This window comes from Pseudopodoces humilis, chromosome 6 (genome assembly GCF_049639895.1).
Source record: "Pseudopodoces humilis isolate 2021_Gansu_Grassland_sample_001 chromosome 6, ASM4963989v1, whole genome shotgun sequence".
Taxonomy (NCBI): domain Eukaryota; kingdom Metazoa; phylum Chordata; class Aves; order Passeriformes; family Paridae; genus Pseudopodoces; species Pseudopodoces humilis.
The window spans coordinates 43,500,362-43,643,073 of NC_142205.1; the positions used below are offsets into that span (position 1 = coordinate 43,500,362).

The following is a 142,712-nucleotide window of genomic DNA, read 5'->3' on the forward strand; positions in this document are numbered from 1 at the left end:
TAACTAGGCTTCAGTTCCTACCATTCGCTAATGAGGCTGGAACGTGACCTGTACACCTAACCAGCTGTGAATAAAAAAGAAAAGGCACAAGGCTCACTTACAACTGTCAAACTAAGGCATTTTCTTTAGTGCTAATCCAAAGATGGATGAGCCCTAGTGCTGCAGCAGTATATCAACATTCAGCCAGTGTAAGCACCAGAGTAAAATGAGACACAGTTTACTTCAGAAGTTCTCAATATGTTTTTTCTTTTTGCCTTGGACATTTCCTATGTTTTGCCCTGGGACTGGATGATAAACCCATATTAATCCCCTTGGAAGGTTGTATTTACTGTAATTGTGTGAGATGGGACCAAGGTTTTATCTGCATATTTTATATTATGCTTTTGCAAATTTTTGCATTCCTTTCTCAGTTTTATATCATTGCTTTGCCAATAGTAATTGTGTATGCCAGAGCTATCAACAGTAGAAAATTCCATATGTTGTTGCACAGATAAAATACAGACAAGAGAATAACTCAAATCTACCTTCTTTATATGCATCCCTCCAAACTGAACATGAGAGTGGTCTGTGTAGATTTCATAGCTGAATTCTAAATCAAAAACTCTGTTTTAATTATGTGTTCATTTCAATCAGAACATGTCACTTGTTTTCTCTCATCTTGAAGGAAGTCTGAAATTGTTTGTCCAGGTATAAATTTGGGGCAAGACCACATCACAGACTTTCAGAATACAAAGGCTTTGTTAGAATCCTGAAGGTTTAGTGGAATAAAGTTGTGTCTGAAAAAGCTGCTTCAGGACTGATAGGTTGTTCCTGCCTCCTGCACAGTGCTGAACACATGGCTTTTGCAAAAGCATCCCAGAAACTCCTTCTGACACTCTCTTCCTTATTTTCCAGACCATTGAACTCTTACTGATCGGGAATTGAACACTGTAGAGATCCTTTAAACAACTTCTGGCATTTAGACAGCATTGGGAGGAGGGGAGTTCACAGTAGACATAAAAGATTTTTTTCTGTGAAGCAGTTCCTGAATTGATAAAGTTATCCTGAGATAAGTATTTAGGGTATTTTGTCAATAAAGGCAATCTAGTTAGTCAATGGGAACAACCATAAAGAGTGCAGAAAGCACAGGTGAATGTGTCTGGAATTCATTTTGCCCTACTAATTCCTGGATACCATTTCCTGACCTTAGAAACAAGAAAAAACTCATGTAAATTGGAGTGAGGCCTTTTTTGGAGAGAGGAATAGCCAATGCCTCCTTCCATGGTGTAAAACCCCAAGAAATTCTTCTCAGGCTTTTCTCTGCCTTTCATGCATTCCACACCTAAAGCTTTCTGCTCAGCAGCCCCTTGAAGAATGTGGCATTTCACAGAATTCACAGAATGACTAGGTTGGAAGAGACCTTCAAGATCATTGAATCCAACCCAGCCCTAACACCTCAACTAGATCATGGCACCAAGTGCCACATCCAGTCTTTTCTTAAACACATCCAGGGATGGTGACTTCACCACCTCCTGGGGCCGACCATTCCAGTACTTTATCACTCTTGGTAAAATTTTTTTCCTAATATTCCTTATATTTCACTTGACACAGCTTGAGACTGTGTCCTCTCATTCTGTCAGTTGCTATCTGGTGAAAGATACCAAGCCCCACCTGACCATAATCACCTTTCAGGGAGTTGTAGAGAGTGATAAGGTCACCTCTGAATCTCCTTTACTCCAGGCTAAACAACCCCGGCTCCCTCAGTCGTTCTTCGTAGGGCTTGTGGTCCAAACCCTTCACCTTCATTTCCTTTGAGCTACTGAAATTGCAACAAGCACCTGTAAGATTTGGACTGTATAAGCTGTTTTTCTGTGAGGAAAGAGTGCATTTTCTTTATGGTTAAAGAATAAACATTGTGAAGAATAAACAGTATGAGTAGCTGTAGCTGAGGAAGACAGAGGTTTGGGACAGAGTAGAGGAATTACAATATATGCACATTGGGCAAGAGTAAGAGAGATGTAAAATGCCACAGAAAAGAAGACGTGAGGGAAGTTAAAAAGGTTTGAAAATGATGTCTTAGGGAAAATCCAAGTTGCTTCAGTTTTCTGTTGTATACAGATCTCACCCAGAAGCCAGCTACTGTGAAGCTCTGATTCAAGGTGTAAGTTTGCTATGAGAAATTTTCCTTCCTTGTCAGGGTTTTTCCAACAGCATCTTGCAAAAATGCTGCTTCATCAATCAAGACCTCACTGAGAGCTCCAGACATTTGGCAGATATTTGGATTTCACTTCACTGAATCACAGAAGGATTAGGAGAGACTTCTGGACATCATCTAGTCCTGACGCCCTAGAGTCACCTAGAACAGATGACACAGGAACATTTCCAGGTGGGTTTTGAGTGTCGCCAGAGAGGGAGACTCCATGGCCTCCCTGGGCAGCCTGTTCCAGTGCTCTGCCACCCTCAACATAAAGAAGTTCTCCCTCATGTGGAGGTGGAACTTCTTGTGTTTTAACTTATGGCCATTGTTTCTTGTTCTGTTGCTGGGTACCACTGAAAAGAGTCTGGCACCATCCACTTCCATGACTGAACCAGGAAATTTGGTTACTGTTCTTCTTATCACATTATAAACTTTAGCTTTGTATTTTTTTAATCATATGAACCCTTTTCTTTTGAATGATGCAATCCTATATACTTGGTGAACATGGAAAAAAATCACTGAATCCAGTGAATGTGTGTATGTATAGACAAAGTAATTAGGAGATAGTAAAAAACAGGAATAGGCTTCCTTTCTTGCTATACTGCTAAGAAAACTCCACATTGAAGAACTTAGCAAGAGGTCATTGGTACTAAAAACACCAAACTGCTTTGTAGCAATGTATGAATAACATGAAACTGCTTCTGGGAGTCAGAAGAAGGAATAGTTCTGGAGCTCAGTTTTTCATCTGTCTAAATAGTATGGATGTGCCTTTGGGACTTGCCAGCTCAGAAACTACAGTTTTTTAATAACTGGAGTGAAGCACCCCTAAAAGCCTGGCAAAATAGATTCTTGCAAGCATGAGTGTGGAACACATAAACCCTTTAGTTGATGTCAAGTCTTAAGCCTCTTTAAAGCTACTATGGAGGCCCTGATGATGAGGATTCTTGTCATCATTTATTCCTCTAGTGACATTTGGTGATTAGAGTAAGAGTTGTGGTGTAAAATTGAAAAAGACAGGAGTGACACTATCTTGTGGGATTATTTTTCTTTTCCCTTTAATTGCTACCGAGGTATGCAGGTCCTTCCTTCTTACCAAAGAAATTAAAAAATAAACACTATTATATCTTACATCATGTTTGGCTGTCTGGCTTAAAAAAAGCATGTGTCATCTACAATTTGTCAGGGGTCCTAGCCAAGTACTCAATCAAACCTGTCAAACTGGTTTTTTACTCAGTTTTTAATAAAACAAAATTGTCCTAAGACGTTGTTGAATGAATGAATGAGTGAAACATAGTGTCTGGAACAGATCAAAGTAATTTATTTTTAAAAATAATTGGAAACTCATAATATTCTATTTGTCATAGTGTATTTTGAATTGTTTTAAAACTTCCACATTAGACAAGTGGTTTTCCATTAGTAAACACACATTAATGCATCTAGACTTTTACAACCTCATTAATATTAAACACCTGAGCACTGAATTAGTAATTATCATACAAATATTTAATTACAAAGTTATTCTGTTGCTGTATATTAATGTCGCTTTGTGAACACTTCTGTTAAGTGTGAATTCTGTCAGTGTTCAGCACAAGAAAAACATGAGAGAATACCTAAGTGCTCATAGGTGGTACTGTGGAGGGGAGAAAAACCTCAACCCAACCAACTAAACACACATACCTCCAAATAAACAACCAAAACCAGGAGACTGTAAGTTTTTGTATTGAACTGCAAAGATTCTCTACCTGTATGGTAGAGATATATATACATATTTCCAGTGAAAGTCAGTTTAAATACATTTAATGACAGAAGAATAGAAGAAAACAAAATCAGAGCTACTCATACGTTTAGCCCATTTCAGTACTGTGAGGAACTCCTAAATTTACCTCAAATGACAAATTACTGCAAAAAACTCCGAAATTTACTGCAAATGACAGATTTATGACCCCATTTCACCTTTTGAAATTGTTTTTAGTACTCTGTTTGCTCTCTCCTTTAAGTTTTTCCCTTGTCAGCTCTTTGCACTGAAGTGCAAGCTGCAGCAGGAAAGCTGCTGGATTCTCTCCTGGGGCTAGCATTGTATATTCTTAGGCATTAGACTCACGTGTGTCCAGTGTGGTAATACTTCTTACATCATGTCAGCTGGCTTAGCACAACATCAACTTTGTCCTCTGATAACTCTGTGGTTATAGAGCAAACATGAGCATACTTCAGCACTCAAACTATTAATCAGTTTGGCTTTGACAGGCTCTCATTCTAAGAAGTATTGACTTCTGAACCAGCTCTTTTCCCGTCCATATTTTCTCACTTTTTTCTACTTCTTTTTCTTATTCTTTCTAATCATGAAGGCAATATAAACAAATTTATTTATTACCCCACAAATGATAAAAATAATAAGGGAGAATTATACTTTAGAAAGATGTTTGTTAACAGGACAGGAAAGGAAAGGGTGCTTTTAGCCCACAGATTAGGAAAGCAGCAAAAGTAAAAAAAAGTATTTGTAAAAGTAGTATTAAAAACTTAAAACTGTAAGAATCTCTGTCTGAACAGGTTTTCCGCCCTTGACTTCCAAGTTGTGGTCTTTTGAAATTATTTGATTTTCTGCTTTCATGCAGAGAAATCTTTCCCATTTTTTGAGAGCAGTCTCAAAATTCCTAGTTTTGCATCAAGGTGATTTTCCAGGGTTTCAGTAAGAAAGATCCTTATTCAAGGAAACCAATGCTCTTCTATTTTAATTATCTTCATTCATCACAAAACCACTTACCTTTAGACTCTCATCATGCTGATATGCTAGGAGCCACAAGTAGTTGTAAAAATGCAAGGAGAACCTGCATTTAACAGGAGACGTTTCAGGAAGCCTGCAGGCTTCTGATATGTCATTCTCCAGCTACACTAGAACTCATTGGATCAGCTGAACACAAATGGAGATCAAATTATCAGATCTTGGCCCTCACCAATGTCAGCTTCCTATACTGGCTGTATTGCTAACGTCATTTGCCTATTGAATGAGAACCTTGCTATTTTTACTCAGAACAAAAATAATGTTGTCGTGTCCAAAGGTTACATTTTCCCCTTTGAAAATACTCTTTTTCATCCTTTGCATTTTTTAAAAATCCTTTGTCTGCATTCTTTTGTGGTCTGAGGCTCCTGTATCTCAGCCAAACACTGATACATTCATTGCAGGCTTCAGCTGCTTTGCAAAGCCTAAATAGACATTGAGGCTACACGGGCAACTTCAATTAAGCAGTTCTATAGAACTGACATTTTTTGTTGAAAAACAGTGTCTTTTTGCAGGGCCAAACAAAGTGGCAATTCCAAAGATGCAAATCAGAACAAAATACTTATAAAACAATAACTGCCAAAGCAACTAATTGTAAGCATTCAGCAGAGAGTACAAAGATCCAGTTATTTCCTTCTTTTACTCTACCATTGTGAAATTACAAGTATGTACATTACAGCAAAGATGCATATGATAAAGTAAAATTTCAGTGAGAAATTTCCAGATCTTAATAATCAAATTGCAGATTTTTTGAGACAATAAAGTTCTTTTTCTTGGAGAATTGTAGCTATGAAAATATACAAAAGCCTTTTATTCCTACACACATGTATGGAGCAGAGATTCTCACTGAAGTAGAAGAATGCAATTATTTTTCCTTTATCCTGACTGTAAGACACAAAAACATTGTACTTCATGAAAGGCCTTAGAGCAACATATGCCACATGCTGATGCTTTCCTCTCAACCACCTTAGACTACAGCGTTTTCCTTCTTTTCCAGTTCTTTTTTTAAAATTCAACTTCTGCAACTTGCATCTACATGTACCTTTTCTTCCCATTTTGTTTCTTTTTGTAATTTCTATTGGTTTATTTGCTGAAAAGTAAAAGAGGAGCTTGGTTCCTTGACTTTCTGAAGAGAATATCCCACATGGCTTTAATTCCTTCTGCACTTCAAATCATTTGGTCCAATTCATTCTCTTTGTTTCCTTCTTCCCTTGGGCCCATCAAGCAAGCAGCAAAAGTCTCTGTGTGTGTGTATATTCTGATCTGAGCCAAATGATCACGAATTACTGTCTGGCCTAGGTTATTATTAGACTTGCCAGCAACTGTGGCTCTTTTGATTATTTCAACAGCTGGTTTTGTTGCTTGTCTAAAGACTCAAAAGCACAGCTCTCTCCTCCCTGCAGAAACTGCTTACCCAGATAAAGGGCTGTATCAGGATCTGGTCCAAGACTGCTAAGGTAGATCTGCCATTGCTGCTCAATCTACCTCCTGCAGACTTGTTAAAGCCTACCTCCCTTCCTAGGTACCTCTATTATTTACACACCTTTATCAGGTATCAAGCCAGTGATGTGTGGCATTTGACAAAGAAACCCTAAAGCTGTTTATCACTTGAAAATACCAACATAAACTAGAAGTGAGTCAAAGCTCACAGACAGAGCATGGATGAATGCATCTGGCAAGCACTCACTATGAAAGAAGTACTTGCAAGAAATTGAGGCATTTAAAACCTAAAAACCAATTCCAAGCTTGGATGCTTGTGGTGCTCCTCAGGGGTCCAAATTGGGACTCGTGCTGTTTAACATCACTGATGTGGACAGTGGCATTGAGTGCACCCAGTGAGTTTAGCAATGACACCAAGTTCTGCCGTGTGGTTGACAAGCTGGAGGACAGGTATGCCATCCAGAGGGACCTGGAGAGACTTGGGAGGTGGGCCTGTGCAAATCTCCTGAAGTTCAACAAGGCCCAATGGGAGGTCCCACTCCTGTGTTGGGACAATCCCAAGTGCAAGTACAGGATGGACAGGGAACAGAATGGATCAAGACTACCCCTTGGGAGAAGGACTTGGGAGTGTTAGTGGATGAGAAGCCTGACATGTCTCAGCAACGTGTGCTTGCAACTCAGAATCCCAACCATATTCTGGGATGCATCAAAAGACAAATGACCAACAGGTTGAGGAAGGTGATTTTCCCCCAATACCTTGCTCAGGTGAGATGCCACCTGGAATGCTGCATCTGGCTCTGGGGTCCTCAGAAAAGAAAGACATTAATTTGTTAGAGAGAGTCCAGAGGAAGGTCACAAACATAACCTGAAGGCTGAAACACCCTTACAAAGGGCAGACAAAAGCCCTGAAAGGGTTGTTCACCCTGACAAAGAACAGACTTTGAGTGAGGGGAGACCTCACTGTGGCCTTCCAGTACTTTAAAGAGGCATAAAGAAAGAAGGGAGAAGGACTTTTAACATGGGCACATAGCAATAGAACAAGGGGAAATGTCTTTAAGCTAAAAGAAGGTGTGTTTCAATTAGATACTGGAAAGAAATTATTTTATGAGAGGGTGGTGAGGCACCACAACAGGTTGTCCAGAGAGGCTGTGAATGCTCTATCTCTGGAATGCTCAATGCTTCCATCTCTGGAAGTGTTCAAGGCCAGGCAGGATGAGGCTCTGAATAATCTGGTCCAGAGGAGCAAAGGCATCGTTGCCCTTGGCAGCTGGGTTGGAATTGGATGATTTTTAAGCCCCTTCCAACCCAAACTGTTCTATTACCAGTACACTTGCAGTGTGATCATGCCTACAGATAATTATCCTGAAGAATTCTATCTACTAGGAACCAACCTTCTTTTAGGGAGATTGAGCGTTATTGTATATTTTTTGCAAAAAATTCAGAAATATGATTCAAATATTTCATTGAACGCTGCCTCACATTTTAATTTTGTTTAAATGTTGTGAAATTTTCTTGTTTCCAGGAGTACTGATTGGGAATTGTTTCCAGTACTGTTTACAGTAATATGTTGGTTATTGCTACCTGAATGTTGTATCCACATATTAATTTTATCTTAGTTGGATCTCTTAATTTCTGGTGAAATCCGTCTTCAAACAATTCCAGGCATTTTTTGAATGGCTCCTCTAGCCCTAAATACAGTCGCTGTCCCATGTACATTTCCAGCTGGCAGAGCTTGATACATGGCCAAGTGGTTGCTTCAGGGACTTTATCAATTTCTATATTTTGGTAATTGCACTTCCATTTTTAAATTGGACTTTCACAGTAATCACTGAGGAACTCTTGATGATTGTCAATGTTAAACACTCATGATCGCTCGATACTGTATTATGTGATATTTTTGGGAATGTTTTCTTAGTAATAGCTGGAGCTACTCTGTTCAGCATGATTTTCTTAGGCCTAAGTTTTGTCCAAATGTATTTTTCAATTTTATATGCTTGGAATATTGGTCAATTTCATCAGCAGCAACAAATGAAGGTTTAAACCAGTTTTTGAGGGCTCTTTGAACTTGTTATGTTCTATGGTTTATTTCTGTTTTTTCCTTCCTCAGTAGTTTTACATCATACCAAGTTTCCTTTCTGCCAAACAGCAGTTAAACACATAGTATAAAAACGAGATATTCAGGAATTGGAAAGTGGATGGTCCTTGTTGTTCTTTGTGGTTAGTGGAGTTAAGGAGCTGAATACAGGTGCTGCATTTTGGCTTCACAGCAGAGAACCAGAATACAAACAACACACAGTTAGTTTTACATGGGAGAGTCTCTTCTGTCTCTCACACATGCACATACCAAGAGCATGTACCTGTGACAGCAGTGCTCCACTGAAGAGTTTTGTATCCGCTCTAGATCACATACAAGGCATGTTGATCTTGCACTGAAATTTGTAAGGTATTTCCTTGGACTACCATGTAATCTATCCATGCAGAGGTCATCCACAGCACAAGGCTTTTGAGAACACATACCTGTAGCGGAAGGTTTCATTTGTCTGTTACACAGTCCTGCTGTACATTCAATTTTATTCCTGGCCTCACATCTTTTTACAGTATAAAGCTTTATGTCCTTCAAAGCCTAACTATTATACCATTTGAACACTAAGAGCTGAAGTGGACAAAAGCCTCTCTTAAGAAACAATGATTGTAAAGTCAAGCACTGGAAAATGCACAATCATTTGTATTCATGCATTATATATTTTTCAGTTTTATGACTTTTTTTTCCAACCTCTACAATATACTGTATTCACTGTGAGCATAGAAAGTGCTCAGTGTGTCAGCATAGATATTGCTCAACATTAGGATTACTCACTGTTTAGTTACATCTTCATGCTCTAATTTGTGATCATATACTTTATTGGTTTTCTGTCCCTTATTCACTTGCTCTGAAGCTGAATTTATCTTCCTTATAGCCTGTTTAGTAGTAGCTACAATAGAATAATATGTTAAAAGATTTATGATTTGGTTTTGCAGCTACCATGTGAAGTGAAGAAGCAATGTAATTTCTATTTAGATATGGGCAACAGAGGCACAGGGGAAAAAAAGAAAAACAGAAGTAAAAGCAAACAGGTGTCGACTTAAAACGTGGCAATCTTTTTTCATATCACTTCAGCGCTGGCAAGTGTGTACCTCACTGGTTTCAAGTAGATAACTTCTTAAGTACTTCAACCCACGGCAATGAACTCGGGCCAAGACACACATCCTCCTAGCCGTGAACAACTACTGCCGGTCAAAAGCCTGCTGCCCCCAGCCCTCAGCCAGTATCAGGGCCACAATCTGCTACACCTACAGTTTCTACAGCTCCCGGGGCTCCCGACTTTCCGGCCACGCACAGCAACTGCCCTTCTCACCTCACAGAACCACAGAATTACTAGGAGTCCATCTAGTCCAACCCCCCTCCAAGGCAGGGTCACCGAAAGCAGGTGATACAGGGACGTGTCCAGGCGGGTTTTGAGTGTCTCCAGAGGGGGAGACTCCACGACCTCCCTGGGCAACCTGTTCCAGTGCTCTGCCACCCTCAACATAAAGAAGTTCTTCCTCGTGTGGAGGTGGAACTTTCTGTGGTTTAGTTTATGGCCATTGCTCCTTGTTCTGTTGCTGGGTACCACTGAAAAGAGTCGGGCACCATCCTCCTCTTGGCATCTTCTTGCCCTCGTCACGAGGCGAGGCGAGGCAGACCTCTCACCGTCCCGCCGCAAGCCCCTTCTCCCCTTCGGCAGGAGCCGCCCGGGTTCGCACACCCCGCTCGCTGCCGGGCGGCGCCGCCCCGGGCCCCGCTCGCCGGCCCATCCCCGCGCGGTGCCCGGCGGAGCGCGGCTGCCCAACGGCGGCAGCCAGGTACCTCCCCCCGCCGCCGCCTCCTCCGCCCCCTTTTGTGGCGGTGCCAGGCGGCCGCCGGGTTTCCTGCTGACGCCGGAGAGCCGCGGATGGGCAGGAAAGGCCTCCTCTCCTCCCGCCTCGGCCCGCCGGCAGCAGCGCAGAGCGGTCTCCGGGAGGAGCGTGGCGGAGAGGGCGCAGGTGCGGGGCGGGCCCGGCGGCCGCGAGGGCCGGGCGGCCGCGCCGAGGAGAGGGCGCCGGCCATGGCAGCCCCCGCTTCTTGAATGCTGCCAGCCGCCCCTCCGCCGCCGATGGCCGAAGCCTGGAGGCTGGAGGAGGACGAGGAGGAGCTGCGGGAGCTCGGCAGGAGGCACCGGAGGGTCGCGCTGAGCTCGGCAGCAGGTGAGCGGCGAGGGCGCGGCGGGCCGTGGCGTCGCTTCCTCTGGGCTGGCCCTGGCCCGCTCCCCGTGTCTGGATTCCTATCGGCGGCAGGGCGGCATTGGCGGTGCCTCCCCGAGGTGTCCCGGCCCCGGCGGCCTCGCCCTGGGGCAGCTCGGTTCAGCTCAGGTGCATCCGAGCCGCCTGCGTGTGCCCGCGGGCCGTCCCCAGAGCCTGCTCCTGCTCCGAACTGATCATAGTCATACAGTGGTTTAAATTAGAAGGGGACCTAAAGATCACCTGGTTCCAGCACCCCTGCTGTGAGCAAGGGCGCCTTCAACTAGGCTAGGTTGCTCAGAGTCCCATCCAACCTGTCCTGGAGCACGTTCGGGGATAGGGTACCCACAACTTCTCTGGGCAGCCTGTTCCACTGTTTCAGCACCCTGAAGCTAACACGGGCACGTGCAGACCAGCACAGACATGTCCGAGTGCATAGCATGTCCTATCAGGAAATTAAATGCCCCTTTTTTTCAAAGTGCCACGGTAGAGGAACATCTAGATAGCAAAGTTTTTCACATTTAGCTATTTCTCTGTAGGTATGGACAGCAGGCCCTGGTGAACAGGCAAGAACCAGTGCATGTGGGAAGGAATGGAGCTAGGGAGTGAGCAGACCTAGACAACAGCAAGCTTTTGTTTGAAATTATGAACTCGAGTGGACCCTGGCAGCAGCTGAAATTATTTAATTCAGACATCATTGTTAATTGGGGGTCAACGGGCATGTCACTGTCCTGTAGTCCCTGAGATGTGAATGCAGCATTTCTTTTTCTATCAGTGTAAAATCCCTTCCAGAATGAATCATTTTCATAAGGTCTGTTTCCAGGTAAAATCTCAGCAATGCTACATAGTTGAAGTGGAATTCCAAATATTCTGATTTTTAATAATTATGATACAGCTGTAACAATATAGCACCTGCAATTCATATGAGTTTGCATCCATTTGAGCAGCAAGAAGTTGAGTGTCCCTTTGTAGTTGACAAAAACACAGTAGCATGAGGGATCTTAGAGGAAAACTTTCTACAGTCAGGCCTTGTGGCCTTCAGTGGTTCAAGTTATGTCAATGCCTATCTGTGCAGGTGCAGGATTAGCAGGGCCTTATTGAAACCACTGTGGTTAGGCTTGTCTGCAGGGTTTTGCCTTGTCTGGGGTAGAGTGCAAAAAACCAGTGTTGGTTCCCATATGGTTTCCTCAACAGTAGAATGTTCGTGCTGCTGGTTATGATGTCTGTTTTCTAAAGGTGTTTCTTCTAGAGGTTTTTATTAGCGGAAAACAAAGAATTGGTTCTACAGTTTATATATGTATATAACCTTTGCCACCTTCTTGTGAAACAAAGCTTGTTCACAGAATTTGTATTTGGCACAATGCTATTAACCAGTAACAAAAGGTGTTTTTTTCAATTTTTAGTATTCTAGTATTTTTTCCTGACAGACACCGTTTGAAATCGGGCCAGCACTGTTTGTTTTCCTTACTGGTGTAAAGTGTGTGTGAATGAACAGCATTCTGCTTGAGCTGTCTCGCCTTCTTTCCATCTGTTTGCACATCTCTACCCTGGAAAACACCACCAAGACTCCCAGTGGAATATTCTTAAGGCATCAGTGAAGAATATCATCTGAAGTAGATGAGTTTGCTGCTGTTGCCTCACCTGACCTTTATTTACGTACTTTTATTTACAAACGTATTGAAAATGAGTGGGGCTTTTTTGCATGTAATGTGCAGTTACATTGCCAAAATGGTAATATAAATAGGTGTTAAATAAGCCTGTGAGGTATTTTGTTGTAGGGTTTAAAAAATGTAGTGGCACCTTAGCAGGCTGTCAACTTGAGTATTTCAGTCTGTTAAACTAATTGTGAGTGCAAGCAGCTTAAATTTCTGCTATGTTCAGTCTGTGCATGGAAGTGCATAAGGGCAGTTGATCACCTTTGTCCTGCTGGTGCAAGGTCTGTGTGCAAAGTGGGAGCTGAAAGGTGAAAGTTCACAAGTGTTTCTGACTTACTGAATGCTCAGACTTAGTTAGGGGTTTATTGGGGAAGCAGCGCACAGGAGGCTCTGGAATGAATGAGTAGTATTTTCCCTTGAAGCCAGTCACAGTTGTGCTGTGCCATGTACTGTAGGATGAAGCCATCTAGACTGAACTATCAGCTTGCTGCTGCTCTAGAGGTGTGATCTCCTTTGGGGATGTGCACTTCTGCTCTCTCTTGTGTGTCAGCTCTGCTGCTTGTCCAACCTGTTGGTGAGTGAAGTCACTGGAGTTGTGGTTTGGTGGTAGCCTGGGCTGATGTACTGTACTGGGTGGCTGCCTCACTTGCAGCCCTTGTGCTTGCTAGAACGTGCACCAACCTGTTCTGGTGCATTATCCAAGCAGAGATATTTTTCTATTTCTCTTCAGTGGTTGAGAGTCTTTTGATTCAGCTCACTGAAATGGTTTTGGGTGAATGTTGAAGCTGGCACAAGGGAAAGAGCAGGAATATGCAGCCAGAGGGAGGTAAGAGCCTATGCCAGTCAGAAGTTAGTTTGGCTTAGATTGCTGTGAAGCTGCAGCCTGAGAGCTGTTAGAGACCTACTCATGGTTTGTTTGGTTTTTTTAAATTTGATTCACTGGAGGGTTCATTTGTTTGGTTTTTTGCTGTGTTGGGTTGGGGGCTTTTTTGCTGGTTTAATGAGCTGAAAATGCTTGCTTAAGCACTAGACTGCCAGAGCAGATGTTGAAGCAAGGAAACTTGGAGGAATGAGATAGGCAGAATCATTTGTGTCCATGGGGTACTTGTAGATAGCTCAGGTGACTTGTCTGACTGCCTGTGTCTACCACACAGCATGTCATGATCCCATGTCATAGCATTATTTTCTCTGAATTCAAGAAAGGTTTTTTTTTTTTGCATTTTCTGGAAAACCTGTGAGAAGATATTAAATACAGCAATATGAAACTTCAAAAGAAATTATTTTCCCTTTGAGAAAATGCTGACTGAATTTTATATATATATTGGTTTTTTAGGTTACAGGGAGGAGAACTGCAACACATTCTTTAAAAATTGAGAACAATGAAAGTAGCTGCATAGGTTCATTAAAACTGAATCATCTGGTAACCTGCTCTGGGAAAGGAAGCCACTTCTGTTGGAAATTTTTAAGCTTTTTACCTGCAATATAAATAATGTGATTGATTTCTACCTCCCCTGTTGCTTATTTCTGTCACACACATTATTGTTCTGGAAAGTTATAGAGACCACAGGATCTTTACTGGATTTTTTTGTTTAGAATGTTAGTATTTTTTCTTAGTTCATTTTCAATAACGTGGAAACAAAAAAATTCCAAACAAACCAGAACAGCCTCACTAAAATGCTGTTTCTCCATAGGCTTACAGGTTCTCTCCAGTCTAACTCTGGGCCTTAATCTGCTGTACTTTATTATTTTCACTACCTTTTTATTCTGTGACTGTTAACTAAAGTGGACTTGCAGAAAAGTTTATAGTGAATATAGTAAATTTTAGTTATGAACTGCATTGGTTGATATCTGTCCTTGCTGTCACATTAGGGCTGATTACTACAGTATTGTGATATTATCTAAAGCACAAAAGAATTTTTTTAAATATTCAGTATCTGCATTATTTCACTTTGAATTCTGGCCAGTGTTCCCCAAGAAAGAATAGCCCATTATGGATGTGGCAGAAATTTCCTTACTTAAAAATAAAATGAAATTACCAAATATGGAAGCCAATAATGAAATTTATTTGAGTTGATAATGAAGACCTATGTGATTTTTACTTTAACATGTGCTTAAAAGTACAGGTGGTCAAGACTTTGGTTTAATTTAATATTACTCTGTTTTACTTATCACAAATGCATGTCTGTGGTTTGTTCTCTTACAATAGCTGTGAATTTTGTACATGAGTTTTGCTATGCTGATTGAAACATCTCTGGCTTGAGTTTTGTTGGGGTTTTTTCCCCTTCCCCTATTTCTGTCTCCATAGTAGTTCAGATGTTTCCTGGAACATTTTTTAACTCTAGTGAGCAGTTTTAGATTATGGATGAAATCATCTATTTTTGGTCAGTTGATTGACTGAGTGCTTTGGGATTTTTTATGCCAAAACAAGATTTAGTTCAGAGTTGGATCAATTCATTACACTCCCACAACTCCCACATCAAACTGGCACTGACTTGTTTTTGAAGCTGAGAACAATGAGCTGTATCCAGTATAACAAATTAAGGTTGAATATTTCACTGCTCAACATGCTGAGAGGTTATGGGGGTACATTTCTGTAGTGTGTCTGACAAAGTTCAGTGAAAATTAATTTGCAGGCATCATGGACTTCTTACAGATAAATGAAGAATTTAATACAACAGTGATCAGCAGTTGTTCCCATGTTAATGCAAAACTATGTATTTGGCCTTAAGAAGTAAAGAATAAGATGGTCTGAAATTCTTCATTAAATTCTTGGGTCTAAGACTGTTTTGGTGGTGATGTCCTTTAGGGTTCAGTGGATCATAACAAGAATAACTCAAGCTTAGCACCCAAGAGGTGCCAGCAACCCTGGAGCTGGGAGAAAGCATGGTTAGGAAAAGGGTAATTTGAAGACTTAGTTGCTTAACTGACTCTTTTGCTTAAGAAATATTGGCATCTTGTAGAAGAGGAGTCAGCATAGTTCGGCTGGAAACTTCTTTTGTGCATGCCTGTGTACTTCATTGCTGATCTGGAAATTGTTCTGCTTGTCCATACCAAGTGTAACCATTTATCCTATTTTATTAAGGAAAGAGAAAAAACAGTTCCCATCAGGTAGATCCCTTGTTTTAAATAAAATCATAAATCTACCTATGATCTGCTAGTCTGCCCCTGTGTACACAGGAAGCCCTTATAAAGAAGACTAAGAGGAGGATTCAGGATACGGGAGTGGGCGACACTATTTTATTTTTTTCTTTGTTTAATCAGTTAGCTCACAAATTCAAGCAGAGGTGGAGTTGATGGCCAGCTGACCATTGCTTCCCTCTTTTCTCTGGGATTCAGGCTGTTTTATTTTGATAGTCCCAATGCAGATTTAGGAGCTTCAGTTTTAATAACTGCTTCAGGCACCACCACAGTAAAACTCTTAAGATCCAAAGAGCACAAATAATGTAATTCTCCTGTTATAATTTCTGACTGATACTGGTATGTTGTATCTTGTAAGTATTAAGAAGATTACCTGATTAGGCATTTTTCATAGCCCGTTGAGGTTACTGCACACATTTCTACTATATTTCATAGTCTTTGACTATAGCTTGCTTGAGGTAAATATAAACACTAACTAAAGCTTTTCTGGAAATTAAATAATAGAGCCTATAAATGGGAATTCTCCAACATATCTTGAAATTCAAGTTAGTGGTAAGAAAAAACCCACTTGCAGTTACTTAGCCAGGAGTGTAGACTGAACCCCAAAGAATGTTGAGCCCTCTGAAGAAGCAATGCTTTTAAAAATGAAGGCTGGTATTAGGAAAATAATTAAATAATTTCTGGTAGTCAGTGGGGTGATTTCCTATCCAAGGAAACTGTGGAAGGACAAATAATAATAAGTTTCATTATTAAGTGATTAAATGGACCGTCTTCATTTAGGTTAGAGCCAAAACAAGCCACAGAAATATATAATTGCTTAAGGAGAGGTGAGTTTGTAGCCAGAGAATGACCCACAGAACTAAGATTGCCCAAAGACCTTGCTGTTACCTGTGTTGTAAGCAATCATTTCCTGTCGGGGCAACAAATGATAACTCTGGGTTGTTGCGTAAAGAATGGGGATAGACAGCAAAGCGTAAAATGAGTCATAACCTCATTGCAAGAAGCTTTTACCAAAGTGGTTGTTGTTTACAGATTGGGAAAAAATGTAATATTTGTAAATAAATTTGTTAATATTTGCTTTTGAGAGCATACCCTTTGTTGTCCCAAAATGGGTTCGTTCACCCAGTGTGCAGGAGGCCAATCCACACAGAGTCGAGGTATTTGATTTACTTAGTTCAGCTCAGAAAGGGATCCTAGCTGGCAAATTCACAAAACCAGTACACCAATTATCAAAACTTTGCATTATTTATACATTTTGACAAGCAAAGGCATTAATGTTTATTTGCTATAATTTATACAGTTATTTTATTAATTAGTATTTTATTTCTGTTAGTTGAATTACTTTCTTGTTTCTTCTGCTAATCAGCCCACATGCTCAGTCTTCTTTTGAGTATGTGGGTTTTTTGAGTTGGTGGCTGTGAGTCAGTGGTTGTGGTCTTCCCCTGTCAGAGTTGCCTTTTACCTAGTTAGCGCATTAGTTCAATGAGTTGGCTTTCTTTATTCCTCCTAATCTGGTTCCTGCTGGCCTTATCTTGGACATTCTGCCCAGTGTCCTTGTAGTCTATCAGTTCAGCATTCTGTTGTGATTCTGTTTCTCAGATTTTGTACTCTGAAGTTCTCCCTTTTTTTCCTTTCTCTATAGCTGCAGTCACTGAGGCATGTTAAGCTGCAATTACTGAGATGTTAAATATAATTTATCTATTTGGAAGCCATGCATCGCATTGATTTAAAATCTGGAAACAACAGGAATAGTGGTTTTGATCCTCTCCATTAAAAGTTGATGTAGTTCTGTGTGTTTTGTTTCAATGAGCATCTCCCACAATACGTGCCATATGAAATTTTATGTTGATAGCACTAAGATAATTTTCTGTGAGCTGCTTTTCTTGATGCTAATTATCTATAGTTAAACACAGTGCTTTAGCATTCTTTAGTTTCTTTGCTTTGCTGACTTAGTGTTTGTGGCCACAGAAGTGTTGTCTGGATGGGATCTCTGGGGTCACCTAGTCCAGCCTCTTTCTTGAAGCAGGCCTTTTGCCAAGGCTCTATCAGTCCAGCCAAGGCTTTGCCTAGCAGTGTCTTGAGGTCTCCCAAAAGAGAGGGATTTACAGCCTCTGCAGGAAACCTGTTTGTGCTTTACTAATTCCTAATGGAAGAACTTTTGCTCATCTACAGCCTGAACCTCCCAAACTACATTTATTGACCATTTCCCCATTCAGAATTGTCCACTAACACCAGGAAGAGGTTGCATTTGTGATCTTTGTTGCTACCCTACAAGTAGCAGTGTGCTGTAGTTAAATAGCTTCTTTGCCTTCTCTTTTCTGGGTTAAAGGAGTCTGGCCCCATCAGCCTTCTCATTGCACAGTCCTGCCTTGCTTATTCAGATCCTCAGACTGTACAAAAAATGTAGTGGAAGTGTTGTTTTCATTGCTGGCCAAGATTTTTTACTCTGCTCTTGAAAAACAGTATGCACAAAAGGCACTGAAGCATTCCAACAGCAGATTTGGGAACACAGTATATCATCTGTTGATCTGTGGTTTATACTTGGCAAGCATCCTTCCCTTTTAGAGGATGAAAATAAGTTTTGTGGGAAAGCATAGATTTTAGTGGTTGATGGCACATACCAAGAAAAAAATCCCATTTTTCCCCTCAGCGTTGTATAAATTTTGACAGACACAGGATCTTATGTATATCAATATTTTTAAATTGACCACTTGATGTAGTGCTGTTACACTAATTGCTTCAGGTGGTTTTAAATCTGTAGAAATTTGTATGGATTTTATGTATTATTCTAAAAACATCAATTTGACAATTGCTACTTGAGAATTTAGAATCTTCTGACAGAAGTTAATGGAATGCTAAATAAGATGCTTCAAAGATGAAACTAATTGGTTTAGAAGTTCTTACACATGTTACAAAACAGATCTATCCCTGCTTTCCTGCTTTCTACGGCTGTATTTGGGTCCAGCCTGAAGGGCTGGATGACAGCAAGGCTGAAAAGGTTCACATTGGAGTAGAAGCTGAATGCAACAAATGTTGCTATTCTTTTTTTTTTTCTTTTCCCTAACCTTTTAAAGAGATGATGGCATTTATTTTGTGTGTGTTGCTACCCCAGCCAGCTTGTTCAGGCTTTTGAAGAAAATATGATTGGATCAAAATATGCTAAAGATTTCAAATGATTGACATCCTTACTCCTGTGGTTAATAGTGGGCACACCCTCAGCCTTTCAGAGCTGTGCTAGTAGCTTGTATGTCCCAGCACAAAACAAATGTCGTCAGGAAAGTATGCAAGAAACACCTCCTAGGAATAAATTTTTGTTTCCAAGAGAGATTCCTTCCCCTCTGCAGTCAATTTCTTAGCAGCTTCTGGGAGGCTCCATATGAAAGGCCCTGCTAAATTGATGCCAGTGGACTTGTCTTTCAGGAATTCAATTTATTTTTTGAATCCACTTAGACTTTTAGTCTTCAAATCTTCCATGGTAGTGAGGAACATGATCATTCAATACATTAAATCAGTTACTGCCTTTTACATCCTAGTTGGTATTTCTGCTGGGTATTTACTGGTTCTTGAATGATGATACATTTCTTATCTATATTCTGCTTTTTAATGTGGTCTTGATTATGGTGATTTACTTCCTTAAAAACTTAGGTAAGTTTTCAAGCAATGTGTTTCCTACAAAAGGGTTTCTGATCCATTCTCCTAGACAGAATACTGTATGCATAAAAGAAGCCATTTGACTTTTTTCTTTGGTTATAGCATTTAGATTATATTTATAAGAGATAAGCTAAAATTAATATAATTTGTTTTCACAAGGCGATAATTTTGTATTCATCATGAATTCCTTCTCACATTAAAACCTGAGTGCTTTGTATCACAGATCTATGCATGAAAATTGGTTCAGGTTGTGCACATCTGTGCTAAATCATTTACAAGTATTTTTGAGTATACAGTATGCTGTGATCTTATTTGTTATTAAAATACTGTTGGCTCATCCTGTTGGAGAGATGCAGCATAAATGTCTGGAAACAAGCTTAGCATTTCAATAACTTTCTCATAATGTGCTCATTGATGTGCTGTATTCATTTTATAACTGTCTGCACTGTAAATGTAGGGTACAAAACTAATAGAAATGTGGGACTTGGCATCAAAGTAGAAGTTTTATAAGAAGTCTCTCTCCTTACACCTAGTACTTGAAGAACAGCATTGCCAGAGGCCACAGTTCAACTGATGGCAAATGCTGTACACTTTGTCATTTGTCTTAAGCTTGCCATTCTTCCCAAGTATGTCTGACACAACACCCAGTGAACTCCAAACTGGGATGATGAAGTTCACCTGAAAATGGAGTTCTTGAGGCAGGGCACCTGCTGCATCCTACCTGGACAGTCTACCACATCCATTTTTTCAAGCAGGTCAAGTCCATGCTTGGATGGGCATCACAGTGGAACAAGTATCACTGAATGATGAAGTGGGATTATGCTGCAGACATCATGTATTCAGCACTTATCAGCCTAACTTTATGAAAAAAAAATAGTTTCTTCTAGTGTGCAAAGCTTACTGCAGATCACCAGTATCATCTCTGATATAATGCATGGAAATGCATGGTAGCAGCTGCCATGACATCAGGTACATTTCATTTCTGTAATTGCTGTCCACTAGCTTGATGTTTGTGGATCCATTATCAAGAACTATTTGAAGTATGTCATTATAGTATTTTGGTTCCATAGCAATGTAGAGGTACTTATTAGTGTATTTACAGAGGCTGAATGCCTCTGACAGGATCTCTAGGCCTTTTTGGTGAGTGCACAAAATTGTGTAGAGATCTAGGAGTACATGGGAGGGTAGTTATTTCCTCCAAGGTACAAAACAATTGGAACTGCTTCTGCCAACAACAGTGTCCAGAAAAGCTGTGGTTATTTATCTGTGGTAAGCACAGGATTCTTTGTTTTGAGGGTTTCTGAATGCTTAATAGCTTTGCCATCCTTTTGCTTGATCATTTTAAGTTGTCATACGATTTGTAAAGCCTCTTATTGAACTGTAGGCGAGACTGCTTTGTGTTACCTTGAGTGGCAACTGAATGGATGAAATTTGCATTTAGAAGACTGAGAACAAGTTGCAATAGCCTCATGTCAATCGTGGAATCAGGTAGAGAATTACTTTTATAATAGCTGCTTTTTCTACTGTGTTTTTGAGAGTCTGGGAGGAGGAGAAAGTACATTGTACATTGCCAAACATTTGGAAAAAACAGGTGAGGAGGCTTTGTGAAATACTGTAATGTTCCCAGAAATAAATACAGCAGTCAGCTTTGTCTACAGTACGAGGGCCATATGTGAAATATGGAAGGAGTGTATATCTGAGTGGTTGTTCAAAATGTGTTTGTTAGAATTATGACTTACAGCTTTCATTTAGTACACAGTATTTGAATATGTTTTGTAAATTTTACCATGTTTTCATTTTTAAATAAAAAAATAATGTACCAAACGCTGTGTTGTGAGCCATACTTACTTTTGCTGAGCATGCTTGAACTTGCAACCAAGTGGTGTAAAAGCCCTGTGCTTTTATAAAACCCCAGGAACAGTTGCCTACCTATGTTTCATCACAGCTGGTGGTATTTCTATTCTGTGAGTGCTGTCTCCTGTATTCCCTCTTCATAAAATATCATTATCTTCTGTTTTGGAGCTTTGGTGGCGGGGAGGGGGGGAGTATGTTTCACATGGGTTAGGCAAGTGGGCCTGTCTTAAGAAGGTTATGGCAATGGTGTCCAGTGACTGCATCTTTCTGTCCTCATCAAAGATGCTGAGGACCTGGGGGCTTTCTCCTTAATCCTCTCCTCTTTGGCTCTCTTACCAATTAGTCATGACTCCCAGTGTGCTCCCACTGCTGGAATTGACTTTCTATTTCTAAGTTGTAGTAAGATCCTAATTTAGTGTTGCTCAGATAAGTCTGCACCCCTTCATTTTCCCATGGACACAAAAAATGTGGCTACAGAGGGATCAGCTAGACAGAACACATGGGCCTTCTGCACAAGGTGACATCATGGTGCAAGGAATCCAGCTGTACATAGTGACTTACTGGTCAGGATGGTCTTCCAGGACCAAAGGGCACACATAAGCAGATTTACATGCACACGTTAGGGCGTGTAATGAAGGACTCTGAGGTACCTTAAAGAGGATTTGGTAAATGTTTAACACTTAGATTGGAGTAGATGTGGATAAATTCAGTGCACACCTCAGTAAAATGTCTTCAGAATGCCAGGTGATTCACATCTTTAAAAATTTAATGCCAATTACTACATTATTAAATAATATCCATTAAAACATTACTTTCTTTAATACTAGCAAAGTGCTGGGCTTCCTGTTCTGTGGAATAGTGGTTATAGAGTTGCACAACTTCAAGCGTGTGCTCAAAGCTGATAGATGAGGGTTATCCCAGGGTACAACAATTTATTTGTATATGCCACCATCATTAAATAAATGCATTTTTTGAACCTTCACATTAATCCCTTTTATGATGTGCCTAGGCCTGTAATCTTTGTTTGATGATAAAGTGCAAGAGTCCTTTTTGGGAACAGTCCATTTTATGGTACTTCAGAAGAATCCAGTGCATGTGAGAAGCAATTGTTACATTCAGTTTCACAGATATTTTTATTTCTGTGTTGGGCAGAATTGCCAATGTCACTGGAGGGAAAATATTTTGTTAGCAGGCTAATTTCAAATGCACTTAACTAGAAAGTTAGTACTTGTGAAAAAGTTGGTGAGATTTAAGACTGTTCTCATTAGGTGAACTGGGTAAACAGCTTGGGGATTCTTTAATCATAAATGATGACAAAGGACCACAAAATATTCCAAGAACAAGCTACTGAGTACTTCAGTGGTATCTTAAGAGAAATAAATACTTTCATTTGCCTGGTACATTTCTTCTATTTTTAGAGATACTGCTTTTTTGTTCTGGTTGAGTGTATTACACTTTCTTTTCATACATTATTTTCTTTCTCTCTGTGTCATTTAATCTTCCCATTCTCCAAGTTCCTCCCGCAGTGCAGACCTGTGCACTTTCTTGCACTCGGTATCATATCTGATATCGAAATTGGGAGCAATGTCACCTTTATTCTCTTGGTGGTTTCACAGGATGAAATAGTCAAGAAAGAAATTTTCTTGCTTGTTTTAAAGCAAGATTAGTTTCCTAATATACAGAAGGGAGAATATCTTCTGTATTGCTATTCAGCACTTTACTGTGATTCCATGTCTTGCCCCACATTGAATATGATTTCACTTCCAAGTGCTTAATCCGTAAGATGACACTGGGAACTTCTGTTGTTGAGGTTTGCCACCTCAACAGTAGGTGAACACAGGTGTTCAAAGCTGGAGGTGCTTTTGCTGCTGGATGTTCTGGTTCTCAAGCAGGGCAAACCCCTGAGGAGGAAAATAATGGAATAAATTTGGATATTGCATAATGCATGAATGTTTATAAGCTAGTCTGTTAATACGGTGTCAGAAGGACAAGTTTATTCACGTGTCTAACTGCTGCATTTATTGCATGTTGTATATCAGCATCTTGTGACAGGCAGACATAGGAAGGACTGAGTGAACTGTGTGGTCTAGCTGAGGAATATGCAGAATCTCTGCAGGCATGCTCAATCTCTGATTTGGGAAGAAAAAGGTAGTATGGTGCTCTTGAAAGATAATTTCCTTTTAATGGCAATGTTAGCAACATCAGAGAATTTTTCAGAAATGCAGATTTAATATATCTGAAATGCTTAGAGAGGAACGTATTTTGTGATTATAAATCTTCTGTTCATCAAAATGTTGAGTCAACTGATACTTTCCTTATGAAAATATTAAAAAAATTAACTAATAGGACTCATCTAGAATAGCTTCCACTGTGATTCTGGTGGTGTGCTGATACCTGTGTCTAGTTATACCTGAAGTATGTAATCTATGAATTACATTGCACTGATCAGCTGGGATGTGTTTTATGAAGATAAGGGGATTTGTACTTTTAGGAGTTGCTAATTTTTTGAAAAAAGAGCTTTAGAAGCAGCTGTATCTTAAATTTCCTTCTTAAACAACTGTGGTAGAAGGCAAAAGTGTGGTAACATATGTATGTAGTGGGTGTATTTGATTGCTTATATACTTTGTTTATCATTTATGGCTTAAGAACAAGCCCTGTTTCACTGCTGAATTCAGTCTAGGTTCTTACAGCACAAACCGTTTAGAGAAATGGTGAGAGCTTACACAGTCTGTTTCCTTTCTCTTTTGTTTTCTGTGTCAGCCCCCTCTTTTGCTGGCACATATGCTCGCAGTGATGCACACACACTTTCACAGTTGCAGTGCAGGAGAAATATAGGAGCAAGAATGAGGGGGTGGAACTTCAGAGTCACAAAAACAAATCAACAGCAAATGTAGCATTGGCAAATGTGGCCTCTGCTGTCCAGTAAAATCCTTTTTCACTTATATGTTGTGCACTTAGAAGTGCACTAAAGGCTTTAAAGATGATTATAGTTTATTTTTAACATTTTTAGCAAGGTAAGGATACTATAACTTAAAGTCTTGGGATAATTACATGCTTTATGGTGGTCAGTAGGTTTCAAAATTAAGTACTGGACTGCAGAGGTTTAGTGTGTTCTCAGCTATGTGTGGGTGTCTGTCCCCAGCCATCTATCAGTTGTGTTTAAGAGTGAGGGAAAAACCATTTCTCCAGGTATAAAAAAACTGCAGGAATGCTTTGTGCTTACAGACTCAGTTACAGTTTAGCACTAAAACTGACAGACTACTATAATTTCATTGGGGGGGGTGTTATAATGTTGTTTTCTTCCTGGCAGTGTACTACTCTGGAACTCAACATCACACTGTAGAATTTAAAGTAAATATAAAAGCTGTCTCCCTTTACAATTAAAAATGCTGAGCATGTCCTGATTTTGTAGCCTTTTGCAGTAAAGGGAAAGCTGTGCATAAAGTAAATTTTTAAAGTTTCTTCCAAGCCTCTCATTAATCTCTTCTTGAGCCTTCTGCCTTTGAAACAACTGATGAGGGACTCTGCTGTTAAAATATTAAAAATACATAAACAAATGTTCAGTTTAATGGATTTTGTTTTATGGGTGTTCCTAACAAAATTGCCCAAAATTTATAGTAGATTCTATACTGTGGAATCAATTTGCATTGTTCTGATTCCTTACCTGAGGGAAGTGCTGAAAAGAAGGAAGTGGCTTTGAGCCACAATACGCCTTAACAGAGACAAAAAGGTGGCAGTATCAGTGGCAGTTATTGCTTGTCTCAGTGTAAATAAAGCAACTAGTGTTGAAAATCACACACAAATAAATGAAGATCTTTTTCCTAGAAAATGTGCAATTTGTTTGAGTGAGGGCCCCATGTACACTGGCAGTTAGAAATGAAAATTTGGGATTCTTGATGGAGTTGGCTGGCAGGGACTGGTGCACCATTTAGCTAAGATCACCTGGGTCTAGATGTATATGACTAAAATAGTGGCAGGAGCCAACATTTCTGCACATTGCCTTGTAAAGCTGCTGTATGGGTCTTAGCATTGGGGTTTGTTAAGGCCTGACAGCCTTCAAAGCTCATTGGGGATTGATGCATTCAGATGCATCATCAGATGAAAGTTGTACAGCCTCTTCCAATAATTAGCTTATCCTTTTATTCTCTTTGTATTTTGGTGTTGCCACCATTGCTTAAAAGCCCCTGGTTCCCATTGATCAGTTTATCTGGAGGTTTGCCATTGTTGCAGTAGCATGTCATGCTTTCTTTCCTTGTGAAACTACTGCTGGGCCATCGGGAGGTAAGAACTATTGGGATGGAGACTGCTGGTTGGTCTTACTATGTGTTTTCCTGAAGAGTGTTAGTGTGCCACCTCTTTTGCTGACTGGGCAATTCAACAGGCATAGTGAAACTCAAAGATAAGATATTTCCCAGAAATGGGAATGGTACGTGCCCTGCTTTCCTCCCTTCAGCTTTTAAGAGATCAAGCTGTGGAATGGGTTAAAAGTGGGAAGTTACTAGCCTCAGGAGGTAGTTGCATTGGAGATGCCCCAGTAGCTTTGCAGTTTGATGTGGCAGAATGTGTGTTAACTTTCCACTCATTTTTCAACAACATTTTATGTTTATACTTGAATTTTTTTCTAGTGAGAGCAAACTTTTCAGTTGAAGTCACTCTTAGCAACAAGATGCTTTGAAGAAGCTTGCAAAATAAACAGAGGAAAATAATGGCTCTACTTAGTGTGAGTTACCTTTTCCTTTTCTTTGCTTGTCTTCTAGAAACAAGAGTGCCTTAAAAGATACTGTTTTCTGCATTGGTGGTCTTTTGGCAAAAGCTTAAGCTGTTCTGGGTTTGTGGAGCAACTGAAATGATGTTGACCCAGTTATTTTTCTCCTGATGGTTATGTTTATATTTTTCTTGAGAAGAAAAACTTTCTATCATATTAAAAGCAAACAACAAAATAAGATAATTTTCCCAAACTTGGAGTGTAAAAGAATCACCTTTTTCTTCTGAAAGTAATTGGAACATGGCATTTCTGTCTGTCACTCAACCTTTGAATGCTGAAAAAAGGCATAAGGTGTCCATGCCACTGCTGAAATACACAGAGCACATTTTCATAAGTAAACACTAGATTTGCCAAACAGTCTGAAGAGCAGATCTTTTGTGCACTGATGTTTTCCTTGATTCTTCTGCTGTGCTCAGAGCTGGGCAGCAGTCTTCCCAGATTCAGCCAGGGAAGAGCCAGGAGTCTCTGACTTCCTCCACCTCATCTGCTCCAGCTAGCTGCTTGGCTTCTTGCATTATATCCTGCTGCTGAAGGCTAATATATTTCTCAGTCTCTCTTGTATGGCTGTAATTTTATGAGGGCAACAAAGGTTTGTAAATGGAGGATGTGAGTCTGAGGTGGAGAAAATCTTTGAGTATGATCTGCAGGAGGTTGGAGCATGGTCAGTTCTTATGGATTGAGAGACTGCAGATCTCTAGCTGTGCAAATTGTGGATTGGAGGACACACAGAAAAAACTTCACTAACTAAAATAAACTTGGTATCCTACAATCCAGTTCTGTAGCTTGTGAGTACTAGCTGCTTATGAATTCCTAGCATATTTTACTACAGCTACATACAGAGTAAGGAATTCTATTAGTTTTTAGCAACAGAAGGATAGGGAGGACAGTACTGGTGTCTCATGTCTGGAAGGTAGTATCTGTCAGTGGAAGTGGCATTTTTTCCTGTGCATTTTCCATGCCACAGTGCAGACTGGCCTGTTTGTTCCCTGTAAGTGCTAGTCCAGCAGCATTCAGTGTTTGTTCTGATCTGACATGCAGTTTTGGCTTCCAGAGTTTAGAATTGAAGAAAGTACAGTTTTCTGATAGAAGGGCATAATGTCCTGTAATGTTTTATAACAATTTATATCTTTCATATAGAGGAAATTCTGTAGTGCAGGATTTAATTTTCAGATCTTTGTAACTATACAGGCTTGTTGCTTACTACAAGGAGATCTCTCTCTGCTGTTGAGGTAACATATATAGAGAAAAGAGAATCAGTTGTGGGGATGCACTTTTGAGACTGAGCTTTTTCAAGTCAAGGATTTGCCTATAGAATGGAGAGATAAATCTGCGTGTGTGTTTGTGTATTTAAAAAAAAAAACCTGTTTTTTTCTAGGCTTTCATATTCTAGTGTTTCTAGAGGTGTGTCATTATTTGAATTGATGCTTATGCCTAATGCCAAAACAGCATTTAGAATTGCAAAATTTACAGAATCACAGAATCAATTAGGTTGGAAAAGACTTCTGAGATTGAGTCCAACCTATGACCACACCACCTTGTCAATCAGATCATGGCCTTATCCAGTCTTTCCTTAAACACCTCCAGGGACAGTGACTTCATCACCTAATTGACTCCAAGCACCTAACTGAAAGATTGAGCTCTTTGAGTCTCTCATTACGCTTGAAACTGAAACAAATTTAAAAGGTTAAGGTCACAGCAAACTTAATGAGATGGAGGTTTTAGTTCCATTTTAAAATGCTGGCTCTTGCTTGTAGGATTATGTCTTGTTCTTTTCAAGAAGATCAAGTATGCATATGGATGGTGTGCTCTCACTAAGTTTATCAGAAAATAAAATGTGCAAAACCTAATGTAGTTTTGAAATGTTGAAACAAGAATGAAAATAAAAGGGGAAAGGGAATCTCATAGTTTTTCTGAATGAGCAGGTTGCAGCAGTGTGGGCGGGCTGTGGTGGATCTGCTGACTGGACAAGGGCTATGTGGGAGAGCTCCCAGATGCTGTGCTTACATGTGCTCTGATTCGGTTTGTTCCTTCTCATTGGTTTATTCACACCATCGTTTTAGCAGTGGGAGGGCTTTGTCTGAATACGGTTAGCTTGTGGCTGTACACAGAGCAGGAGACACTGATAACAAGCAACAGATGGCAAGCAGATTTCAGTAGGAAGTCCAGTCTCATTTTTTTCAGTGCTCAAGGTAAGGAGGCTACATGGTAAGGATGGAGGGAGTGTGTGTTCGAAGAACTACTGCTGCAACTCTGGTTTGAGCTATTCCAGAGCTATACCATGCTGCTGCTGCTAGCAGAGTTGCACAGTGTGATGAAATGGAGATCACTGCGAGTCAGGAAGGCAATAAATTATAACTGTGTGGCTATGACAGCTCAGTAGGAGCACCTGTGGATGGAAAAAGGATTACATGCTTTTAAGCACTGTTGACATGAGATAATTTTTTATCACGTTAATGAAAGCTTAATCAAATGAGCACATAAAGCTTGGAGAGAAAAATATTTTTTACAGGAGATAAAACTGCACAAAAAATGTGTACTGTCAACAAATTTTATTTCAAATGCAGAGCTTTAAGATTGAAAATACGGTCTATGAGTGTGAAAATTTTTTTAGGAAGACTTTTGTGTGTAGACAAGCTTTTCAGTAAAGTGTTTATTAACACACGAAAAATAGCTTTCTGTTTTAAAATACACACAAATCAAATTAGAAGCAAAATGACCATGGTCAGTGGAGATTATATGTAGCTGTAAAAATTGCCTTCTACTTATAGAGTGGATCTTTCTGCATTAAAAGATTAAGCCCCCCTCTAATTTTAGAATATATGCATTTTAGGTCGACAACAGTCTCAGTTTTTCAGGTGGTTCAAAAGTTATACAATAAAAGATACGAATGGTAATACATGAATTCTAATATCATAGCACTGTGGCTATTTTGTAATGTTTAAATGATAATAATAACCCTTGAGAGAAGTATTTTATACTTTCTTTGCATACTGGAACTTTATGTGTAGATTTTTGTGGGTCAATCTCATTAATCCAAATAAGCTACTTGAAATACTTACAGGATAAACAAAACCCTTTCTAAAAACACAGAAAAATTCAGTATTTGGAACCCCCAGAAGCTGAAGAGTTAATGGTGGGGTTGCACTGGATTCAGTGTATTTGCAGATGTTGCTGCAACCAACTGCTGATTTTTCTCCCATCCTGTCAGGGAAGTCTGCCAGCCATGATTCATGGAATGATTTTTTTGCGCTGAGTAATCTGTGGTTTTTCTTTTTTCCTCTTCCCTCTCCCTTATTTTTATCCTGAACTAAAGCACTATTCATTTCAGCACATATTCAGCTAAAGGGAGGAGAAGCTTCCAAAGCATTAATATAAAACATTAAATATGCTGTGTTTTGAGTGGAGGAACTGTAACAAATGTTTAACTTGCAGTAATTTTACTTGGTCTTAGGTAGTCTAGTCCAGTGTGTAAAAACAGTTTCAGAACAGAATCAGCTTTTGGTTTTGCTAGTCATATGGTTTTACAGTTCTTCTAAGACTTCTGTACTAGTATTGCTAAAGAACATCCAACTTCTGTGCTGACACTATGCCTCCTTTCTCACAGATCGCTCAGAAAGAAATAAACCAGACTGCCGCTCTTCAGGGTAAGAACTGTATTTCTCTATTTATTCTCCGCTTTGCTTTTTTTAATTTTTTCTTATTTTTTACTTTTATTGGATGAACTAGGAAATTGGCCAGAAATATAAAAATGTCATTCTTTCTGCGTCTCTGTTTTGGTAACTGTAATGTAACACAAAAATAATTTTGTGTTAAAAATAATTGGTTTATATTCCTTATGGGCAAGGTTTTTTCCAAGAAATTAATAGAACTTGTTACATTGTAATTGTGCACATTTAAACTCCAAATACTTGTTTATGCATCATGCTATGGGTTGTTTGGTAAAACTGCTTAAAACAAGAAGCCCCTTATGACTTTTACTACTTTGTTTCTATAGCAAGGAAAATAATTATTGGTTAAGTCAAAAATAGCAACACTTTATTATTTATTCCACTAACACTGATCCCATCATAACTAAGGTTTCACAAGAAGCAAATGAAAGTGTTTCAAACAAAACACAAGCACAGACACCAACGTGTTTATTTAGAATTTCCATCAGGACTTGTCATGAACTTCTAGGCTATCGATTTGCAAGGCCGTATTTTCCCTTAAGCTTCTGAATATTGTGTAGTTCTTCTTATCCTCTGGCTTTTAAATAATCTCTTTTTCTATTGCTTCATTTTCAAACTCTCTCTCTTTCAGTTTTCCACTTGGGAATAGGATTTTGTCCATGTCATGTGGTAGATAGTGGAATTTTAATGAACTAAAGTGATAGAGCAAACCAGTGAACACTGGCCCTCCCATTCCTTTATGAAAAGTCTTTCCAAAAAATGCCCCTGGTGTCCAGGCTTTAGGCATGACCTGACCTTTTAATTTGATTTTCACAGTCTACATTTTTTCCTTTTTGGCACATTTTTACAGTACAGTGGGCTAGCGTTTATAGCTGGAAGAACAGATTAGCATTTTCTTACAACACACTTGATGTGCTGTATCTGTTGTGTGAAGTGATGGGAGAGGATGTTTTTCCCTTCGCTTCCCCATCTGCCACAGCACTGTAGCTGATTCCAGCAGCACGTTTAAGTTGCAGGGGAGTATTGCATTTGTCTTTGAATACTTTTATCTGCTTAAAAGCTCAGTCACTGCATGTGCTGATTTCCTTTAATACTTAAAAATATGAAACTTTTTTCTTTTCTTAAAATAATGTGGTTATAGTCTTAATATTAGAACTTTTATTAAAGCATATCATATTACAGTAATGTCAAATCCAAATCATTATCGAAAGGAAATCTAATTTTATCAAAATGTTTAGTTTAAGGTTGAAACAGCTTCAATCTTCCCCTTTCTTCTCTCTAGTTGTTTTCACCTTTTTGCTCTGGAGTGTGTTCTGGAAGTTTGAATTTGGACCAAAAGCAAAGTAAAACTTTGGACTTTTTTCCATGGGATTGGAAAGTCAAATATGGACCAGCCTTGGCAATAAAACACTTCCCTAAGTTGCCTGAACTACAGTCTCCAAATTCTCATGTGGAAAGCACAGAATAATTAACGGTATAATGTAGATTGCTCATAATGTTGAGAGAAATGCAGCTTTCAGTAGGCTTTCATTCCTGTCAGTAGTGCATGTGCTTCCTGACCATATCTATGTATCTTCTACTCCCTTCTCCATCTCTGGCCATTGTGTCATGAGCTGCGAGGAAGAAAAGCCACCATTTAAAGGGTAGTGTTGTTTTGTGCACGTCTCACTGCTGTTTCTAGACTGAACAGGAGCAGCCTACCTTACTTAAGTGATGTACTCTGCTAATTGATATTGCTACACTCGGTGGTTCATCTCATTGTAATTGGAAGCATTATTCTGTGGTGACAAATTGCTGGGCGAGATTCTTATCCCAAGTCTGGCCATATCATGCCCAGGAAAAGAGCTGCAGTTGCATCAAGGCCAGAGCCCCTTGATAGAAGACCTGAGGGAAAAATAAATCATGAAGTACGCAAGGCTGAAATTGAAGTGCTAAGCATACTTCTCTTGTAACGTGGGCAGCATTTCCGAGCTGTTTGAATTCTGCTGGGGACAGTTTTATACCATTTTATGGTAAGCTGCTGCACTTAGGTCACTGTCCCTCTGGGAGCAGTTCATGACAAGGGAAGAAGAAAATACAGTGGTCCAGAGGCATCTTGGCTACTTATTCCTTAAACTACATGTTGAGGGATGTGTATCTTAAAAACACAAGACATTATCCCTCTCATAAGCTCAAGTGGAACAAAAATGACACTTCAGTTCTTGAACTTAGGGTCTAGAAACCAGAGTTTCTGCGCTAGAATTCCTGTGAAATACTGGAGGTTGACATGGGGAGACCAGATGACAAGATGGGGAATAAGCAGTGAGCCTTAAGAAAGATAGATAGCCTAAGATGAAATAGCAGATGTAGATGTTTCCAAGAGGGAGCCAGAGAAGTAGTTTATTGTTTCATGCAAAACTATGGTGAGATCTTGCCCAGAAGTGTGTCAAGTGCAAACACGGAACACTAGGATAAGGAGACGAAAAAAAAGCACAGATATCTACCACCAACTCTTCCTCATGCATTAGGTAAGGTTAGGTTTTGGTCTGGAACATAATCATCGTAATAAAAAGATCACATAACAGTATTTCTTATGATTTCAAGGATCTAAAGCTTGCCCTTTCCAACCTCCTGTTATATATTTCTTTGCCTGTGTATTTCTACATGTATTTCAAGCTTGTGCTTGTGTCTTTGCAGTATAAGGGATGAAGAATTTATATACACTGAGGCAGGATCAGTTTTAAAACATACCTTGGACATAGCTCCTTTGCAATGAAAGACATATTAAAAAACCTGTTCTAGGTAGAACAGTATATAAATGGTCATTAATATAGTTACTTTATTATAGGGTGGTGCCATTTAGAAGAATTTTTACAGCAGTATCAGGAAGTCTGACAAATGTTCTGGTTTGGTTATTAGCCTATCAAATGTTTAGCATGGGAGAAATGCTACAGAAAGAGGGAGTCTTCTGAGGGTGATACAGGGATCTAGCACAGCATGACGAAGACATCTGAAGAGTGGATGAACCAAACACCACAGATAATGATTTAAAGGGAGGGAAACAGATATTAAGTAACATTTACAAAATGTGCATTATTACATTATCTTTTGCCTCTTTTGATAATTAGCAACCGTCTGACACTCAGGAGAGTTTAGATAAAGCAAGGAGCAGCCGAACAGGCCCTGTGTGTCTATTTCATGTACTGCTCTGCACGGATTTTTTTGTTAAATATATCACATTAGTAAGATCAAAACAAATGTTTGCTAAATCCAAATAATACCTATTGCTATGTTAAATTTTTATCAAGAGACATTTAGTTTCATGACCTAGTAGCCATCCTTCAATTGTTACATTTTAGACAGTATTAAAATATGTCTCTACTGGTAACAGTGGTCTGTAATTATAATTCTTGATTTTACTGTCAGATCATGCTTGTACTGTTGTCTCTGATAGTTTCAGGTCATGCACTGTTGTAACACAGGTCAATTAGGTCAAAAGAAGTAGGTCTTTATTCCTCTAAATGTTTTCAAACTGAAAATTATATGATAGTAATAGAATAGAAGAGTTCAGGCATCTACATATTTGCAGATAATCGCTGAACATGAGTAAAGCTTGCAGAAGGAACTGGATTTATTTTTCTTCTTTTGGTTAAGAATTATGGATCAAAAAGTCCTGAAACACAGTCCTATAATTTGATAAACCTCGTTTTAGTTGCCTTGACCTTGGAGATGAGAGGAGATAGGTAGCTAAGAATTGCAGCAACTTATTGAAAGATTTAGTAGGGTATCAATCACTTGAAGTCAAATAAGAAATTTTTATTTTTATAATATCAGTGTCTACTGTGAAAAATGGGGAGGGCGATAAAAATAATTCATTTGTTTCTAGAAACAGATCCTAGGTTTTACTGTGTATAGTCTGCCTGCTGACTATAATGTGCTTAAGTTCTTTTACAGCTGGTTGCCTTCATTTAATTGCAGTAAATTGAGCTTTTTTTTATTTAAAATGCATCAAGTCTACAATACAAATAGACAGAAGTCGTCTTTTGTTCCTTTATAAACAAGCACTTCTAGTGGCTGATCAAAGGGGCTACTGATCCCTTTAGTGAAGCTCTGTGGTAAATCAAGTGATCATTTTTATGAATGGTATTTTGTATCCAACTTTGGTTTTAGTTGTTTGGGTTTTTTTTCATGCACCAGAATTCCATTAGTGAAAGCTTCTCTGCATTTTTATTTCCTCTGCTCTATAATGTTGATTTTCTGAAATTGTGTTTAAGAAATACTATAGTAACGGTCTGACTATATCTTGAGAATGTGTTTTCCCAGATCATCTGGGAAGCCTAAAAAGACACCCTTTTTAATGAAGATCTTGAGTGTTTAACAGAGCATGAAGGGAATCTTAAGGCACTGGCTTGAGAATATGGTGGAACTGTCCCCACTTCATAATTAAAATAAGGTGGTTTTACAAATCAGTGTGCTTTTGAGGTCTTGAGAAAACAGACAGTAATAGGTTTTTCTATGTTGTAACCATTAGTCAGTCATTTAATTGTTTCACAGGATCATAGAATATCCTGAGTTGCAAAGTACAAGGATCATTGAAATCCAGCTCTGGGCCCTGCACAGAATCATCCCCAAGAGTCACACCATGCCTGAGAGCATTGTCCGAATGATTCTTGAACTCTGTCAGGCTGGTGCTGTGACCACTTCCTTGGGCCTGTTCCAGTGCCCAACCACCCTCTGGATGAAGAACCTTTTCCTAATACCCAACCTAAACCTCCCTGTCACAATTTCAGGCCATTCCCTCAGGTCCTGTCACTGCTCACCACAGAGAAGAGATCAGATTCCCCTCATGAGGAAGTTGTAACTGTGATGAGGTTTCCCCTCAGTTTCCTCTTCTCCAGGCTGAACAGACCAAGTGACCTCAACCATTCCTCACACAGCTTCTTCTCAAGGCCCTTTGCCATCCTTATTGCTCTCCTCTGGACACTCCAACAGCTCAATGTCTTTTTTTATGTTGTGGCACCCAAAACTGTGAGGGCTGCCCCAGTGCAGAGCAGAGCGGGACAATCCCCTCCCTTCCCTGGCTGATGCCCCCAGGACAGGGTTGGCCCTCCTGGCTGCCGGGGCACAATGACTCACATTCATCTGCCATCGACCAGGACCCCCAGGTGCCTTTCTGCAGCGCTGCTCTCAAGCCTCTCGTTCCCCAGTCTGTACGGACATCCAAAGTTGCCCTATCTGAGGTATAGAACTGGCATTTGTCTTTGTTAAACTTTATATTGTTGGTGATTGCTGTGTGTTAGTCAAAGGGACAGTGTGGAGATACTTCTGTTGCTTCTGTATTGAGAAATCACAGAATGGTGGGAAGGTCATGCAGGTCATATAATTAAGCATTGTGCTCATAGTGGAAAGATGCTGATGCTAGATCAGGCCCATGATGTTTTTTTATAGCCAAGATTTGAAAATCTCCTAGGAGCAAGAGATGGAGCCTACTTACTTTCATCCTACTCAGAGTCTGCTTGTCTGTCATTTACTGACTTTATTTCCAAATGATAGTGCTGTGCGAAGCACTACCAAAAGAAGCAGTCTAAACACTGGACTTCTTAATATCCAGGAGGACTGAATTCATTCACACAAACATCCTGAAGTACAGTTTTTCATCACTGTTGTTTAAAACCCTTGTGTTGTCTACTAGAGATGTCTGGACAGCCTTGTCAATGCTTCTGTTTAGGAAGGAAAATTTCATGTTTTTGCCCATCTAGCCAGTGTTACAGACTGCAATACAGATCTGAAGTTTAAGAGTTTGAACCTTGCTGGCAATCCATCAGAATGGGAAGGGTTGTGTGTAGAAGAAAAAATGAATGTTGGGGGATGTTTTACTGTGATGTTCTTATTCATTACATTTAGCTTTTGCAATATTTAAGGCTAGGGAGTATCAGGTTACATCTAAGTATGCTTTTAGGCTATGAAAATAGAAATGTCCTGCTTTTGTACCTTCCCAGTAGGTCAGAAGTTGGGGTAGTTCTAAAAAGTATCTAGTCTTCTTTCCAAATCCTTGGGCTGCAGTTTCACAATTGCCCTGAGCTGAGCTAAGCTTATGTTGCTCCAAGAAGGAAAGGTTCATTCTCTCCTTTGGGCTGCTGTCAGTGCTCATGTGGTCAGTTGGATCAGAAGGCTGATCTCCAGGGGAAAAAAATAGCTGTGTCTCCACAAATGAAGCAGGTTCAGCATAGTGGGGGCAGCCTGATTTCTTGCAAGTTCCACAATCAATGGCAGGACTGGAAGCAGGGGCTCTGAGTTGTGACTTTTCTTGTTGTTGTCTTAAAAGTAGGGTCATGTGATTCCTTTTTTTTTCATTCTGAGAGATAAATTTTGGATTCACTCATTCAGTGCAATCCCAGAGGTTAAATATAGATTTGAACTGGTGCAATGTGAGATTGGAATCTAATTATGCATCTTCCTTTTGTTTATCACGTGTTTCTCATCAGTGAGTGCTTTCACATCAGAGCTGTTGCTTCTGGGAGTAAAATAAGCTGGAGAAATTTTGTGCAGCATGTTTCTTTGGTAGCTTCTTTGCTACAGTAAATGGTTATGCTTAATTTTTAATTTGCAGTGTTAATTTTTACTCTGCTCAGTTTTGACTTATGTGTAAATGAGGAAAAAAAAGAATCACAGGTAGAACTGAAGAGTAAATAGCAGATGGGTTCAGCTTAGTTCTTGGCAGTTAGGGATCACAAGAGTATCTAGAGCCTGTTCCTGGGGGTGTTTTAATGTTACCAATTCATCACTGTTGTGTTGGGGATTTTTGGCTATTCATCTCACAGACAGCAGTAAAGTTTATTGTGAAGGGTATATCCTAGCCAGCCTCCTAGATGCCTTATTCCTAAACAGAGAAGAGGGATTTGTTTTAATAAAAGGGGTGCTCTGTTCTTGGTTTCTGCAGAGAGAATTCTGAAAGACTGTTTGCTCTGCTGCCCTGAACAACTCCTTCCATTGTCTGGGCTGCTCTCCAGTGCTTATTCTAATTCATAATGGAAAATAACGCTGCAAATGAGATGGTTGTTGAAGGAATAAAGAGGAAAAGGCTTACCCTCTGTCTTCACTGAAAGAATTTCCCTGCTTCTTTGGGCATCTTGTGTACATGAGCAAGTTTCACGATCCCATCATCTTTCAGAATAGACTCCTATAGGAAGTACCATCCAGACACATGACCACACTCCTTGTGCATTAGGAGAGTTACCTGGGGCATGAACAACCATAACAGACATTAGTTCTAAAAAAGGTGCTTCCAGGAAGGATGCAATTGCAGATTTTTTTTAAGGCAAATTAATCAGTCATGGTTATAATTCTGCTTCTTTATAATTTTTTTCTCTCCGAGACATCTCAGTGATGAACAGCAGATGAAATTTGTGGTAGCTGGGAAGGAGGGCTGGGAGAGAATTCTTTCCAAAGGTATTTGTAATATTCTCAAAGAAAACAGAAAAGGAGGAGGAGCTGCTAAGGGAAGCCTATAGGATATGTGTCAGGGTTGAGGAGACAGACTCAGCAGGTTGTAAACTTAAAATGCAGAAGTAGTAATTGTTAAGTTGTCTCTGAAAGAATTTCATGTTGATATTTTAAGAGTGTTGGAGCTTTCATTTATTTCCCTAAGGATTTATGTAGGTTTCTGTCTAGGCTCAGTATCTACATTTTCCTTTGCCTCTGGAATTTGAGTGGGAGAGCTCAGTTTGCAGTTATATTGTATTCGTTCCATGGCCTCTTACTCTGATGTGCGCAAAAGAGGAGATTGTTATTTCATTCTCTTTTTTTTTGTTCTCTTTTTCTGTACTACTCACCTACTTTATAATTTCATTATAAGTTATTTCTTTGGTGTCTTTGTTCTTTATTGAAGTATAGGGAATCAGTTACCTTAAGTAGCAGCATCTGATTTGGCAGGTTGAACATTGAAATGATAGATCAAGTACTCTTTTAAAGCATGTTACAGTTGCATTCTTACTACATCATGGAGCTAAAGTATTCCTAGTGAGGCCAGTCACATTGATAATTTCTTTCTCTTAAATGTATTTTAGTATAATGTACAGTATAATGTTCAGTTTGCACAGCTGTACTTTAGACTCTGATCCTGTCATATGTGAGAGATTGCATTTCTGATTTTGCTACAAAATTTTTCAGTTCAAAAGTGGTATTTTTCTCAGTGCAGACATCACCATTTGAATTTAAGCCATGTTTGCATACTGAGTTTGTCCTAGTTTTGGCCATCTGTGACAAATCACAGGCTCAAGTGAGCTAGTATTAGCCAAGTATTAGCTAGCATAGACAAAGATGAGCTGCTTTTTCATCCATTCCAGCTGCTTCAGCTTCAAGAAGAGAACTAAGATCCAGTGATATAAAAAGTCATGTTGGCTTCTCCCTTGGAGGCTTAAAATCAAGGCAGGTCACAGCAGGTCTCATGCCACAGGAGGGTCCCCTGCTACAGGGGACTGAAGCTAGACCATGCAGCCCTAAATGTGGAACATATTCATAGAGGTATGGTCTTTATAAATATGCATAGTTGCATGTTAATCTTGGGAGCATTGTTACAGGAGGCATGTCATCTGACTGTGGTGGACATTGCCATCTCCTGAGGCTTGAGGCAAAGGTTAACTTCTAATTAAAGAGAAGGTACAAATCTAATCAGGGTGTTCCAACCACAAGCAACAATTTCTTTGTTAAATCTCTCTCTTGATCTGTAGCATATCTGGTTAAAACAAAAGAAGTACTGTGAATCAGTGATACCACGTTTTTATTAGGCAATACTTTTGCTTGGAATAAATGCTTAGTAAAAAGAAACAGCTTTGGTTTTACTATTATAATTCTTCTATTTCATGTCATTGGACTTCTGCTTCCCCACCCCCTTACCAGTATATATAAGATACCTTATACCAGTATCCAGTATCTGTATTAGAACCTGAAAGGAGGTTGTAGAAGTGAGAGGACTAGAGAAAATGGCCATAAGATGAGACAGGGGAGATTCAGATTAGATACGATAAAAAAAATGTTCACTGTTATGGAGGTCAGACATTGGAATAGGTTGCTCAGGGAGGTAGTGGAGTCACCATCCCTGGAGGTGGTCAAGAGGTGTCTGGATCTGGTGCTGGATGATACAGTTTGATGGTTTAGTGGTTCAGGGGTTACAGTGGTAGTGCTGGGTTGACAGTTGAACTTGATGATCTTAAAGGTTTCTTCCAACCTTGATGATTTTATGTTTCTATGAATACAGTATTAGTTCAGACAATCCTGATATTGTTTTGTGATTGGACCAGGTCAGGAAGTTTCTTTCCTCTCCCAAAAGCACAATTTCTTTGGACAACTGTTTTTAAAACCGTTGTGTTGTTTTATTGCCTTGTTTCCACACCTTCTTCTAAAATAATAGGTCCATGAATAGCTAAAAAAACATGTTGTGCTCCTGGCAGGTGAAGGTTGGACAACTAGGAAGAGAACAATATGATGGGACAAGTAAGTTAGTGACAGCTGTAGGAGAGGCTTTCTTACCACACCTTACTGGTGTATAGGACAAAAGATTATTTGCTTTACTATTCAATCTATCTTCTTCCTTCTAAGCCTTGTCTAAGGCTGTTGACAAGGAAATGATTTCTGTTAAATGAACTTTTTACAGTGTGAACTGGCTAGAAATGCTTTCTGTTAATAACACCATTTATTTTTTTCCATCAAAGACAGATCTGAAATGACAACACAGTTCTCTGGTGCAACTTGAAGCCATTTCCTCTTGTCCTTTTGCTTGTTATTTGGCAGAAGTGACAGACCCTCACCTTGATATAACCTATTTTCACGTAGTTGTAGAGAGCAATAAGGTTTCTCCTGAGCCTCTTTTTCTCCAGGCTAAACATCCCCAACTCCCTCAGCTGCTTGTCACAAGATTTGTACTCCAGACTCTTCACCAGTTTTGTTGCCCTTCTCTGAACACTCCCAGCACCTCAGTGTTCATCTTGTAGTGAGGGGCCCAAAACTAAACACAGAATTCAAGGTATGGCCTCACTAGTGCTGAGTGCATAGGGATGATCACTGTGCTGGTCCTGCTGGCCACACTATTTCTGATACAAGCCTAGAAGGCCACCTGGACTTACGCTGGCTTATGTTCAGACACTATCAACCAATATCCCCAGGCCCTTTTCCACCAGGCAGTTTTCCAACCACTCTTCCCTCAGCCTGTGGCTATGCCTGGGGTTGTTGTGACCCAGTTGAAGAACCATACTCAAGCAGGGTGATGCTAGAGCACATTGGAGGGATTGTGTCCAGGCGGTTCTTGAGTATTTCCAGTGAGGGAGACTCCACAACCTCTCTGAACTATTTATCACAGTCCACCTGCACAGTAAAAATGTTCCTTCCCATGTTCAGGTGGAACTTCCTGTACATCAGGTTCTGTCCCTTCCCTCTTGTCCTGTTGTTTGGCACCACTGAGCAGAGCCTGGCTCCATCCTTTTGTCAACTTCCCTGAAGATACTGAGACATTAATGAACTGCCATCTCTGTTTTCTGAAGGCTGAACAGGCCCGATTCTCAGTTATTTTAAGGTAGATTCTTCAGTTGTATCATCATCTTTATTATCCTCCTCTGGACCTACTCCAGGAGCTTCATGTCTCTCTTGCGCTGAGGAGCCTGGAACTGGACACAGCACACCAGATGTGCCTCACCAGAGCTGATCACAGGGGCAGGGTCACCTCCCTTCCTCTTCTGGTATTGCTCTCTGAGAGAAGCGATACTTTGGATTTGTTAGCCAACAGTGGGTTTTCATTAGGTTTTTTTGAATTCATACACACTTTTAGCACCTACAGTGAGTGTATTGTGGCAAGCAGAGCCAAAGATGAACCTTACATTGCATGTTGAAAAGTCTCTGGCTTTTTTGAGTTTGGTGTCTGCTGGTTTTATAGAATGCTTTCTACATTCTGTAGTGTAAGAGACTGAGCTGTCATTCCCTATAGTTTTGCTGCTTCTTGAGAAAGTTAAAATGGTGTTGTTCTGCTTTTAAAGAGATAATGTCAGTCAATTAGGTAGTCTTAAGGAAAAGGTCACTATTTGGAGGCCCAGAGGCATTTTAGCAAGCGGCAAGAAGGTTGACTAATACAAGAAAAAGGATGGGAATTATTTACTGCCTTTGGAATTAAGGGCATCACTGAGAGTGGAGATTACAGAAATTACCTGCTTATGTTATGTGAATCCAGGGCCTTTAAGTTGAACTGGGGATTGAAACAAAGTAATTTCTGTGCCTGTCCCTGTAAAAATTATGGATCAAGGGTTAGAGGTCAGAGATGAAGTGGTTGTTCTAAGAGAAGGGTAACCCTGCTGGTCCCTGATTATTCTGGGTTTTTTTTAGTTGCTGGAATAAGCTGATACTTTGTGGCTCTTTTTAATTTCCTCTGCCTAATTTACCTGATGACGTGTGGCACATTGAAGTGCATGGAGGAGCATATGATAGAGCTATGTGTTTGAGTGGTACTTAAAGGCAAGGGAAGCACATTGATACCTGTGGCTGTGAAATGTTTTGGAGAGGTATTCCTTATGGCTGTTGCTCTGACAAGGTCCGGTTCAATCTGTTCTACTAGGTGTTTGTTTCTGAAGCTAAATTTAGTTGAGTGGCAGAAAATGATAGTGATTATTTCTTCCAAGTTGTAATCATCCATTAGAGAATGCAGTATTTACTGACTTGCCATATAATTTGAGGTCCATGATGTTGTAAGACAGGCAGGATATATGACTGAGGGTAGAGGAAGTTCCTTTTGTCCTGTAGTATGTTTGCATGGTGACTTGCTCAAAGATGAGATCTCTGGAGAAATGTCCCCAGAGGTTAAAGGCCTTCTCTTGGTTATTGAGGTAGGTATTTTGTTCTTACAGGAAATTCAGTGCTATTCCCATCTGTAAGGATTTTGCAGTGGGATAGGTGCAGGTTTTGTAGGCATCAGAATGATTTTAAAGATTTCTTTGGCTCTATGGGTTGATGCTTCAATTTCACTCTTGGAAAACAATTTGAGTATGTGTAAACTTGAATGCTTTTCTCTAGCCTGGGCTAGCGAAAGTGTTAACTTTATCTATACACTATACCTTACCAACATTCTTGTAGAATCAGAATTAAAAGACTTGAAAAATAATCTTTGATGCATGTATTTATGAAGTGGTTGACCTTGATCTCAGAGTTGCTGGATCACTGCGAATGGATAAAAAGGACTGAAGTTTAAGGTCATGTTTAAACTCAGAGGTAAACATTGCAGACCTACAGATATGTGAATTTCTGGTGAATAATTTTCTGTATTTTGTAACCAAAAACTTTGTCAATATCTGTAGCATAGAAGAAAAGGAAGCATTTCAAGAAGGGCAAGGGAAGAGTGTTCAGGAAAACATGCCATTTCACTGACTGAGCTGTGTGCAGGGTACCTTGTGGAAAGATGGGTAAAATGAAGGGTGTGGTTAGGAGATTTTATTTGACAATTTCTGTGCGCTGTGCATTCTGTAAGGGCCAGTGTTACAAGTTCACAGATCGCACATACTGTAGGGTGTAACTGGGTGAGTCAGTGGTACATTGCAACAAGATGTGATCATGCATGAAGATAGTTTTACTTTTGTGAGACTTTAATGTGAAAGGGTTGAAAATTTGTATTTCTGCTGCTTGTTACATTATTTGTTTATAAGTACAAATGACCTGTTTGAAACCAGTATGTTTCTTTATATGGATGACCTTATAGTACATCTTTTGGCTGTTTGTTCACTTTTATGTTGTTGAAGGGGTTTTGGATTTGTTTCTCATTTTTAAGTGCTCATTTAAAGCTTCACTATGTTTGGTGTATATGTATTAATATTTCTGTTATGTAGGCTGTCACTTCACAACAAATGCCTTTGCTCTCAACACACATCTATAATTAAAACAATGAGGAAATTCCTTTTGATTCCTCACTCAGCTAAAGGTTAAACTCCAGCACATTTCATTGCTGCTTGTTTTACTCGGCTGGCCTGTAAAGAAGTTGAATTAGGCTGAAGGAGCACAGAAATCCTATGGCATAGGACTTGTCAAAGAACTTAGCATTGGCAGTTGTTGTACTTTGAAATTCTCAAAGGTGCTCAACTGATTTTTTGGCACTGAGGTCACACCAGTACTGAACACTTCTCATAATCCCAGTTCTGTGGGTTAGGTTGAACTTTACATTTTAGATCCCAGACATCTGTCTTTTGTATTACAGTGCTGGAATTGTGCTGTTAATCTTTGACTAGGCAAGATCCAGATATTATTTCAACTGCTGAGTGTAAAACCTATTTAGTAGTGTTCCTGGGAAGTGAGACTCAATAATTCACTGGTCAGATGCCTCAGTTGCCTCAAGATTCCCCAGGAACTCCTTCTTTATTACTCTAGTTTCCTCTCAAAGGATGCACAGTAATTGAAGCAAATGGGCATATATTTTACAGATTTTTACAAAGGAAACAAGCATATCTAGGCAAAATAAGAAGCACCTTTAGCTTGTTGCCTTGGACTGATTACTGCTGTGATATCTTTGAAGTCTGTATACTTGCAAGCACCTGAGCTTTCTCCACTGGATTTCTCACCTCCAGCATATGCATCATCTGGGTCCTGCTGTGTTCTTGCCCTTGCAGTCAACACCCTTTTGTTCTTGCTTCTTCTCTGGAGCAATCCTTTTTTGTGTTTGTATTCTGAAGCTTCTCTGTTTTCAGAAGCCCATCTGAAATATACCCATCTTTTCATTTATTTGGGTGATTTCCCCACGCATTCCCTATTGTTTTCTCTTTGCTGATCTGCAGATAAGTGATTTAGTAAGGATTTAAGATACTCACTGCCAAAAAAGTAACGTTATCTATTTTGTTACAGTCATTATTAATGTCTCTAGTCAGATGAGAACATTGACATACCACTTTATCCCTTTATAATACTTTAAAGATAATCTTACCGCTGTATTCATATGTTCTATGAAATATATAAACTATTTGAAGAAAATCTAATATTCATACTTTATAACAGTTAAAGCCCTGTAAAGACATCTTGAATCCTGTGGATACAGATATACTGCTTTTCTTTATGCCTTTGTCCTGCTTATCCTTCATGATTAAACCAGGTTTTATTCAACTGTGATGTCAATTAGGTTCTGGAGCTCATTTAGCCACCAGGTTATATTTGATGTACAGAGATGTATGAAGCAAGCAGAATGTCCCATCAGTGGCTAGAGAAGGCTTTGATTTACTGACTGAAATGCAACTGCAAATAGTTGAATCAAAAAACCATTCTTCAGAAATACGCTTTGTTTTGTACTCTTTCTTTAACAGTAAAAGTAGGGCAGTGTCATCTTTCCCCATGTGCAAATGCAGAAACTATGTAGACTTTAATGGTAAAATATTCCCATCAGCAGAAGCTGCACTTCACAGCTAAATTGTTGTGTTTGAAAGCACTGGTTCTTCCCTTCTGTTTTTTAACTGTTAATTTTGTGTCTGAATATAATGCTGGCTGGGCCCAAATATCCTGTCCCTATCACTATAACAATTCAGAGATACTTTCATTTACATTTACAGTGCTACATTGCTATTATGTTATTATTAAAATTACAGGTGTTTTCTATGGCTAGAATTATTTACTACCAAGAGTAAATTGCCATTAATCATAAATACTATTTGCTGATTTTAATCAAAACATACTAGCAGGCTTATCATAACAGTGAGTGTGATATGTTGATAGATGGCATAGCAGGGAGCCTTTTTAGCTGTTACAGGAGGGCCAAAGTCTTCTTGTAGCATACATTTTATTGGGAGTTGAAATCAGTCAATATGCAATGAAGAGTGAGAACGACTTGAATCAAGCTCTAAGGATTTGCCTTTCTGGAGTGGCTGTGTTTATAGAGTCATCTTGGGGTTAGGGGCAGTTCAGCTCAGACTGCTGATTGAAGGAAAATGCTGTAGGAAAGTTGTCTAGAATGTCTGTAGCTCAGGAAGGAGTTAGTTCAGGGTGCACACAAGCCAAGTGACTCAGATTCACAAAAAATGCAAGGTGGTGTTTCATCTTCAGGGTCTAAGCTGAACATTATTAAATATGGAAGCCATTGTAACCTCATGACTTGTACGTTGCTGTGAGAATTGAAGTGTGAAATGTTATCATCTGCTGCCATGATTTGCTTTGACTTCCTGCTTGTGTTCTGCTTTAAAATTGAAGGTTTGGTTGCTAAAATATGATCCCAAAGTATGACAGTGACAAGTACATGAATATGTAATAAGTGGTTGAAGAAACAACTAGAGAGCGATTCCTGAAAGGATTTCCCTATGCTGATCAATGTGAGCTGTTTTAATTAGCAGAGCAGCTGGATTTTAGCTGCTGCTTAACTACATCTTCACTTGTCCAGACAGTGGGAAGTCGCGGTTGTGGCATTCATTAAGTGATGCAGAAGCAGACATCCTCAGCATATTGATGAGGATTGAATTGTCACTGGACTTAATTACTGGTTCAGGATTTCTTGCTTATGGGGCTGAACCCAAGAGAGAAGTGAAATTGTGCAGGGATAAGTCTTAATTTTTAGATGACCTATCTATACTATTGAGCATGTGACTAGATCTTTTTTAGCCTGCTGTACCCGCAGGGCCAGGACAATACCCCATGATCTAGCAGAGAACATGTGTTCTTTTTACAGAAAGACTGTGGGGATAGGCTGCTGCCAGCCATGTGTTTTCTGGTGCTTGTCTGATCTCCTAGTGAGCCAATATGGATGATCAGCACTAACAGAAAAAAAAAAATACAAAGAGTGGATCAGCTGGTACTGAAGGATGAGAAGAACAGCTGACATGAGGTGTAGCCAGCATTTGGTGATTCACCGTGAGATTAGTGGCAGAGTCATGGACTTAAGGTTTGTTTTGTCAGTGGAGGCTGAGCTGCTTACCCCAAGGACTGCTGCTGGCCTCCCTGTCCGCTTGCATCGCTTTTGTGGTGCCACCCTCATGCTCATGTGGCTCTGCAACCAGCTGGAGCAGTTGGCCTGTCTGGCTGAAAACTAATCAGGATATTTGGGATGGGATTCTTTGTTGTTAACAAAATCACATGGCTGATCCAGCAGACTTGCGACCAAGCCAGCACCAACACAAGAGAGCTGTTGGAAATGTGGGGAAGGCGGGAATACTGGCTGTGCACTGTCTGCTTCCCTGACATTGATGGGGAAGGTCACAGCCTGGACTCCATGTGCCATGTCAGCTAACTTACACTATCAGCTAGAGCACTGAGGCTCCTCAGCAGCGGAGGCACTGAAGTGGCTGACCACTGTGGGTACATTTTCAGTGTAAGGTGACTTCCACAGGATTAATACAGTTTTGTCTACTGCATCACATCATGAATTTGGGATAGCTGTGAGTCTTCTGTTTTTAACTTCAGGAGCTTTTTAGGTAGAACTAGGAAGGCTGTCTTTGGCCTGCAGGTGGTGGTTAATCTAATCTTTTGCTCCACCCCTAATTTAGCTATAAAATTCTTACCATTTTTATGTAATTCAGTCTGCAGTGAAATAATTTAGGTGACATTTAAAACATTTTGTGGTTGGAGTAATGTCTTCTAAAAAGTTTTTAGAATGTTGCACTGTAGTACACTGGCTGTTACAAAGATGGCATGATTTCTAAAGTAACTGAGAGGAATATAGTTTTTATTGAACTAGTGTTTTGCCTTACAGTAATTTCAGCATGAGCTATTTTAAAATTCTTGGCTCACATTCCAAGAAGTCACAAGACATTAAAAATAGCAACATTTTAATTATTTTTACTCTGTGTGTGAGTATAAAGCAGGGTCAATAACCATCACAATTAGACATACGTTTAACTTTTACATGGCTATGTGAACCTAACGACTGATACTTTATGAAAAGCTTTCTGTAACTTGACATAAAGGATAAATTTTGAGACCTTGGAATAGATGCTTCAGAATATTAATTTTTTTAGAAGTAGTGATCATTCTTTTTCATTATTTTTGTTGGCTTTTTTTCCCCTTTAGGCTTTTATTTATGTCTAGAGAGATGTATGAAAAAAATGCAGTCAGTTTTCCTATAGAATATTCATTGTTATGTCAGTTTAGATAAATAAACGAAAGGTCCTGGTTCTGATAAAGGGAGCAGGCGATGTGAAGGGCTGCTCAATTCCTGCTGAGAATCCCATGCAAGCCAATAGGAGGGTGTGGAAGTACTTGATGAAGAGATGCTGAGACAGGCTAGTAGCTTGGGATGTCTTTTGTATCCCAAGCAGTAGTACAACCTGTAGAGCAGAGGACTGTAGACAGCTGGGGAGACCTTCCCTAGATGGCTAAGGGTAGGCTCACAGGCAGGAAGAGGACAGTCACAAGCCTGCCTGTGATCTCCAGAAGCAAATAAAATCCATCAATCCTCTGCCTGTTTGCACTCAACAGTCAAGCTGCTTCACCATCAGCCAGCTTGTGAGAATGTACCCATGAGGTGCCCTCCACTGGGCTGGGATTCTGCTGCTCCTGAACCAGCTAAAGGATCAGGTGGGTGAAAAGATAGCCCAGAACACCCAGGCCTCTTGGCTTAGGTAGCTGTCCTGCCCTGGGCAGACACAACTCCCTGCGTGCTGCCTTGGAGATGGCTGTGTGATTTGAGCTTTATTCCACTTAAACAGCACCTCCCCTTCTCTGGTCTGTGGGGACTGCCGAGGTGAGTGATGCTCACACAGCCGCTGTGTTGGGTCAGGAGTCACCCTGCAGGAGCAGCCTTTTGAGAAACCTGGTAGCTACACTGAAATTGTGTTTGAAGAGAAACAGTGCTCAGTCAAGGAACTGTCGAAGTAGAGCCCCTGATGAGGGAGAAACCATGGTTTATGCACAGCAAGTGCACTTTATCCACTGAACAGTTTACTCTTTACCCAGTCTACCTTGTGGCAATTTTATTTTCCTAAAGCACAGATCTGAAATATACTTTTGAAGCATTTTCCTCAAGTATTTATATTTAGAAAACCTGTCCTTGAAACCCAGAGTAGAGCCTGCCAGAAAGAGTGAGTAGGTGTTTAACAACTTGAAACACACCACTCCAGGTTCTTTATCTTTCAGAAATGGTGACCCATGGGACCCTTTTCATATTGCTGCCGACTTGAAGTACCCAACTGCTTTCAGCACAGCAGGCACAGCAACTTACAGATCTCTGAACTTATTGAGTGCCTTTTTCTGGGTGCAAAGTGGGTTTTGAGGAGCTGGCAGGGGAAGCTCATCAAAGCTATTGCCTTAGCTGGAAATGAAACAAAGTTTGTGATTTAAATTAACGGCAAGGTCTAGGATAAATGTGTAGATGTCAGAGGAGTTGCTCTAGTTGTCCACTCCTGCATGCTATAAAAAGGTGGGGGGGTTGTGGGTGACTACTTTGCATATTTACTATTTACTTATTCCATATTAGTTATGACTCTGGTGTTGCTAATATTTATAAGATTCTTTAATACTTTGAAACGTCCTGCTGTCTGCATGGTTTTCTTCCAGCAATATGAGTTTGGACTTCACTTGTGTACATGGCAGGGTGGCACAGGAGCTGCTGTCTCCCATCCCCACAGCTAGTTATTGTCACACTGTCGCCTCAGGTATTCTCATGTAATTGTAGGGAGAGTCGCATTTTGGATGAATTAATTTTTCCTTGGCATGTGCATTTGTGAGGATTTTTTTTCCACTGGCTTCTGGTTCATTGTTGTGCCTTATGAACAGGAGGAGGAGGTGGGAAAGAGGCAAGGACCATGCGGTACAGTAATTGCTGCAGCTCCTACCTCATCAAATAGGAGAATTAAATTTGATTTGGTTATGTTAATTATTTGGATGGCTTGAGAGAAAACATGCCATTAACTGTGGAGCAGAGGAGGTTATTAGTAACCTTATCACTTCTCTCTTTGCAACACAGAATAAGAGACTAGGATTTGCATAAGGTATGGGTAAAATCAGCTACCCCAAGAACAGCATCTTATTGAAATTACTGGGGTTTAGTATATAACAAAGTTATGAAATTTGCAGTTCCATTACAGGGCTTCACAGGGAGGGGGGGAGGGAAAAAAAGTGTCTACTGTCATGTCCATGTTTTTAAAGGGCTTAAATGATTGTAAGCTAGATGTGAATCAGACTCTCCTGGGGGTAGGAAATGTAGTGCTTTGCCAAAAGGTTGTTGATGAGAGACCTGTTAATGGAAAGTGGAAAATAAAAACTGTCCTCTAACAGCTTGTTTTGCCTGCAAGCTCGTAAATTTTCTAATAGAACCATGTTACTCTGGGTTCTAAATTACAGATAGTTGCATATTTGAGCTGCCTTGCTGCCCTTGATACATCCATTCTTCAGCTTCACTAGATTGGTTTCATGAGAGGGTTTACTTCTTTGTTTTATGCATTTTGGTTTAAAAAATGTTTTCTGTGTATCCTTTTGATCCTCCTGCTGCATGGAAAGCTTGAACTTGTGTCTACATGATGACTCCTATGATTTCCAGCTAAAAATACTTGCTTTTATATGAAAATGTTTATCAGATTCTGAGGAAAATTGCAATGGGCCAAAGGGCTTTTGCCAGTGAAAGAAAGAATTTGTTCCTTTTTGTTCTTAGTGATACTTGAATGTGCATACTTGATAGATTTCCTAATTTCTGCCTATAAGTCTTAAGTAAATCCTGAATTCTTAGTATAGAAAGTTATCGCTGCTCCAAAAGATTTCAGATTAATGTTACCAGACTTTGGTCTCCTTCCTGTCTGATAATAAATACAGTTAAAGCCCTAAAGATTGTAATTATTCAGAGAAATGAAAGCAAAAGAATGAAACTTCAAAAACAAACATCCAAGAGAAAGAGACTTGAGATACAAGGAGCTAAGAGTCTAGGGTACATCTGTGAGGAAAACACAACTAAAAGCGTTTCTTGAAGATAAGGCTGTATTATGATGGGACACTTTGAAAGAAAGTTAGAACTCCTTTCTGCTGAAAATGCATAGTGAAATATGACTGATAGAAATGTTTTCTAAAGCAGCCTTGCGAGCAGTGTGGATTGGGGCCAAGCCACATTTGAACTGTTTCTGAAACCAGACAGATAGGCATTGTTTATCCTAGACTAGCCAGACTGTTTCAGAAAACAGTTCCGTCAGAGCAGCATGCATTTCTAGTCTTAATTAGTTTCCAGAATGACTGTAGAGGGAGGACGTTTTTCATCCACATCCTTTTTGACTGTTTCTTTCCTCTCTCCTCCAAATCCCCCAACTCTTCATCACACTGGAGTAATTGCAGCCGTCGTGTGCATGTGGAGCTAAACTGAGCCCTGACAGAGTTGGTGTGCTGCACACCAGCAGAGCAAGAGCAGACATAAAATGCTAATGCACTCCCTGTACTAACATTCCTACTGATGAAGCCTGGTGCTGGAAGGTTTCTGGAAAAGGCTTGATTAGTATAACCTTGGTTTTTTTGTTAAGATACTGTATTCATTTGAACCAGATGCAGTCTATTTATTTTCAGCTTTTTAAAAGTCCATTCAACACTGACAGAAGCTTGTCACCAATAAATATTCTTTATCTCTTGCATTTAAAAGAGAAAAAACCCTTCTTCTCTGAACTCGTTTGTTTGTTTGTGTTGCTTTAATTCCTCTGTAGCTTAGAACAAAGTGGAAGAATATTACTACCATGTTCTTCAAATTGCAGCATTTCTGAAAGTGATAGTCAAAAATTAGATTTGATTTTTACCTGCATAAATAGTAGGGACTGCTGTATCTGTTAAATACGACATTCAGAGGAGAGGCATCAAAAACCTTAGTCTTACTAAGAAAACAGATGAGTTGGCAAAAGGAAACATTTTTCTGTCCTTGTGTATCAACAAATATTTGGTCATGTTGTCTTCCTAACCCCACCCACCAAGTTATAACTGAAAAATGTTATCTCAGCTGGAAGGGAAGACAAGTTGTTAAGTAATAGTTAAAAATATTTAGCAAAAGGGTTATAAGTTTTTATTTCACTGTGTTTTATTTATTTATGAACATGTTAAGTCATAAAATGCTTATAATCTGTTACTATGCACACCCACATGAGGCAGAATGTGAACTTCAAGACAGAAATAAAAATTGAGAGAAATAATGGATTTAATAACTGGCTTTCCATCTTTGGTGAGTCTTGAAGCCAATTTGCGACCTGGTTTTCATTAAAAGGGGTTGCATATGTTTGTATAGTCCAGGAGTTTTGGACAAATTTCTGTAAGATAGCAATGTTGGAGGAAAAAAACAGGCTTGGCAAACCCTTTACAATATATGGGGATTTTTTGTTACTTAATATTACTTAATTATTTTATCTTTGAGACATTAACCATGTTTTAATTTTTTTTTCTTCAATAAGCCAAGGACCCTTGTCATCCATAAGAGCAGCAATCAAGAGATGTAAGTTTACTTTTCCTTTTTGAGAACTATAATATTCTAAGATTGCTACATCTTTATTTTTAGTAACTGTTTAACTTGGTATGCAAAAACAAAGTAGCTGTAAGTAAGTAAGCAGTAAACTGAGTGTCTAATTTCTTTCTCTCTTTCTTTTTAGACCCATCTTTTTGTTCCTTCTTTCCAGTTGCTAACATTTTCTTATTTATGCACTAATGCATCTGTGCACAGATGTGATCCGTCTCTGAAGAGCTTGGGTTAGATGTGCCCAGTTTTTAGTTCATTTGGCAAAATAGAAGATTGTTTTATTTTAGTAGAAATTTGCAGCAACTGCTTATTCACTGTACTGGGACAGAATTAAACTCATGTACTAGGCTTGTTTTGGAAAATAAAAATCTTGTTTCTTTGGAAATTATAAATCTTGAATGAAAGTCCAAACTCTTCTTCCCTGATTTAATTCCTTTTCCCCTTTCCCTGCTCATGTTGTTTCTAGGCAGAGAGTTTCTTTAGATGCATCTTTCAAAGCATTTTATGCTGTTACTTTCTTCCCCTTTTCAGTTTTATTTCCTTTCTGTCCATGGCTTTAATTTTATATTAATGAAACAACCTTCAGGATTCTGCTATGGGGAAAAATAAATTAGTGTATGTAGTACTGATTTGTTTCTCCTGGACCTATTAGTCAGGGATTCATTAGTGTGGATTAGATTGGAGGTAGTGAAAGGGCATCATGAAAGCTTTACTAGAGCGAGTCTGCATGATGCTGTCATTTAAATGCAGCACTTAATTTGGGCTGTTGCTGCCACAGATGGAAACTGGAAAACAGAGCACCAGATCACAGAGGGCCTTTTGTGGTGGAGTCAGAAATTGATTCAGACCGCCTAAGCCCCAGTACCTTGCCAAACTGAGAAATCATCTAAGAGATCATGAAGCATTTCATATTTATGTTTTTGAAAATGTAGTAGCAAGTGAGTCTTTATTTTGAGGCATAATCACATAAAAATCCACCTGTGGCTCATGTTATTTACTTATTAACATATTAATAACTATGATGAAATATACCATATGAATTATTGAGATAATAAGCTAGCAAAATAATATCCATGTACATAGCAAGGCATTTTATATGAAACTGTAGTTCTTTGTACACCAGTACACAGTGCTATTAGGATGGACTTATATTACAATGGACACTGAATAATTCCTAACTCCTTTTGCTATTAATCTGGAAAAGTATGGTAGTTTCTGGACAAGTGTATTTTTCTAACAGAGTTAGAAATCTGTTTTTTTTTTAATTCCTGATTCTTTGGGCTCTTTTTCTCAAATTTTCAAGAAACATGGTAAGTATGTCCAGGCTTTCAACTTATCCAACTGTGGACAACATTGTGTATCCCTTTGTTTTGGTAAGTCTCTCTGTTTCTTGTGGCCAGAGAGAAAGAGGTGCCCTGACCTTTGGTGCCCTGAGCACAACTCCAGGTAGAAAGACAGACACTAATGAAAGACAGAAGGTGTCATTTTCAGTCCTGTGACTGCTCCATAGGCTTCAGAAAAGTGAGCCAAACGTAACTTGAAGGAAGCAAGCATGTGAACACAAGATCTACTCAGGAGTAATCTTTTGATCTCAGCTCTTAAAAAGTTACCCCAGGATCTTTAATGATGGTCTCAGGCCTGGACACACCACTCTTATAGAACTCCCACTGAAATCACTGAAACTGTTTCCACCAATGCCAGCACAGCAACCTGCACAAGAATGCCAAAGAAAGTAGAAAGAGGCAAGCCAAATGCTGCAGCAGTGAAACAAAGGGGAACAGTGTTTTCACTTGCTTCTCTGCTCTTCCAGACACGGGTGTCGTTAGGATGCAGGGCTACAGAAGCAAGTCTCTTATCCTAAAATGTTGGAAGAACCTGTGGGCTTGTTCTATTCTCATTCTGTCCTAAGTAAATACATGGCTGAATGAAAGATGTGTAACAGCTTGTATGCACTCTGAGGCTGTGGATTTCCATTTGGCAGTTTTGCAGCCGTTTTTGGCTGTAGGTTTTGTTTGTTTTTCATTTTGTTTGTTTTGCTTGTGGGCTTCCTAGGTACTTTTGGCTCCCACTTTTTCCCAACCAGATCAATTCCATGACCTCATTCTCTTCCCCATCTGCACAAACATTTGGGCTACCATAATGCAGGGAATGGTGCAGAGGCAAGAACATACAGCCCAAGGAAAGGTGTAGGAAGGAGTGAAGTGCCTTCATAAATCATGATTGTCAAATTTGAGTAAAACTACAGGCTTGCTCTAAGGGTGTAGTTATGAAGATTTTATTCAGCAGCAATGCCAGCCTCTATGGTGCCTAACAGTTAGATCATCTGTGAAATGGGTATAGAGGACTACCCTGGGAGTGGGAAGAGGAATCCCTGTTACCCCCATAGGTTATTTTTTTATCAGTTCTCTCCCTGAAGTTGCACAAAGAAGCACTGGAGCCAGGAAGAGGAATCCCTGTTACCCCCATAGGTTATTTTTTTATCAGTTCTCTCCCTGAAGTTGCACAAAGAAGCACTGGAGCCAGGAAACGGAGGCAGGATAGAGACTGCTGTTGGGGGTGGCATGTTCCTTCCCTTGTGCTGCTGGTGGTCTGAGCCCAAGGTGAGCAGGTTCAGGGAGGTAAAGTGAGACAAAATCTGTACAGAGAGTGGTTATTCTTTTATCACTGTGAACTCGCTATGGGGTCACATGGGTGCTAACGTTCATTCATGGGGAATCAAAAATCCAGGTTTGGAAGGGGAATTGGGCGTTACCATCTCTTCAGCTATATTCAAGCATTAAATCAACCCAGCTGTAATGTGAGACAATCTAATGTTTCCCTGAGATGGCTGGAAACAGAACCAGAAAAGGAGCAAGACCTCCCCCTTGTGCCAAGAAACAGTTTGGGAGAAAACTCTCTTATTGCAGAGATGCATGAAAAATTCCAATCACTTTGAACCTGCATGTCTTCACAACCTTTCCATACAGTAATAGTCTAATCATATGTTGGGTGAAATCAAGGCTGTTTTTTATGGTGTTGGCTTGAGGATTACCTGCTCGTTTTAGTGTTCCCTGATGAAGGATCTCTGCAGTCATGTAAGACCTTTGATATTTCAGAGATTGCAAGTGTGGCCTTCTTTCATGGGAACATCCTGTCAGTTCTTCAAACTGCATTACTTTGTAGGTAAGGGTGGGAGTGTTTGCCCACCCTTGAGGCTTTCCTTGAGATACTATAATGAATAAACTTTATTCCTAGGCATCTATATAGTGAAATAACTTCTTAGTCTAATAGTCTCCATATTTCATAGGTTTGGAAGAAATGTCTAGCCTGGTTTTAGAAAGCATTGAAAGAAGGTGTGTTTTTAAATATTAGTGCATGTCCTTGTTGTAGAAAGGCTTGGCCTATTTGAGGCTACCTCTCCAATCTTTAATGCAAAATTAAACTTGCTTTTAAAACACTCTGCAATGACAGAACTGTTCAGTATTTCATACAGGTTTGCTAATGGAAGTACGCAAATATTGTTATGCAGTGTGTACATTGTGGAAGCATTCAGTGCTCACAGCAGAACCTTATCTCTGAGCAGATCCTTAATAACTTCAATTGTCTTTGTATTGCCTTAAAAGGTTGCCTGAAAGACTGTGATTTCTAGTGTAGCTCTCTTCCAAAGGCTGAAATCTGCATGTCAGACTTCTTACAGCTTGTCTGTAGCATCGAAGTCTATTGTTTGTGGTATAGTGGCGGCTGTATTCATACAGCCATTTTGATCCCATAGTTTAAAATACCCCCTGCACCATAATCTGTATATATTTCAAATACAAATGACATATTAAGTACACTTGAAAAGTAGGACCCTGAGAAGAAACAGTAGAGGAAAAAAATCTGAAACGTAAGTATGCAGCACAAATATAATGTCCTGTGCCTCCATACATGTAAAAATAATTGGAAAAAGCCCACTAAATAGTTCTTCTAAGAAATATGTATGAAAGAGGAATCTGTAAGTCTCTGATCTGCTCTCTGTTTACAGTATTACCATTAATCCTTTATGCTATACAAGGTTAATCACATTTAGATGCCTGATTGACATTAGCTAATAAAGTGCCTCATTGACACTAACAGAAATAAATAGCAACAATGGTATGAGTTGATTTGATTCCCGCCCCCCCCCCCCCAGACCAATAAAGTTATAAGATGAATAAGTGAGGTTTTTATGCACTGAGGTTTCCCTCTCCTTCCCCTTCTGAAGCTACTTTGCTTGTTTTACATAAATACCCCTAAGCATAAGCTTTTGGAAATGTTAGTGATTCTCATCCTAAGCATTTCTTATTGTTGAAGTTGAGAAACCAGCTGTTTTCAATTGTCGTTGTATAAACCAGCGCTGAAATACATTTCCGTTGACTCCCCTGATGGAAGAGAGGTTTTTAAATCTTAAAACTGTCATAATATGAAATCTGAGGTAAAAATTGATAGTATGCTTTTTCAAGACAATCCACAAAAGGAAAGAAGAATGGATTTAAAGGATTGAAAGACCACAAGGTCAGAAAAATGGCTGCAGGTTTTTTTCTTGTGTTTTTTTTAAGTCAGATGTGTACTATATTTTAACAATTCATGTCTTCTTTCATGCACTTTTTAATTTAAATTCATTTCTTTGAAATAGTGAAGGAATAAAAGCTGTGTAAGTCTGGGGACAAGGATCATTTAGAAAGTTTGTATTTTCTTTTCCCTAGCATTTGTGGAATACCTGAGAGCAAAGATGCAGTAGCTTTCATCTCTGTTTCTACTGTGGATTTAAATCCTCTTAAGAGCTTCCAAAACAAAATATATTCTAAAAGTGTGGTTGTAAAATATTGAGACAGCAAAAGTAGAGGAGATGTTGACAGAAGGGAAGACCTTTGTGAGTGTCATTAAAAAATAAATGTTTATATGAAATGTTTATACACATGGAAGTAACTTGATTCCATTAATGCTTGAGAGATACTTTTTACCAGAAAAATGAGTACATTCTGAAAATATACATGATGGCTTGGGCATTAGTCCTTTTAAAAAGATGTGTTTATATATATATTGACTAGTAAAGTTACTTTTATATAAATATTTTAAATGTGCTGTTTTCAAGAGAGTTTATTTGTTTACTTGAATTTTGGAGCTTGATGGATTACATAATACCACAGTGGGTTTGTTTTTTTTTTTTTTTTGCCTATATTAAGAAAGGAAAAAAGTCTTTCCGGCTGTTTTTAGGTTTTTCCTGTTTAATAACTGTGATAAATAGAAGCACATTTGGAGTCTCACAGGAAGAAAGAGTTTGTAGAATTTATCCAGAAATTTAGAAATAATGAAGTAAGGTGACAGGTTTATCAATTCTGTTTTACATTCCTCATTAATTAGCTTTTATTTCTCCTGCCTTTACCATTGGAATTGGGCTATAACCCCAAGCAATTGTATTGACTGCATTTACCAAAAGAGCACTTTCTTCCATCATCTTTGCAAAAGTAGTGTTGGATTTGATTAGTTTGAGTCAGTTAGGGTTTTTTTTCCACTAATGTGTGTGTTAGATCAGTGCTGTGTTGACATCTCTGAAGAAGAAAGTGAAGGTGAGGTGTTTATTTACTTAGTCAAACAATTTTTACAGAACTGATTTAGATGGGAAATCATTTGAGGTATGCCTCTTGCTAGGATCTACCATTCTTGCCCATTCCTCTGTGGTAGGTGAGAGTATAAATGATGGGATCCTAACTTCTTTGCACCTGTATCAAGTCCTCAGTGTAAATTATTATTTTTGGAAGGGAGAAAAGGCAGACCCAAATAAACCAAAATTTTAAACTAGAAAAAGTATTCAAAGATACTTGATTTCCCTCTCCTCATTCCCACTGTGTTTCCTTGTTGAGCCATACAGTGGACATTTCCGTGTTCAGTTATATCCTTCATGGTTAATTTATTTCAAGGTAAACTTCTAAATAGCCATTGTTAAAATTGGTATGCAAGTAGAAATAAAATGTGCTTTTATTTTCATTTTTTTGGACACTATGTGGTGAATAGACATTACAGTTATCTCCTTACAACACTGGCACATGCGCTGTCGTTGCATGACTAACCCATTTGATCATGGCTTCTGGCACTCTGAAGACTTGGTTTGTTCTCCTTCACCTCCTCTTTGTCTCCTGTAACCCCTTCTTTTTTTCCTCTAGCACTCATGAATAGTGCACATCCAAAATGCCCTGTCGAAGAGGTATGTCTGACACAACACTCTGCAGCTCTTCAATCAAGTATGCTTTGCTGATTTCGGCTAATGATGCTGTGATGTTGCACAATAAGATGCTACCACTTCCTTAAATTGCACTAGCTATGCAAAAAATTTTTCCCTTGGTTAATTTGTTTTTCACTCTAAAGAAATCCAAATGAAAATGCAATGTGGCCATTGAAAAAAAATTACTTGAATGTTAATATGGCAAAACCAGAAAAATAAAGAGGTCAGGATTTGCTTATTTTATGCAACTTAAAACACATGGTTTGAAAAAAAAGTTTCTGACTCTTAATCCACAAGTGATTTAAACTTTAGCAAATAATCTAGCTGGGAACATTTAATATTTTATTTTTACATGGAGGAGGGTGAAATATCTTTTTAGGTTCTGTGCCTTAGTACCTTTCCCTTCTATAAAACAAACAGAAAGAGACATTAAATAAGATTAAAGAGCACATCTCAGAAATTATCCATCAAAAGGAAAAGCCTGATATGTTTAACACTTCTTTTTGTTTAATTCATGTATTGTTTTAATGAAAGGAAAATAAGTTTCAACTCTAGAGTCCCCACAATGCAGAATATAGGAAGATGTGGGAAGGAAGAAGACAGGGGACAGGACCTGGTGGTAACTTGGACATAGACTTAAAATTATTATGAAACTCCACTCTGAATATTTTAAAATCTTCTCATATTTAATACAAACATTTTTTTTAAACTTGGCCAGTCTTAAAATCTGGGATTTATGATCAGATGCTCTATGTTCTGCATTTCATTGATAGTGGACTGGTAAGGGCTCTGCTATTACCCTCATACTGCTGTGGCAGTATATTTTAACCTCTTCAATACTTTTGTTTCTTTTCTTTAAATAGCTTCTCGGACCTCTAGCCATAGTGATCAACAGAGGGATAGAAGGTATGGTGCTGTTATTTATATTGCAATTCGGTGCTACTGTAAAACTTGTTAGATTGTGTCCCAGTATTACTTTTTATGGCTTTCTCCTCTGGTTTATTTTATTCCTTCTCTCTATCCTTAGTGTGTTTAGAGTAGACTTGAAAAAAAGTAGAAACACTTTGATTTTTAAGCATGATAGTTTAAGAGTTTGAGGAATTCTCTCATCAACTTTTGTATGTGTCCTCAAAAAGGGAATGCAACCAGCCATCAAACCTCTGCAGAACTGTTTTATTTTTCTGACATCTATGTACTGGATCACTTCACAATGAAAATAAGCGCACTTTCAAGCCTCCTTTCAGTTTCTCAAAGGGTATTGAGAAAGGAGGTCACCAACCTGGATGGCTGGTGAACTGAGTCTGCCATTATTTTAGATGTGAAGGAACTGTACCCTTCATTTTTTTAAATTGTTTTTTAAATAGTTTTATAAGTTATGCTTCTGCAGCTTTATTTCTGTCTGCAGACAAAAGCTTCTGTAAGCAGATGCTTTATCTACTCACAAAAGTCCCTTTTGACAGTGGAAGTTTTGTGAGATTCTGGATGGATCAGTGGTGCTGCAGGGACCGTGGCCTGGCAGCACACGCCACCCCTGCAGCTGATGCTCTGAAAGAGCAGTAACAAACCAGGGGTGCTACCTGTGGGTCCTTCACTGTCATGGAAGTCTCTGTAATACTGGGTGAGGGAAGCAAATAGGCCCCAAAGGCCTTTTGAGGCTTGTTCTGCCCCACTTTAGCACCCTGGAAGGTTTCCCTTTGGATCTGAGGATACAAAAGTTTTTAGGTATCCAGCCAAGAAACAGTTTTAACTACCCTACTGTTTTCAGATTGTAGCAGGCTGAGGGCAAACACATGATTAGTTCTCATTATCCTGTGAAGAACTAAGACGTCTGCCATCTAATTGAGTTACACTTGTGTTTAAGTACTTTAAGCATTTAAATTATTTCACTGAAGCAAATAAACCTACTTTTTGGCTAAGGCATTTAATTAGGGGCTTTGAATGGAAGCATAAGTGTTTGTTAGAAAGGTCAGGTAAGTTGCTTTGAAATGAGAGAAAGATACCTTTAGTTAAATCAGAAAGACCTGAGCTGTTTTTATTTCCCATTCTGTGAAATCCTTGGACTGTTGTACTTAAAAGAACTATTTGTAGGTATTTTAGGTAATTATTCCCCCTTGCCTTCATTTCCAGGCGTCCTGAAATTACAATAGTTGCTGCTGAACCCCTCCGGCCATCCTCCTGGTTTCCAGGTGCAAGTCCTGTCACTCCTCAAGGATTAGGATTCCCTTCTGCTTCATCTCATGCTCAGTGGAGGAGAAATGAGCATCTTCCAGCTGAGGTGATTGTGAATTTACATGAGGCATTGTTTGATTTACAAAGGTAAAAAGCTCATTAGGTTAGAGAGGAGCAGTTTTTGCTTGCTCAGACTTTCATCACATTGAATTGAAGACTATGACAGTGTTCTTTTCCTCTGTATATGTTAATTAAGTATTCTTTCATTCACATGCCAATTTTTATTTTTAAAGTATCATTTCTGGATGTACCTTAATATTTATCTATTTTGTAGCTTCCGCCATCGTACGAGCAGGTGATAAAAGAAATCAATCAAGTGCAAGTCAATACAACAAATAACAATAATGCTGCTGCTCCTAGACATACCACTACTTCTGCAACACAAACTGACTTTCCAGAGGAACTAATCAGTCATTTGCCAGGAAATAATGTGAAAACTAGTGTGCCTACACACTGGGAATCTGCAGGCTGTCGAGGTGAGGTATTTTGAATTTCTCTGTGATGAAAACCTTACTCTGTCTCCTGATGATGCACTTTATTGTTGGTCTGTGCACCATTTAATATGAATAACAGTTAAATTTCTATAAAAACCCTTTCTTCTGAAAAGCTACTATTGCATTCAGAGTATCATTAAATCTTGAAAGTTATATTCAATTAATCTAAAATGACAGTCAGAACTTTGGGGCCAGAGGAGCTGAGACATCTTATCAAAATAGAAGTACTTCATACATTCAGACTGAAAAGTGCAAAACAAGCTTGGGAAGCTGCTGTACTCCTCTTTAGTCTGGATTTTGTCTGCATGCCCCTCAATGCTACAAGTTAACAGGAGGTTTTGAATTCAACTTGTAGATACCATGCATTTCAGCAATCTTCAGCTTATTCCTAAAGTTTGTATATTTTTCTATTCATCTTTTTAGGAACAGACTTTATTTTTACAAGCACCAGTAGAGTTCTTAATGAAAGCCATCATATTTACTATTCTGATGGCTGTCAAAAAACAACACAAATTAAATGTTCTGGAATAGATAAGTAAAACCTTTTATTTTCTGTTAGCAGGGCAGAGTCCTCTTAAACCTCCTAGACCTCCTGTATCTCTTCTGAGTAAGTCTTCTGCAGAAAATGAGAATCCCTTAATAGTCTTCGAAAATCCTGAAGGTCAGAGGTGCCAAGAAAATCCCAGTGCTGTGATATGTCCTGTGCCAAAGCCAAGATCAAGAAGCAATCTCAGACCTGTGGTCAAAAGTACTGAAAGTAAGATAGACAGTGAAGAAGAATTGAACCAGTCTACTGCAAGACAGCAGCAGCCTCCAATTCAGCAGTCACCTCTTCTAGATGAAGACAGCTTACTAGACAATCACCTGGTGATGGACAGCATGAGTACAGAAAGGAGCCAAAATAGTATTGTTTCAAGGATCAAAGTTTTTGAATCCCAAGGCACTAATGATACCTCAGGATTATCAAAAAAGCCAGAAATTGCCCCTCGTTCGTTTGTCCCAAGATCTGTTACTACAAAGAAGCCAGTGATTGCTCCAAAGCCAGGGGTGGGCAGAATTTCAGAAGAGTGGGATGCATGGACCGAAAGCAAATCAACACCTTCCAAGGAATTGCAGCCTCAGCCTGAAATAGTTGGGAGCAGTGTTGTAACCAAACCTGAACTGCCAAAGAAGCCCAAACCTGGCCTTGTTAAAAGTAGCAGTAGTGATTTTCTCGATTCAAGGAGTGGATCAGTTGCAGAAAACAGTGATGGACAAAAGAGATTTCCTGTTCCTGCTCCAAGGCCTCTTGTTCCTAAAAAGTCATGTTACTCAGAAAATCCTGCTCGTTCTTTGGCCTCACTAAAACCAGTTGCTGCTCCTCCACGGCCTTCTGCATCTGCCCAAGAAAAAGTTTTTAAGTCTCTGGGGGAATTGTCCCCTGCAGCCAATTCCTCAGCACCTGCTTTGCAAAATAAACTAGATGTGGAAGGAGATCTGATCAGTTTTGATGATGATGATATTTTACCCCTGAGTCCAGCTGGTGGAGTTAAAGATAGCGTCGGTTCTGAAGCAGCAGCAGGTAAGAAGAAATTTTTTTTCAACTGTCACCATGGTTCTTCTTTGCAGGTGTATCCTGTGTGAGTTACATCTGCCTGTCTTGTTGGGGTTTATGTGTGTAAGAAACTTTTGGTTTTCTGTTATGTCAAGATCCCTGTGAAATTACATGGATTTTGAGACTCAGTAGGTTTCAAGGCTGTATAAATCTCAGAACTTGTTGGCTGGATATATTTTGTGATTACTAAAATAATGATAAAAGACAATCATATATACTAGATGTCACTTCCAGATTGTGTCACAATTCTCTCTGGGGAACTTGGGACAGCTTATCTCTCACCATCTAATGTGACTAATTTATCTGAGTGCCTTTAGCTCTGTAGTGGAAACCTACATCTGAAGAAGGAGCAGTGTTTGTGGTATATGGGAACACTCATGATCAAACATACTGGGGTGGTCTGTCCATCTCACCAATGCGTACTTATTTTCTCTGTCGTCTCTGTCTTGTCTTGTCATATGACTGTTTTGTAACACAACTGCAGCTTCAGGAGTTTCTTAATAACTGAAAATAATTATTTCATGTGGACAGATCAATTACTAGAACTACATTCCTTTCATAAACCTTGTTTGATACTATTAGGCACTTGGGGGTCAATTTTTTTAGTGCTGTTTTAGGTAGTTTAAGACACAAGTGGGTGTTGGGCTGTCATTACATTTTATAGCAATAGGTTTTGCCATCTTAATATTCAATATGTCTGGTTTAGTTCACCAGTCCCACTGCAGGGACTCTCCAGGGAGAGTTCTGTTTTAAAACAAAGGGTGCGTCATACAAAATGCTTGTTTAAGGAATTAGCTATGATTTTAATTTTTTTTTTTTTACCTCATCTATTGGGTTTGTGTGGCCAGGTTTTGCTATTGTGGGGTCTACAGGGGTGGTTTTTCTGAGAAGCTGCCAGGAACTTCCCCCATGTCCAACAGGGTGGGAGGGATCCCATGCTGAAGTAGGGGAAGTGTGGGAAGTTCGCCGCTGATGAGGAAGGAGCAGCAGAGACAACATGTGATGAACTGACCACAGCCCCCATTTTCATCCTCCTGTGCTGCTTCAGGCAGGAGGTGAGAAAATTGCAAGTGAAGTTGAGACTGGAAAGAAGGGAGGGGTGAGAGTACTGTTTTTAAGATTTAGATTTATTTCTCATTACCCTTCTCTGATTTGATTGCTAATAAAGTCAAGTAATGTTTCCTCAAGTCAAGTCTATTTTGCCATGATGGCAGTTGGTGAATGATCTCTCCGTGCTTTTAGCTTGGCCCCAGAGCATTTTGTTACATTTTCTCTCCCTGTTCATTGGAGGAATGGAGTGATAGAGTAGCTCTGGGGGGCACCTGACATCCAACCAGGGTTAACCCACCATACATCATTTATCATCTTAACTTTCACAGAAGAGCAGTGTAGATGCTATGTAGTTGTCATGGTAAATCAATATTAATGATCTTTAATAAATGCAATTTCTTCACAGTTCGTGAATTATATTATCAGATGAAGTTCCAATTTGTAATTGTTTCTGCTCTGTATTGTCATAAAAGTCCCAAGGCAGATGTAGAAAGTTCCCTTAAAGTTTTAAATTGCTAAGATTGGTGTGTAAAGACATACAGTTCTCAGGGGACCTTATGAAAGCAGTGAAAATAAGGCAACAAAAGATCCCATAGGAGAGGTGAGTATTTCAACATGGATACAAGACCAATTTTTTTGGGGCTGACAGATTCCAGGAACCAAAACCAAATGTCACCGAAACTGAAATGAGGCAGGAGTACAAGATGACTGGAGAGGTGTTTTGCACTTATGTCAAGGAAATGTATGGCTGATGGTGTTTACGTAGGAACAGCGGCATGATCATTGTGTCTGGAGACTGGTGTCATGGAGTACATGTGGATGGTTTTAAAAGAAAAGTCATTTAGGGTAAAACTTTCATAGTTTCAGTCATTTTATTTTGATTAATAGATGTAACAAATAGAAGAAAAAGGTACCTTTTCTAAGTAGTAGGCAAGGAAAGACAATATTTACATTTTGAAAATGGCTAAAAAGGAAAATCACGTTTTAGCTATGTACACTAAAAGACAGACTTACCCCCAACCTCGAAAAATTATTTAACACTAATTCATCCCTTAAATCAGAGGTTGAGTGATCACAGATGAAAATCACCTGAGAAATACAGCTTTCATGATGAAGTGATAAGAGTGTCGTTCTTACTCTTTCTTGTTCGTGCCCTAGATGTTATTGGTCATTTAATTAAGAAGAAAATGCTTTCCATCCTCATGGTTAACAGAGGAATTATGCATATAATAGTTTCCTGACTTCCTAAGTCACCTGGCCATGATTTTATTTATTCAATAAAACGTCATCTGTGCTGCAATCACTTCTAGCCTACTGAAGAGAAAAACTTATGGCAGTTACCACTTTATCACACTGTAAAATTAGGACTAATTCCCGATTTTTGCTGGCGTTTTTGAACTCAAGACCATACCCTCTACCCTGGATAACTAACACTGCAGTGTCTTGACAGAGCATCCACAAGAACAACACTGGCTCTCTGAAAATGAGGCAGCACAGAGCACTAGCACTAGCTATTTCTCATGTTCCCATAGGAACAGCTTAGGATGTGCAAGATGAATCCATGGTAAAATGTTTCATGAAGGCAGGAAGAGAAGCTCTAATCTTGCCCCCAGTTCCCCAGACCTTTGCATTTCTTACATATTTGTCATTGTCATTGCTTAGCAAAATGACAATGCTCTGCTTGTTGTTATGGCAACCCTAGGAAAGGAAGAAGGCTTTTATGCAGGGGTGTTGGAAACCAAGCCCCAGCATCTTGTTTGTCAGAGAGCAGCGTTACGTCGGACATTGCAGTGTTACCAGAGCTGCTTTTTGTCTGGTACAGCACAGGTGTGATAGGCCAATGTAAACAGAACTGGAGGGATCAATCCCTGCTGCTGCTGACTCCTGCTGTGAAAGGAGGAAGGGCAGGTGTTCAGTGGATGATGGGGAGGGCACAGAAGGCAGAAGATGAAGTGAGCATATGAATGAAAAGGTGAAAGAGGCAAAACGAAGTTTAGAGTCTCCACAGCAATTTAGTTGACTGATGTAAGACATCAGCTTCCTCTAACAGAAAGCCCCCACCTCCACAGTAAGTGGAAGATATTTGAATACTATAAATGTGCTAAGATTAACAGTGTTGGCAACAAACCAGCTTAGTTTCACCAGTCTACACGTCAGTGTTTAACTGGTAGTTCAACTACCAAAACTAGCTGAATGATTCAAGTTTTTGTCAGTGTTTGACAGCATCTCCAGCAGCACAGCCGTTACCTGAGAGATTTTACCCTTATCCAAGCATAACAATTTTGTCCTTGTCCAGTCTGTATGAAGAGGGGGACCATTCTGATGCAAACAGGGACTCCGGATCCTGAGATTTCTTATAAAGCTTTCAGCAGCCACTCAGAGAGTTGAAGTCTGTGGGGCCTTTGGAAGCTGCAAAATTCAGAGGTGAATTGTGACAGAATCTTGCAGCCAACTCATGATGCTGACCCACGGGAAGAGCCAGGAAGGAAAAGTCAGGAATGACAAATCTGTAGAACTGCTTTGTCATCAGCCAGAACAGTTTTAAGTGCCATAATTTTGGACTCAAAGGCTAATGTTCAAAGCCATTTGTATCCTAATGAAATTACTTCTATTTGAGTCAGTCATTTAAAATGTGGAGGCATCTGTTTGGAACTCTACACCTTTTAGTTTTAATGCTTTGATGATAGTTGTGATATTTTGGATCATCTGGGTTATTTTTGCTTTTCTTTTATGTCTGATAACAGGGACTTGTGCTGTTCCTGGTGGTTAGAAGTTTTGGTAATCTATCAGGTGGGCTTAGTTCTCTCTTACCCATTTTTACAAGGGCTTGGAAATAAAATCCTAGTGCAAGTTTAACTGTGTACATTTCACAGCTTCAGAAGATCCATGATTTTACCTCTAACTTGTATTAGTTGTTATCTCAAAGCATGTAGTGTACCTGCTTGCTAAACATTATGAGAATGTACTTTTTGAACAAAGATCAGGTAATGGTGCATTTAGAGCACACATTTAAATTAAAACTTGGAGGTGATATTGCTGAAATGTTTTTATTTCTTTTCACATTTAGGGAGCTCTCCTCTCCTCTCCTCTCCTCTCCTCTCCTCTCCTCTCCTCTCCTCTCCTCTCCTCTCCTCTCCTCCTCCTCTCCTCTCCTCCTCTCCTCTCCTCTCCTCTCCTCTCCTCTCCTCTCCTCTCCTCTCCTCTCCTCTCCTCTCCTCTCCTCTCCTCTCCTCTCCTCTCCTCTCCTCTCCTCCTCTCCTCTCCTCTCCTCTCCTCTCCTCTCCTCTCCTCTCCTCTCCTCTCCTCTCCTCTCCTCTCCTCTCCTCTCCTCTCCTCTCCTCTCCTCTCCTCTCCTCTCCTCTCCTCTCCTCTCCTCTCCTCTCCTCTCCTCTCCTCTCCTCTCCTCTCCTCTCCTCTCCTCTCCTCTCCTCTCCTCTCCTCTCCTCTCCTCTCCTCTCCTCCTCTCCTCTCCTCTCCTCTCCTCTCCTCTCCTCTCCTCTCCTCTCCTCTCCTCTCCTCTCCTCTCCTCTCCTCTCCTCTCCTCTCCTCTCCTCTCCTCTCCTCTCCTCTCCTCTCCTCTCCTCTCCTCTCCTCTCCTCTCCTCTCCTCTCCTCTCCTCTCCTCTCCTCTCTCTCTCTCCTCTCCTCTCCTCTCCTCTCCTCTCCTCTCCTCTCCTCTCCTCTCCTCTCCTCTCCTCTCCTCTCCTCTCCTCTCCTCTCCTCTCCTCTCCTCTCCTCTCCTCTCCTCTCCTCTCCTCTCCTCTCCTCTCCTCTCCTCTCCTCTCCTCTCCTCTCTCTCCTCTCCTCTCCTCTCCTCTCCTCTCCTCTCCTCTCCTCTCCTCTCTCTCCTCCTCTCCTCTCCTCTCCTCTCCTCTCCTCTCCTCTCCTCTCCTCTCCTCTCCTCTCCTCCTCTCCTCTCCTCTCCTCTCCTCTCCTCTCCTCTCCTCTCCTCTCCTCTCCTCTCCTCTCCTCTCCTCTCCTCTCCTCTCCTCTCCTCTCCTCTCCTCTCCTCTCCTCTCCTCTCCTCTCTCCTCTCCTCTCCTCTCCTCTCCTCTCCTCTTCCTCTCCTCTCCTCTCCTCTCCTCTCCTCTCCTCTCCTCTCCTCTCCTCTCCTCTCCTCTCCTCTCCTCTCCTCTCCTCTCCTCTCCTCTCCTCTCCTCTCCTCTTCCCTCCTCTTCTACTCTTCCCTCTCCTCTCCTCCCCTCCCCTCCCCTCTCCTCTCCTCTCCTCCCTCCCCCCCCCCTCCCCCCCCCCCCCCTCCCCTCCCCTCCCTCCCCTCCCTCCCTCCCCTCCCCTCCCCTCCCCTCCCCTCCCCTCCCCTCCCCTCCGAAACAGCATATACTTCACTGCTTGCTCTGTGCCTCACATAGCAGAACTGAATTTAAACCAGATGCTTTGAAAAGTAGTTCAGAGAGTGCCTTACCTTACCAGCAGGAGACAGCTCTACATTTTGATATCTTCATTACGTTCAGGTCGAACAGAACTACTGCATTTCTTAATTGTCTTATCTGTCTGTCTGTCTGTCTAACTACTTTATTGTGCTATAAAGGTCCATTTCTGTCTCTGCTGAGAAAAAAATCCTACCACAGCAATGCTGCTATCCATTTATATGTATTGTTGCTTCTTGTGGCATGAATGGTGGCATTTGTGTGACATTATAGACAATTCAGAAAAACTGCTGCTTGAGTAACTCTAGATTTGTCTGCTGTGGGGGTATTGCCCAGCTGCTTGATTTTAATTGCTTCCTCAGGACGCAAAAGAAAGGGGAAAAAAAAAAAGGAAATATTTCTAACTGGTAGATTAGTCCAGACATATCATCAAACTAATGCAGCTTTTCTTAAGGTTCAGCTGTGTTTCTGATGACTCTTATTGTGGTTATTTTCAAGACACCTGTCTCCTTTTTTACTTACTGACAAATTATCACCCCCAAAAAGAATGAGCTGTCTTATCCATTTTAATCTGCTCTTTGGCATAAAACCCTGTAAAAACAGTTTTTACCTGAGGACATGCTGCTCTTGGAGACAGGGGTCTGTGCTGTGTCCTGTTGGTTCTGCTGCAAGGTTCACAGTCTCCAGGAGAAGTGATAACAAGCATCCATTAACTCTTCAGTCACTTCAGATACTTGCTTAGTGGATATAAATTGGAGTCTTTGAGGACCTTGAAAGCTGGCACAGGAGAGGAAACAAATAAGGTTTTTAAATCATAGCTACGCAATAGATGAGTAGCCCTTTAGGTTGTCAAATGCAAATTAATTTGGTGTGAGTTCCAGGTCCATAGATGCTGTGAAGTAACACACAAGTAATAATGTTCTTAAGATCTGTCTTTTCTGATAATTAAACCTGTTTATTTTACAATATTTAAAATGGAGATATCCTTTGTTCACAGTTTGTCAAAGAACAACAGAATGATGATTTAAAGGAAAATGTTTATTAAAAAAAACTTTTTTTTTTTTTGCTGAAAGCATGTGAGATTCTTGCAAGAGAGTAGATAGGTATTTTAAACAATGCTATAAGCTACCTTGTTCTTCACATTCTCAATGAAAAAAAATATTTTGTATGTCCAACTGTTTCCCATTACCTGCTTTGGAAATTTCCAACTTGCCTGTTTTGGGGCATTTGAATCTCTTGGCAATAAAAAGTCATTTGTTCACCTGGCAAGAATAGACAAGGCCATGTTTCTTAATCTTCTGGGTAATTTGGGGGTATATTTTCTTGGTCACCTACTGTATGTCCAAATACCTTCCAGCATCTAATTTTTGAAGTCAGACCAGGTTGTGCAACCAATTTCTAGCAACATGCCCTCACAGCTGACCTGTTCTGTGCCGGAGGTTTGATCAGAGACCTCCTGAAGACTCTTGCAATCTGAACTATCCTAGTCTTACTTCAACTAGAAAATTAGATCAGTGATAGAGGAGTAGCCTTCAAACTCTCCCATAATAGCTCGTGCTGATATGTGCAGTATTTTTGTGCCAAAGGCAGTGTAATTTCCATCACTTTACTAGTACAGATGAACGATGAACCAAATGGTTATACTTTTAGATGCACACAGGTGCGAAGTGTGGGCATTCCCACACTTAGAGAGAAGCGCTGAAAGCTTGGAAAAGGTCCATCTGTATCTCTCTATATGTACAAGTAGATTGGGTGTTGTTTTCTACCCCATGTATGCTTTTATTGCCATTAAGTGTTACAGAAGTCTGAGAAGTTTTGCTATTCTAGTAGTAAATTTTATTTTATCTGCTCTCCAGCTTTCTGACTACATGGATGAGATTTCATTCATTGCTCAGTTAAGGACAGCTTGCATTTTCAATAAGTGCATTTAAGTCAAATCTTCTGTGGCATGTCTTGACATTTTTTTCCTATAATTTACAGAGACTACAAAACTGTGCAATTCTTTGTCTTTGTGCGTTTCTGCCACACTGATGGCTAGGCTCTTTCGGCAGAGCAGATTTGCTTGCCTCTCCTCCAGTTTTAAGTCTGAAGCAGTACTGAGTCTCCTCCGAAATGATGCTGCATTCCTTTTATTTGAATGAGCTGGTCTAATCTCCTAGCATTAGGAGAATACCAAGAAGCCTGAGTGTCACCTGAACTTACTTTCAGGTTATGCACAGATGAGATGCTGAAAGAGCCTGCATCCCATTGTCTCTCTTTTTTTTCTTTTTTTTTTTTTAATTTTCTGGTCTCTTAAAAGTTACAGTCATGAATAGAACATGACAATGTTCCATGCAGAGGGAGCTGAAAATTTCATAATTTGTGAAAGGTGGTGTAGTCCATACAATTTTCTCTGTGTCAGAAATCCATTTCTGAAAACAGTGAACTGTTAATTTTATTGATGAAAAGTTCTGTGGAAAGCAGATTGGTAAAAACACTGATGCTGAAATTTAGATACCATACCTGTCTAATATATCTCTTTATTGTTGTAAATAGGTTGAGATTTAAAATGTCTGAGTGAACATCAGACTTCTGATAGTGACATTTCACAGTGTTTCTTGAGAATGAACCCCATTCTTTGAGGTGTTACCTGTCAGGTTTCCATTGAATCTCTGGCTATATTATTAGGAGGGACCTGTTGTTGATAATCTTCCCCCAAGTATGGGTTGATTATGCTTCCATAAACACCAGGGTGCTTCCATGGGGCTAGGTTTTAATAAAACTATTAAACCTAATAAAATTTGATGAGGTCTGTTCCTGGAAGTCTCTGGTAACAATACTGTTCTGTGTGAAGGGAATGTGGGAGTTTTGCCTTTAACAGCTGGTTTAAGTTTTTAATTTAAACCCCAAAAGTAGACACAGTTGCATGCTTCTGTAGTGACAAGTGTTGTAATATCAGCATGCACACCTTTGTACTCCATTGTTCTCATGTGTGCTGAGTACTTCTTGCAGGACTGAGTATCTTCACAACAGATAGTCCTGTCTGGGCTTTTAGCTTTCCACTTGCTGTTTGTTTCAAGATTCCCCTTATTGCTGTTACCATCTTTCTACCTCTCACTTAAAGACTAACAATAAATATATCAGGAAGATACCCATCTGTCCTTCTTGCATGGGGAAACCTACTGCTTCTTCTGTAACCTCATTTTTAATTTTAAACAAGGGTGGTCTATGTCAATGGAGGGATAAAAGGTTGTTTCTCCAAAACTGTTGAAAGAAAGGAGATTATGTATGGTTTATTTGAATACATAGCTTGCGTTTGTCTTTCCTGCAAACAAGCACAGTAATATATGTTATCACATAACCCTTTCAAACAGAAGCTCTTAAAAATGAGACTAAGGAAGCCACAGACTTTAAGTATTATTATAAAACTTTAATAAAAAAAAAATCAATAGAAGTCTGTTGATATGTCTTATGAAAAATTACTTGCAGATTAATTTCCTTGAGCTGAGAAGCTTTAAATGACTACATTAACAATTCTGTTTTCACACCTCCATGAATTATGCTCAAACTATGCCCAGTTGTTGTTAAACAACATAAAAATTTGATATGTTGTCAGTCTCATTGCACAAAGCAGCACAGTCATTTTCTCAGCCAATTTCTGCTGCAAGCACTGGGGAATGGAATAACACAAACAAGGTAATGAGTTTTAAACTAATTATGAGGTGACAACAGTATAATTGAACATAAGATAATGAGTGGAAAACTAACGTTCATCAAATGGTTTTCTCAGCCTTAGAAATTGCTTTTCTCAGACTTAAAAATTGTCAGATGTATTGATGTAGAGACCTCTGTCAACTGCTGAATGGTCAAGAAAACTGTTTTTATACATAGCAGTGATTAACAGCTGACAAACAGCAATTTTTTTACAGTTTTTAAATCTCCATTAAATTTATGAGACTACAGAACTGTGATTGTTTGGGATATTTAGAACATTTCCACTTTGTCTCTATACTTTCATAAGATGGAGGCTTTGGAAAACTGTTTCCTCGTTTTTCATGCAGAACTTGCAGAACCTTACCCTGAGAGGTGCTCTGTGTGCCAGAGTGCTCCTTATGGCCATACTGTGTCAAGGAGCCTGTGACTTAGCCCAGCTCACCTTTCCTCTGCTCATCCTGCATCTCCAGCTTCCCAATAGGCAAATGCAGCTTTGAGCCCATGCTGCCTCACCAGGGTCACTCCTCAAATCTGATGTAGATTTGCCAGATAAAAGAGAACAAAGCCCAGTTTCAGGGTTTGGGTTTTTTTCAGCTGTACTTGAAGTCGCTCTGAACACCAGGACAAAACTTAAGGTTTGATAAATCATCACGTCTTTTTTAATGCAGTTCAAGTGTCAGCATTGTAGCTAGCAGATGGAGGTATAAAAAGAGTAGAATAATATTGCAGGCATGCTCCAGTGGTCCAACCTCATGTGCTAATCCATGCTAACTTGAACAAAATGTTGTTTCACCCTTACATTCTAAAGCATTGTGGATTGCCTGTACATCTTTGGGCACGATATGATGGAGCTATCTTTTGTCTAGATGGTAACAGAGTTTATTTTTAACTGTAGCCTGTATACCTTTATCTGTAGACAACTTGTTGACCTGCCATGATCCTTTGTACCTGAAGTGTACATTGACAGCTGTTGTACAAGCAACCTGACAGAAGGAATTGATTTGCTTGATTCCTGATTAAAATGTGATCTGAAGGTACCTGGGTGGGTTTCTGGGGAACCTGTAGGCAGGTTGGCTTTAAGAGAGGCCATGGCACAAATCCACACAGCACACCCGTACGGGATGTATCTGCCTGTGAAGAAAGCCTTAAGCAAGGGGCTAGTGGGAGGTGGACATCTGAGCAGGGTGAACATGCACGGGCCCTGTGGAATGTTGTCCCTGCTGTTGTGACAGCTGCACACTGGCAGCAGGAGCTGGGGGCACTGCCAGAGCGGGCTGATGGCAGATACACCAGCAAGGGGGAGCTGTGGCCATGGAGTCATGTGCATGTGGGAGGTTCATAAATAAATACTGCATTTCTGGACTTTCTTAAATTTTACATGAATTGCCAGGCACAGATATACAGTCTTGCTCAGATTGGATTGTATTGTGACATAACTGCTTTTTCTAAGTGTCAAAGATAAAATTTCATCAAATACAGATTTTTCCAACTTTGTCAGGAAGTCTGGTAGTAGTTTTGGGAAAGGGCATGCTTATATTAAAGTCATGAGGAATTCAAAGAGATGCCCTGCATACTTTCTCTCTTAGACTATGACACTCCATAAATAACATCTCATTAAGCTACACATCTGAAAAGGCCAGCAGAAGAGATCAGACTCGGTTGTTGTGGCTGTGAATATGTGTCAGATTTATCATCCGGAGTCCTTCTCCAGTTTCTACTGTACACTTTTATGATACTGTTAAGCATTGCCATTTTACTGCAGAATTTGATAATGTCAGTGAAAAAAGTAGCAGTTGTTAAGAAGAGAGAAGTATTGCTCTTTGACATGAAGGTGTATTTGAGAAAGAACACATTCATTTGGTCTTTATTTATGTACTAGTATTTTTGTAGCTGCCTTCTACAGGTAGAGGTACAGGCCTCTGTTGCCATGCCTGTTAATAAGAGATCAGTGTTTAGGGTAATGAAGCATGGGAAACATTGCTTCTGTCTGACCAGTGGAATGCTTGGGCAGGCTTGTAGAGGAATGAGTGATATAGGCAGGGGCAGAGCTCAGGCACAACTGCCAGACCTTGGTCTGAACCAATTTCCTCCATGTCACTGGGTTTATAACCAATAAAATGATGCAGAATCTTCAAAAGAATTAGTTGTTCTACAGCAAGGACATTTTGTAATCAGTAGTATTTAAATGGTTTGTATGTTTCAGTAGGTATGTTATCTGCTGTAGTGCTGATTGTTTAGCTTTGGCAAGATTGTATTGATTAAAACTTTTCAATGAATGTGTTCACAGCTATGTCAGTGCATTAGATCAAGTGCTTTGTAAACATTTCCCTAAAGCCATTCTGATTTCAGCTTCCTATTACCAGGCAATGCAGTTCCTCTTGTTCAATGGCTCATATAATCCCAGAAGGTACTGGAGCATGTTTATGTTAAGTCATCTATGAAAGCAGATGTACAAAGAAGACCTGTTACTTACAAAGAGCTGGATATGCTAGTTGCATCAGCTTGATCTATCTTTTTTTATTACTGTATTGGGTGTGAAATATAAATATCCTTAATAATGAAAGCAACATTTGGTAAGATTTGTGTTCAACAAGTATTAAAGATGTTGGGTTTTTTCCTCCTTCTAGATCCATTTCAGTTCCTTACCAAAAATGAACCTGCCAAGGAACAGATGGCTCAACCAGCTTTAGCTCGGAAACCCACTGTGATCCGAATCCCAGCTAAACCCGGGAAATGTAAGTTCTTCTCCCAAATGTCTGAGGAGTGTGTTAGAAAACTGTTTCAATTGGGACATAACATTTAGTAATTGATTTGCTGTTTAGTAGCTAGTATCAGCTGCCAAAGGAGTCCCATGGTACGGTTTGACAAGACAGAGGAGCCAACCTAAGGGCTGTGGTGGGAGGGAGAGGTAGATGAGCGTCATGTTTCACTCTCCCTGCTGCCCAGCTGCTTCATTGGGCTCCCTCCCTTGAGTTTGATGTCTCTCAAACCTGATGGAGCTGATGCATCTCAGAGGTGAAACTGTATGTAAGGGGCAGATCTAAAGGCTGAAAAGGAAGCAAGCTTGTTTTGTCTGCTAAACCATATTCTGAAGCTGAATCTTTGGCCAAATTGACTTTGGTGCTCACCTTAGCTGAGGTTTAGTGCTGCTTCCAAGCTTTCTTGTTAAAAGAAAAACATTGGTGCATTAAACTTTCCTTCAAATACAGCTTGGTTGGGATGTTTAGTATAGTTTTCATAGTTCAAATCAAAAATTTCCCTTGATCCTTGCTAGTTTTGAAATCTGCGGCCATTCAAGCAAAAATGTTCAGGTAGCAGTTTGAGGGAATAAAAAAAGGCATGTGAGAGCTGGGATGCAAAAACCTTATGTGTTCAATTTTATGTCAGGGTCTTACAGTTTTCTGAGAGTTACTATATTGCTAAAGCCTGCCACCTCTAATCCTTTACAGCTTTACAAATTACACTGATAGTGTCTGAGTGGAAATTTATCAGAGAGCCACAAGGTCTTTGTGTTGGTCTTTGTATGCTGGAGTGCGTACTTGCAGAATTCTGTTTGGCCGTATCTTTGATCCTCAGAGCTTAGGGGAAAATGTCAAAAGATATCTCTTAAAACTTACGTTTCAAAATCATGTTTAGCCACATTTAGTAGGTGTGTAGTCAACTTATAGTAACTATATGTCCAGGTGGTTTTTCTCCTAGGAGTTTCACTCATTATTTTCAATCTCCCCCTGTCACCGACCCAGTGTTAAAACACTAAATTTTCTTTTCCCCTGCATATGAGAAATGCAGTGGAAATTATTAAAAATGTAGTGAAGACTGAAGATAAAGCTGTGATTAAAAGTTTTTCTGTTAATACCCGTTTAAAAAGAAAAGGTTTTTTCAATTGGAAGAATATGTTTATGAACTACTGTAATGAAACTATGACGTATTTCTTCTCTATAAAGGAAATTTTAATTACAATTAAAAGTAAAATGAAGCAGAAAGCCAACCAACTACCTGACATTTTTCTCTTATCCTTTTTTTTTTTCTGAGATGGATTCCCTTTTGAACTTGTAGATAATTGGTCCCTTGCTGCTCTCTAGTGGTAATTGAAATTTCCACAAAGGACTGCCAGTCCTGTATTTAGCTACAAGCAGCAGGAGGTTGTGAAGGGCTGCCTGCCTTATGGGAATCAGTGGCTGGAAGATTAATGGAATAGGGAGGAACAGAAGCAGATTCCAAGACAGCAGAGTAGCCTTTTGTCAATCAGGAGCTGCTGCAGAAATGTAACCTGTTAAAAGTTGAAAGAGAACAGTACAACTGGGCCAAGGTATAAATGGATATAGTAGGATTTACATTGTAAAGGGGCCACATAATCTCAGTACAGGGGAGTCTTTTGCCATCTTGTTTATGGAGGAGATGAATTCTGTCAGGAACCAGCAAAAATGAAAAGAAAAACCCCTGTAAACAAACAAACCAAAATAACACAAATTTTTAAAACCCTCCAAGAACAGCCCACCCAGCACTACCAAAAAGGGGGCAGAACTGCTTAAGAATTTGAACTCCAGTGAAGTTTTCAATTAGGATTATCATTTTTGTCAAGATGGGGTTAGAAAAGAAGCATTAAAATTCCACTTCAGTTATTATACTTAGAAATTACTGGAAATAACACCTGCCTTCTTGTTTTTTGGGATTTTTTTTTTTTGTTGTTCCTCTAGTTCCTTTAATTCTGACCTTAAAAAGAATAAGGGATCAAAAATTAGGCTGTCTATAGCAAGATTTCAAGTGGTAAATAAATGTCTCATTGCTTTTTATATCAGTAAGACACAATAAAGGAAGATTTCTTTTGGAATTACTGCCAGGTATTGTTTTTCACTTTTCATTTGTCACAGTACCTTAGAAAAGTGATGAACTACCCAACTTTTTCCCCATACCTGGTTACTGCCAGCACAGTAACTATGAGCTGCTTCTAAGAATTTAACTGATCCATTTTTAAACATTACAGCAGTGGTTTACATAATAGTAATGCAACAAAGGTGTTGAAAATATATAACACTTATTTATGTTCTTTGTTGAGAGTAATTTTCATGAAATGAGCAAATGAAAGTTTTGTTTTGGATAGCATCTCTGCTCTTTTTTTTTTTTTTCATCAGTCTATAAATGTCCAGGCTGTCTTCACCTATTTTTATGTAACTCCAAGTCCAGCTGGCAGAAGAGCTTAAGTGTCTGTAGTTCTTTCTATGAAATTAATTTTCTTGATATACAAACAGATTGTAAAATAGATGACATGGTTCCAATATATAAAGACAAAATGTTTGGTAAATATGCTGGCAAAACTTTTACAAGTACTTCCCAGGTTTCAGTGGCAGAGACATTGAAAGCAAATGTCATCTATTTAGAAGGGTCTTCTATTCTTTATTGAGCATGAAGACATCATCACTCTTCCCTAGTATGATCTGTAGTGCTTCCTCTTCCATGTCCTAAAGTTGCTTTGCTCCTTAAAGACTACCTGGGAAATTCCATCTCTGTTTTCTGTCATCCTGAATTTCATAGTGGGCAGTAATTTATTTTCTTGTCTTTACCTTTCTGGAGATTCTTCCTTCCAAGTCTCCTGATCTTTCAGGGTTACTTGAAATAACCCTCAGCTGTTTTCCAGCCTAAAGGATATTCCAGGAGCTGACAGCTGAAAAAAAAAGTGAGCCAGTTTAGAAATGTGGTGATGGTGTTTCAGGGTATCCAGTAATGAATCTGACATTCCAAGGGGTAGAAACTCTTTCTACTCATCTAATACTGTATCACCAAATATTGCAGCTGAAACCCTGAAACTCTGAAATGACTTGATGGTGTCCTGAGAGTAAAGTGAAGATCCATTATGTAGGATGGGAAGTACTCCTGAATTCCCCTCATGTCCTTTTTCTCTTTGCTGTTTTTTAATTGGGTCTTCCCATTGGCTGCTCTGGATTTGAGGAAGGAAGTTGCATTCACACCAAAAATGCCCCAAACCAACGTGTATTCCTTTACCTATTGTTGATCCACTTAAGGAAGGTATTAATTAGACTTCAATTTGGGATTTTTTGGGTTTTTTACAGCTTTAAATGACATCCCACATAGCCCTCCACCACTTCCTGCTGAAAAGCCTATTGGAAATACATCCAATATCACAGTGGGGAAACCAAACAGTGGTGACCTAGTGAAAAAAGGGGTAAGTTAGAACTGTTTTCCTGTATTACAGCTTTCTATGCTTTGGTTAAAAAATCTCTTGTGATCCTCAAGTTATTTGTAAAGTAAGTTGTTTGAAGGACCAGAGGATGAAAACAACTACTCAAAAATATAAGGCTTTTTTCCTTTAATTCTGTTCTCTAATTAATTAGGTAATTTAGACTGCTGTCAGTTTTGAAAAGCACTCTGGTGATTTTACTAGACTTTGATCACATCTATCTTCAATTTTCTGTATTTACCACCTGGAATCAGAATATTCTACAACTTAGTGTTAAAAGCATTGAAAAGTGGCTCGAAGTCCAGTGGGATTTACATGGTGAAATGTTGTCAGAGTGCTTTAGAAATGTATTTCTTACCTTCATCCACACAATTCCTCTTGGTGTCTGTGTTAATTTGCAGGCAGAGAAAACTTTTCTGTAGAATAATGAAGCTTGCTTTTTTTCATCTCTTTCTTGTTGTTTCTGCTGAGTAGAACCATCTATTTAGGGAAGTAAGGCTCTGCTCCTTGCTCCAGAGCACATACATAGTAATGGTAGGTGTCGTAGCTAAATGACATTTGACACAGATTTTCAAAGGGAATTAATATAAACTGGAAAATGACAGTAAATTTTCCAAATACTGAGTTTTCTGATGGCAAGAATGGTAGACAATCTTGTAAAAGCCACAGGCAGTTAAAAGGTCAAATCAAATTAAAAGCCCTTACTAGATGGACACTGCCAACAAATGCAACAATAGCTACCTCTGCCATTAAGATAAAGGGTATTAAAATGTTGTGATTAAAAAGGCTTCAGAGAGGTCCCACCTTTTCTCGATAACGAAAAAGAAAATTTACTGAGAAAGAAAATTTATGAAACAAGACATTAGATGACATTTTATGCAGTGGAACTCCAAAACTTTTACAGTGTCGTCCAGGTTATTGTGACAGACATGTATAAGCTTCAGGAGATATTTTTTTAGAAAAGATAGGATTTCAGTGTTCCAGTGGATTCAATACAATCTTTGGAAGGGTAAGAACTGTGCTTCTAAAACTAGTATTGCTTGCCAGTGGAAGTGTTTAAACAGCAACAGCAAAAATTGTTGACCATAAGCAGTAGTTGGCACAGATGTCTTCCTTTTTACACAGAAGAGGAAAATTTTTGATATGAGGATAACATCTTCATCTGAAAGTGGCAGGTTGTTTTCTTTCTAGTAGGGTCATCTAATCAGAACATTAATTTGGGGACTCAATCAAGGGTCAGGTTTTGTCACAAAATATATCTGTTGTTTTCTAGGTGGGAAAAGTCACAGAAATTGTTTGAGTTTCAAGCACATTCAAGCACCTAATTAAGTAAACAAGGCTGTTCAGACCTATTTACAAGTACTGGTTCAGAAAGGGTTCTTTTGAACTCAGATTCAGCACTCTGATTTACAATGCTGTTCCAGAAGCAGCTGTGCTTGTTCTGCAGAGCTGGCAGAACTTTCTGGCACTGGGATGAAAACGAACAGCAGGAGGCAGTAAGGATGGTCACTTGTTAATCCATCACTGTGGTCCAAGCCCTTCAGACATGGCACATGTCCTCCTCTCTGACTGCTGTACTTTGGTAATCTCTGGCAGGGCCAGCATGGGCACCTGGGAGGAGTGATGCCTTCATCTGCCAAAGCAAGATTCACTGGGATTTGTCTGTTAGATCTCTAGAAAACATATCTAGATGCCTTCTTTAGTGGGAGTTAATGTTATTTGCAAGGGATGCTGTCCTGTGCAAGTTGCATTAATGTAATGTTTTCTGTTTTAAGCCTGTTCAAAGTGTTCCATGTGTAGAAGTTAGATCAAAGTTGATAGTGTGAATTCCTGTGGGCAGTGTAAACGTACATTTGTAGGACTCTCCTGAAATTGGCTCTTAAGTCCTTGCTGCCATGTAGTAGGAAAGGAGAGGTTGGGTCATACTTAATGCACAATTTAAGCTGTGTTTCAGGTAGTAAATCAGGTTATTTACCCTCCATATTTCCCTCCATGTTCAACACTTCTAAAGTGCAGAATCACACCATAATACTTACTACTTTACTCCCAGACCTTCATAAACTCTTATTTTCATATCCTTAGGATATAATTTAATATAAGAATCATATAATTTAAACAAGATCTTTTATTTTCCTTAGGCTTAAAGAAATATCTTTTTTCTTTTGAATGGTTGTAGGAGTTGGATCACTCAGAACAGGGTGGAGTGCCTCAGCTAGAACCTCTACTACCCCCAAGGTGAGTGGTTTCTTCAAAAACCCTCAGAAATGGTGTTTCTGAGTTAATTTGCATAGTCAGTCTCATAGTAAGTAGTGCAGACACTACAGACTCCAGCCATAGCTCAATAGTCTTGGCTGGGCTCTATGCTCACTTAATAAACAGGCAGGACCAAGTTGGTAGCTGTTTAATACTTGTTTGTATATTATGGTATGAGCAAGGAGATTATAGGAGAGCAGCTGTTTGACTTTTCAGCTAATGTACAGTGGCTGCTGACAGTCATTCCTTTCTTAATCTTTAACCTTTTCACCCACAGCACTTGCACTTGTGGTGGGGTTTGGATGGTGAAGGAATGGAGGTGGCAGATGCTGCCACCCTGAAAAGGGCAGATGCTGGGCCAGCAGCTTCTCAGAAGCACTGGCTAGTTTAAACACTTCAGACCTAAAATGCAGGTGCAGGATCACTGATAACCTTGGGGTTTCTTCTTATTGTGAACCAAAAGGAAAGAATGTCTGCAACGGCAAAAGTTGCTGGACCTTGCTTTAACTCATGTCCGTCAATGCCAGAGACAGTGGATGGAGAGCTGGCATTGACTAGCCAGCCCACTGTGGGTATCTCAGTGTTTGCATTCTAAATCTGCAAGTTTAATCACAAGAGTTTGCTCTGTTGTGAGGACAAGAGACTCTTTCTGTTACTGAAATTAGTCTATCAATAATAATAAGTGTTAATTAACAGGAAAGAACGTGGATGTGCCACAAGGAAACACCTCATTATTGCTCCTCATTGACTTGCTCCTTCCCCACATTCAGTTTAGCATAACATTCCTGATTCTTATGAGGGTCTCTGGGACTGCAGTAAATATTTTGTCCTTTCACTCTGCTGCTGAAATGGATTTTTAGTTTTTGAGTTTGGTTTGGTTTTTTTTAAGTAAGCAGTAATGATTCACTGAATTGCTTGTTTGGGTCTTCTTGTTTAGTTGAGTTGCTTTAAAAAGTGTTTGGGTTGGTCTGTTTACAGATTTAAAGCAGTTTAACTTGGAATATCCCCTTCTGTCAATATTAAAAATGCTTAGTTTAAGATGAGGCCAAGGAAAGGGAGAGATGGATGATGAAGAGAAGTGGAAGATTTTTTTTAAATTTAAAAATAGTAATAGAGAACTCTTACCAGGAGCATTAGTAGAGGACTAGTATCTTCTCAAGCGATGGGTGACACAGAATGTGTTAGAATGATACTTCAAAGATCCACCAATGCACATTTGTTGGAGTTGATAATTTTTGGAGACCCATGAGGATTGCACATGAACAAATAATTGTGCTGAATTATATTATATGAAAAAAAGAGAAACAGTTGTAGCAGAAACTTGCAGTAACTGGTTGAAGATATCCCAATAACAATCAAATGATAATGTGTTTTTTAAATATTACTAGCAATATTAATTGCTAGTAAATATTACTACTATGACTTGCTAGTCTCTGATTTTGGTTTCTAAACTGCTGGTCCTCTAATAGGAGTGTGGGACCCCCAGCCTTGCCAGAGAACTTGAGTATTTTCACCAGTGTTTTCTTTCCATGGTCGACATCTGTTGCATAAAAATGGTAAATTCTGCTGTTGATGGCAGTGTGCAAAGTGGTGTGATATGTTACGAGTTTCATCAGAGTCAGTTGAGGTAAGTGACATCCCAAGGAATGAGCTAGGTTGATTCCTGAAGACCAGCTTTCACAAAAGCTCTCCAATAGCAGAACTTCATCCTGCAGCAGCTACAAAGAAAGCTCTTTCTAGAGGTGGATTGCTGAAACAAATCCTGCTTATTTCGCGGGCTCCCCGGAAAGCTGGCAGGCTTGGTGAGCAGAATTGAAAATATGTAGTCAAAGGATCTGTCAAAGGGCTTGATCGTCTGGTTCCAGTGAGTATCTGAAGAGTTCATGTATTCCTGGAAAGGTTCAGATACTATACACAGCCCAGGTCATAACGAATCTTGTTTCCTTACTGCACACTCTGTTTCTAGGATGAGGTGGCCGGCTTATTAATATGCATATTTCTCTGATGGTTTGCACAATTTTTAGGCCTGTGGATGGAAAAATTATACCTGCTCGACCTCCCCCACCTAAAAGTGTTCCTGGAAGGCCACCTCCACCAAAATTCTCTGCAGCCAAGACTGCCTCCCAGAAGGATGTTCTTTCGCGATCTAGTTCTGACATCGCTTCTGATAAAAAAATCAACAAGTTCAGGTTGGGACCTAAGAGAGCAAAAAGTGCAGTCTTTAAAAGTCCAGATCCAGCATTACCTCCTAGACCTAAACCGGGTCATCCTCTCTACAATAAATACATGGTGAGAGTTGAGATATGCTACCTGAGTACATTGTTTTTATAAAACAGTGCTGGTTCATATTGTAGAGAAAAAGGTAGTTAAAGCTACTAAATTTGGTTAGTGTTATGTGGCTTTCACAGTGTATCTGTCAGCATAATCTTCCCTAGAAAATGGTACTAGATAAATAGTATTAAGTCCTGTAAGGCAATACTGGAGAAAGCAATAAATACATGTAAAGTATAGATCTATGTGATGTATTTTTGTGTATATATGTAATTATATTATATATATCTTTAATACATAGCTCTTTGGGTTTGGGGGTTCTTTTTCTAGTCACTGCTTCTGAATTCTTTTTTAGAAATGGTGCTGAATAATTGGATTTGTATATTGATTTACCCATACGTATCAAAATGCTTAGGGAAATTGGGAAAGCATTGGAACTTATAAAGTAATTAACCTTACTTAATCAAGCTTGCAAAGAGTGAGGAATGGAACATTGTTAATCTTACATTTTCATCCTATTGATGCCATCCCTTTTCATTATAAAAATGGTTTTAGTATTGTATGTGTTATTAGAGAATTTTACATACAAATGGATCAACACTGCAAATAAAAACAAGGTCTTTAGCCAGAAATTTGAAATTGGTCAGTAATAGAGCTGATGGCTACTTGAACCAGTGTTGTCAAAAAAAGCAGCCATGCAGCCATAGCATGAACAACGTTCCATCAGCATGAAGGGGAAACTTTGTGTTGCCCCCTTTTTGATCTTTCACTTTTGCATTTAGAGTTTTGTGTATGAGATTTTTTTCTGTAGAAGATCAATAGTAATTCCCTGCTCCAAAGTCTTACTGTCAATGAAAATTTCCTCCCAGGATGTTTTCCTTGTGGCCACCATGACAAATGAGTATGTTTCTGCATCAAAGTGTCTTTCTGAACATCATGTACTGTATGGTGTGATACCAGTTAGTGTCTAAGACACTTTTAAAGGGGGTGACACCACCTGATTTTTTCAGAGTGGCAGTTGGTATCACCAGCAGTCTGTTCTGAATGCCTTCCAAAGGAGCCTGTCCTCTTCCACTGGACTCCTAATTACCTGTAGTAGGTGGTTTGAATAATTCCAACATCTGACTGTTATCACTTGCAGTGAGAATTGGAGGTGCTTAGAAGTAAAAAAAAAAACTCTATCATTTGCCTGTTTCTCTTCAAGCTGCTTGTGTCTCATGGAGTTGCTAAGGAAGATTGTCTTCCCAGGAACACCGGAGAACTGTCCTGTAAGGTAAGGTGCTTTTTTCTGCTGGCTTAAATATTCAATGAACAAGACTCCTGTTGCAGTAAAGTATCAAATGTTTTCTTCCTCAGAGGTTACACTGAGAAACGTAATAGTGATTTATTAAATCCTTGTGTTTCTGTAATCAAAACAGCTGCCAAAACAAAACCCAATAATGGTGATTTGCCTCATAGCACAGGGACATTCAGCTTATGGAACAGAGCAAGAGTAATTACTTGGAGTGCCAGAAGGGAGAGGAAACTGGTAAAGTTCCTCCATCTCATAGGAAAATAATCACTCCCTTGGCTGAGTATCTGAAAATTTAGCAAAAGATAAGCGAGTACTTTATGAAGTGCTGTACATGATACATCAGCAAATTGGCTTTGACATATGGACTTGAAAGTATTTTCTTCTCTCTGCTTCTACAGATTCTGACTTGGTTTTAGAGCATGACCCTATTAATATTAAATAGCTAGTGGAAATTATAGCGATGAGCAGCCTTTTTGACTATTACCAGAAGCCCACAAAGCTGAAATAGATTTCTATGCAGTATGTTGTTATCTGTTGTAACTCATACTACTCTGGGCCTTTTTGGTTGGGTTTTGTTTGTTTGTTAGTTAGTTTTTGTTTGGTTTTTTGTTTGGTTTTTAGTTTGGTTTTGTTTTGGGTTTTTTGTACACAGTGAGTTACTTTGAATGTAATTCACACACTATCATTGTCAGTACAGCCTAAAAATTCCTAGTGGGTGGGACAGAGAAGTTGGCTCAGCATTTTGAATATAATTTCTCTTTATGAAGATGCCACAACAATACTGTCAGCTCCCCTCAGTCTTACCTTCGTGTAAGCAAAGGCATAGTGGCTTCCTTGCTCCTCTTGGAATGTTTGTTGGCATGTGTGCTGGCCCTGCTGAGTGTGCTGGCGGAGAGTTGAGTTGGGTGTTCCCTGAGCAAGGAAGAGAGACTGGTGGCACACACTAACAAGCACCTGTGCAAAATTTGTCCACAGCCCTTGCAATGAGTGTTGCTATCAGTGCTACAGATTTCTGGCCCACAGAGATAGCTGAGGCTTTTTCTATACTTGGAAAAATTGCATGCCTTCCCTTCCAAAAGTAGATTTTGGTGAAATGTATTCTTGTTTACACTGGCAAAAGGCATACAGAATTCAGACCCATAGTTGTGTGAGCAATAACCATTTCCTTCTGCAATACCAGCACAATTCCGTGTCCAAAGTCAGAAAATTAATTTAGGAGTACATAACAGAGAATATGTTAGTATCTTCTATGATTTATAAACTACTTGAATTTATTTGTTGTTGTCAGGATTCAAACCACCCTCCAAAAGCTTCTGACACAAGTGCACCTCATGCTGTAGTCCTGTATGATTTTCCTGCAGGTAAGTAAATGTGAACATTCTGGAAGCATGTTTTACTCCAAGACTTTCAAATGGAAATTTCCTTAGAAATTAGAGCTTAAAAATGGTGTGGAAGCTCAGTCTGCAAGGTCTGCGCATAGAGTTGTTCAAATCAGTGGGTTTAGCTGGAGATGGGCCAGTCTTTTGGTTAAAGCTGATTGATTTATTTATCAAGTAAAATTAAGACTTTTTAAAAACTGATTCTGGTTTTGTCTGTGCTATTTGTATTTAAGAAGGTTTTACTTAGAGGAAATTAGTGAGTGTGACAAGTACTGTTAACTGAAATAACGTTGTCTTCCAGAGCATGCTGACGACTTGGACCTTCATTCTGGAGACACTGTTTGTCTTTTGGAGAAAATTGATACTGAGTGGTACAGAGGAAAATGTGGGAATCGCACAGGGATATTTCCTGCCAGCTTTGTTAAAGTGGTTGTATGTAGGCTTTGTATACATTTATACATAAGATCCTGTTACATTTGTTTTCTGGTTCTGTTTTAGTAAGGCTCCTGTGTGTTTAATTCCATTACGTGTTTAGATAATCTCTTATCCCACTGGCAGCACAGAAGACTCATCAACTTGTTTGTGTGGTATTAGAAAGATGCTTGATTTGGCACAACCAGCTTGTGTTATGGGGAATAATTTGCAATCAATTTAAAGCCAAGTGAGAAAATCATTGCCCCTACCAGATTCTCTTTGGAAACATCCGTAGTTTCTCAGGGTCCTCAAAGCAGATTTTTCTTTTTGACAGTGGCATGTCAGAATCAACACTTGGTAAAAGAGGGTTGATTTTTTTGCCTCCCTCCAGCTCCTCATCTTCTGTTCTTTTCTTATCCCTTGAACTTTGCTGGAATCACCACTTTTTTAGCCATATAGCAAACTAGGTCAGAGTAGCAATTTGGCCAAAAAAAACATGTTGGGTTTTTTTTCATCCTAGAGTACTGTTTTTTCCAACAGGGTCAATTTACCTAAGTGGTTTTCTAAGTGACTGCACAAATGGTTGTGCTGGCACAGTGCAAGGAGATTGTGTTGTTGCAAATGAGCAGCTTAAAGCAATCCTGTTCCTGAATGTGACACTTGACAGTGAGCGGAAGGCAAGAGACAGGTGCTATTTTGAAGCCCGGTGATAATTAATTTAAAAGGGATACAATATGGTTCCCTGCAGACAAATGCTGGGTCAAACCTATTGCAAGCCTGAGTCTGAAGTCCATTTTGTGACAGTGGAAAAGGCACTGGTCTGTCCACACCAGCCATATGGACATGGAGGAATGCCAGAGTGTCACCAGGATGCTGGGTGCATGGTTTAGTGCATGGCTTGGCACTAAAGACAGGAAGTGTCTGTGGCAACATTCCCTGGGCCAGCACAGCTGGCAGAGTGAGCCCTGCTGCTACATGGGCAATACCAAGGTTTTAGTAGACTTTAGAGAAGGTAGGGTGTCTGTTGAGTTTGTAATTAGTATTGGAGAAAAATTTTAAGATCTGAGAAGTGCTGAAGAATAAAAACTAAGCTCATAGTTAGTAGTAATGGAACAATGCTTGATTCACTTTCACAAGAAAGATTTGTTAGCTAAAGTGATTGGCTGCTTCTACACAGACCAGCAATTCAATTTAAATGCTCTTGCTTCTACTGATAGCTAATGAAGAAAATATTTTATGTTAAAGCAGTGGAGTGAGTATTTGGGGCTCAGACTCATCATTGATGCAGACAGATACAACTTCATAAAAGCTGGAAGATGTGTATCTATTTTAGTTGTAAAAGATGATTACCCTTTGAGGACAAAAATCTTTTGTTTCAGAATTTGTGTTTTTTTAAAAAGAAAAAAGAGTGCAGTACATGAGGCGAATTTACTTGAGTGAATTCTCCTGCTAATTCATGTCAAATTTCATCTTGATACAAGGTCTCCATACAATACACTACAGAGTGTTTTACAATATTGAGCTGGGTAGTAGCTTGGATCTGGACACCTAACAATAATACATACTTATGATTTCCCGTAGAACCTTCAGAGCACCACAAACACCAGCTCCTTCAGCAAGAGCAATGCAGAGACTATTTGTCCTAAAAGGCATTGTGATTTCCTCCCGTGCTTCACACAAGCTAATGAAACATTCCTGTTGATTTTATGAGAACTGGCTGATACAATAGTGAGCTGTAACCCAAAGCTCCTCACCAGGGCCTCTCAGCTCATAGTCCTGTAAATCTCCTGTACATCCTTCATGTCACACCAAAAATACAATTGAAGTCCTCCTGTGATAAAGGACTTGAATGTTGTCTCTTTGATATATCTGTGTATTGATTTTTTAAGTTGTATTTCTCCAGTTCAAGTGAGATTTGTGAGATGTGTTTTTGTTTGGAGAGCAGTTGGCTACCAAAGCACAGAAGGAATAAGCATAAACAGTAGTTTCATCTGTTGTGGTATACTGTGCTAGTAAATAATTAAGAGCAATTACCAGTTGAGAATTGGGATCTAAATTCAACAACATGTAGTAGAATCTAGTTACATATTCCGTCAATCAAGCATTCCACCAGTAGAAACAATAAACCAGCTTCATAAAACAAAACATTAAATATTTCTCCTTGTTTGCATAAGATTAAAAAATGAGAAAACAGGCATAAATTTACATTAATGTAGTCATGTATCAGAGCATGCTAACGATTACAGAGTGTCACACATCTGAAAAACATTATATTAACCAGTTTCAGGCTTATTGTGGTTAGTTGCCATGAGGTTGCAATGGAACATACAATTTGTTTTATTGTCTTATTAGATTGATGTTCCAGAAGAAGCCAACAGGAAAAAAATACCCTCTTCATCACGATGTATCAAGTGAGTCAGATGAATCTTATTTGCTCTTTCTCATGTTGATTTACGAGGAATGAAAAAGAAATAATAACTTTGAAGCGGGGGCTCTCATCCCTCAGTGAGGTTAATAGGGCTAACAATTTATTCACCAAAATACATTGTAAATATTAAATTACATGTTTTAAAACCCTGGATGTTTATGATGATTTATTAAGACTCATATTTAGATTAAAAAAGCCTAAAACTGTACGGTCATGAAAACTGGCTCCAGGAGCCATGAACCAATCTCATTAACTTCAGCAGCACTGTACACTCCTCTCTTTGCTCCTGGCCTTGCTGCTTTCTTCCAGTGTTCTCACAAGATGGAACATGGTAGGGCTCCTACTCATGTGAAAGAACAAGATATGGGACAGAGGTACTTTAAGCAGAGAAATCTGTCTGTCCTTAAGGTGTGCAGCTGTACAGGTAAATCTAAAGCTCCCCCCAAATTATCAAATGAATTGCCAGCACTTTCATTTATGATTTTCAAACAATTTGTACTAATATTTGTGGGCAAGAAACGATTCTTCATGCTATTTATTTCTCAGTGGTATCTACTGGATTTCATAATCATTCATTCCAGGAATTAAAGCAAATTCAGGAAGGAGCAACTAATGTCAGTGGGATCATTCAGTTGTTCTTTAGATGAAGCTTGGTTTGTCAGAAACAAAACTTTATTTTAAAAAGCTGCTTCTGCAGCTGTGAAAGAAACAGAAAATCTCTGTCCTGAAAGACACATCTTTGGAAAGTTACTGAGTGGGGGACAGGGGTGGGAATCAAGCTTTTTACTTTGTGTGCTATGAATATACAGAAAGAATTAAAGCCTATTACTGCTTTTTTCCAGCATGGCATTTCCGATAAACCAAAATTTTTCTTAGGTTAATTTCTTTAATTTATTAGGTTCTTAAATAATGAAATTTATTTAAGTCAGGGGGAAAAATAATTAGGTTTTTTTTTCAGTACTGTACCAAAGTATATAAAATATATCAGATGCATTGATGTTTTTCTTTGATAGATAAGCTTTTCCCCCTATAAGATTATAGGGATGAATTTTACAGAATTTTAAAGTAAATAAAAACTAGCTTCTTCCTATTAAATTTTCATATATTTGGGACAAATACACAACACTCACCCCCCCCACACCCATGTTTGATTGCATCTAAATGGGATGCTAGCTCGAAAAATAATCAAACTCTTAACGAAAGTGTATCAGGACACTTGTTTGGATATAGGCAAAGATGAGAAATTGGACTGGTGACCCAAAACCAAGGGGATTTATTGTTGCTTGGAAGGGAAATAGGGACTTTTGCAAAATACAGACAGCAACTGGGATGCAGAAATTGCATCTGGCTCCTCCAGACTCTGTACTCATCCTCCTCAGAAAGCAGAGATGAGAACCAGGGCTGGCCCCCAGTTTTCCACCTGTTTTATCTTCAGTGCATTTTTTATCATTTTAATTAAAACATCAATCCATATATTTCACACAATGCTGTCTTATTATTAAGTGGACAGTAATAATAAAGAAGCAAAGTAATTTTCTCTTTTGTTTGTGCAGAGGTCCAAGATGTGTAGCACGATTTGAATACATTGGTGATCAGAAAGATGAGCTCAGTTTTTCAGAAGGTGAAACTATTATCCTGAAAGAATATGTAAATGAAGAGTGGGCCAAAGGAGAGCTCAGAGGCACATCTGGAATTTTCCCCTTGAACTTTGTGGAAGTAATTGAAGATCTGCCTGGAACAGGTATGAATATGCTTGCAAAAATCTTCAAGAGCATGGTTTTGTACCTAAAGCAAATAGGCAGCATATAGGAGAAAATTCCAAAAGGACAATGATTCCAGAAAGGAGGTAAAAAGAGGGGGAAGACTGATTAAAAAAAACCCTCAAAATTAACAGTAGAACTTCTTAAGAAGCTATTCTTAATAATGACTTCAAATATCTAAAATCTCTGTCATTAGTAACATTCTGAATGGACATTGCTCCTCTTCTTAAGTTGTGCTTTACTTATGTAGATACAGAAGCAGCACTGAAGAATAAGGAGGTTTCGTCTTCCCTTCCTCAGGTAATAAAACTTTCTAGGTGAGAGCCAAAATTTATGTACAGATTTACAGAGACTATTATAATGTGAGAGGAACAGCAGAACCCGACACCACTCCCACAGCACACAATGCTGCATTGTCACGGCTCAGTTCTGACACTTGGCCTAAGCTGATTTAATTCAGAGCTTTGGACAAATTAACATTGGTAAATTTTTATCCTTTGTGCTGAAGAAAATTCTTTTTAGCTCTTATTTTAAGTATTTCTGCAGTGATCTAATTTGGAATTTATTAATCCTTTCCCCTGCCACCAGAGATAAAAAGGAATGTGGCTGAGCCTAGATGAAATTCTGTGGTGGTAATTGCTGAAATGCCATTCTAGTCTACATCTGCAGCAGCACTGTTGTATTGGGAGGGTGTTGGGACACCCATGTGCTGTACAGCTGCTTTCAGCAGCATCCACCAGTTTTTGGGCTGTATTCACACATCTAAAATTAATTCATCTCTTCTGTTAACTTGAATAGAACAACAGACGCTCAGTAGAGTGGTGTGAAGCGCTTCACGATTTTACAGCAGAAACCAAAGATGATTTATCCTTCAAAAAGGGAGACTACATCCAAATACTGGAACAAGTAGATTTGGAGTGGTATAGAGGAAGACTGAATGGAAAGGAAGGGATTTTCCCAGCAGTTTTTGTTCAGACCTCCTCAGGTACAGTACTCCTACTAGATGGCAATTCATTATTCCTTGGATTGTGTCAGTCATGACTTCTGTGGGAGAACACAACGGCATCAACAAGTCACACACCACCAGAGTGTTTAGTATTCTAAAGCTAAACTTAAGTTTTGAACCAGCTTCTCTAATAATGGCAATATAATGTTCTAGTCAGTAAGTAATCTGTGAGGTGACACAGACTCTGGGATATTTTCCAGTGTGGTTAGGGCATAGGCAAAACAAGGCCTTTAGGAATAATGCAGGAGTATTGATGCTGCTTCATCTTAGAGCAGAAAGAGAGAAAGTCAGCATTTATTATGTATCACCATTGGGATGTTCACGTTAAGTGAGTTTCAAATTTAGTCTGCTTAGAAGCAGAACTGTGAGACTGTTTAATACTATAAAATGGACTGGTGGCAATAGAGTTGTTTTTTTTTAATTCTGGTAGGACAGTGAATTTGTTACAGCAGTAGCAATAACATTTGGAGAACCTCTAGCACAATAGCGGGGAGAAAACATGAGAATGACAGGAAACTTCTCCAGAAACAGAGATTTATTTCACTCCAGTGCAAGTAACTTCTCTTGTCCATGTTCTGTAGCCAGGGTAGAGCTGTCACAGCCTGGAGGAGGGAAGAAAGGGAAAGCCAAAGCTCTTTATGATTTTCATGGAGAAAATGAAGATGAGCTTTCCTTCAAAGTAAGTACCTCTCTTAGACCAATTTCCAAGAGGTCTCATGCTCCTAAGGAGTGCTAAAAGATAAGGTTCATCCACTGTGAAAATAGGCTTTAGACAAGAAGGATGAAGTGCATAGATATTAACATAGATACTAATATGCATAAATATTAATACGTTTGATAAGTGGTCTCTAGAAAATATTTTTTCCTTATCACTCCTATTTCCTATCAGCAAAAATCTTCATTAGAGACACTGAAGAGGTCAGGAGTTGCAGAATTCTTGACTTCTCTGTTCTAGTTAATATGACAAGATAAACAGACCTTATTTTGCAGTGCATTCAGTTCCTGATTGGTTTATATGGTCAAGGGAGCGTCTCTTTGGACTAGAAAGAAAACTCTGAGCAGGAGGTAATGGTGAGAGTGACAGTGCTACAGCAGCCAGGCCTCTAAGAGAAACCTAGTACAGCAAAATCTTGAACTGGCAATACAAGACAGAGTTGCCATGGGAATGAGGGGAAAAATTAAATACATGCTGAATGCCCTGATCATATTAAGCATGAACAAGAAACAGAGTGCCCTTGATTTAGATAACCAAGTTCTCAAAAGCAAATTTCTGAGAAATGGTAGACTTCCACAGGAGCTGAAACACACAGTATTTTCTCTTTAAAAACCAGCAAAATAGTTTCAGCATTAGCAGCTTGCAATGCTGAAAGGATAGATGATTCTTTAAAGCAGAAAAGGGGAATAGAGGTACTGAAAGAAAGGCCAGTACTTCAGATGAAGGGCGTGGCATGGGACGGTGAGAACAAAAGCCAGGACCAAACACAGGAGCTGCAGTTTAAATTAGATTGCATTTCTTCTTTTTGGAGGGGAGAAAGTTTCCAAGTGCTAGAAAATACTAGGACTAATTTTTTTAAAAATATAATCTTTATAGTGTTTTAAGAAAACAAACCCTGGAAACACACACAAATAAACAGTAAAGCAAGGACCCCATGAGCCAGCTCTTAACATACGTGGAAAGCCAAACCAATGTGGAAAGTTATCCGGCAGTGCTCTTCTGTCTCTCCAACGGTGGTGATTTTTCAGCATAGACAAGTATTTAGCCTAAAAGAAGCTTCAGCTGGTTTTGGCAGTCTCCAAGAGATGTAACTAATGGAAGAGACTAGCCACGACTTACTCCTCTACTCCTTGATATTAATTGCTTCTAAATGGGATCATCTCTCCACGCATTGACATTGCTCAGTAACATTGCACAGTAAGCTGTACTGACTCACATTTATTCCTTCTCTTACAGGCAGGTGACATGATAACAGAGCTGGAATCTGTAGACGAGGACTGGATGAGTGGAGAGATACTAGGAAAGTCTGGGATATTTCCCAAGAACTTTGTTCAGATTGTAAAAACACCGTGAAGTGTTGCCTTTGTAATACTCCCTGTGTGTGGGAGAGAATGTTTTCTACCCTAAAGGCACAGCAAAGACATCAACGAGTGTTGATAATCAATGTTTTGCACTACTTTTTCTAGACAGTCATAGTAGTATCTTGAAGTCAGATAAGAAAATTTGAGTCTTTTGTGACAGTGTATGTAGTCATGTTTCATGAATGCTCAGAGAGCAAAACAAGCAGGCTCTTAGCCATTTCCAACTAGGGAAATACTGTGGTGCAACACCATTTTAACTTATATAGCATTCTAGTATGTTTACTCTCTGGTATTACATTTATCATGCACAAAGTCTGCATAACACAAGCTGCTTTGGCCTTCTTTGAACTTCTTAAGATCCAAACTTTAAAAATTGTTTTAATATATAATTACAGCACTCAGTATGTAGATGAAGTTTGATATTCAGGTTTCATTACTGCTTGAGTTCCACATTAGCAGTAGAATCCACTTGTTTTATGACTTAGAGGATAAGAAAAATAACTGGTATTTCATAGTAGAAAAGTATCAAATCTAATACTGGTAAGAGGGGAAATGGAGAAATAAATCCTTGTGTAGTATCCTTCTATTCTTAGCCCAAGCTGCTCATACAGCAAGATCACAGAAGTAAAATTTTTAAGTGTTTTGCCTTTTAATGAATTCTGTTTAAATTGGTATGAATCATCTTAGACCTTCCTCACTTTCCCCAAAATACTTTGCAAGTACAGGTTTAGTTTTTTCCTACTGCCCACTGATCTTTGAGCACCATCCTACCCTTCTTTCCCAGCTGAAGTTGGTGACAGTGTTTATTGAGCTTTCTCAGATCCAAGCCATGGAGTAGCTGCACTATTCCAACTATTTGCCCCTCCACTCCCCTCATGGAAGTGGAAAGCCAGTGTTCACTCAGTCTGCATTTTATTTGTCACTCAAGCACTGGAACATACTTCAGTAACACTATTCCTATCCTTAACATGAAGGATATTATACAGCCTTGGGTTTAGTTTTCAGCAGACATGGGATTACTTTCCAGTTTGTTGCCACATACCGAATACTCTGAGCATCTTTATAAATGGTCTGTCGAGGCCTTAAGGAAAACATGGCTGGCAAGAAGTTACTCCCAGCAGCTCTAACCAAGGCACTTGGTAAAAAGCAGCAGTGTAGCTTGACTGACCAACTAAAATGGTTGAGGTAGTTTCACATTATAGGAACTTCCAATAGTCAATTCCTTTCTGTAAATCTGGTTTCTGACAAAATAGTTAAATAGAATCCTGATTAACTGCTAATTCCATCAGACTGGGATAGAAGAAATTACACTGCAATTGCTTCTTTCACTGCTGCCAGTATTCCACCCCTTGTGCACTGTATCACAAAAAGGAACCTGTAGGCTGATGAGTCATTGCTCCAGAGAGCTGCAGGTCACTGGGTATCGAGATACCTTCAACAAGACTTTCCTTCATGGGCTTGGCAGAGGGGCCAACAGCTGGAGATGGATAGACTGGAAACCAGAATCATGATGAGAGACCTTGAGTTAGTTTTAACTTCGTCATATCCCTGCTGACAACTTCACTGGTGTGAGCTCTAAGCATCACAGCAACAACTACCTGCTGCTATGAGGGACTCGGGTGCACCTGAACTGGGGCCTAAGCAGGCTGGGGAGGGTGCACTGCCCTCCCTGTGCTCTGGTTACCATCACAGCAGGCAGGAATAGGCGTAGCCAGAACTGCAGGCCTCCCCCAGCAAGGAATGGGCATCCATTCCCAGTGGGAGACTGGAGCGAGCCTGAGGGACCTGCAGTGCAGACACAGCACTGTTCACTCAGCAGGCACTGCTGGGCCACAGACCCTGCAAAGACAGACCCAGCCCCCCAGCTTTGTGTTCTGTTGTGTTTAAACTACACCAAAACCCTTCACACAACAGGGCGATGAAGACCACACAAAGTTTTAATGAGCTGAGGAACTGGACTTCTACTTCCATTAGGGACTAACATAGTAAATAAAATGCTGAATTAGGTGCTGTTCTAGAAGGCTGGAAATGCAACCACGGGTACCAGCTGTTACTTAGTTTTAGCAGCCCCAGCAAGCCTGTCTGGAACTCCTGTGGAATCACATGGACGTCCACAGCCAAGGACAATCCTTCCCACTCTCCCAGGTTTTCCTGTTAATAGATTCTAAAGGTTCTTGTTTATTCCAAAAAAAAACCAGTCATCTCCTAGAGAAATCCAAGGAATAGCCAGGTCCTTCAAAAACATACTGCACCAATGTGGTGGTAGATGAGGCTAAAGTGTATGATGTTTACTTACTGTTTGTCTGGCAGTTTTCTAAGGTTTTGATACAAATCTCAAAAATAGAACTGATTTTTTTATATTTTTTTTCAATTTCCTCTCCCATTTTTATAGCTGCGTCTTGACCAGTTGTTTTTGTAACTTCACTGAATGTTTAAGTCAGTGCCTGTTCATTGACAAGACCACTCTGCTGTATGTAATCTCCTCCCTGTGGGGAAGGGCAGGAGTAGCAGCAAGGCCTTTTACTCAGAGCACTGAGTGCCATCTACGGGCTGCTCGCATGGCTGCAGGCAGCTGAAACGGCGTCTGTGTGAACGCTGAAGCAAGGGAGATGCTCGGCTTTTACAGGACAGGATTTTCCTAAGACAGTGCCCAACACCACCGTGAGACCGCATACAGATCACAGTGTAAAATTCCTAAGGTGTACAAAAAAGCCGAGAACGAGGTAGAGTGCAAATTTTAACTGCAATGTAGTAGCAAATTTCAGCTGTTAACCTTGAAATCCAGCTAGATCTCCATGCATTAGAATAAGAGCCTCACCTACCAAAATATTTTGTTTGACCCATCCTCTGGAAATATCTTCAGGAAGATGTCTTTGTTCTCTGTACAATGAACAGTGTCCTAAATAAACCTTTGTTAAGTCCAGTAAGTTTGTTATGGTACCTCTGTAAATTAAGAATGTATTTAACCAATAAAATTTTTATAATTAAGTTATGAGAGCATTTAAATTCTTGTGCTGTGGAGAGCTGAGCTTTCTACTTGACAGTTAAGAGAGATCTTATTCTGCTTATATATTTAGCCCAGCTGGAAAGTAACACTCCACCCCCAGACAAGTAGTCCAAACCCCTCAAGAGAATCTGGATCATTTTAACAGGTTATTCAAGCCTTTAGACTTGGGTATGCCTCACACTCACCACCTACAGCATTTTCCTACCTGCAACAAGCACCCGTCACCACTGGCTGTCACACACACTGTGGTTCTCACTGTGATAACGTTGCGAGGAAGACATGGCCTGATCCTGCATATAATTTAGGTGTGCTCTGCTGATGGCTGCTTTCATACTCTACTATTTTTCAGCTAGTACTCACTGAGAGAATACAGGGTGCACGGTATTTCTTTTCCTGCTTTCCCCCCACCAGAAATCACATTACAAAGCCTACATTTACCCAGAATGCCTACATGGCAATGCACTGTTCCAAACAATACATTTAAAAGCCCAAAAAAAAACCCAGGTCCTTGTTCTTTCCCCAAATCCTCCTGGACTTTTTGGCACCATACAGTCCTCAGATATGCAAGTAACAAAACCCCTTCAAATATGTGCCTGTCTGGGACTCCTGAAGGCAGGTGACACCTGCCTCAGCAGTACAGATGGAAAGAACACAGCAACATGATTCCTTCCCCCTGTTCCAAGGTTCTGAGTATTGAGCACTCACTACTCCTCCTTCCAGTACACAAAGTGGAAAAACCAGAACATACTAAAACTGTAACTTGGAATCACAAAATCACATCACCTGTGGCACTCTGAAGTTCAAAACCATTCTTCTCAAACCATTTTGCCTATTATTTGGTCCAAATCAGAATAATCAACTAGGAAAATATGAAAATCCCTGGCAGGGAACAGTACTGCCTTCATGGATAGCAGGGCCCCTTCTCCTTTTCCCCAGTAGCTTTGTTGTAACAGTAACATTTTCACTATTTTCCTTTATTGTCCTAAGCTCTGTGACAACCAACTGCAAGGGCCAGTGGTTTCAGTGAACTCTGCATTTTGCTCTCAAGTCTAAATGACTAACTTACCAAAAATTTAACAGCACTAAGTTGGTTGCCCTATTCTAACAAATAGAACACATTGATAGCACACAAAACTCATTTTAGCCAGGAAAATCACTCTTTTAGCCAACGTAAGTTGAACAAGAAGCAAAAATGCTGTTAGATAATGGAAAACAATCTTACAATTACTCAGCAAAAACAAGTGTTTTGTTTTCAGAATGCACAGCATTGCCTTTTTACAGAATTTTTTTCCTCCCTGAAGTTCCACAGGTTCTCCCTTATAGTCATCCCTCAGTTCTGACAGGTTAAAATCCAACACCCAACCCCACTGCTCAAGCACATTCTGGATTTCTGCACTGGTTGAAATTAACGCTGCTCCCATCATCATAATTACAACTTTAACACCTTCAAACACCTTCTGACCACCAGAGACCACACCTATCCCATGAAAGGTTGCATAAAATTACCAAATTTAAACATAGGCACATTATTCTGAAGCAAGTCATCTGGATAAAACTGCAAGACTTCCCAATAATACCAAATTCTGACACAGGTTTCCCTGTGCAACTTCTGCCTTCCCTGTACTCTCTGAGGCACCTCTCACCAATACAACCTCTGCACACATACACAAGGTTTTTTTGGTGAGGACTAAAATTACTGGGAAAAACCAACATAAGAGAATCCACAAAAAGGATAACCCACCTTCTTCCACCCATCTCCACAACACAACTGGAGAAGTACATGAGTACTTTTTTATTTTTTTTAAACCAAGACCATAAGTTTACCTTATTGAAAACTCATCCACACATCTGGTACCAATATTGTCCAGTAGTAATACAAGCAACCAAGCATTAGTTCTGTATATTAAAACCTTTTATTTTCCACCAATTTTTAGTTTCACACAGACTCTTGCACGGGTGGCTCATATCCATCAGCTCGCTCTACCTTAGTGCCTGCCTCATCCCCAGAGGGCTTTCCAGCACCACCACCTTCACCATGCAGCTCCATCAGCTTGCCCACTAAAAAGAAGCAGTGACAGAAACAGTGAGAGATGGACCTGTTAAAACCATATTAAATTACTCAATTACTCATCATACACAAGTGAAACCACCATTTCAGAATGGAAAGCAGAACATTTTCTGTAGGTAGGACTAAGTCCATTGCAGACAGCTCATGCACAGATATGCTGCTGCAATGACAGTCAAACAGAAACAAGCAGTGAAGTAAGGCTATGCAATCAAACTACAAACCACACCTTTTTTCTAAAAGGAAAAAAGTCCAGTAGTATTGTCCAGTAGTAATACAACTCAGGAACCTACTGCTGCATTACATGGGAATGTCAGAAAAAGGTGAAATGGAATCATTCCACATCATCTGGGACCGAAACATTTTGTCATCATTCATTCCCAAAGCAAAGCTCTTCAACACTCAGTAGCATTCCAGGCAAGAATTCAAGCAGCTTCAAACTGAACGCTCACTGCTTGGCTTTCAATCCTGCAAGGCACACGTGGCAACAAGGACACACTACTTCCCTTCTACAACTACTTAAGCTCATTGATGCTGCTGTAACATCTTTATCCAAAAGCAAATCAATTTAACTCCTTTCCACACCCTCCTCCAAATGTCTGCAGTAACCCACTTACATTCAAACTTGGGCTTCTTGAGCATCTTCACCTTGCGGACATAGACGTCGTGCAGAGGGTAAATGGACTGACAGGCCTTCTCGATGTCCTTGCCAATGCTGTCTGGGATCCTGGGAAATCACAGAGCACCACAATGCTAAAAACTCCACCTGCTTATGCTAAAAACTCTGCCTGCTTCTGCAGCAGTAACACAGGCTTTAAAAAAAACCCTTAAGAATACGAAATACTCTACAGAAGTTTACGCCATTGCTTTGACAATTTTCTTCAAGTACAGTTAAGTTCTAAGACACCTCCCTTCAATGTTAGAAGGGACGTAGTGCAAGTGTGCTCATTTTGAGAGCAAATCTGCGAACTTTTGGAAGCAATCAGCACACTTTGAAAAACTCTTCTATCAGAAGAGCTCGGAACATTCACAGTCCCAACAGATCAGAATTACAACTTCAGTTTGCAGAAATGTGTACCACTAATTTTCTGCAGAGTGATTTACATTTATGCAAACATGACAGCAGACTGAAGTCAGACACGATGCAGAGACTAAGAGGAAACACTTGCAGAAAAGGGCAATTGGCTTTTCCACACGAGGGGCTCCTTGCCTGGTCTCTGACAAACAGCTCGGGATGCCCCAGCATTCCCCAGGCACTCAGCAACAACCAACCCCCAAGTAACAATTTAAACTGCAGGGGAGAAAAAAATAACAGGGCCAAAGCTTACAGCTTATTGACAACTTCCTTCAGGTCATTGGTCTGCACCTCCCGGGTCATGATTTCCATCATTTTCTTGCGGATCTGCCGGACCTGCTGGTGCTGGGCATAGGAAGTCTTGCGGATTTGGTTATTGCGCTTCTTGGTGAAGCCCACACAGAAGAGGCGCAACAGGTACCCATCCGTAGTTTTGACATCCACGTGGGCTTCAATCATTGTCTGAAAGAGGAAGCACTGAACCTTTACCACCCACGCAGCAGACAGGCTGCCCAGCCCCACACCCCCAACGCCGTCTGATGCCGCTTCAAACACGGCTTTGCCAGGCACCATCGCTTCCCTCCCTCCCTGAAGGCACGGGCAGCGACACAGACCTTGTTTCTTACACACCTGCCATTTTTTGACCATGGAGCACATTTTGTCCCGTGTGAGGTCCATCCCATGGAAGTTGGTCAGACAATTTTTGCCCTGAACGTCCTCAGTGATCAGTTTAAATTTGCGGAAGGCAACCTCATCATTCTGCAGATCAGCCAGGCTCACTTCAAACACGCGGCCCTTCAGCCCGTCAGAGGCAATTTCTGTGTGATGGAACAGAATAAAACACCTTAGATTAACATTAGAAGCACATTCTTCAAGTCAGACACTGAATTCCCACTGGAATCCCGTTCTCATAGAACCAGCAAGGGTGGAAATTCCTCCCTTTGGGAGGAATCTTTTTAAGGTGATAGTATCAGGTGTGGGATACAAACATCAGCATACAGCAGATTCCACCATGTGTAATAATTTGGTTTGTTTCAAGCATAAAGGGGTTACAGAGTATTTGGAAATTATGAACAGTAATGAAAAAACTAAACATAAAAAGCCCCAAGTGCACAGCAGAGATGATGCAGCCATGAACAGGCCAGCACAATAATTTCACAGCTCCTCCTCCAACGAGGAACCATTTTAATAAAACCGGCTGGTTCACACTTCGTTTGGCAGTGACCCTCATTTTATTTGTTTCACATGTTACAAGTCAAACAATCATCATCCTAACTTTGAGTGCAACCAGCAGAGTATCCTAAAGCTACTTAGCCATTCTGCGTGGCTAAGCTTCCAAAAATACGATTACCTCTATCCAGACACCATATATCCAGATCATATAAAACCAAACTTGCCCTCCAGTGATACAGCAGTGCTCACATTAAGCCAGCAATTCCAGCTCTTACCTTCACCCAAAATCTTTCAATCTCAGAGATTTTAGTGTTTTGATGTTACGATCTCATTAAGACTAAGGTCTCCTGTGGCACTGTCACACACCTCCCCTGTGACAATCAGAACTACTGCTTACTTCTTCAACTTTTCCTAACTGGCCAAGAGAAGCTCATTAGAAACTTCAGACCTTTCCTTCCATGGTTTGGCTTTCTTGTACAAACAAGAGCCCAGTGTATGAACTTCCCCGCAGCTAAGCTCATTTATTAAAACAACTCGGTCAACTAAAAAAAAAAACAAACCACCACTCAAATCATCCAACTTTTTTAGCTTCCAAGTTCGTATTAGTACAAGTAAAACCCGTTTTTCAGCAGTTTATTGTCCAAAAAAGTTCTTTAACCATTGGAGGCAGCACACGGAGCAAACACAATCCCCTGTACTGCACCAACCCCAAGTACTCACTAGTTCCTTGAGTCCTGGTGACAAGCGTCTTCCCGATGTTTCGGATATTGAACATCGCCGGTGCTTTGACATCGTACCAGTCCTTCTTGGAGAAAGGGTCGACCCTTAAATCAAATGAAGACTTTTTTAAACGACTTTCTCAGGCCGGCCTGCAGTAAGACCTTCCTCTCCGAATGCCCGCCGCTGCTCCCGCCCCGCCGGGCCCACACCCGCTGACGCCATGACAGCATCGGCCCTGCTCCGGCCGGGCCGCCACCGCCATCCGCCCCGCATCCCCGGCATCCCGCCGCCGCGGCGCCCCGCCCGGCGCCCCCGGGCACCGCCCGCCCGTGCCCCGGCGGCCCTCACACTTTCTTCTTGGCGCCCTTCTTGCCGCCCTTGGTGAGGCGCTTGTTCTTCCCGACCGCCATCGTCCGGCCCGCGCCGCGGAAAGGGCGGGGCGTGCGCGCTCCCGCGAGATTATACGAGACCGGCACTCGCGCGAGACCTGCGAGAACGGGGCCGCCTCCAGCGCCCGGAGCGGGGGCGGGCGCCCGGGATGGACCACGGCGGGACGGAACCAACGGCACGGGGGGGGCGGGGGGAGCCCGTGCCCGTGTGCGCCCCCGCCTGGAGCCCTGCGGAGCACCCTGTTCGGGACTCCCGATCCCTGTGCCCCGGCCCGGGACTCCCGATCCCTGTGCCCCGGCCCGGGACTCCTGGCCGGAGCGCGGCGCAGCACTGCAAATAGGGATGCCCGAGTGGGGCCGCTGTGCGGGCGGGCAGAACCACAGGGATGAGGTTCGCTACACCGACTGTGCCCGGGCGAAAGGCAGGTGCCACGTCCTGCCCATTCTGATGTCTTCAAGCTGAATTATTTGTCCCCAGACTGAATCTTGTCACCTTTTGTAAATGTAAGTGACGTCGTCTGGTATTTTCTGCAATGGAAGTTGCTTGATGAACTTTGTATTTCAAGCATCCCGTAAGAGTACGTCATACAAATAAATATGGACCGATCGATGAGGAATACGCATTAGATTAGAGGAGTTGGAGTTTTGATGGACTCAGGCTGGCTCCTGGCTCTTTGCTTTGTCTCTGCATCAATGGAGCAGCTGGGAGCATGGGAGGTAGCAGTGAGGAAAAATGCATCCAGGCACTTCCCAGGAGTATGAATTTGCCTGCAAGGGGACACAGGGAAAAGGAACAAATACCCTTAGCACTGCAGAACAGCCACAGATGTGCCACATCTTTCAAGAGTTGTAGTAACATCTGCCAGCTGCCCCAGAGGCGATGGTGACATCCTGCTCCCCACCAGGGAACCACGTACCTCACCCTGCAACCCAAAAGGTCCCAGGTTATCCTGCCTTTCATGGGACCACTGGCCAAGGCCAGAGTGGGCAGGGGCCACCCAAGGGGATGCACGCAGACAGTCACGTGGTTTGTTAATGACTGCCTAATGACCTTGGAGGCCATGAGGGCGAATGGGGCCTCCTGGATACCTGGTTTTCCCCAGACATCCACTGGACCTTGCCCTTTACCCTGCCCCTCCTCCTGGATCCTTGCCCATTGGGCACAGCTGGGGCCAGTATAAAAGAGGTGCAGAGGAGTGGGAGGGATCCTGGAGACCTTGAGGCCATAAGGGAAACCGAGGCACACACACAGGTGCGGGTGAGGGGTGCATCGGGACCAGAATGTCTGTGGGAGGGGTCTGTGAGGAACCCAAGCATCCAGTGGGGAAGGGAGGCTGAGTATGGCATCCGGGTATTGGGGCATGGGCTGGATCTATAGGGGAACCAAGGGTCTGAGGAGCAGGTAGGGGGTGTTCCATGCAGGGCTGAGGCTTCTGGGAAGTGCAAAACTTTAGGGGACCCATGCATCCAGGTGAGATCCACAGAGAGCCAAGCTCTCCAGAGATGGGCCCCCACACATTGGGAGGGGAATTATATGGGACCCAGGGATTTTGGAGGGGGAATTTGTAGAATAACCAAGCACCCAGGGCAGGATTTCCAGCTGGGGCCCAGGGGTCCAGATGGCCCTAACCCCACCTTCCCCAGGTGTCCATGGCGGGCTGGGTGCTGTGCATGACTCTGGTGCTGGCAGCGCTGGCAGGGGCGGCGGGCGAGACCCGCTACGAGAAGTTCCTGCGGCAGCACGTGGACAACCCCCGGACGTCCACGCTGGCGGCGCATCGCTACTGCGAGACCATGCTGGCGCGGCGGCGGGTGACGGCCCCGGGCAGGCCCTGCAAGCCCTCCAACACCTTCGTGCACGCCCCAGCTGAGGACCTGGTGGCCGCCTGCTCCCGGGCGCCCGACCCCGACACGGGGTTCCACAGCACCCCGGGCGCCTTGAGCCTCACGGCCTGTCGCCTGCGCGGCGGGGACACGCGGCCGCCCTGCGCCTACCGCGCCCGCCAGGCGCAGCACCACGTGCGCGTGGCCTGCCGCGACGGGCTGCCCGTGCACCTGGCGGGCACCTACGCGGCCCCGCAGTGAGGCCCACCACGGCGGTGCCATGGGCACACGGTGCGGATTTGCCCTCCCGTCGGGGGCTCTGTTAGTGCTGGCAATAAAGGAGGTGTCAGAGGCCTGGGCTCCAGCATCAGCTTCCTGGGGGACCCTGCAATCATACGCCTCCCTGGGTGACCCCAACCGTGTCCAAGCTGTATTTGGCACCCATGTGCTTTATAAATCCCTGGGTTTTTCCAGCCTCCTGGGCGTCCCATTGCCTCCTGGGGTGTCTCTGCCCTCTCCTGTGTCGTCTCCCCTTTCTTGGGTGTCTCACAATTCCCGTGGGTGCCCCATAACCACCACTTCCCTCCCAGCCCTAGGCCCCCCAATCTCCTGGGTGTGCACCTAGCCCTCTCCTCAATATCCTGAGCCTTTGGGCGTCACATTGCTTTCCTGGATAACTCTCACGGTGTTTCCCAACCTCACACATGTCCTATAACCCCCCCCAGGTACCCCCAAATTTCCCCATCTCTGCCCCATAAAGTGCCAGATGCCCCATCTCCCACATGCCTCTCACCCCATCTGTGACCTCTCTGGGGCTGAAGCTGCTCCCCCTGGGGCCCCCACAGGACTGAGCCCCAGCTGGGGCCACACAGAGCCCTGAACCACCATCCCACACACACTGAACACAACACACACACACACACACAAAATGCACACAAAACCTGCACTGTGCACACAAATTGCAGCCACACAACACAAAGCTTTCAATACGCACAGCACAGTGTTAGCACACACAGGACACAAGCACCAGCACATACACGCGGTATGCACACACATAGAGGAGTTGTATTCCTGAGTCTCAATGGGATTTCACACATTTCAGCTTGTTTTCATCACCTTTTGTCTTTCGTTCTCCCTGTCAGTACCTACCAGTACACTTACAAGCTCCCCCTGTCTGATCCTTCTCTTCTCCAGGCTGAACAGTCCCTGCTCTCTCAGCTTCTCCTCTGATCAGACGTGCTCCAGTCCCTTCATCATCATCATCCGTTCCTTGCTGGACTCTCTCCAGTATGTCCATGTCTCATGTGCTGGGGAGTCCACCACTGGATCCAGCACTCCAGGTGTGTCTCAGTGGTGCTGAGCAGAGGAGCAGGATCACCCCTCTGCACGTGCTGGCAGCACTCTGCCTAATGCAGCCCAGTAGGCTCGGGGACCCCTTTGCTCTGGTCCTATTGCTGTGGGAGCACTGAGAAGTCCTGTGGGACTGCTGACATCCAGCTGCTGTGCTGCCACGAAAAGGCAGCCCAAATGCATCTAGAAAGTGTAGCTGAGGAGGAAAAGGAGTGCAGAATATGGTCTTCCCAATCCTTTTCCTCTCTCCCCAAGATACCTCTTGCTCATGTGCCTCAAGCACTCCTTTTCTGAAATTCAGGTGAAAGATGTTTTGAGGGCGATCCATGGACTGGAGAGCTCTACCTCTCAGCACTGGCCCAGTAAGGGGACCACTACTCTGTGCACTGAGAAGGAATTGGGGTATTTCAAAGGTATTTGGGGCATTTCTGGACCAGCAACTTACAGAAGACTCACTTCTCCACCCTGCTCATTCCTGGCCATGGGAGGAGCTGACTGGCTCAAGATGGGAATACCCAGGATCTCTGCAAGTACAAGGGTTTGATCCCTTCTTCTTGCTACCTTGGCTCTTCAGGGCTTGTGGAGGGAACATCTCCACTTGTTCTGTGGTAGCTGAGATCATCCTGGCAGTGACAGAGAAAAATATGATCACTGTGATTTACCCCACAAGCTTTGCACTCTGAAGTGCATGGGAGAGGTGACACCCATCCTGGGGAGACAGCTCTGAGCTGCAGCCCCAAAACAGCAATGCTATTTCTGGGATGCCCAGCATGCTGAGGCTGCCTGAGTCTGCTGGAAAGTCTGGATGATTCCTGGCGTCTCCCATTTGATGGCAGGGCAGCTCCACCACTTCAGCACATCCCATCCCATTATTGCACTGTTGGTTCACTCCTCTGCTGTGTTGTCCCCTAAGAGGCAGCTCTGTTTCTACAGCATATATTTGTGTCTGTTCTTTGTGAAGGCTAAAGGGGAAAAAATAGCCACAAAGGAATCGGGATCATCCAGAGGGTGTTGTGGCCTTTGCCACAAGCAGCAGTGGGCCATTTACAGGCAGTGGTCAGCAAATTTGTACTGGCAGCAAGTAGCAAAAATCCAGGGAGCGACTGGTGCCTGAAAATTAAGGAAGGAATTTTGCAATATTATGTTTTAATAAATCACTGCATTTATTTCTTACTTTCTTCCTCATTTAGGTACTTTCATGTCCTGCCTAACACAGTCAAATGTAAAGTTGTGAGGTTTGTGGTTGATTCTGCTTTGTAACACAGAAACTGATCATCTCTGCTTTGTGGGTGGGAGTTAAGCAGCTTTCCCAAGGTCACAAGAAAGTCTGAGACAGGAGCTCAGTTCAGACCTCCTCAGCTCTATTTAATAGCCTCCCTTCCCATTTATGTGCTTTCTTTTTCTGAAGAAAAGAAAAAGATGCAACGAAAAATGTTTCAAGAACAGCACTACATGCCTGAAACTTGTCTCTGAGTCATATCTGCTTGACTTTCATGCTCAGAGTTTGCTTTAACAGTGGTCAGCCTGCTCTGCTCACTCACTCTATTGTCAAACAATCAATTCCTTCACCAGAAACTGGCTGTTGCTTGTTTAGCACAGGGAAATGAAGCAAATAATGCTGACTCACACCCTTCATTATGGCTCACAAGCTTCCACCGCCCAGCCTTTGATGGTGTAAGATGAGAGGCATGAGCGGTGTGTCAATATTTCCAGTGCTACTGTGGAAATGTGTTCCTGCTCCTTGAAAAGCATGGGCATTTTTTTCAGAACCATAGCAGAGATTTGCTTAAGCAGGCAAAGACCTTCAGAAATATTTACTCAGAAAAGTCAAATATCAGCTCTGTGGATTTGGCAGAATGAGTAATGTGAAACCAGGCTGTTGCTGCATGCCACGCATGCCAAAATTGACAAGGAAAAAGCTCTTTCCAGTGTATCGCTTGCTCTTAAAATATGCCCTGCACAAATACAGCAAAATACAAGACAGTTCCTGTGCAGCACATCCACCTTTCTTGTGTGCTTGGACCACTGGGAAAGGGGCTGCCAGGCTGCCTGGGGGCAGCATGAGACAAGAAAACACCGCTTTCCCTCTCCACAGTACCTCTGAGATCCTGGGGTCTGTTGTGCTCCTCCAGTCACTGCTCCTCAGCACTGTCCCTACGGCACACGGACCTCGAGCTGCATTCCCAATCGGACATATCCTGTAATCCTCCTTTCCCCCTGAGTGGGGGACACACTTGCCCCCAGGGTACAGGGTCATCTGTGTCCCCTGCTACACAGGGAATGATCCATCCCCTCCACCATTCCTGCAGAGGTTCCTGGGCATGGGGACAAGAATGACTGCTAAGAAAAGGGGAGCTGCTGCTCATGGCATGGTGGGGACAACAAGAGAGGCATATGAAAGCAAAGCCCTCAAATTCAGCTGTGGCACTCAGCTGAGGCTTAGGTGTCATTTTCCCCACAACAGCTACACATCAGAAATCCTAATGCACTTCTCCAGTTCAACTATTGACCCTAAGACCTAGAACCTAGGACTGTTCAGGCTGGAGAAGAAGCATGAGCTACCACAGTATCAGGAAAGTATCAAGTACCAGGAAAGCCAGGAGCTAAGAAATTCTGTTTATATGAGGCCAAGAGGCCACCCACCCAATCTAAAAAAAATATAGCTGAAAAAGACTACTGCTGGCCTCTGGTCTGCTGGGAATGCTGCTACAAGGTGCCAAGACCAACACCAGAACCAGACTCAAGTGCCCAAACTCAAGGGAAATAGTTTTGATCAAGTTAACATCCCATACCATGCAGGCCCTGTGCCATACCTGTAACAGTGTTTGTCTCTAAGTTGAAACTCAGCATGCAAAATCGATCCAGTCTCGTGTTTTGTGGGCTGGTTTAATGTTTGGCTACCTCTTGAATCCCGCTGAGTACCCAGCAAAAGCTTTGTAAGCCACTTGCAGATTATCTCCCCCTTGCCAGCACAACATGGATCTGTCATGGCCAGTCCCTGTCTCCTTCAGCACTCTCCTGCAGAGCTGCCACCAACCTCTTCCTTCATGCTTAGAAACTGAGTCATCTCTTCCTCTTATCTCAAAAAACATGCTGGGCTCCTTCAGACAGGCTCTCCAGCTCTTTCATCACTCTGCTGGCCCATGAGAGACCAAATGCAGCAAGTCAGGGCCAGACCTTCCAGAGTGTTGTGTCCAGGATGATCCATGGGATGGACAGTGATTCCCAAGCCACAAAGCTCCTGCTACCTGTACCAGAGGCAAGTTGACCCAAAAGCCAGATGCAAGAAAGCCAGTGTGTAAAAAATTCCCAGCGGTCACAGATGGAGCCGTCCCACATTCTTCCAGCAGGCAGGGACGTGCACAGCCTCCTCCCTAAGGGGATCAGGGGAAATTCATTGCAAATGGGTGCCCAGCCAAGGAACTATCCCCTCCCATCAGCAGCAACCATAGCCAAAAAGATTAAAAAAAAGAAAAATCCAGGTGAGAAGCCTGGAAAAGATTCACAGAAAGTACACAAAGTGTCAAGAGGCAAAGTGTCAAAATTCCCCAAAAGACCAGGCTGTGTCTGGAGGTGAATCAAGACTGGAGGAAGGTGCTCATGAATTTCCCTGTTAGAGCTGGGAGGTGGGTAGCTCAGCTAGTGACATCCTGTCTCAGATAAACTGATGCTGGGCCCTCTCCAAATGTCCCACACTTGGTGCTTCTCCAAGGGCTGCAGAACTGATGTCAGGTGCAGGACAGCTCATCTCTGCCTCATGTTGGGGTGGAAGAGTAAAAGAAGCTTCTCAACCTTTGAAAAATCTTTTTTTCTTAGCAGCACCACCTCTCTCCCAATCTGAATGGCTGCTCTAGGTTTGGATGGAGGGGAAGGGGCTGAAGGGAGACAGGCCAGTTTCTCCACCTTTCATTGTGCTGCTCCTGCATCCCATCTGTTGGAGAAATGTGTTTGCAGTGCACCCAGCCCTATGCATTTCTAATTCAAACACCAGCAGCAATAAGACCCTGCTGGCCTGCAGTGGGGGCCACGTGCCAGCTCATCTCTCGCTAAAGGAGTTAAATAAATGTTAGACACAAGGGACAGGTGACTTACCAGGCAAAGAGCGGGAGCTGGAGGGATGGGGAAAGCAAAACAACCCGGCCCTGACTTTCCCCTCAAGGCCTTGGAGGTGAATTGGGGATTTTCCATTTCATTAGCTTTACAAGGGGTAATTCCCAGCATCATCCTCATGAACAGACCCACCCTAAGCTCTCTCTCACCCCTTCGTATCCAACAGTGGTGCTCCACTACAGCTGCACCACTAGACAGGAAAGCCAGGTTGTATTAATATCTAAAGAAGGTAACAGGCAGCTGATACTGAACTGCCCACAGAGAAAAAAAGAACTGATACACAGAAACAGGCAGTAATTTTTGTTTTGAAATGGAAAAACAAAATGGATGCCAAAACCCAAAAAATATGTGAATTTAAAAGCCCAGGGTTCTCCCTTGCAAAGGAGCAGTATGTGAACTGCCCAAGGGTTCTCTCCTGAAGAGAACCAGTCACCTGTTCATCCCTGCTTCTTACTCTAGAGCGTGGTGCTGTTCCCAGGCAAAAAGGCTCTGATGCTTTGGGAGAGGTGGGGATGGGAGGACTGTCCCATAGGCACAGAAATCAACTCAGTACAGTGAGGTCATTAGAAACATGCACACACGCAGGCAGGAGTTTATTAGTCCACATTTACCATACCAAAAAACAAAAACCCCCCAAAATAGGGGTAGGTTCCCAGTTGTGCCTGCTCGCAAACTAACAGTGCTGAGGATACTAAACATGCCTTGTGCCCTCTGACTGGAGCGCGGGGCAGGAGCTGAACGTGCATTCACAGCTGAGATTCAAACCTCTCACGTGTGAAAGGGCTGTGCACCTTTAGCCGCAAGGCTAAAGCACCTCAGCTGCCTGCGAGACACTTCCAAGGTCAGAGCAGCTGCAGCAGTTTTAATGTGTGCAAGAGGGAGGCTGGCTCAGCAGATGCTAGGTACTGGCAGCACAGCCAGTCCTCCAGTTCAACGCTCCGCTCCGTGTCCACGGCCCTCTCCGCAAACTTCATCATGAGCAGGGCACGCTTCATGTCCACCCAGTTCTGCAGCACCTGGCGCAGGGTTTCCTCGTGGCTGAGGGGCTGCTCCATGAGGTCTTTCCGGGGCCCCCAAAGCAGACACTGCAGCATCCTCTTGGCCTCGGTGATCCGCACACGCTTGATGGGGTCTGCTTCCAGTAGGAGGTGGGCCAGCTGCTGGAGACCTCGGGAGTAGATGGACAGGCTGGGTAGAGCAGGGAGGTCCTCAGGGCTGTACTCCTGCTCCCTGAGGTGCACCTTCTCCTCGAAGGGGTTGGGCTGGTGCAGCAGTTCATAGATGAGAATACCAGTCTGAAACTCATCAAACTTCTTGTACTGAGAAGCCGACACAATCTCCGGGGCCAGCCGGGCCTGACTCTTCTTCATCTTGGAGTCTCCAGCTCCAGTCTTCTGTTTAGCTTTCAAAAAATTACTGATGATGAGGCGGGGTAAGTGTTTGTCATCTTTGGCTTTCACACAGCTCATGGGGGGCTTGCAGGGCACAAGCAGGAGGTTCTCCAGGCACAGGTCACGATGGATGATGCCATGCTCTTTGAGATGCTCCAAGCCATTGCAGAGCTGGAGGAGCAGGAAGCACACGCGACGTTCATACAGCTCCGGCTTGGCTTGGTGGAGCATCACCGAGTCCCTCACGAAGTCGGCAGTGGTCTGGCTCGGCACCTCGCGGGTGATGACCACCACACAGTCGTGCTCACTGGCAGCACGGGAGGGATGGAAGCCATCTCCAGGCATGCTTTTCCCCACATCTGAGGCCAGCAGCATGCTAGAGGGGACGGAGGCCACAAAATGCCCACAGTCCTGCTGGATGTTGAAGTGAACTGGCACTGCAGGGCTGCAGTAGGAAGCAGCTACCTTGGACTCCTGGGTTTTACAAATCTGTGAAGAGACACCAAAAGAAAAGTCTCATCAGCCAGTGACAGAGACAGGACAGAGACCAGAAGTTGAGAGGTGGGATGCTAAGCTGTGATTTGCAGATGCTCTGGAAGGCAATAGCAGATGTGCATTGGTCCCTTAAGCACTTTAAATTATCTCCTGGCTTGATTGTTTTTGTCCTGCAATAGCCCAACCTTAGCCACCAGATGTCTGGGTTGCATTTCTGGGCCTGCTTCCTTTGCCAGGCAATGCCCAGTAATTGGAGGAAAGGAGGACAGCAGTCCTGCCGTGAATAACTTCTGAAGATTCTGTTTCACTGCCAACAGAAGCAACATAGCTTTCGCATCACAGATATCATTGAGATAAACTCCTGCAACCCAAGAGACATTCCTGGAGGGAAAAGAGCAAAGCCTGTGGCAGAAGACATGCTGTCTCCATCTCTGGAGATAGTTAACACTCCTGGAGGAGGCCTTATGTAATGTGAGGTGACTGTGAGCAATAGTGCTGTTCGTGGTGAGGGGTGGACAGAGGCCTCCAGCACTTTCTTCCCACCTGATCCTTCTCTGGTCCCAAGCCCTGAAGCCACTTTCACATCCTCCTCAACCATTCCGCTTCCTTATGTCAGCAAATACTCTCAAGCCCCTGATCAATGGCTAAGGGAAACCAGCAACAAGCTGTACTCCTCAGCACAGGCAAAAAAGCCATCAAAGAGAAAACACGAGCTTACAACAGGCCTAGAAAGAAGTAAGAGTGCAGCAAACTCTAGGGAGAAAAATGTGTTTTATAATATGGATTCTCTTTAACCTACACGACTTTCTATCTTCATTTTCTTGGGTATTTCAGCTTTATACTGCATTAGAGACTCAAACCCAGGTTTATTATAGGAGTATCCATTAGCTTATGGGGCCTTCTGGCATTTCTATTATACTTTTTTTCCCCTTTATTTAGCGATGTGTTTATATGTCATCCACAGGAGTAAGCAACAGGCTGAAACTCAGCATAAAAGGTTTCAAAGCCTGGAGCGTGCCAGTGCCAGTCACAGCATGCGTGCAAAATTGTAAGATAAATCAGTTTTGCCTCCGAGTTAAAATATACACAAGAATAGAGAGGAGCTGAAGAAGAGGGCTGCTTTTGTATTCCTCTAGCAAGGGTTTGAATCAAGGCATTTGCAGATAATTCACTCAGATGAGACAATACTTTGGAGATGGGGCATTTCAAATCCCTATTGTCTTCTCTTTTGCAAACAAAAATACCCTGCCCTGGCTTATTTGTGGAAAGACAAGCTCTGGAGAGCTAGGCAGAATGCAGACGAATGCAGTGGGACCCAGGATGACGCGAGAGGTCTCCAAATGCAGAGTAGACCTTTCAGCCCTCTGGCTAACAAACCTGCTTGTTCCTCCTCCCAGAGGAAAGATGTGTAAGGCATGGGGGGGGTGGGAATTCCTGGCAAGAGAGAAGTCTCTGGAAGAACATCTATAGCCAAACGAATACAGGGAAATCTTCCCCATCCAACCATTCTTCTTGACTTTGGCTGCACCAGAGGCATCCTCCCTGCTGAAAGCTCCAAGTAGGAGCCTGGGCTTAGTCACACACCTCTAGTGGAGAAAGAAGCCAAGGCATGGAGCATATCTTGGCTTTATTCCTCTAAAGCCATTTCCAAACTGTTTCATACATAGCCATGTGTGTCTGTGCACAGCTCAGACTCTGGCTCCTGTTTCTCAATAGGCTCCTTGGCTCAAGTCTGATCCTCTGCCCATTTTGAGCTCTCCAAGTCTAATTTTAACTACAGGTCTGTGATCTCTTTCATGTCAAAAAAATCTATAGCAGAAGCCAGGAGTGGCAGCTAGGGATCAGCCAGTTGTAATGTTTCACAATTACTCATTCCCTGCTTTGGCTGCCATAGGGATGGTGGCACACAGGAATTGTATCCATGCACATGGATAAACACATACACAACATCACTGTGCTGGCACAGAGTATGGCCTTGTTGCAGTGGCTTTGACTTTGTTTAGACGCTCTGCAGTGTACCTAGGGCACAGAGTAAGCCCACTTTACACACAGGGACACAAATGCAGTCCTGTCAAGAGGCTGAAACGTGCTGTTTCTGCCTTGGCAAGAATTCATGCACTACAGCCACAGAGCTGAGCTACTGAACCCCACACAACACAGCAGGCAAAAGCAAAGGTGGGGCTGTGCCACAGGGAACTGCAGATTGAAAGGGAGCACAACAGCTCACTACATAGTGCTTAGGCTTCAGGAAGAACGTTGTGATTTAGGTATAACACACAAGAAAACTGCAGCTCTGAGTGCTGGACTAAGGGTATTGGTGCAAGATCTCATCTGATTCAATTCTGGTTATTTACAGCCCCCCTGTTGGGTTGACTGTACTTCCTTTAGGATATGAACTGGCTTTTAAGCTACCACTTAACTAGAACATCCCTTAGGGATGTTTTAAAACATCCTAGAACAACTCTTAGAGTTCATAATGGTGGAAACAATTCAGCAGAGATTATTTTCTTTTTTTCCCTTCCTTAATGCCTCTCTGACAAAGCTTTTTTTTAGGCTTTGAAAACAACCTGAGGAATAAGCAGCAGCGAGATGTCCCCAATGTTCAGTCAGAACGGAAATGAAAATCTCTGTATTCAAGTAGTAACATCCATCAAGAACCCAAAATCCACAGGATGTCCATGGAACCGGTTGGATAAGCTTACTTATCCAGGTTTCAAAGAGCTGAACTATTGCACCTCGAGTTTCCATTTCAAAACATGTATTCCATGGAGTTATAGGAAAATATTTCAGACCTGACCTTACACAGCATGTCTGGGTCAGCCTCGCATTGTTTAATTGGGATCTGCAATATCTTATTGTCTGTAGTTTCAAGATCATACAAGCACTCAGTATCTGGGTCAGAGCTTCCACTTAAAAGGCAGGCAGAGGCAAAAATGCTGTCTTTTGAGCAGCCTTTCATCAGCTTGTGTCATCAGAGGCGAATGCCTCTGAGTTTACAACAGAGTATTTTCACAAAGATGTTCTCAGAAAGAGAAAATGGTTGGGTTTCAGACCCCTTTAGCAATAAGCTAAATCTGACTGGCATTTGTTACAATGAAAACTCCTCCAAATTAACCTTCACAAGCAGTAGGGGGAAAATGGCAATTTTGGAAGGGGTTTTGTTTGCCTAACTTCACCTGTGAGAAATACAAGCAGAGAAAACAAGACACTGTGTGTTGCTAGGGCGCACATCTCCACCTGGAAGATGGAGATAAGCCTGGGTATCTCCTGGCTGTGGTCTTACCTTCACAGCATAGGTAGTAGAAGGGTCCTTGGAGCAAGTGGCACAGTAATAAATCGCGTCCCCCGAGTCGCAGCAGGGCTTGTTGCACGTCAGCTTGAAGAGTGACCAGTTGTTCTCGCTGAAGTGCAGCTCGTTCTTCTGCTCCCGCATGAAGCAGTCCTCGCACTTGGCGACCAGGCGGCGCAGGGACTCGGCGTACAGGGCCCCCAGCTTGCTGTACACCCCCTCCTTGTTGTCAATATTGCTCAGGAGGTTGTGGAGGCTGGAGGCCGAGGACACTTGGCTGGACACACTGAGCTGCGAGGAGGAGAGGGACTGGGGGTTTCTGCTGGGGCCGCAAGCCCCTGTGCTCTTACCAGTGCTTGAGCCCCAGTAGCTGTTTCCTTTGGAGCTTTTCTCCAGGGACTCAGAGGAGGAGAAGGCACCAGGGCGGCCCCCCAGGCTGGCTGGGTGGATGAAGGGAGGCTCCTCTCGGAGGCACACATTGCTCTCAGAATGGCTGACATTCAGCCTGGGGCTGGCAGCACCAGCTGCTTTGCCTGAAGATGCCTGTCCCCCAAAAAAGCCGTCTGGAGAAGACACAGTTCTGATCACCGTCTTCTTCTGGGGCAGAGGGGGCGGGCAGCTGGGGCCAGAGGAGCGACCATCCTCAGTGGAGACAGGACGGAAAGGTACAGGGGGAAACACTTGACTCTCAGCTGGAGTGGGTGAGTGGTTCGGCTCAGATGAGTGTCCTAGGAGATAGCAACACACAAGAAGATGCTATGAGTGGCTCCTTCTCCATATCCTTGCCAGCCCCAGGGGCCTGGCTGGGAAGAAAGCAGCAAGCCAAGTTGCATCTGAATCCAGTGCACAGTCTTCAGCCATTCACAACTGCAAAGTTTCACTGGAGGGGTTAGGGATTTAATCCAGTTTAACAGAGCAGGTTTGCAAAGCAGGCTGCAACCAGCCATCCAGAGAAATGCACTTCCCCACCCTTGAAACCACTCCCCTATGAACTGCATATACAGTAGTAAAAAGGTAGTAGAGGGTAAATATTTAAGCTGTGATGTCATCCACAGGGAGGCAAGAATGAAGACTCGATGCAAGGACAATCTTTTAAACACAGCCTCTCTCACCTGGGAGCTGCCACCCAGTGCTTCAGCAGCAGGGCATGATAAGGAGAGAGTGACTCACGGCACACAGCTCCAGACCTCTGGCTGCACTAGAGCACTCCAAGTATATCGAACCTTTCTCTCTGCTTCACACTGGGGAAGGGTCGCTGAGCAAGCCTGGGATTTTGGCAATTTCCATCTTGCTGAAAAAGAATCTGGCCTTCCCCCCACCGCCTGTTTCCCTGCTTATTGCCAGACTTTGCTCAGAGGGCAGGCTGGCCCCACTACATACCACAAACTCCAAGCAGCTTCACATGCCAGCTGCACATGGATTGGGTTGGGATGGCTGGCTCATTCTGGGCAGCCATAGCAGCTGCTTTCCTACCTGGGCCAGACCAAGATGGGTAATACATTTACATGCCATGAAAGGAGTGGGACATTAAAAACAAAGGACAAAAAGGTGATCTGACATTGCAATAAAGAGCAGTAATTTCAGGTCATAGAGACAGAACAAGTGAGGAGTGGAGGGGAAATTAAAGGAAGAGAGAGAATAATCCAAGGGAATTTATCTGTGCCACTTCAATGACAAATGGAACTCTGCTAACAACTTGCATGCTAGTGTAAACCTGGAAAGGTAAACGGTGGGGTTTTGCTCCAAGCAAATAGCAAATAGTTTAGCAAATAGCAGGATCTATTGCTTTCTTTAAATCTATTTTCCAAAGCTGCAGAGCAAATGATCCTTCCTCCTCACAAAGCTGGTGCTGAGGGTTTAGCTGCCAGCAGGCACTTCCTCACAGCGGCTTTCTGCCTGCTCCAGAGGAATGCCCTGGGGCACTTTCCATGTCAGCCCGAAGAAGGCACTTGTCTCCTCACAGCCCAAGTGACTCACCAGCAATCATGTACAACCTCCAAGTGCAGGGGCTCAGGTCCCCGAGTTCCCAGCCTGTCCTGGCATGTCACTTGCAGGTTTGCACCAGCTGTGCCACAGCAGCAATCCCTGTTGGCTGCTCCACCACCTGAGACCACATGAGGTGAGGGCAGATCCCCTGGTTCTCAGCTACCAGAGTGGATGCTGGCACCATCTGGCCCTATCCCTCCTCACCAGATTTTGGTAGAACTGGTCAATTTTCATTTGTCTCCTCCACTGCCAAGTCTCTCTGGATGCACCTCCTGTAATCTGTCCCATCACACCAATACCACCGAGAGATACCTCAGGAATGAGTAGCACTGATTTCAGCTTCTGCAGGTTTGTCTCCCATGCAAGGCTGTTTCAGCAGTCCATTTCTGACAATATGCTCAGAAACAGCTCTGTAGGAAATGTGAATCACCACATGTCTCTTTTGCCCCAGTGCTTGGGTGCCAAGCTATCTGACTCCTGTTGGACCCTTGCCCCAGGTGTGTGCCTGCATTATACACCCAGCTGCCCAGCAAGTGACTTCTCTCCAGTTTCAGCTGAGAAATATCTGCCTTAACAATTGAGATTCATGCTCCTAGCTTTAGTGAAAATCCCATACATCTGCATCATACTCTAATAGGTCCACAGGAAAGATTCTCTCCATTAAAACCCTGTCAAAAGCCACAGGCAGGGATCATTCAGCATGGAACCACTTGCCACTTGCATCCACAGGACTTTGACAGAGGATAGAGCCAAGAGAAATTCTTCAGTGTGCAGTCCACAAGTACCTCACCAGAGGCAACTCTGCCAGGACATGCAGCTGAATCCCTGTTTCAAGAGACAAGATTTACTTGAGAGAGTCTTAGGAAACAAACGTCAGCACTGGAATCTTTGGCAACCGGTCCAGGTGCCTAGCCCACAAATGCCAAGCTGCTCTTAAGTTGTTTTTTTTTTTATATGCTGCTGGGCTCTGCCCCAAGCAGAGGGTAATGAATTAAACTCTTTCACAGCTCTCCTAACAGTGCTCTGCACCTTCAGCATGCAGTCCTTCTGCATGTCAAGGGCTTAAAAGCTCCCCTCCACTTCATATTTTAACATCTGACAGCCCAGCCAATTAATTTGAGCTCACCTCACTCAGTGACTGACTGCACAGCTTCTTGCTTGCATCAGCAAGACAAACTGCATTTGAGTGTTCATTTAAAAACTCATCTTTCCTATGATGAGTTTAAATAGTTGCTTCTGTTAGTGAAGGCAGAGAGATCCTCATGTCCCTATCATTTTTGACAGCAAATTGCTTCTGTGCCTAGCAAGTAAAGATCCAACATAGGCGAGTGCTTCTTACCCTTGTACAATTTCCTGGCAAGGTCTCACTCTCAGACTCCAAGTTAGAGGTGGAAAAATGGAGTTTCCAGAGCTCTGGCTCTTAATTTTATTGCTGCACATTGTTGCTCTTGGAAAGATAGAACTTCCACTACATGAAGGTTGCTCTTGCTAAGGAAATGCTTTCTGAGCTGCTGAACACGTTAGTGCATGTCTAAGTTACGCACTGATGAAAAAAAGTGACTTCATAGTAAGTATTTTTTAATCTCAGTTAAACGAGTGCAGGCAGATTTTTTCCCCTTAAGAAATAACTGGGAACACAATGAGAGGGAGAGATCACCTCTAGTACAAAACTCTTTCTGGTACTCCTCAAATCTATGTAGGACTTTCTGTAGCAGAGGTACTTGTGACATTGTGAAATGCATGAAGCACAAGCAGGACTGTTTTTATGTGGAGATTTTATCCAGACCAGAGGAGATCTACAGGGTGAGTGATATTGGCACGTGCTGAACGACAGAGGAAAAAGCCTGTGATATTGGTCTGACACTGCCACATTCATCTAAAGTGCATCAAGAGGCAGAAGGGTAGGAGAAGAGGAAAGATGAAGGGTCACTGGGAGAGGTGGGGACTGATCCCTGCTCCAAGGATGCTGTCCCAGCAGTGGGCCTCAGGTGCAGTGCTACCCCTCCCAGAGGCAGTGGTCACTTACTGCCATCGCTGCCGGTCTGTGTGTCCGAGTCGAGGCTGTCGCTGGAGCCAGCCGTGAAGGTGACGTGGCTGCTCCTGAAGGGTGGGCTGAGGCTCTCTGCAGAGCTGTTGCTGACTCTCTCCAACTCAGTGTTACTTGGGTTCATTTTCAGTGCGTGCCTAGAGAGAGTGAAAGAGAAGTTAGGAGACAGATGACAAAAGGATGGGTATCCTTTGCATGCACTTTTGCATGGAGTCTCAAGCTGAGAGCAGCCTTAGTTTGCTCTCTGCCTATCCATACACTGCACAGTCTCTTATCACACAAGATTACCTCATTCCTGTGCACTTTTCTTCTTTCTCCAGGACCTGGGGAATTGCATCCCACAGACTCTGAGAAGGTTAAAGGCTTGTAGTCCCCCTGCCAAACTAAGCTGAAAGCTGGGCTTGAGCAGAGAGAGAAAGCCAGAGAGCCACGAACATTCACCCGCAGTCTGCATCTCCTTTGCCTAGAACATGTGAGGTCCAGGACCACATCCCATTTTTGCCACTGCCACTCATAAGTGAGGACCCACCAGTGTTTGCCTCCAACAAAGTTCTCAAGGGAAGGAAGTAGCATCACTCCTCCTCCCATTTTACAGGAGGCAGGTTGAGGCTGGGTGTGTGAGCCCCATTGCTCCATGACAGAGGCACAGGTAGCAGAAGAGTCCATCATCTCCAACCATGCATCACAGTAACAACCAACACCTTACAAAAGAAGAAGCATCTCTGCAAAAAACATGAGTCTGCCAAACTCAGGACCTACTACACAGTTTTTAATGTAAGACCTACAGTATTCCATGCAGCTTCCATCTAAAAAAATAAATAAACCAACCATAAACTGTGCTTATAACCTGCTAGGTCATGGCTTAAGTGACCAATTTAGGCAAGCAGGATTTCTTGCAAAGATAAAGAATTTCCCCTGCATTTTCTTCATGTTTCTGCCTTGGAAAACAACAGAAACTGTTGCAATCAGGCAGCACAGAAGAGCATAAACACTCCTAGCCTTGGTACAGTTCTCACTCTGTCAGTCAGAAAACAAAGGTTATCAGTCCACATTTTTTAAGTAAAACTGCCAATCTGCTGATTAAGTTCAACACATTGATTAAGAATGTGAAAAGGTTAGTGGCAGACTTGTACAGAGGTAAAAGGACTTGCACCAGCTATCTTGCTGGAAGGTATCCGGCGTTTCCTAATCAGATGGCTGAATGGCTGCTGAGAAAGACAAACAAAGACATGCACGACCGTTTTCTTGTGGCACCCCGGTCGCATGCACGGGACCCCTCCTCATCCAAAGCTCCCGAGCACAGCAGACACAGATTTTTATTTGAAGATTGAGAAATGTTTCATTCCCAATCCAGACAAAGCACTTACTCTTGTGTCCACACCACCACATGGAGAGCAGAGTGTATGAGAAGCCCGGAAGAAACTTCTGCCAGACTTCCTCATTTGCCTGAGCAGCCTTGGTCTAAAAATACTCAACGGCTGATGAAAATAAGGCTCTAAAAACCAGTTCAGGTATACTTCAGCAGAGACACTGACCTTCCACCAGTGATGAATTTATCACAGCAAGCTTCTTGGGGACAATTTACAAAACTTCACAATGCACCACACAAGTCACAGTTTAAAAAATGAGAGAAGGAGAAAAAGAGAGACAGAGAGTTTGAGGGGTTTAGGTCTGTTATGACTAATGCTGTTGAAAGCAACCAACTGCACTTAAATATTTTTTTTTTTACTATAAAGATATAACTTTATCCTATAACTTTCTCAGACGTTTAACATTTAGTAATTTGGGTGGAAAAAATACAAAGGGTGCACACCCATGCCGGTACACTGTCTGACCCAGCAAGAATCAAAGAAGCATTTGAATCCACCAGAAAAGAAGATTTAGCAAGATATCCGGTCTTGATTCAGATGAGATGTTTTCTAACACATTCCCTCCCCCAGCTACCCCCCCTCCAAAAACTGGGTGCATTTCTGTTTCTTTCCCATCACTAAGCACAAACTCACGGAGCTGCCTTACCATTCCCGCACTCAGGGAGAGATGAGACTTTGCTCGGCGCGGTCCAAGGTCCGCCGAGCGCAGCCACACCTATTCCTCCAAGCAACCTGGGCGCAGCACGGCGCCGGCCAGAGCCTTGCTGTGCCGGCTGCTGCCCTTGCTGCGCTCAGCGTTGGTGAAGTCAGATGCAGAGAGAGCCCCGTTTCCTCCCCGCACCGCCGTGACTGATGGAAAGCGCAGTTCCTGAATAGGCGCACCGAAATAGAAATTGTTTGCCGCTTAAACGACATCCTGCTCTTGTTTCAGATGTTACAGCCGGGCCAGCTAATCCCTCCTGGAAATACCTCTGCCTCACATCTCCATTTTTCCCTATGAGCTGCTTGAAGCACAGGGTGCACATCAAAATACCACCCTCTCTACCAAAGAATTACTGCTGAAAACTTGCTAGGGTCAAACTCTCACATTTCAGTAAAATTCCACCCCAAGAGCTGAACAGCTCATTGCTGCAACAGCCTGTGGGACCCTGATTTACAGCTAACCCAAACATCCCCTGCTTTGCTAGTGTTCCTTCCACCTCACCTGACTGCAAGGGCACAGGTGGCTATTTTCTGTCTTGCCCTTTTCACCACCAAAGGATGGTGGAAATCACCAGAGTGTTGGAAATAAAGAGCACAGCCCATCCTAAACCCGAAGAAAACACTGGGTTTGTACCCTGCACCACTGACCTGTAAACATCTGTGGGCTGCACTCCTCTTCAGAAATATATAACAGTACTTAATTTACATAAATTTAAGAATGCCCGCTCAGCACCTAAAACAAAACCAGCAACTTCAAGAGCAGCACCAGAGCCAACATCGTGTGCCTGTGCATAAAGAACAGGTCACCAGAGTCAGCTCTCCCAATCTAATAATGTAAACCCACAGGATTTCACTGATTTTCAGCTCTCCAGCTATTATGGTAGCTTTAAATACACTTCAATTACTCAACATCCTCCATGCAACACCCTGGCATATTCAAGCAACCCTTCCAGTTCCCTATTTCCAAGTTTTCCCATCATAAACAATTTCATTCAGCTGCCTTTCCACATGATTCTCACAGTCCTGCCTAAAACAAGTCAAGACTGGAAAGAGTGGTCTTGTAAAAAAGCACACCAAAACAAAACAAATCCCCCCCAAACCCAGTCTGGAGTTCTCTTAACATTGAAAAGGGACCGGGCTCATTTCCCTTGTCTCAGGTTGCAACTCTGGCCAGGGCGTGCTTCATCTTTCCTGTGTCTCAATTTGACCGGTAGCCATGTGTACAATTTCACATTTCTTCACAGATCAGGGTCCCACATAATGCTGCTGTGGGACTCCAGCATCACCAACTGCATGCTTTGCACTTCCCAGAGAGACAGTGGAGATGGGCACCAAAGCTTGGCTCTCCTCACCACAGAAGACACACATGCCTTCCTGGGGATACTGCCCCAGGAATCCCTGGACTTTGGACATACCTTCGGCTTGAATTTCCTGTCTGAGATTTGACACGGAGATCTGGTTACTTTCCACAAGAGCAAGGGGCAGGTTTTGAGAGCAGGAGGCCCCTCAGACTAAAAAGCTGCCCGCTCTCTCCCTTCCTGCAGCCATCCCACGGGTTGCTGGCAGCACTGGCGGATGTGTGAGGCACCTCTGCCTGGCACAGAGCCCTGATCACTCTGCAGTGCCATCAGGGGGTTCCCCTAGCCTTGCTGTGCCAGCAGGAGGAGGACACTCCTTCTCAGCCCAGATGACAGAACTGAACAGATAACAGAGATGCTGAGCTTTACAAGTCATGTGACAGAGGAACGAGGAGAGGAGAACAGAGAACACGCAGATCACGACACAGCAAACTGCATTCCAGGAGGGGTTTGGTTATAATGTCAACAAGACACCCCCTCCCAGTATAAAATAATGGAACTAATGCACAGAAGAGAGAAAAGCCAGACTGCATTACAGCATCAAACATAACATATGGCTAGGCATAATTATTACACAAGAGGAAGCACCATTGTACCATATGCTTGTCTATCATGAAACGTGAATAATTATATCTTCCTCCTGTTGCCACTTACTGCTTCTTCCAGCATCTTCCCCTGGTTGCAGAGGGATATTAAAACCCAGCATACAAAAGCTTGCAATATTTGAAGCTTAGATTTGTAGTCATCCTTCTGCTATCAGCTGGGAAATGTGGAGAAACCGAAACTGAGGTAAGGGAAAGGATTTTGAAGAACTCCTAGCTTTGTTCAGAGGGATACACCGCTCCTCCCTGTACTAAAGGGGTTCATGTAGCACGGGTTAAGTTGAAACAAGGGTTTGGAATCTGGAGATGCACAGGAAAATTCAGATAGGGTACAGAATTAAGATGGGAGTTGGCTCAAAAATTAAATCACTGCATACTCTAATGTGGTGAAGAAGGTAAAGAATCTCATTTAAATTTCTAACTCTGCTTTTTTTAGTGGTAAGACAGGAAACACATAAAAGAGTGAATGACCTTAATTTTAAAAGAAACAAACTCTCCTAAAAGTTAAGCTGATAGATCACAAGCTTTTAAGCCAGTATGTTTTGTCACTGGGATAGACCCTGACACGGAGCTCCAAGGAGAAACGGGTGCCTCAGGAATGGTGAGAAAAAAGGAATATTCTGCCTCAGGTACAGTTGCTGCTCCATCACAGACTGATTCCCGGCAAGGAACACACAGCACAGCCCCACCAGCCAGCACCACCTCCCCAGCGAGGAACAAACCTGGCTCTTTTCCTGATGATCCAATTCCCAGCATTGCAGTTTTTCTGCAACACTCCTGTGCTCTGTGTCCTCCGGCAGCAAGCGGTGGCAGCAGCACCGGAACAGGCAACCTTGGCACTCCTCAGGCTCTTTCTCCCTGGCTGTATTCAGCAATGACAGGTGTGGGGAAGTGCTGTGCTGCACCTTTGCTACCCCACACCGGCACACTCAGCAAATTTCAGAAGCTTTTTTTGGCACTGCATTTTGAAGGTGGCACTAATTGTGATGAAAACAGTTCAAGATGCAAAACAGCATCACCTTTTTCTTTTTTTAAGAGGCACACGAAATAAATTAGCCATCAAGGTTTTGGAGGCTAGAAGAAACCACAAGGATCATTTAAGTCTGATTCTCTGCATAAGAGAAACATAAATTTCAGAAAAGATTCAATCCTTGTGCCAAGAAACTGAAGGCCATACTAGAGCATTTTACACCAAAGAGCTTTTAAATCATCATTGCATATACATGTCCTGGGGATCCTAGTTTCCCTGGTAAGCTCCTTCCCTAGCCAACTACCTTTTCCAGCTTTTGGAAGAAGACCAGCAGCCAACATCTTCCCTTTCCAGCCTTTTTCCCCTTGTAATTATACTTATTTATCATTCTGTTTCAAACCAAGCAAACATCAAGTATCTAAAATCTTTCAAACAAGCAGAAAATGAGGATTGTATGAAGAAACAGTTGCAAGAGATCCAGAGTAGGTTTATATAAGACAAAACAGGCACAAATTCATTATTTTCCTTTTTTTGTGACAACTTTAAAATTCCCCTGAAATCGCTCCTTCTGCCATCCTAAGAGACAGCTTACTTCCAAACCAGAGCTTCCTCAGTCTCTGGAAGGAATTTACCCTGTAAAAATTTTTTCCCTTTTAATTGTTTAAGCCAAGATGAACAAAACAAAATCTACAGACTCACTTTTTCTTTCTCTGCTTTATAACTATTCAAACACACATCCAAGTTTTCCCTAAAATAAGCAATTAAATTTCATTAGGAAAGTCAAGCAGAGGAACTTAATTTTCCAGCATGAAATCAAATGCCTTGCTGCAGCTTGAGATCCAGAAGGAAAAAGGATGGTTACGTGCCTTTCCTGCAGCTGAGATGAAACCCTGATCTGCTGAGCCGCCAGCCCCAAGCCTGTGCCACAACCAGGTCTACACTGGCTTCACCTCCATCAGCCAAAGGAGTACATAAGCCTCACAGAAGGATCAGTGGTTCTTCCATCGGGGACAAGCACATGTTCACAGCCTGCTCGGCACTAGGAGAGTATGGACGTGCCTCAGAGTTATTTTTGTGATTCTGCTCCTTCAGGTATTTGGCTGCAGCCCAGGATGAACAGAGAGGATGTTCCTCCAGCACCAGGCCATGGCCCCAAGCTACAACAACTGCCAGGGTGACTCAATGCCACTGTGGTGATGTTACCAGCTGTGCGTGCAGCCATCCCTCCCACCGCCCTGGTTCCTGCGTTGACACGCTCGAAGCAGCCACAGTGCTGCTTGAGACAAAAACTAAAGCGCCCTCAAAGCAAAGAAACAAAGCAGGGCTTGCAAAACCTGGGTCTGATCAGATCACTCCTTACTGCTCCTCAGCTGGCTGGGCTTTGGCTTTGGTAGCTGGAGGCAGGACTAAGCTCTTTCGAGTAAGGCGCCCCATGGCTCAGCTACAGGCAACAAGGCCCTTGGGAGACAAATACCTCTAGCACAACCTGCCCTGCAGCCACAGAGGGTAACCAACACCTACCTCAAGCACCTGGCAGGGTTTACAGCTCTGCCAGAGATCCCAGTCATGGATGCCACGTGTTCCCTGACCTCAGTTTCCCTGCCTGCTTTCATACAGGCTTTCTAGCACACAGATGCTTTCATCAGGATGACTCAAGAGCAACTGCTAGAACTGGCACAGCCCAACAGCACCAGGAACATGAAATAGCCCCTCAAAGGGGCAGAAAATGCTCCACGCTCCTCTGGTGTTATAACACCACACAGAGGACAAGAGCAAATACATCTGTGTGCTCATTTGCCTGTGGACCTTTTGTTTCCTCTGACTCCAGCAGGCACGTGGCATCACAGCAGGAAGCCCAGCATAAAGGAGAACTAAAGCCACTTGATCATCTCTTCCCTTCCCTTGAGAAACCTCATTTGTTCACCTCTTGGCCAATTTAAAACACTAGCTCCCTGGGCTAAACAATCTCAAAACACACTGAAAATTCACAGTCTCCACCTCGAGGGCATTGATACCTACACATAAGTTCGACCATGGATCCCAAGGCCAAGTTCTCCTCCAAACACCCATCCCTTCTTCTCTTGACTTTTAAATCAAGGAGCTGGAGTCAAATCTGTTGTGCAATGCACAGTTTCAGGTAGTAAAACTGCCACACACAATAAAGCAAATATGGGATGCCTGCAAAAGGCAAAAGTATCCTTCCTCACTATGTTCAGACAACATACTTGATGGAGAGAAAAACAAATTTTCTTCCCCCATTTGACCTTCATTTTATTTCTTTTTTCCCTTTTTTTTTTTTTTTTTGGTGATGCACACAGCTGCAGATACTAAATGCACCAAAGTATTGTAAGCCTGAAGTTTTTTTTTAATTGCTTAGCAGGGCTATTTCCTTCCCAGATGGACAGCTCTCCCTCACTTCTGTTTTCTGGGGCCTGCAGCTGCCCTGCCTGCAAACCTGACTTCCAGGAAAGCGGACAGCAGAAGGTTGCCTGAAGCCAGGTGGCTCCCATACGTAACAAGCCCACATCGGGCAAGCTCCAATTATCTGCTTGCAGGCAAGGAGCCCTCCCTGGGAAACTGCAGCTTTGAGAGTTCACCTTGAAAGCAGAAATTCATTAGAACCGAACTGAAAATGTTGATTTTGGAGGCCCTTGTGACTAGCATCAAGAAAAGTTGCCCAGTCCCACCTACAAGAGAAGATTGCAACCCCAGGTTTTCTATGCTATTCAACATTAAGGAACTGCCAAGACAGAACAAAGCTGACCTGGGAAACACCAGCCATCCTGGGCATGGACCTTTTTCTCACTTGAATATTGGGACTTAAGGCCATATCTTGCATCCCTGAAGGGCTTTTGCAAGTGCACATGACATTTAAACCAAGACTTGCAAAAATCAGACAGCTTTTCAGAGTAAAAAGACAAACAGCTTTTCAGCTGAGCAGTCACCTCCCATAAAAGCCACCTTTGGACAGAAAAGGAGGAAAAAAGAATGGGAAGCACCTCCTAGTCAGTGAACTCCTGCAGCAAACATCCCAATTGCAAAGGGTTAACAGACCACCATGCACACACTCGCGGAGCTGTACCTAGACTGCTTTTTCGGCGGCGGCGGCGGTGGTGGCGCAAACTCCACACCATTGCTCTTGTCCTTCGGGAAATCAAAGGAGAAGGAAGAAGATTTGGTCATTCCAGTCTGGCTCTCCAGTATCGGACCATCATCCACAAAGTCAGTACCAGCTCTTCCACTCTCAGCTCCTACTGTCCATGAGTGGTTTAAGACCTCCTGCTCCTCCTCCTGCTCCTCCTCCTCCTCTATTCGGCACTGTTTGGTCCACGTTGGGTTATAGTATTTCTGCCTCCTATCATAGGATGAGCCTGCCAGACCTTTACTGGACTCCTCCACAGAGACCCCATTCACAAGAGTACAGGGAGAAGGGGTCACCCCAAAGGCACCTGTATCAGTACAGCTCCTCGGCAGCAGCTGAGCACCAGCTCCATCATGGCTGTTGTCATCACCAAACCTTCCCATGTGGGAGCTGACTGCGGGCACACGGCTCCCCTCACTGCCTGGCTGGCTGTTTTTGGACATCTTTGGGGGGATGGCTGGACTCTCAGTAAGTGAGGTCTTGACAGGAGCTGCCAGATGAAATCTTGTGCTGTTTTCACATCCAGATGCTTGAAAAATCTGTCCAGACTCAATAGCAGGTGATGAAGTCCCAAAATCGGGGTGGGAAGTGGGGCTGACACATGGCCACTGAACTCCTACTGCTGAGTCAGGGCTGCTGAGGAATATTGTCTTGTGATCATCCTCAGTGTGTGCTGTCATTATAGTTATCTTTGCTGCCACCTGGCCAGTGGAGTCCTGGTGTTCCTTCTCACCTCCCAAAGCCCAGCCAGCATCCCTCCACAACCCATCAGCTTTCTCCTTGGCAGTGCCATGGCCCAGCTTCTCCGCTTTTGTCTGGCTGCCAACAGCCTTCAGCTGTGCCTTCCTCCTCTTGGTGCTCTCGGCATAGATGGGATCACCACGGGCTGGCTCGGTGAGGCGAGGGCGCTGCGGCTCCACCAGAGCCTGCTGAGGGGTGCTGGAACCCTCAGTGCAGAGGCCTCCAGTGACAGAGGGCTCCCCAGGGAGAGGCAAGTCCTCATCCTCCCGGGACAGAGCAAGGGCAGCTGTCTTGCAGCTCCCCGTGCTCTCAGGGACGGTGGCAGGCTCCGTGTGGAGAGCCAGGTTTTTCCCGTCTGAACGCAGGGCATAGGGAAGGGGATCACCCTGGTCTTTCGTGATGCAGAAGGCCGCGTTCACAGCTCTGCGCTCCTCTTCGCTGAACTTGACTGCCTGGCCACTTGGCCTTGGAATCTCGGGAGCATCCCGCTGCCTCCATCCGCTGGGAGTGTGGCTGTCCTTCTCACACTGTGCAGCCTTTTCCTCTGTGCAACAGGGCTCCCACGGGGCAGGGTGCTCCTTGTGGCACTTCGTGATCGAACAGTACTCGCCCCCTTCGCTTTCCAAGATGGAGGAGATGTGACCACAGTCACCCCCCGAAGGGAGTGCAACTCCTTCTCTGGCTTGGGAAGAAGTGCTTCTGCTGGAGTTAGTGGTGCTTCTGTCCCCCAAGGCAGATGGATTAGGGCAGGGGACCTGATGAGGCAGGGCAAACTTGTCTTTAACTCTGTCCTCCTGCTTGCCCATCTCACCCACAAGTACCAAGCTGTGGATGGAGACATTTCTCTCCACTCGACTCTCCAGGCCACGCAGACCCACCATGGAGTAGCTGGGAGGACAGCAAGACAAGCGGTCGCTGGGCTGGCTGTGAAGGAAAGGCTTTCTCACACCAGCATTGCCAAAATTGTCAAGGCAGATGCGCTGTGCATCTCCTGATTTCAGGAGGAGCTGCTTGCCAGAAACCATGCCCCAGCTGACCTGCATGGGTCAAAAGAGACAAATGCCCTGTCAGAACATGCATATGCAAAATGAAAGACTAATAAAATTTAAACAAACCCACAAACTGCAAAAACAAAAGGCCAGATCTGCAGAACAGTCCTCTGGAATACACCATCTGTTTTGCTGTGCTCACTCCACCACTAATTTCCACAAACCTTTCCTGGTAAAACTACTCTTGTCGTATTTCCTGGACCATTTGTAATCCTTGCATTACCAACAATGGCAATGCACTGGAATAAGACATTCTCCTTTCTCTTCCTATGGGTTTGCTGCCAGAAACATGTCCAACCTGTCATCCTGTCTGTGAATCACTGTGCAATTAAAGATTCAGAGAGCGAAGGAATATTTGCACCTCTCTCTGCTTATTTTCATTTCATTTCACACTGCTCCAGAGTGTGTGACTCCAGAACACAGACACAGAGTATCACGGGTTATCCCGGGATAGCAGCTTGGCCGTGCTCAGAAGCAGGGACTGGGGAGCAGGCATGCCAAATCTGCATGCACAGATCAAACACCACCAACAATGGCAGCTTGCACTCGTGTGCCCTTCACCCTTTAGAAGAAAAGAAAGGGACAGCAGTGGGAGGCGAGCTGGGGAGCCCTGACTCTCCTCTGAGGCATAGGGAAATAGGAGCACACCTATGCCACAGGCAGTGGGGCAGTAGCCTGTGCGTCACTCTGCTGAGGTATCTGCTGGTATCAACTGGTCAGGGCGAGGAGCTACACCCACAGGCCATTCCTGCTCTGGCAAAGATTGGTAGGAAGGAGGAGGAAGGTAGGGCACTTTCTTCCTCACCCACAAAGACCAGTCAGCATGGACTGCAAGCAGACAAGACATCTTTTCAGTAAAACTTCCCAGGAAAATAACCCGCATCCTCATTTGAAAACTGTAAGTTCCTAAATAAACAATGTATTTTTAAGCTCCTCTGCACATGGCTTGTGAGAAACAGCTCATTCAGCTTTACCCAAAGATACACTGAGAAACCAACACAGGGCTTAAAAACCTGAAGTCAAGACCAGAAAGGAAAAGCAAAGGGAAGGAAACATTTGTAACACATTCCTAGCACTCCCAGGATAGGTAAGTAACGGGAAGTCATGCTTTGACTGGATTAATCATTACCTGTGACAGATCTGCATTCATATTCACATCCGCCCACGCGTCAGAAACATCCGAGTTTATCATTGTTGGCTTCACAGCAATTGTTGGCTTTGAGAAGGGGGAAGTATTTACACCTTCGTCTTCCAACACGAGGCTCTCGGGCTTGGTCCTAGCTCCATCCGGGAGCGCGCCACAAGCTCCCGCGCCTGGGGGTGTTTGCAGCCGGTGGGAACTCTTCGGGTTGAAGCAGTTTTTGCAGGAGCCGGGCTTCCAAACGTGTTCCACAAAGTCACTGCACGCAGACATCTTCAAATCCTCGTGGGTCAGACTGAGAGCCCACTGCATCTTCTGCACTGCCCTCCACTGCTCATTTTGCATTTGCTCCCGAGCCACTCGAAAGGATCACCTAGTCATCTGGAAAAGCACAACACTGTGTGATTAGCTTGATTATGCCCCCAAATGGGAAGATTTTTAATAGGACAGGTGATAATTACACTTACTCTGCCTTCATCACAAAGGCATATTGTTTACGAGGCTTTTTTTCACAGCTTAGCTAAAGCCCACACAATCACTTGAAAAGCCTCAACTTCTAAGCGTAGCTCTGTAATAGAGAAGACATCAAGTGAGCAGCATTCCTCTGTGATTTAATTCCCTGCTTAATCAGCATGTATAACCAGCCTCATGCAAGGTTTAGATCAAGGGTAAAGAAAAGGGGTCTTGGGAAAAAACTGTTCACAGCCCCACAAGCAGAGCCAGGCAGGAAAAATTTCTTCTCCAAAGTGGCATCCTCTCTCTGGAAAATAAAAAGGCCCGGAGACACAAGGACCAGAATCAGAGACTGTGTAACCAAGGGGACCAGCAACAACCTTCCTTCACCCAGAAGCACCACTGTGATTACTGCCGTGGTACACAAAGACTTCTCTCCCACCCAGTGAAAGGCAATCAGCAAGGCTGGGGCTGGCTCTGATTTGAGCAAGTGTCTGGCAGAATGCTCTTATCTGGTTTGCCAAGAGCCACAAATAACAGTGTCAGCTCGCTGAAACGATTCATTGTCTGCAAGGGGAGAAACGTTTTGCTCTTGGATTACTTACAGACAAGGATTCCTTCCCATCTTCCTTCCCCAGGAGGGAAATGCCCCAGGAACAAGACATTCCTGCATTCTTGTGTCTCCATCCCCACCACCCCCCTCCTGGCCAGGTCTGATTGCACTCTAGCCAGTAGCTAGATACCTGGAACTACCAACTTCGGAGATACTTCCGAGGAGGACTCCCACAAAGCTCAGTGTTTTAGGAAAGACCAGACAGAGAATGCAGCCGGCTGCTCTGGGTGTCCGGATATGCAATTCCCCCACGTGTCTCCATAGAGTCCTTCCTCATCTAACCAAGTAGAAGTCATCATCCCCTGGCAAACTGAGGCCCCTTTTCTGAGGATCTCCAAGTGAACAGGCACTTTTCCACTCCAATCGTGGAGGCACATGAGCAAAATTTACCAGCCTGATCCTTAAGCAGGCATACTAGAACACCGTCAGAGCTATGGACACTTTTGCAATTGCATGCACCTCTAAAGTAGCTTGCACTGCAGTAAAGATTCTTGTCTCTGGGCTCAGAGATGCCCCGGGCAGCCTCTCCAACAGCCACCCACACTGCATAGCATAAAGAAAGACAACTAATAAGAGCCTGGGAAGGACAAAGTGAAGGGGAAGAGAGCCACTGACCCACAAGCATCACCGAATTCAAGTGCCACCTAGGGGAAGGGTGTCTTTGATCGGCTAAACCATTAGCACCTGCAGACTCCTTCTGCTGGCAGGCTAATAAATTAAGATCTGTTTCTTGAAAAAGTAGGAAAAAAGGTGAATATCGGTAGGATTCACCAATCAGATTGCCGTGTGTCTCTTTTTAGGGGAGACACTGTTTTAGACAGGTTTTTTTATGCATTGAGTCTGAATTAACCAAAAAGCAGCGAATCACTCTCAGGCATATTCCAACACCTTCAAAGAGGTTAACAGTATTTGCAGGGGAAAAAAAAAGCTTAAAAATATTTTATCCTTTGTTTCCCTTCAGATCTAGCACGCAGTGTCCAGCATCACCCCAAGTTGAACAAGTGTCCTGATGAGAGGCAGCAAATTAAAAAGAAAAATCGAAGGGAGGGAAGCAGGCACCGGGGCCAGAAAAAACTCTTCACTTCTGGTTTAATATTCGGCGCTGCCAAATGCCTGTTAAAAACCAGGGTTTCCCTGTCTCCAGCCGTCATTTCTCGCTGCCCGGACCCCGGGGCGGGCCCGTGTCCGCACGCCGGCTGCGCCCCGGGACCCACCCGCACCAACCCACGCGGCGCCGCGCGGGGAAACAGGCCGGGATCGGCGGCGGATAAGGGACCGAAAGCCAGGACCTGGGTCTGTCCCCGGGCAAGCCGAAAGCCAGGACCTGGGTCTGAGGCATGCCCGGAGCCCCCGCGCGTCCCGGGGCACCGGCGAGGACCCGATGAAAGGACCCGGCTACCTGTTCCCTAGGACAGAGACTCCAGGCTGCGGCGCAAGGATGCTCCGGGGCAAAGAAAAGCCCCAGACCCCCAACCCAAGTAGCTCTGGCTGCCAGAGGGTTCCTCCGGGGCGCCGGGCGCCCACCGGGACCGGGAAAAGTTTACCGGGCAGAGCCCGCCGGGGCTCCCGGGGCGGGCGGCGGGGCCGGTCGGGACCGGAGCGCGCCCGAGCCGGCTACAGACCCCCGCCCCGGCCCTCCTCCCGCATGCTCGGCGGGCAGCGGCACGGCCCCACCGCCCCGGCCCCGGGGCAGCCCCGCCCCGGCCCCGAGTGGCGGCGCCGGGGTCCCTCCCAGCCGGGCTTTGTCCCGGGAGGCGGAGGCCCGGTGCCCGCCCCGGCAGCAGCTCCCCGCTCACCAGGCTCCCGCGGCGGCGCCGGGCTCGGCTCGGCTCCGCGCTGCGCCCGCCACGGCCGCCGCCGCCCCCGGGCGAGGGGCGAGCGGGGGCCCGCGGGGGCCGGGGGGCAGCGGCCGCCCCGCCCCGTCCCGCCCCGGTCCCGCCCCTCGGGCACGGCGTGGGCACGGCCCGGGCGGGAGCGGCGCCCCCCGCGCGTCCCCGCTCCGCACAAAGCGCGCTGCCCGCGCCCTGCGAGGCGTGCGCGGCGCGCAGCCACATCCCCGCTGCGCCCCCGCCCCAGCAGCGCTCCCTCAGACAGGCTCTGACCCACGGACATCCCGGCGGGCATCGGCCCCCGCGGCTTGCAGAGCCCACGAACGCAGCAGCCCCGCACGGATCCCGTGGGGTCCTACGCCCCGCACCCCGACACCAACCTTGAAGACCGTGTCTTCAATTGGAAGGCGCGGGGAGCCAGAGGGTTCACAGGGTTCACTCATCTTCGTCGAGCTTGCCGGACAACGACATGGTGAAGTTCATCCCGAAGGGATGCTGTGGAAGGGAGAGAGAAGTTTGCTGCAACTGAAGTCAGAATTTGACCCCACTGTGCAAAAACTGCAGACAGCATCTCAGGAAAATCTCCAACCTCTGCTGGTGTGGGAGGCTGGGCTTCATGAAAAGGGAACAGGATGAGATTTTGTTCACTGTAGTGGCTGAGCTATGCTTTAGGGCAAGCTGGAAAAGACTACCAGGATAGTCTTCACTTACCCTGGTACTTGTGCTATGGTGTGTAGTTTTGAGCATCTAAATTCTTTGAAACTAGGAAAAACCAAAGCAGTTCTCCCCCTGCCCTGGTCAGTGCCTTAGTTCAGTTCCTTGCTGAAGTCACCGCTGCTTTAGCGCAACAAAGCATTCCTAGTCTCATACATAATAGTGGATTAAAAAGGCAAATAGGCTTGCATAATGGAGAATCCAAGCCCCAAATAACAAAACAGAAACTGGAGATATGCACAGCACTTATAGAAAAAAAAAAATCTTTCTCAGGAACCAATCATCCCAGTAAATTCTTCCCCTTCAGGGAATTTTGGCAGTAGCACACTTTGCAAACATCCTGGCTGGCTGGTCTTTTGCAGTTGTGTCTGTCTGCTCATGTTCTCTCTTCTTTTTTGATCAGTTATTAAAGCAGTCCAGAGACCCCAGAACTCCCCCACTTAGTTTGTTGTATTGCTGTGAAGACATCTGCCTAACAGCCTCCTGCTTCCTTTTTGAAGCGAACCACTCACAATCAATTTGCTGCATCTTTTTGTATGTGGGATCCTAGTGCCAGCATACCCAGTCGTACAAGTAAATGATCTCTCAGAAATGCCCTAACTGTGACAGAAACCTCTCTCCTAGCACAGATCAGCTCATCTGTGGGAGGGAAAAATGAGCAGGGAAAACGAACGGCCCGAATTTCTGATATTTTCTCTGTTTTAGAAAGTTTGAAGGAAAGAGCACAGCTCTAACTAGCCCAGGTGGGGTTGTGGCTGCATGCCTGGCAAATCCTGGAGGATGGTAAACTTCTTCGAATTCAAGTATCTAAATTACATACCTGAAACTTTAAAAAGGGCCTCCACTCTTTTCAATAGGAGCACTATCATTTTCTCAGCAAGCCTTCTTAGTGAAGAATCAAGGATAGCTTTGAGAAGAAAAGTCAGATTTAAAATTCATGCTTTGTCCACACTGGAACAGCACTGGAGTGAATTCTCCTGAGATGTTTATCCCAAGTAGGAAAACTTTTCCCATGCCAGAGGCCTTTGGATTACAGGATAATTAAAATTTCTTTTTTTCTAATGAAGCCAGCCTGTTAATGGCTAGAGATTTCAGTAGAAAATTGAACACCCTCTAGTATTTATAAAACACTTATTCCGTAAGGTCTGAGACCAAGCATGATGGATTTTATGTGCCTGTAAAGTCACGTGGTTTCCCCAGTACAGTATTCACCATTGTCCAGTTTTGGTATTTTCTCAATGTCCAAGAAAACTGGCAGAAAAGAAGCCCTCTCAAGTGGAAAGCAGAACACAATGCCTGCTAAGACATGACTACATATCCTGGCCAGCCATATGTCTCCCAATGTATTGTTTTCCATAATACTGTCACAGCAACAAGGCACATGGCTCAGAGCAACCCTGACAGCACAAAGGGAAACTTTAGGATGACTGGAGCTTCAAGCACCATCCCTCACTGGCAGAAAGGAGACCATCACTGAGTCTTGTTTTCAAAGTGTCATCTGTAAGAGTAACCCCTTGGGAACAGGCAGACAAACAAGCACAAACCCACACTGAGTGTCTCTGCAGGCAGACAAATAAAGCAAAGCTTTCTGGAGATGGGTTCAGCATCACTCATGACCAGCAAAGTTGCCCAGTTACCAAGATTGCTGGTGCTAATAGTGTTTTTTACTCCAAGAGACTTAAAAAATACCCAGCAACAGGAAAATTGTGATATCTTTTATCAGTTATGGTCTACGCTGTGTGGTTGAGCAAATCTGAGTTTCCACTTGTGGTGCACAGATCTCCTCCTGGTCCCTGATGTGCTGGGGTGTCTGGCTGTCTCTGTTGGGAGTCCAGCCTTGTCCATGGTGTTACAGCTGGTAGATCTCGTCTGTGGAAGTGAGGTGGCACTGTCTGTGCTGCCACCAGCTTGCTTGTTCATATGCAGCAAGAAAAATGTGCCTGTGACGGAGCCAAGGGCAACTAGTGCCAGCACCTGCTGCCTGTGGGGTGAAAGGGCAAAGGGGCACCCTCCAGCAGGCTCCTGGAGCCAGTCACAAGTTGCTTGAGTCAATGAACACAACTCTGGAAGCTGCCTCTCCATGCACTACAGACCCTTTGCCCACTCCAGGGGTTAGTGGCTTTGTTTCTGTGCCCTTTTTCTCCTCCAGTCCAGGAAGAGCAGATTAAAAGCATCAGCCATAAAGAATGAAGGATGTGGTCTCTTAACCACCCTCCATGGGAGTTACCCTCACTGATAACATCTGGAGGCCAAAAGTATGAACTCCATAGGACCTGTCTACCTTGTAGGACTGGAGGGAAGGCCTAAGTTGCTAAAGCAAGCCCGAGTGCAGGCAGCAGCCCCCATCCCAGCCCAGCTGCTGTGACGATCTGCAGATCAGAATGCCAACCAGCGACAGGCACCGCTAGTCCTTTGCTCGGGGCAGTGTCAAAGGGGGAGCTTGGTTCTCCATACCCAAGAGCAACAGTGACTGTTAAGAAATCATGGGATAATAGCCCTTTTGATGGATGCTCGGCTTGCGCTGTTGGGATGCAGCGGTTGTGGTGGAGCTGGGAAGGGGGAGGGGGCAGAGAGGCACATGACAGTGCTGATAACAAGTGGGCTTTGTATGCTGTGGCCAGGGACTCCCACAGCTGCTCCAGTCCCTGCTCTCTTGAGGTAGTTTGGGTGGGAGAAGAGGCTACAAAAGCTCAAGCAAACGAAGATGACATAGATAAGATTTTAATGACTCAGTCCCTGCTTCTCTTTAAAAGACAAAACTGCAGCAGAGAACCTCCTCCTTCTATTCAAGCTAGGTCTCTAGAGGAGAGGTTTCTCTGGACTGGTGGTCTGTCTGCTGTGGTTCCTTCTGGACAGGGAATGCTCTCAAGTGGGTCTGTCCAGCTTGTTTCCTTTCCCTGTGTAGCTGGGGAATACTTGGAGCCCATGCTGGCCAGGGGCCTCATCTGCTTCCTGCCATCACTCGAAGGGTCTTGGTGATGCTGATGCAGAGTCTGGTGGTAACCTGGAGCAGGAAAAGGGCAGGGCAGGTCATTGCCTCCAAATTAGCCTGTCCCAGAGATCTGTGTAAGAAAAGGAACTAACCTGGGGGTGGGCATCATGACAGAGGTGGGAGCACCCAGCATCTGACTGACATTAACTCTGTGTATCCCTGGTTCTACATCACCTGTAGACACTTGACGACAGTGTCTTTTTTTTATGATGCATATTCTCTGTGGCATGGGAGATAATGGCTATAGCATTTGGCTATAGATTGCCAAGCAATCTATACCCTCTATACAATCTATAAAATCTATACTCCCTCCTTCCCCAGCCCTCCCCCCCCAAAAAAAGGCTGAAAAACCCCACTCCGAAACTCCAAAACTCCACAAAACTCCACAAAACTCCACAAAACTCCACAAAACTACACACACTTCGTTACAGTAATCCCTGTCCCTACAGGAGACAAACTCCCAGCCGGCGTGTGTGGTTGCTCTTAGTAAGCTTTGGACAGCTGGGGGATTTGGGGATGGGATTAGCTAATACAATTCAGGCTCAATTAGCAAAGGAAACATGGAGATTCCAGCTCCCATTGGGACAGATCTGGGCAGGATCCCTCCAGAGGGTTAATCACAGAGCAACTCGTGCTTCATTCACAAATAACCGAGCTGCCTGCGTGTGCCATCCCACCTACCGCTGGGCTGCCATTGGAGTGGGAATGCCTGCCATTGCCAAATACTCCCTTAGCCCTTGGACCCGGCTAAAACCCGCTTTCCTGCCCTGGAAAAGGGCCGGGAGAGGGAAGGACTAACCACAGCGGGGAGGGGGAGCAGGCATGCACGCAGGTGCAGAGAGCTGGCAGCCAAACAAAGGGAGATCGCAGGAGCAGATAGGGGCGCTTGCAGGATACAGTCACGGATTTCTATGAGCAGGACCGAAGGCAAGGGGAGGGGGGCAAAGACGGCTTCTCGTTGATGAGAAGATGCCGAGGTGCACCAGCAATCGGATGCCAGTGCTGTGTTTAAAACTGGGACCCCTGGGCAGGCCTTTGTTGTCAGAAATGCTCTTTACTTGGCCATCTGGGAAAAGCAGCAGGCTCCCAAGGCTGCTGGGGCATTTATCAGGACAGACTGCCAAGCAGCCCTGAGCACCTTGGGATGAAGCAGGGGCCACATCTCTAAACAGCTTAGTGAGCACCAGCTTCCAGACTTCCCCTGACATAAGTCTCCTTGAAAAGCTGAACCAAATCCTCACGGATGCCTGCTGAGCATCCCCAGCCTCAGCTGGTTCCTCGCTTCCAAAAGCTGTCCTCAAATCTCTCATGCTCGGGGTGTTTTAAAGACACACGGCTCCTCAAGAGCCGAGACACAGATTCCCTCACCAGACAGGCCTCTGCTTGCAGAGCTGGTGAACCGGTTCCCAGGGTGCGAGTTGCATGGGCACGCTCTCCCACGCATGGATGGGTTTTGCACAGCCCTGCTGGAGACTGGCTGCTAAACACCAGCTTTCTGTGGAAAGCACATGGAGTTGGAGAGGATGAGGGGAGGCCCCAAAGCACTTGGTGCTCTGGGAAAGATTGGTCCTGGAGACTGGGCTGATGACTGGCAAGGGGCAAGATGTTAATTGATTTTTCAGATCAGTTTTCAGACAATTCTCAACTCTGAAACAGGTGTCAGGAATCCACCAAAGAAGGGTGGTGAGGGACAGGGCTTGAGCCAGGCAAAGACCTGAGAGATGGAGTGAACCAGGCTTGTTTTCCCAGCCTTCCTTAGACAGAGTAGCAAAAGTCTCACAGAGTAAGGTAATAGTCCTTGACCAGTGCCAAGCAAACACAAAAAAATGTTACACAGCTCCCCAGGTGTCAGCTTGGGAAACAAACCCACCAGCCTCTTCCCAATTCAGCATCTGTGACTCTCACAGAAGAAGCAGCAGCCTTTGGCATCATGGAGCAGCTTTGTGGGAGACAGCAAACACTACCTGTCCTCATGTCAGAGTACTCCAGAGTCTGACACTCTCACCACAGCCAGAAAACACAGCTAGGCCTGGAAAAGCCATTGGCATGGAAGGAGCAGACACACAGGCACGAGGCACTGAGGAGTGCACGCCGCTGATTTCTGCCTCTCTCCAATGAGACTGGCTTTTTCCCTTGCTCCTCAGCAGTGTTTGGGGTTTGCAGGCACTGGGAAACATTTGCTCCTTGCACTCCTTCCAATGGAGCGTGGGAAAAGCTCTCACCCAAAGCAAAAAAAAAACATGGGAATTTGCTTTCAAGTCTATTCTTCTCACTCTCTTTCTCTCCAAGTGAAAAGCCCTGAGCTGGCTTTTTTTCTTTGCAAGGCAAGTTTTCTGGCCAAGGCAAACTGGTGTTTGTGTCTCATGCTGTCAGCAGAGTGACAGGCATCAGTATGACGAGGGGCAGTGGCAAATCAACCAGGACAGAGGGAGTGGCAGCAGGCTGAACTAGGCCTGTGTGCATCTTCTTTATCCCCCATCCCACGCTTTTAGATAAGGGAGACAGCACATTTCAGCTTCAGTAGAAAGAAATAGGCCTCATTTTGAGGAGCATTTTACCCCCAGAGGACATATCAAGCCCTTGGTTTGATGCTTGGCTCACTGAGGCAGGCAAAGAAGAATGGAAATTTAGCATTGAGAAAAAACAAAAAACAGAGGCTTCCCTCTCTGCTTCCTCGATCTGGAGTGAACGGGTAGTGAGCAGAAATAGAAAAGCATCCTCCCCTGTCAGGAGCAGGACCGGGGTTTCTCCCATCCACACACAGGCAGCAAGTGCTGTCAGCCCTGTGTGCTGAAATCTCCAGAGGGCCGGGATGGAAACACACACTAGTCCAGTTGCTCTCTCCTTGCCAGCACCTCAGCCTCCAGAGAGATGGAAGGAGTCGCTTCCCACCCCACCAGCAAATGTCTGACTCCTCTCCTGGCCTCTCCACCTGCCCAGGAGACCTGGCTCTGTGAGTCTGCAGGAGGGCAAGTGGCTTCAGGCAGCCTATTTGCAAGGAGGCTGGGATGATGCAGGGAGTCAGGGAATTTTCAAGCAAGAGGAAGAGGCAAAGACATGCACTTCCTTGCCTTGGGGACTGGAACACGCCTTCTCCAGAAAACAAGGCTAAAGGATGCAGCAGGTGTCTGCAGAACTCAGGAGACCATGTCAAACCTGAAGAAAACAAAGCCCTCAGGTAGTCCTGAGGAAATGTGCTCAGGACTACCTGAGCACTGCAGGAAATGTGCTCCCTGTGCCCAAGGATGCTGCTGGGAGGGGAATAAAGGCACGCTGCCCTCTCTCCACTATTACAGGGCAACCCTGGGGAACACCAGAAGGACAAGTGTAAACCCTGAAACGACCCAAGAGACCCACCCGTGTAAAAGAGTGAGGAATACCCATTATACCCTGAGGTACGAGACAGACCTCTTAGTCTTTCAAAGGCCATCCTGAAGGTAACCTGATGCCCCCGGCTATTTTTCTTGTGTGAAACTCCCTCCGCAAGAGGTGCCTTAGGTGAGCAGCTGCAAAGACAGCCAGATCCCAGAGGAGGTGTTTGCTTTCTCCATCTTCCACACTCACACACCCTCTTTTTAATTGTTTGCACATCAAGAAACGACTTGCCGTATTGCAGCCTCCCAAAGGGAGGCAGGCATTGAACTCGTAACCTGAAACTGCCTCTCAGTGAGACAGCCAGAACCCACCTCCCTCTGTTCCCACGTCCTCTCCCCTGCTCATCCCCGCCTGAGCAGCAGCCATGGCCTCCCCTCGCTCTGTTCAGCCCTTCAGCAGCTACACCCTTCACTGATAATGAGCACAGAGGAAGAAAGCACAAGAGCTGCCATTCAGGGCCTTTCTCAGACACCGAAACATCTTGGTGCATTAATAATCCCTTTCAAAAGCCACTTCCTTGCACACATCCCACCCTCCCCCTCTAGCCCCCGATGCTTTTCAGGAGTGACTGATTCATCTGAGGTGCGAAACAGCACGGTAAAATTTTAATACAGCCTGAACATGATGTGAGAGCGCTCAAGTGCCTTTTAAGCAGCCTGCCTCTTTCCGGCAACTGCTTTGAAGGCAAGATCGCTTCAGCGCTGTGTGAAGAGCTTCAAAGAGAATATTTGGGACTGATTTTGACATGACTCAGAGAAGGCAGGAAGCCTTCTAACACAGTTCCCTCAAAGGATGAGCACCAGCAGGAAAACGTGCAGGCTCTCACCATCCCTCCCTGCCAGGGGTTGGCCCAGCTGGACCATGTGGGAAGGCGTGGGAGGACCAGAGCTGCGTGTACCTATAGGACACCCACCGAGTACTGTGACCATGTCCCCATCTCCACCGACTGCTGTGGCAGAAACGTCCCTTACCATTGGTTTTATTGCTGATAGCCCTGGGACCAATGCTCTGCCCCCAGCTGTGACTCCAAAGATTGGAAAAGCAGACTTCTCCATGCCCCTGGGTAGGTGTGATGATAGGAAAAGTATGAAAATAAGGCAAAACACTTGGACGGGTCCAAATGGAAAGAGACTCTGATAATACCCAAGGACTTCTCTACAGCCAGTACACAAAAGGGAAACAAAACCAGTGTGCCAAAAAGTGGGAATAGGAGGTGAGTGAATGCAAGGCAACAGCAGAGACGGGTAATTCCCAGGAGAGGTTCTGGAAACTTCCATGAGCCAGCAAACATCTCTCAGCTTTGCTGCTGTTCAATGTTGCTTGGGTCCCTGGGCCTCTCCAGACCTGCAAACAGCAAAGGACTGTTCTCCTGCAGGGAAATGCTCTGGCCCTGGAGACTCTCATACTCTGCCAGGGGACACCAAGGCCAAAGCAAGAGGCTGAGCTCCACATCTCCAGGTGTCCTGCCAGCTGGTGTCCAGCTGGCAGCTCTGGTGATCTTGAATTGTCTCTGCCTCCACACCACAAGCAGAACATCGACCAAAACCACCTTGTCTCAAGTAGGAGGGATCTGTGTTGGTGGTGAAGAGTTCTCACAGCTCCTTCCCAGACCATCCATTCCCATTTACTTGACAAACCAGCCCCCGTAGTACATGCCACCCAGGGTTGCATCTGTGTTGACATATCCTGAGTGTTTGTGGTTACTGAGAGAAGAGCGGCTGGAGCACTTGGCCTGGCTGTCAGGGAGCAAGTGCAGGGAACATCCCACCCTAGGCTGTACCTAGCCTGGGAAATCTCCAAAGGGGCTTTTTTAGAAGAAAATCAGTGGATTTCAGAGCTAAACTGTATTTGCCAGAGATTTGTCAGGCATGCCTCCTAGGACATTTTCAAAATGGAGCTCTCCAAGTCAGCTGGGAAGTGACTAAGGCATGTGTATCCACAGCATCAACCTTTGACCAGAGTTTGCTCTGAGAGCAAACAGAGGCACCATCTCACCTGCAGCAGGTGACATCAATGCAGTCATCAACCACTTAGCCTTCAACAGGACTGGGCCAGCCCTAGAAACACATCAGCAAAGTGCCTGGGCTGAGGATGAATCTTCTTATGCCCAGTTTGTGCTCTCACAGCTGCAGGAAGACACCAGACAGAGATCTATCTGCTTTCTGGAAGCCTGCTGCTCCTAAAAGATTGCAGTCCATAGTCGCTCACAGGAGAATGGAGACAATGGAATGCAAACTGTCTTCGGTGCAATTAAAGCAAACAGCGAAACTCAATGAGCTCAATTAGCTAATGGACACACTGACTGTCAGCTGACACACCCATGAGCATGGGCACGGCTGCATGGAAACGTCAGCGCGTCTGTGAGCTCAAAGCCACCGTCTGAACTGGGAAGGACAGGGAGAGAAAGCAGTCAGCAGCCCCGGGAGGGAGTGGCACATGGGGTGGCTGAGCAAAGGGTGGTGTGACAGGAGGGCATCGCAAAATCACCCACCAGGCTTAAGCAAAGACCTGTGGGACTACATGGAGAAGTCCCCCAAAGCCTCTCCAGGAACCCTCTATCACATCTGTACGCTCGTGTGTGCAGGATGGGGAGTCAGAGACCTGTGTGCAGCTGCAGGGCTGCAGTCTTGTGGTAGGATAAATCCCATGGGTGTGGCTACAGAGGGATACAGGCTTTTAGGAAGGACAGAATGGGCAGATGAGGACGGGGAGTTGCTCTTCATGTGCGTGAGCAGCTGGAATTCATGGAGCTCTGCCTGGGGATGGATAAGGAGCCAGCCATGACTTTATGGACTAGAACTATAGGAAGAATGGGCAAAGGTAAAGTTATCACAATGGGTGTCTGCTAGGGACCACCTGACTAGGAGGAACAACTGGATGAGGCCCTCTACAGAATGGAGTAATGGCATGTCATGTTCACAGGTCCTGGTGTCCTTATGGGGGACTTCAACCAGCCTGATATATGCTGGAGGGAAAACATAGCAGGACATGAGGAATCCAGGAGGTTCCCAGAGTTCACCTATCATAAACTCCTCTTCCAAGTGACAAAGGATGCAACAAGGAGAGTTGCTGTGCTGAACCTCATACTTTTCAACAAGAAGGGGCACAGAAGTGAAGTTCAAATCAGCCTTTGCTTCATTGACCATGAGATGGTGGAGTTGAGGATCCCAAGGGGAGGGAGGGAGAGGATGAGAAGCAAGCTTCAGGAGAGTAGACTTTGTCTTCTTCCAAGATCTGCTTGCAAGAGTCCCAGGAGATAAGGCCCTGGACGGAAGAGGCTGAGAGGTGAGGGGAAGGGCTGGTAAAAAAATCTGGTTAATATTCCAAGTTCATGAGACCTCCATTCCAGCAAATGTACAGCCAGGTAAAATTGCCAGGAGGCCCATGTGGATGAATAAGGAGCTCCTGGCCAAACCCAGATACAGATACAGAAAGGGAGCCCCCAGAGGGTGGAAACCTGGGGAAATACAGGAACACTGAGCATCCCTGTCCAAATTCAATTCCAGTTGGACTTTAGCCTTCCTAAATCCAGAGGGTGAGGTGGATTGAAAATAGGGTGTGAATGGCCTGAGCCAGAAGGTGTCAGTTGAGGGTAGGGAGTCTTGTTGGATGCCATTCAGTAGTGGTGTACCCCAGTGTCAAGACTGGGTCTGGTCCTGTCCAATGTCTTCATTGATGGTACGGATGATGGGGCAGGCTATGCCCTCTGCAAGTTTACTGGTGACACAAAACTGGGAGGAGTGGCTGCCATTCAGAGGGACAGGCTGGGGAAATGGCTTGACAGCAAATGAACTTCAATGACTTCATGAAGTTCAACAAAGAGAAGTGGAAAGTAAATGCACCTGGAAGGAAACAATGCCAGGTGTCAGTACACCCCATGGACCACCCATTTGGAAGGCAGCTTGTCAGAAAACGGCCTCAGGGACCTGGTGGACACCAGGTTGAACATGAGCCAGCAGTGCACCCTTGCAGAAAAGGCTAACAGTGTTCTGGGCTGCACTGGCAGGAATGCTGCCAGGAGGTGGAGGGAGGTAATCCTTCACTCTGCTCAGCACTGATGAGGCCACTCTGGGTGTATTGTTTCTGTGGAGCTCTGGGCTCCACAGTACAAGAAAGACATGGCCATGAAGATGATGAAGGGACTGGAACATCTTCCCTGTGAGGAAAGACTGTGAGAGATGGGGTTGTTCAGACTGGAGAAGGGGAGACTCAGATGGTACCTTATTCATCTACATAAATACCTGAAGGGAGGGGGAAAAGGTGAAGCCAGGCTCCTTACAATGGTGCCCAGTGACAGGACTGGAGGCAATGGGCACAAACTGAGGAGGTTCCATCTGAACATCAGGAAATACATTTTTAATGTGAGAATGACTAATCACCGGCACAGATTGCCCAGAGAAGTTGCACAGTCTCCATCTAATTTCTCATACATGATGGAGGCTGACCATCTGTAAGGCAGCTTTGTTATAAGGGTGGCTGAGCACTGGCACAATTGTCCAGAGAGAGGCTGTGGAACCTCCATCCTTGAAGGTATTCCAAAGCTGACTGGACATTGCTCTGGGCAGTCTGCTCTAGGTGGCTGTGCTTGACAAGGGCAATTGGACTAGATGACCTCCAGAGATCCCTTCCAGCCCCAGCTGTGATGGGATTCATTCCCCCTGCGATGGAGTGAAGCAATAACCCCTCACAGGAAGACACACTTATGCCATGGGGCTGTGCAAAGCCAGTTGATGCTGCTGGACAGCCACGGAGGAGAGGGACAGTACCCCACATGAGGTGACAGACTGAACTGGTTGAATGTTGTCCACCTACAAAAAAGCCCCTTGAGACCTGAGTTCTGTAACACCTTGTAGGCTTTCTGGCACAGAGGGTGTGATGGCTAAGGATACAAAAGGAACACAGAGGTACAAAAAGGTACAGCAATACTGAACAGATCTTCCCCTGAGACCCACACAGGATTCCTAAATGTTTATGCTACAAACCAAGATGAAATCTTCCTATTTCTTGGAACAGAACCATTTGATAGTACTGTTGTGCTTCATCCAGGGCCCACAATAACATTCCTACCTAAGTACACCCAAGGTGCACAAAGGCCATAAAATCATGGAATTGTTTAGGTTGAAAAAGACCTTTAAGATCATCAGGTCCCAGGGGCTGTGTTTACTAAGATAAAATCTGACTTCTCAAGAGTAGCATCA

The 142,712-nt window shown here is 43.0% G+C and overlaps 4 protein-coding genes, 1 long non-coding RNA gene and 1 other non-coding gene across 12 annotated transcripts; 3 read left to right on the forward strand and 3 right to left on the reverse strand.

The window, feature by feature from the left end:
• Positions 1-10,347: 10,347 nt before the first annotated feature.
• On the forward strand, positions 10,348-94,530 carry SH3D19 (SH3 domain containing 19). 3 transcript variants are annotated; one of them, XM_014259196.2, is made up of 21 exons: positions 25,612-25,706; positions 29,356-29,395; positions 50,737-50,777; positions 56,960-57,000; positions 57,882-57,924; positions 59,146-59,293; positions 59,522-59,723; positions 60,301-61,302; positions 73,093-73,200; positions 76,534-76,646; positions 78,838-78,896; positions 80,939-81,203; positions 82,390-82,458; positions 83,768-83,840; positions 84,160-84,290; positions 86,625-86,683; positions 88,254-88,441; positions 88,711-88,760; positions 89,259-89,445; positions 90,048-90,145; positions 91,418-94,530. In XM_014259196.2, exons 4-21 carry the CDS (start codon positions 56,985-56,987, stop codon positions 91,532-91,534), a joined length of 2,928 nt encoding a protein of 975 aa, XP_014114671.2. In that variant the 5' UTR covers positions 25,612-25,706; positions 29,356-29,395; positions 50,737-50,777; positions 56,960-56,984; the 3' UTR covers positions 91,535-94,530. The 3 variants fall into 3 exon arrangements, with proteins under 3 accessions (XP_087912632.1, XP_014114665.2, XP_014114671.2); XM_088056506.1 differs by lacking the exons at positions 25,612-25,706; positions 56,960-57,000 and adding an exon at positions 10,348-10,655; XM_014259190.2 differs by lacking the exons at positions 25,612-25,706; positions 56,960-57,000 and adding an exon at positions 10,348-10,655 and having other exon boundaries at positions 60,304-61,302.
• A 1,913-nt stretch (positions 94,531-96,443) lies between these two features.
• RPS3A (ribosomal protein S3A) lies at positions 96,444-100,083 on the reverse strand. The gene is made up of 6 exons (XM_005517550.3): positions 99,931-100,083; positions 99,583-99,686; positions 98,320-98,507; positions 97,943-98,151; positions 97,232-97,341; positions 96,444-96,607 (listed from the first exon to the last, which is right to left on the reverse strand). Exons 1-6 carry the CDS (start codon positions 99,990-99,992, stop codon positions 96,486-96,488), a joined length of 795 nt encoding a protein of 264 aa, XP_005517607.1. The 5' UTR covers positions 99,993-100,083; the 3' UTR covers positions 96,444-96,485.
• Positions 96,924-96,993, reverse strand: LOC148184161 (small nucleolar RNA SNORD73). The gene has a single exon (XR_015772859.1). It is a non-coding gene; the product is annotated as a small nucleolar RNA SNORD73 (small nucleolar RNA).
• A 1,073-nt stretch (positions 100,084-101,156) lies between the features above and the next one.
• LOC102114467 (ribonuclease CL2-like) lies at positions 101,157-102,147 on the forward strand. The gene is made up of 2 exons (XM_005517989.3): positions 101,157-101,223; positions 101,616-102,147. Exon 2 carries the CDS (start codon positions 101,622-101,624, stop codon positions 102,054-102,056), a length of 435 nt encoding a protein of 144 aa, XP_005518046.1. The 5' UTR covers positions 101,157-101,223; positions 101,616-101,621; the 3' UTR covers positions 102,057-102,147.
• Positions 102,148-102,994: 847 nt separating this feature from the next.
• LOC106628569 (uncharacterized) lies at positions 102,995-104,607 on the forward strand. Its single transcript, XR_015772673.1, has 2 exons — positions 102,995-103,135; positions 103,447-104,607. It is a non-coding gene; the product is annotated as an uncharacterized LOC106628569 (long non-coding RNA).
• A 3,083-nt stretch (positions 104,608-107,690) lies between these two features.
• Positions 107,691-130,474, reverse strand: PRAG1 (PEAK1 related, kinase-activating pseudokinase 1). Of its 5 annotated transcripts, none has more exons than XM_088057039.1 (7): positions 130,401-130,474; positions 128,006-128,106; positions 127,527-127,919; positions 124,548-126,385; positions 116,443-116,600; positions 112,425-113,158; positions 107,691-109,135 (listed from the first exon to the last, which is right to left on the reverse strand). In XM_088057039.1, the coding sequence occupies exons 3-7, from the start codon at positions 127,881-127,883 to the stop codon at positions 108,098-108,100; spliced, it is 4,125 nt and encodes a 1,374-aa protein (XP_087913165.1). In that variant the 5' UTR covers positions 127,884-127,919; positions 128,006-128,106; positions 130,401-130,474; the 3' UTR covers positions 107,691-108,097. The 5 variants fall into 5 exon arrangements, with proteins under 5 accessions (XP_087913165.1, XP_087913166.1, XP_087913167.1 ...); XM_088057040.1 differs by lacking the exon at positions 130,401-130,474 and adding an exon at positions 130,004-130,123; XM_088057041.1 differs by lacking the exon at positions 130,401-130,474 and adding an exon at positions 128,735-128,767.
• Positions 130,475-142,712: the final 12,238 nt, after the last annotated feature.

Coding starts and splice junctions, on each gene's coding strand:
- RPS3A (XM_005517550.3), bottom strand. CDS start 99,992: ATGGCGGTCGGGAAGAACAAGCGCCTCACCAAGGGCGGCAAGAAGGGC. Junction 99,687..99,930: donor AAGGGCGCCAAGAAGAAAGT/GTGAGGGCCGCC, acceptor ATTTGATTTAAG/GGTCGACCCTTTCTCCAAGA. Junction 97,342..97,942: donor AAGGAAGTTGTCAATAAGCT/GTAAGCTTTGGC, acceptor GTGATTTCCCAG/GATCCCAGACAGCATTGGCA.
- LOC102114467 (XM_005517989.3), top strand. CDS start 101,622: ATGGCGGGCTGGGTGCTGTGCATGACTCTGGTGCTGGCAGCGCTGGCA.
- PRAG1 (XM_088057039.1), bottom strand. CDS start 127,883: ATGCAAAATGAGCAGTGGAGGGCAGTGCAGAAGATGCAGTGGGCTCTC. Junction 126,386..127,526: donor TGAATGCAGATCTGTCACAG/GTAATGATTAAT, acceptor TGACCCATGCAG/GTCAGCTGGGGCATGGTTTC. Junction 116,601..124,547: donor CCGCCGAAAAAGCAGTCTAG/GTACAGCTCCGC, acceptor CACTCTCTCTAG/GCACGCACTGAAAATGAACC.
- SH3D19 (XM_088056506.1), top strand. CDS start 10,538: ATGCTGCCAGCCGCCCCTCCGCCGCCGATGGCCGAAGCCTGGAGGCTG. Junction 81,204..82,389: donor CTCTCTACAATAAATACATG/GTGAGAGTTGAG, acceptor TTTCTCTTCAAG/CTGCTTGTGTCTCATGGAGT. Junction 88,442..88,710: donor TGAAGATCTGCCTGGAACAG/GTATGAATATGC, acceptor TTACTTATGTAG/ATACAGAAGCAGCACTGAAG.